General features: G+C 36.3%; 1 protein-coding gene across 2 annotated transcripts; it reads right to left on the bottom strand.

Moving 5' to 3' along the window:
* Positions 1 to 211: 211 nt before the first annotated feature.
* RBBP8 (RB binding protein 8, endonuclease) lies at positions 212 to 88,737 on the bottom strand. 2 transcript variants are annotated; one of them, XM_032859774.1, is made up of 19 exons: positions 88,674 to 88,737; positions 85,578 to 85,784; positions 71,523 to 71,565; positions 62,392 to 62,487; positions 50,883 to 50,995; positions 42,506 to 42,572; positions 33,518 to 33,693; positions 31,498 to 31,602; positions 27,667 to 27,764; positions 25,920 to 26,029; positions 23,643 to 24,540; positions 23,437 to 23,560; positions 20,030 to 20,118; positions 18,451 to 18,568; positions 14,566 to 14,709; positions 9,957 to 10,026; positions 5,683 to 5,779; positions 1,911 to 2,052; positions 212 to 615 (listed from the first exon to the last, which is right to left on the bottom strand). In XM_032859774.1, the coding sequence occupies exons 2-19, from the start codon at positions 85,684 to 85,686 to the stop codon at positions 518 to 520; spliced, it is 2,697 nt and encodes an 898-aa protein (XP_032715665.1). In that variant the 5' UTR covers positions 85,687 to 85,784; positions 88,674 to 88,737; the 3' UTR covers positions 212 to 517. The 2 variants fall into 2 exon arrangements, with proteins under 2 accessions (XP_032715665.1, XP_032715664.1); XM_032859773.1 differs by lacking the exon at positions 88,674 to 88,737 and adding an exon at positions 88,501 to 88,541.
* Between the last annotated feature and the right edge of the window lie 55,442 nt (positions 88,738 to 144,179).

The raw sequence follows: 144,179 nt of genomic DNA on the forward strand, positions 1-144,179 counted from the left end.
AGTAAACAGAAGAAAGAAGCTCGAAAGTTTAAAGGACTATTAAAATTTAGCCTTTTTTTTTTTAAGATATAAATATCTGACACTGGAATGACCCATAGAAGCACAACTATTCAAGAGAATGAAAAACACAAAGCCACTGCTGACTGTAAATACCAAGGGGAGGCTGAGTAAAAAGAAAAGATAGGAAAGGCAACAAATCACAGACTACAACTATCATATTTTCAAAATTGTAATTAGGTATTACCAAATAAAGTAAATAAACAACTCTTAAGTTAGAGTGCAAAATGAAAGCACCTTATTGTTTTAAAGGCGCAAAAACAAGACAATACAACATAAGCGTATCCACATTTTAAATAGTTGTGTGGTGGGTAAATGCCATTTAAAAACACTTTCAATAGAAAAATGATTTATAAGTCAGTTTACAGAAGATCAAAAAAAATCAATGTTTAATACCAACTTTAACTATAAATAACTAAAAAGAAACAAACTGCCTCCTATTGTGCTTTTGCTTCAACATCTATGTCTTCTGCTCTTTGCTTTTTGGAGAAAACATTGCATTGTAAGGCTGCCGTCTTTTGGGACGAGGACAAGGATCATGATCTTCCTTAATGTAACCTTAAAAACAAATGACAAATTTAGAAGATTGTATTTGCAACATGTATTTCTTTCAGTATATACCAGGTAACATCTGTCTTATTTAATGCACTCTAGTTTACATGATCCTCTGATTATTAGCTGTGCAATGTTAATGATTTCACTACTTAGCATCAGTTTCCTCGTTTATACTAACAATAATAGCAGCAAACATTTATCAAATGTGTTGTATACATTATCTCAGCTAATGCTCACATTCCTTTGAAGAAGCTTCCACTATATCTCCTTCACAGATGAGGTGACGGAGGCCCAAGAGGTCAAAGAACTCGCTCAAGTTCACAAAGCTATGGATGTGGAAGAGCTGGGACTTTGCCCAAGATCGGTCTAACCTCCGGAACCAGAGCTCATGAGTACTTTCCTAGTCTGTCTCCTACAGGTTGCAAATGGAGACAAACCGCTAAACAAGAACTCTTCACTATTAGAATTCCAGGTGCTTATCAAAGGCTTTCTGTGGCAGCTACTTCTTTATGTATGTGCCCCTATACTCTTCAACCACCTGATTCTCCTAAGGCATCTTGAATCACGTGGTCTGCATTCTGTCATATCCCCTTAAGGTCACGGTAGGTGTAAAAGCACGGGCTCTATCAAGATTGTTTAATTCTATTTGATGACCAGGCAGCATCATTATGTCAAAGGGAATGTAATTCGGCTTGTTAATGGGGAAAGTGAAAATATGGGAATAGTCACAAGAGACTTTGCACCTTTTGGAAAAACCATCTTACTACTTGATATCCTCAGCTTCAAAGCTGTATACATTCTCAAATCCTATTAAATGTCAGTGCCATATTTGAACGAGCTACTTGCAATAGTCCTCTAAACAAAGGTTCTTTTTACTCAGATGTGGTTTATAAATACCCAGCATTCGTAAGTGAGGTTTTAAAAGCTAAAATTCAGACTAGTTGCTTTAAGAAGATGCTCTTTTTAACAATATAACTGTGCTAGCAACTTTTGTAATGTTATTATTTTACTGAAAGTCATTTTGATTATAAGAGAAATTAACTTTCTGAAATTTGAATGATAAACAAGGATATTGAATGCACAATCATATTAAAGTGATTATACACAATCTCATTTCAATGGCATGACTCAGAGTTAAAGATGAGCCTTTTATCTTTAGGAATTTGTTTTTATGTCAAAGAACTAGCCCTTGAGCAGAAGGTAAGAGGAACCATGGGGGAAAAGTCTAATGGTTAGACTTGGGTATATACAGTATTTTAAAAAAAGTAATTACAAAATGTTATAATCTGTACTTTCACCTCTTTCCATACACGTCTGAGTGGAAGGAAAACCAACTTCCCAGAAATTCTCTGGTGTGTTGGGTGGAATGTAGCGGAACCGATGTCTTGAACAGGAAGCCAATTTCTTTTCTCTTTCTTCTGCTGGAATATCTGCATAATACTAATAATAAAAACTGCTAAGTTTTTCACTTAGAAATAATAAAGGGACTGTTAGGCTTATTGATTATAAACTAGAAGCTACTAAAGAAAGCAGTTAAAGTATTCAGCACGTTAAGGAAAACAACACTCACTGAAGATAATATTAGTAATTAATACTAACAGTAACTAGTGCTGGTCTGTGAAATGTTTGCTCCACAAATGAGAAAAGGAGCTTGGAGCTTGTATCACAATGTAAACCAATATGCTGCTTTTTTCATCAATAAGGTCTTACAATTAAAAAAAAAAACAACCCAAAAAACAACCCCCCCCCCAAATGCCAACTTAGCTTTACAGCATGCTGAGTAATGAGCTGATTTATATACTTGTGCAAACTCAACTATCAGGCCAGTAATAAAACTGTACTTTGAACAGCACTTTTTTCAGTTGTTATTTGGATATAACATGCGTGTTTTGAAGTAATTTTCTTATCCAAGTTTTTACAAATGAAAGTTTAGCTTTGAATGTTGAAGCCTTCATGATTTCCCCCTTTAAACTATTATTTTTTTCCAATTAGGATCAAAGACATATGATTTTTTGCAATTGCAACCCAAAGAACTTGAACTTCATAAAAACAAGGTTAAAATTTGTATGCAAAAAATGTACAAGTCCTTCAAGCTCTAGCCCTAAGAAAACAAAGCAGCAGTATAAAGCTTAATAGAACACATGACAGGATCACACAATCCAGCTAATTCCACCTCATACTTGAGAAACTGAAAATCAAATTGATGATTTATTGACAATATCTTCTATTGAAAGTGGCGGACTAAGGGCTAAAACTTAAGTTTGAAGGAAAGGTGTTTCGAATACCTCTGAAACAACTTTTTTGGGGGTTATCTTTTTCATCTTTCTCATTGCTGTGAGTACAAGTCTTGGTTACCTTAGCCTGGACATGGGATGGGATGACCCTAATTAGAGAATCATGATTATCAATTTAGAGAAACACTGCCACCAAATTACAACACATACAAGAGCAACAGTGGGCTGGTGTAGCTGTAACACAGTGAGCAACCGGGAGAGTGGCAGAAGATAAAATCAGAAAGAAGTGGGGTGTCGTCCTGGATAAGGGCTTTGGGTTCTATTTCTGAGCGCAATGGGAAGGCACGTAAGGGTTTCAGGCATAGAAATGACATAATTTAATTTTTATTCTAAAAAGATCATTAGACAACAAAAGATCATTGTGTTAAAAAAGCACACAGTGAAGACAGAAATCAAGTAGGTGTCCATCCTAGCCAAGCCACTTGGTGCTGCTGCTCTCAGGCCCTGTCCTGCCCCTTGATACCCAGGATCCCGGATTCCCAATCCTCTGGCAGGGAGACCAGGAACTGAAGCACTTAGTGCCAACAGAAGGACCTTTAATCCCAATTTCCCCACTGGGGGCAATAAAAACCATTAACATCTCAGAAATATCTTTCTTTAAAAAGAAAGAACATTAAAAAAAAAAAAAAAGAAAGAACATACACTGTGAGGAGACAAGTATAAAAAAGAAAAGAAAAACGAGGACAGAGGTATATGGGAATTCTCTGTACTTTCTGCTCAGTTTTGCTGTGATCTAACACGGCTTTCCAAAAACAGTTGATTAAAATAAAGCAACAGAAGGAAAGCACTTAGAAGCCAATTATTTCAATAGTCCAGGCAAGATGAAATGGAGCCTTGGTCCAGGGGGATAGTGGTGGTCATATCAAGTGCATGGAAATGAGATAACTTTGAAGATAGAACTGGTGGGATATGCTGATAGATCCATTACTGAGATATGAAAGAAGAGAAGATAACTATAAGAACTTTGGTTTAAATAGGCAGAAGAATGGGGATAGAGAAGACTCAGGTGATGTTTGAGAATCAGCGGTAGCAACTGTTTCCTTTTGGATATGGTGAAATGTGAGAGGATTATTACACTTCCACATATGTATGACATATTCCACAGGTAGAATGTATTGTACATTTAAGAACTGTAAGCATACAGGGGCGCCTGGGTGGCTCAGTGGGTTAAGCCTCTGCCTTCGGCTCAGGTCATGATCCCAGGGTCCTGGGATCGAGCCCCGCATCAGGCTCCAGAGAGCCTGCTTCCCCTTCTCTCTCTACCTGCCTCTCTTCCTACTTGTGATCTTTCTCTCTGTCAAATAAATAAATAAAATCTTAAAAAAAAAAAAGAACTGTAAGCATACAGATAGTGTTTAAATACACAGGAATAGCACTTTCACTCCTGGTCATGACAGAGCTAACAGGGAACAGATTTATCCCCTATCTTAAACAACAAAAATATTGGAATAAAATGTATGAGACAATGGTTTTTATTTATTTAGTTTTGAAGATTCTATTTATTTGAGGGGAGGGGAAGCACAGAGGGAGTGTGAGAGGGAGAAGCAGATTCCCCACTGAGCAGGGAGCTCGATTCAGGCTTGATGCCAGGACCCTGGGATCATAACCTGAGCTTGAAAGGCAGACACTTAATTGACTGAGCCACCCAGGCGCCCTGAGACAACGGTTTTTCGAGCCTGAATAATATAGGAAATGATTTCTGAGAGAAGGAAGGAATCTGTGTTTCTAGTACAAGAAATTTTTTCTAACTGGTAGTGTTAGTTCCAGATTGTAAAGAATTACAGTTTTAACTCAAAACTGGAGGCTTGACCATGGTCTTTAGTTAAGAAATCATGACATGTTCAAATTTGTGTTACAAAAACTCATGATACAGATTTTGCTTGTACTGTCAAACTGCTTTCCAAAATTGCGATATCTATACTCCCACTCTTAGTTAAGAGCCTATTTCTCACCAAATGCTTACTTACCTGCACTACAAGCTATCCATAAATAACTTTGATCTGCTGGTTATCAAATTTTCTAGCCCACAGCTGTTAAAAGGAAAATTTAAAGGGAACTAAATCACTAGAGGCAAGCACCTAAAAGCCAACGGACAGCAAGGGAAGAAATAAAAAAATATGTTTCAAGAAAACACAGAGCCTGCCTGAGATATTTAGTGATTGGTTGGTTAGTACTACTTCTACTTCAATAGTCAAAGATAGCCAATGTATAAAAGGAAAATATAATTGTGTTCTAAGGATGACATAGAGCTTGCTCATTGCATTGTGTTTAGGAAAGAGTGGGGAGAAAGTTAAGAGATTATAGTTATACCAGTTATTTAGAAAAAAAAATTATGAATATATCTCATTTCCTGAAAGTGCTGGGATAAGAAATAAATGTTAAAGTTTCCTACTAAAATACTGGAATTTTCCCCAAATAGTATATGAATAAGGAAGGGCCTCTGCTGTAATATAACACTAGGGGAAAGAAATTAAACAAATACAAATAAACACAGAAAAGAAAAATGGCACAAATGTTTTTAAGTTGGTAAAAAGAACGAGGGCTTAGGTTCCAGATTCACTTAATGAAAATCTGACAGATTGAGGGCTTTCATTTCCAAGTATTTAGATCTTCCAAGTCACAGCCAGTGTGCTCTTTACTTACCCATCCTGCTATTCCTGGGTCAAATGAGGTTTCTACATAAAAATATAGCTCTATGATTTTTAAATCATGCATTTCTAATCTATAAAGCCGTATTTTAAAAAACCCACCAGACAGGATTCACATTCGTACTTACAATTTCACATTCCTTACATGTGTGTCCAAGCAATTTTCTTCTCTCTTCTTTTTTCCGAACTACCTCAATATGAGGAAAATTTTGTAAGCCAGTCTCTCTGGAAGAAAAATGAATTAAATTTAAAAATTAATCCATTTGTTACTACAAAGACCTTTGGCTTAGATTTTTAATTAACGAAGGTGAGGGCCCAGAGGAGAAATAATCCCCAAACATTCATTCATTTAATTTGAAATGTTTACTAAGTATGTTAGAAAAACATATTTTTTCATGCATTCTTCATTAAATCCTTTTTAGGTGCTTACTGTACGTCAGGTATTTTTATGTATATTGTTCTCTAACTGGAAAAGATAACTATTACTTTCTATTTTTGCCTCTGATTGGCTGAATATAATATGTAAGATAACCTAATTTATTATTATTTAAATATTTTATGTATTTACTTAGAGAGAGAGAGAGAGAGAGAGAGAGGCTTGGGGGGAGAGGCAGAAAGAAAATCCCAAGCAGGCTCTGAGCTGAGCATGGAGCCTGATGGGGCTCGATCTCACAACTCTGAGATCATGACCTCAGGTGAAGCCAAGAGTCAGATGCTTTTTTAAAATAATTAATTAATTAAAAAAAGATTTTATTTTATTTATTTGACAGAGAGACACACTGAGAGAGGGAACACAAGCTGGTGGAAAGGGAGAAGGAAATGCAGGCTACCCACTGAGCAGGGAGCCTGATGCGGGGCTCGATCCCCGCGCGGTCCTGGGACCATGACCTGAGCAGAAGGCAGCTGCTTAACAACTGAGCCACCCAGGTGCCCCAAGAGTCAGATGCTTAACTGAAGAGTCACCCAGCTGCCCCTAAAATAACCTAATTTAGAAAGAAATACTATACTATTAAAGCTGGGAATTGGTGTTCTATAACATAACCAAGAAAGAGAGTAACTATCTATTAACTCAGTTTTCTTTAAGAACTTGTATTTCTGGGCTAACCCACTCCCCCACCCCCAAAAAAGAGATTTTTCTCTGTGTACATTATGTGTCATTTTCTCTAAAAAAATTTTTTTTTTAAAGATTTTATTTATTTATTTGACAGAGAGAGAGAGAGAGGTCACAAGCAGGCAGAGAGGCAGGCAGAGAGAGAGGGGGAAGCAGGCTCCCTGATGAGCAGAGAGCCAGATGCGGGCCTCGATCCCAGGACCCTGAGATCATGACCTGAGCTGAAGGCAGAGGCTTAACCCACTGAGCCACCCAGGTATACTCTAAAAATTTCTTTTTCTGCCTCCACACCCCCTGGATTCTTCAAAATGTTAGGAATAATTATTTGTGTTTGTCCTTAAATAGATCAGATCCTACTGAGAACTACTGGGAACCTAGGAGGGTCAAAGCCACTGAGGTATGGGTTAATGAAGTATAGAGGGCTTTGGGAAGAAAAAGCAAGCAGAAGTACAGATGTTTTTAATATACTGTATCCTGCTTTAAGTTTTAAAGCTCAATATAGAAAAGACCAAACTTACAAAATAGGTAAATGAAGACTTGTGATGGTATACATAATCTGTTTATATTAGAAACATCCCCAGAGAGCTTCAAGAGCCCGACTCACAAAAACCGATTTGTAAAACGACTTGTTGGGACGGTATCTACTTCTCTGAAGCATTCTGATCCCATGCCCCTGTAGTTGGCAAGCACTTTCTCTCAAAGGGAAGCTTTAATTGCTCTATGTCAAAGTATACGAGGTTATAGGTCCTGTGGGGGCTTAAGCCCAAGAACTCTCAACTTTAGAGGAATCTGTAAGTTAAAAGGACAGATAAAAATTGCTTTCTTTCAAATGGACTCTTAAAAGCTTATATAGGGTACATTTTGGCTGTACCCTCTCCTCTGAGTATTGTTTATTCTGCTACTGTTTTTCTAATGCTGCAGGGACTCTCCTACGACTGGCATCTGTACTAGACCTTAAAGCATCACCTAAGAGATTACTAAGCTTCTTGTCCCTCATACAAAACAAAAACCAGGGTTTGCTAGTATTGTTTTTGGGGAAAGGAACAGTGCTAATTTTAAGATTTTTGCTATCCTCATGCCTTATACCCACCTCCTATGTCTCCAGCTATCTAGTGGTTTCAGAATAATATAAAATTACTCATATTTTTAAGAAGTTAGTGGACTTTCAATACCAAATGCTTGAAATGACAGTTCTTACTCTGCAGTCTTACTTTAAGGACTCTATCGCAAAGATACACAACAATATAAAAAGAAAATGTACAACATTATTCACTGCAGCGTTCAGTGTTAGCATAACTGTAAATACTCCAAATACCCATTACTAAGGAATAGACTATGGTACAAACAATAAAGTACTATGCAACTAAAAAGAGAAATGCGGAATACCACTATACGCTATTATGAGTGATTTTCTAGGATATATACTTAAATGAAAAAAGCAAAAGCAAAACACAAAAAGTATACATAGTGTTCTACCATTTGTTTAAGAGAAGAGAGAATGACTATATATTTCTGTATAGATATTGGCTTTTATTTTTTAAAATGGATTGACAACCCTATTTTTAAATAAACAGTTACCATTTGTAGGGGTAGGGAGCTAATATGGTAGAGGGGGCAATGATAGAAACCAGCTATATCGGAATATACCCTGTTTTGTAGCTTCTGATACCATGTATATATTTTACATAATTTAAGAAAAGAATGAAAGAGAAAAGAAACCACAAAATTCAAAGGCAAAATAAAACAAACCCAGGGACTGAGTCACAGTGACACATCTACACAAAAAGTAATTATTCCAAACGGCTTTAAAACACAGTGCCTGGACTGTACATTCAGAATATACCTTTTCTTTTCAATTTAGAATTTTTATTTTATGAAAAGATGCAGATAACATGGTTGTTCCAACAGAATATATCTTAAGAACAAAAAACCCAAAAAGACATCTTAAACCATTTTCTTAAGTCATATTATTGGTGATAGTTTATATTATTCTGAGACTGCTCTATATATTAAAAAATAAGTGCGAAATTATGTTGTAGCACTGAGAAGTGGGATTCTCATTAGGGGGAAGTAGGTAAGATGTGAGACAGAAGAGGTTATTACATAAAAAGTTCTGAACTTGAACTGGTGCTATCAATGTGAAAAAGTGTAGTTATCGTAAAAAACGAAACAAAAACCTTAATCCTAACTGTCCACCTAAAAGTTCTAGAAACAATGACTAACTGTGGCAATGAGCAACCCTAGTAGTTAGACTAAAACACATGTAACATTTAAATCCATTAGTTCATAATGACCCCACAAATAAAAACTCCCTAGTCACATTTGGGATGCTAGGGTACTATTTCTTTGGAGAACTGGTAAATAAAGGAATTGAGCATTTAGCAACAAAACAACAGCTCTTACCTATTAGAGTCTTACAGGCATCAATAAAAATTTGTCTTGGCCTGTCAGATCTCTAAAATTCTCAACAGAAATAAGTAGAAAATAAACTTTGCTTCTTAAGTGACTCAATTTGCTAGCATCATAACTTGAAAAAAAGACATAAAAATTTTTTTGAATTGAATTATTATGCCTAAATTCACTTGTAGAATGATTAGTACATGATTAAAAGTTATAGAATTTGCCATCTATGGGGAAGCTGGAGGCTCAGTCAGTTAAGCATATGACTTTAGCATAGGTCATGATCTCAGGGTCCTGGGATAGAGCCCCATGTTGAATTCTCCCACTCAATAGGGAGGCTGCTTCTCCCTCTACCTCTGCCCCTCCTCCTGCTTATGCTCTTTGTCTCAAATAAATAAAATCTTAAAAAAAAAAAAAAAAAAGGAATTGCCATCTTTGAATAAAAGGCACAAAGCAGCATTATCATTCAGAATATAAGATGCGCAGTTTTTCTTTTAAGGTTTAAAAAATCCTCATGCAACAATTCTCAAGCATAACCAAAGGCTTGCCACCTAAAGTCTGATACTATATAATGGTTACAATATATAATAACAAATTCCTAAAGTTCATATAAAGTCCCTACTAAAACAGAACAAGAATAAAAACATTTGTTATAAGAAAGAGAGAAAATAACTATTACTACTGTCAAAAAAAGAGTAGTGGTGATATAAATTTCCTTATGTGTAATATCTGTCATTTTTATGCTTGAGTCCCTCTGTCGTTAAATCATAAGGTAATGACACAAACTTGATTTTAACCAAAGTAGCAATTTAACAGTTCAGAGGTACTCTGACAAAGATAGTTCTGTTGTACTTCCAATCACACTGCTGGTATTAATCAAGACCAACTTACCTTCCCTCATCTTTAAAATATGGCTCCACAAATGCTTTCTGTTTGACTTTATCTTGTTTATCACCAGGAACTGTAAACAAAACACACATACCATGAACTGAATGCAGAACCGAGAAACGGCTTTTTTGGAACAAGAACGACCTATATCAGAACTTCCATTCTTTTCAGATTTCATACTCTAGGCTCCAGGGCAACTTGTTTAAGTTTTCTGTAACTAATTTTCTCTTTCTTTTTCATCTGCACAATGAGATGGGTGCTGATGATCTTGTTTACCTCAGAAATACTAGAGATAAAAATCTTACCTATAAAACTATTTTAGATTTAAAAACTATATATACAAAGCATATGTACATATGTGTAGATTGTATATAAAATTATTTTAGAATTCAAAAGAATTATTCTGATGCCCATTATCATTTGGCACCAAACAACAATAAGCAGCTTTTAATATGTTTCACTTACTAGTCCTGCTGATTTTTTTTTTTTTCTGCTGATTTTTTTTAAAGTAAGCTCTATGCCCAGCATAGGGCTCAAACTCACGACCCTGAGATCAAGAGTCACATGCTCCACGGACTCAGCCAGTCAGGCATCCCAGTCCTGCTGATGTTTATAATGTCTCTGAAGTAGATTAACTAGGAAATAGAGGTTAAAGAATTTCACCAGAAACTTGGTGACAAAGTAAGAACAAAAGCTTATGGACCCAAATCCTGAGTTGTCTAGACCCAAACAGGCAACTGCTATTGTGTATTCAAATAATCAAAATTAATCATGCATGGGGCGTCTGGGTGGCTTAGTGGGTTAAGCCTCTGCCTTCAGCTTAGGTCATGATTCCAGGGTCCTGGGATCGAACCCCGCACTGGGCTCTCTGCTTAGCAGGCTTCCCCCTCTCCCTCTGCCTGTCTCCCTGCCTACCTGTGATCTCTCTTTCTTGGTCAAATAAGTAAATAAAATCTTAAAAAAAAATTAATCATGCATGGTACTAAGTTCTGGACATGCAATGTTCAAGAAGAGAAACCTCCTATCCTCATGGAGTCTATACCACAGTGGGGGAAACAGACATTAAGTAAGTCGACAGCTAAGGCTTTTCTAAGGAAGGATATGAAAGGTGGTAACTGATGAATAAAAAGAAGTCAGCCACAAGAAGCAGGAGTAGAGAATGTTCTAGGTGAAGGTCCTGAAATGGGAAAAAGTTTGGTATGTTATAAGAACTAAGAGAAGGCCAGTGTGGTTGAGATTGAGTGAAGAAAGGTGTTAGGAAAGATGAGATCGGAGATGTGGGCAAGCACCAGATCATGATGGGCCCTGGAAGCTGAAAGGAGTTTGAATACAAAAGCAAACCACTGAAGACTTCTGAAAAGACTACTTTACTGAGGGATAATTTATATAAGAAACACACTGATTTTAAGATACTCTGATTAATTTTGACAAATGTTTACTGCTGTGCAGCTACCATCCGAATCAAGAGAGAGAACTTCCATTGCCCCTAGAAGTTTACTCCTATTCCTCTGCTTCTCAAACAGATGACTGTTCTCTGATGTCTCTCTCCTCTCTCTATGGAGGGATGATTTCTGCCACCACAGCTTAGTTATGCCCGTTTTAGAACTTTGTATTAATGGAATTATATAATATGTATTTTCATCTTTTGGATCTTTCTAGCTAACAGACTTTTAGAGATTCATTGCTGAGTCGAGTACCCTCCTTTTGGTTGACAAGTGGTATTCCACTATATGAGTTTACCACAATTCATATTTAATCACCTGTCGATGGACATTTGGGTTGTTTTTAGTGTTAAGCTACTACAAATAGTTATGCTATGAACATTCTTGAACACAATGCTCTGTGAACATGTTATCGTTTCTTTTCTTTATATACCTAGGAGTGGAATTGCTGGGTACTACGCTAGGTGTATACATAACTTTAAAAAAACCTGACAAATCTCAATAAAACTGTTAAAAACCTTGCTGAACTCCTTTCCACAGTACAATTTTATATCCCTAACAGCAAAGTGTGAGAGTTCCAGCTGCTCTTCACTTTTGCTAATGTTAGATAGCACCAATCTTTTTAACCATTTCAGTGGGTGTGAGGTGGTTATCTCAGTCCCTCTTGTCCAATAATGTTGAGCATATTTACATGTGCTTACTGGCCATTCAAATACCTTCTCATTGAGGGTTTTTAAATAAGAAGATAATACAATCTAGTTTACATTTAAAATAAGTGAGTTTTGAGTCTCTGCAGAGAATGTACTGGAGTGGAGGAACAACTGTTATAAAAGACCAGTCAGGAGGCCTGCAGTAGAATGGTGGAGAGAAGAGTGGTTTAGACTAGGGCAGTGGCTATAGAGATGGAGAGAAGTGATATGAAACATAGTTTGGAGATGGTACTGCCAGGGTATCAGACTGGGCATGAAGGTAAAAAAGAAGTCAAATATGACTCTCAAATTTCTATCTTTAGTAACTGGGAGAATAGTTACTGAGGTTTAATGAGATCAGGAAAGGCAGGGAAAGACCAAATTTGGGTAAGAACATAAAGATTTCTGATTTGAACGTATTAAGTTCAAGGTGCTCATAAGATGTCCAATAGGTAGCCGGATTTGAGTTCAGGGTTCAGAAGAGAGAGGACAAAGCTAGGAGTAATGAATATATAGAAACATCTTCGCTTGGTGTCCATAATAGCACATACTCTGGTTTCCCTCCTACTTCACTGGCTCCAGCTCCTTTTCAATTTCCTTTGCTCGTTCCTCTTTCTCCAACATTTCAAAGTTGCCATACCCCAGAGGTCAGAACTTGAAATGCTTCTCTTCTCTATATTTGGGTGATCTCACTCAGTTTCACAGCCTTAAGAACCATCATGTACTTGCTGTTGACCTCCTGCCCCCTAAATTATTTCTTTATTCTGGATGTCTTGTCTAAACTCAACACATATCAATTATCTACTAATATTTCCACTTGAATGTCTAGTAAGTATTAACATGTCTAGAACCAAGCTTTTGATATCCTCCCTGAAATTTGTTCTTTCCTGTGAGGAAAGACTAGGTAGAACTTTGTGAAATGAGGGTCAAGAACATGAAATACATGAACAATAAAATCCTAAACTATATGCTTAGGTGACTGGGAAAAATGAAAAAGCCTAAAAGGTCATTTGGTAAGAAATAAAGGGAACCTGGTTTGGATATTCTAAGTTTAAGTTGTTGAAAAGACACAAAAGTAGCATTTGCATTTACATAATATTTCCTATAAGAAATGCAGGACTGAGATTCATCAGAGAAGACAAATTAGAGACGCAGAGGTAGTTAATAGAAGCACGAGAGGAAAGTATATGTGAGGAAGAAAATAGTCTTGGGATACTCTAGGAAGCAGAACTTTCCAGAGAGCGAAAGAACAGTGCGGGACTGCCACAAAAGATAAGTGAGAAGAAATTTTGGGATGGTCAATGTGAGAAGTAACTTTAAAAAAAAGGGACAGAAATTAATAATTATATCTTGTAAAAAAATACCCCTCCCCTTAAGTGAAAACAATTAGCAAAAGGCTCTTCTTGGGGGAAAAAAAGTGAACTGAACAATTGTAAACTTTTATCACAAAAGTTGGCTTTGGATCAAGTTTTTGCTACGGACTAAGCAACCATGCTGTTCTGTACCTTTGGTTAGGGTCTCAATTACTTTGAGCTAATAAGGGCTGTGTTTTTTTATTAAACCTAATGGGAAGTATAAGGAAAACATAATCAAGATGGGACTATTCCATAGCAGAAGGTATGCTCATATATAACCTCTGCACTAGACTACTTTTTTACTCACAAAAAGGAAATGAGACATTTAGCAAGAATTTTAACTTTCAATTCAGATTATTTAGTTAAGAGATTCACTTAGAGTATTCTTCTTTTCATTCCCACCCTGCACTGTAAACTACTGCTTCTAATTGAAAGTAATTTTATTATTTATTTTTTAATTAAAAAAATATTTTATTTCTTTATTTGAGAGAGTGAGAGAGAGCTGAGTGGGGGGCAGAGGGAGAGGGAGAAACTGGCTCCCCGCGGAGCAGAGAGCCCAGGTGGGGCTCAGTCCCAGGATCCTGGAATCCTGACCCAAGCCAAATGCACACTTAAGTGACTGAGCCACCGAGGCACCCTGAAAAGAATTTAAAAAAGACTGATACATAGAGTTACATTATTTTGTCTGGGAAGGTAAAGCATTCAAACAGAAAATTAGTCTGAATGTTTTGCAAAACACTTTCCTTCCAACTCTATTGCAATGATAATTACTAAACAAAGAACCTTGCCAAAACTTTTTATATGAACTTTATGCACAAGTTACAAAGAAATCTGTGTATTCAATCAAGATTAATTTCTTAATTTTGATGAATATTTTATGGTCATATAGTAATATAAGGGGAAGCTTAATGAAAGGGACTAATTTTTTTTTTCTCTCTGAGCTATTTTCTTGTAATTCTTTAATTGGCCTGAAATTATCTCACTATCTATAAGAAATTTATATAAGAAATATGAAATTTTAGTTATTAATATACACCTCATCAAGTCTTTGTTAACTAGTTCATTGACTTACTGTACTGATATAAGTGTAACTGAGAAGCCATGATTAAAATGAAAATAGCCTTACTGTTTGGTTTCTTTGTGGTAGTTGACAATCCCTCTTTTTCCTCTGCCACCTGGGGGAAGCTGTCTGCCAAACAGGATTCATATTCTTCATGTGTTGTCCGATCGAACATATCTTCCAAGCTATCATTCATTTTTCTTTCTCCATCTATGTAAAAGAGCACTGGCTTAAGGCAACAAGCAAGCTTTTTGCTTTCTATGCAGACCAATGTGAAACTTGTAGTAACTGCCACACAATACGTTTGCCTAGAATGTACACGAGGCAACAGTAAACCCCCAAGCATAGTTACTGTATTTACAAAGATTTTACGGTAGGGCTTTAACGGTACTTTATTCATGTGCAGAGAAAGCTACTTTTTGTTATCATTACGTACATAAAAATCTTTTCCTCCCTATGAGCTCATGTATAATTCATACTACACTAAAATGAGTTCTACCAAAAAACTGCGAGGAACAGAAAATGCATCATAATGAATGATGAAAAATACTAAGCTTAAATAAAATGTGCATAAATAACTGACATTAAAATCTACAGAATCTTGCTCATCTGCTTATTTTTCTAATGTGGTAGCAAAAGAAGTATTTTCTTACATATAATCACACTTTGAAAAATGGCAGTTTACTAAAAAACAGAAATAGATCCAGTTGGCTAACGCACACAATAGAGCAGAAGTCTACTGGGATTCTTCTCTATAAAATAACTACCACCTCCCCCAGTCTATGGTGCTCTAGCACTCTTACCCTGTTTCATCTTTCTCCAGAACTTGCCATCATCTATCATACCACATATTTGATTGTTTCTCCCCTTAAATCAGAAGGTAAGTTCCATGAAGTAGGTACTTTTATTCTGTTTACTCATTATTTCCAGTTACCGAAATACTTCCCTTTATAGAACTGAAGCTCAATATTTACTCAATGATTGTAAGTACTAATTTTTTTTCACATTGAGGATCAAGTTTGTAAATAATATATAACTTCTACGTGCTAGGCAGTGTGCTAGGTATTCCCCAAATATTCTGTATATGCTGTTAGTAAATCACAAGGTTAAATCATTAGTTTTTTATTCTTAAATAAAAATTTAAAAAAATTTAAATTTTAATTGTTTAGAGAGAGAGTGTGAGTAGGGAAGGAGAAGTAGGAGGGAGAGGGAGAGAGAGAGAGAGAGAGACTCTTTTTTTTTTTTTTAAAGATTTTATTTATTTATTTGACAGACAAAGATCACAAGTAGGCAGAGAGGCAGTCAGAGAGAGAGAAAGGAGGAAGCAGGCTCCCTGCGGAGCAGAGAGCCCGATGTGGGGCTCGATCCCAGGACTCTGGGATCATGACCTGAGCCGAAGGCAGAGGCTTTAACCCACTGAACCACCCAGGTGCCCCAAGAGAGAGACTCTTATGGAGACTCCATGCCCAGCATGGAGCCCAATGCGGGGCTCAGTCCCACCATCCTGATATCATGATTTGAGGCTTAACCAACTGAGCCACCCAGGTGCCCCACTAGTTTATGTTTTTGTTGGTGTGATGTCTGACTGAAATACTTGAAACAGAGACTATATCCTTATTAATCTACTATATCATCTGGGAAGTCTAATACACAGTAGAAATATAAAACACATTTTTAAACTGAAATACTAACAGTATTTGGGGAATTTTATTGGTATGATTCATTTTTAACCAATTCTAAGTATAAGAAAGATCTACCTCATGGGTAAAATGCATGGACTTTTTCCACACATGGCTTTAAGAATATCTTCTACCCCAGGTGCTGGTCTTACACTCCTCCACTGCGTGGGAAGGGCTGCTTGCTTGCTTTGAACTTGGGTAGGTCTTTGTGACACTATACAACTTCTAAGGCCAGATCATAAAAATACCATGCACTTCTGCCTTACTCTTTTTGGGACGCTGACTCTGGGAACCTAGTCTCCACATGATGAGGAAGCTCAAACTAGCCCACGTGGAAAGTCTGTATGGAGAAGCCCTGAAACTGAGTGAAGGGAGATGCCAAGCCACCCTCATACTACACTATGCTTGTCTACCCTCTGCCGTTCCAGCTCTAGCTACCATTGGCCTACAAATGCGTAAGAGACCCTGGGACAGAACGATCCAGCCAAACTCTTCTGGAATTCCTGAACCACAGAAACTATGAAGGTTAAGAAAATGACTGTTGTTTTAATCCTTTAAGTTATCAGGGTGATTTATTATATAGCAACAGTATTCACAGTATCTTATGTAGCCAAAACTGTCTCCACTCATTAGTTCAATTTAACCTCATTTCCACATGATAATCGCGTCAAACATATTTGGGAAACCATCATATTTTTCAAATTAAATAGATAAACTTGAATCAAAGTAGTCATGCTTTGTTTTGCCCGCTCTTTCTTTCTTCCTTCCTTCCTTTCTTTTTTGACAGAAATAAGGAAAATATTATCAGGAACTGGTACCAGACAAAACAATCTTAAAAGCAAATTACCTTCTTAAGAAGAAAGTTACTTAAGTATCATTCACTATAAAAGGACAACAAATCACTGTTTTTTTTTTTTTTTTTTTTTTTTTTTTAATAGGCAGTCCTTTCAACATGGGTAGCCAACTACTTGATTGTATGGTTACTCATTCCTAAAGAACAAAGAATTAAGGCAAAGACTACTACAATTTTTCCTCACTTACTGCAGTTAGGGCAGCAAGAGAGAAAGCGTTTCTTTAAAAGATTTATTTATTTGAGAGAAGGGGAGTCAGAGAGAAAAATAGAGAGAGTGTGAGAGTGAGTGCATGAGTGGGTGGAGGGACAGAGGGAGGGAGAGAGAGAGGGGAAGCAGGCTCCTGGCTGAGGAGGGAAACCTGGTATGGGTCTCAATCCCATGACCCTAAGGTCATGACCGGAGCTGAAATCAAAAGTCAGATGTTTAATTGACTAAGCTACCCAGGTGCCCCAAGATAAAGTGTTTCAAAAGAAGTGGGGACATGACTGGCTTCAGCCCTGGGCAAATAGATTACAGAATATTCAGAACATGATAGGAAATGTACATATAGAGTGTCCTTAGTTTCTAACAGATTGATCACTGGAAAATGTCCTTGCTTTTGGCACTGCATCCCCTGTGGCAGGTCCTAACTCTTCAACATGAGTGTTAAGTGACATTATTCCTGGGCTACTTGATCTCATGCCATATGCCTCTGTAGTTAGGGATGTTGCTGACATGGTACCAACCAAAATCCTTCCACTGTTCCTGCCTCTTTTGGAAAATCAAGGCTTTAGATGAAGAATTAGTCTGTTACCAGAAAAGGCCAGACCCATTTTCTGTAGAAGCAGAATATGGCAGAGTAACTCAGCATATACACTATTATTCTTGGTTTACTGCTAACTTACAAGTCTATAAGGTAGAATTTCCCCTTTTCACCTTAACAAATTGCTTTGCAAATTCCTATTTCTAAAACAGGACTCTTAAGATACCCTTTTACAGAAAATTATCTAGCAATAATACCAGGGATCAGCAAACGTTTTCTTAAAGGGTGAGTCAGGAAGTATTTTTGGCCTGTGGGCCCAGTAAGATCAGTTGCTACTACTCAGCTCTGCTGTGGTACCATGCAAGCAGCCATAGGCCATAGAGAGACAAATGTGAGGCCGTGTTCCAATAAACCTTTATTTATAAAACTGGCAGCAGGCTGTGGTTTGGTGAATCCTGCAAACAATTTTAAGTTTTCCTGGAAAAAAGAGACTTTGGCTAAAGATTTTTTTCCCTTGAAATACTGAAACTGAGCTTTACTAAGAGAAACCTATCTCTCAGAAGACGAAAAAAAACCCTGGTTTATGGTGAAGTGGTCACTTTTGGTCATCAGCGCAATGGTACGACTATAAACGTCCCTCCACATTTTTATTAAATTAAAGAAAATCAAATCTTACTTGGACTTTTCTCTCCCTTCTGCTCCTGATTCTTCATTTTTAAAAGCACAGTTTCACTAACCAATGTGCAGTCCATGTCCACTGTCTCTCCTCCTGCTAATCTTGACTGACTGCCATCCTAAATATTGAAAAATTCAAAAATTTTAACAATTATCCTGCATGGCCTTATATATTACTTTTTAAAAATTCTGGTAAAATATACATAGCATGACATTTATCATTTTTACCATATTTTAAGCATACCCTTCAGTAGCATTAAGTTATATTTATTTTTACCTTAGGAATATATATAAATTAAGGTTTTATGTCTGTAAAACATTTTAGTTTCAACATACAAGCATCCTCTCTCAAGCCCATGAAAAGAAGGACCACTGCCAAGGAAGGGAGAGTTGTGCACCACTGAATTCCCTGGGCTTCTCCTCCCTTTCTTCTCTAGTTGGCCTCATGGTAATGAATGTCCGTGTACACACAAAGAACAAATTTCATACTGTAGCAAGTTAAATACTTCATTAATATCCTCCCAACTGAAAGAGAACTTCTCAAACTATATAGAACCCAAATATAATCCAAAAGAGTTATTTCCACTAGGAATTTTCATTATTATTTTTTAAGAGGTAGGGAGGAGAGAGGGGGAGAGGGAGACAGAGAATCTTAAGCAGGTTCCACGCTGAACGTGGGCCTCGATCTCACAACCCTGAGATCATGACCAGAGCCAGAATCTAGAGTTGGATATTTAACTGAGCCACCCAGGTGCCCCAGAATTTTAATTTTTTAAAAAAATACAGTATTTAAAAAATAGCCAACTAGGAAAATAAATTTTTTTCTTGATGGTAACATTAAGTTAATCAAATCATATAATGAATCACTTTGCTATAATATAAAATTATCAAGGGGCACTGACCGTGGGGCTTATTCAATTAAGTGTGCCTTCAGCTCAGGTTATGATACCAGAGTCCTGGGATCGAGCCCTGTGTCGGGGTCCTTGCTCAGCGAAAAGCCTGCTTGTCCCTCTGCCCAACCCCTTGGTTGTGCTTGCTCTTTCTCTCTCAAATAAATAAATAAAATCTTTAAGAAATATCTATCTATATATATAAATTATTAAAATATATAACTAGAATTTTTCATTATTTTAAAACTATAATAATATTTTCCAGAAAAGTCCTTTTTTAAAAAATTTTTAATTTTTTTTTTTTAGAGAGGGAAAGAGAGAGGAGGGGTGGGGGAAAGGGAGAGAGAGAATCTTAAGTAGGCTCCATGCCCGGTGCAGAGCCCAACATGGGGCTTGATCTCATGACCCTGACATCATGACCTGAACTGAAATCAAGAGTCAGATGCTTAACTGACTGAGCCCCCCAGGTGTCCCAGCAAAGGCCTTTAAAGTCAGAAGGTATTATTACCCTTTCAAAATATCATGAAATTAGAAGAATAAGCATTTTTATTTCTTTTTTTTCCTGAATAAATAAATCAGGTTTTAAGAGGTATTTGATTATCTTAAGGTCACAGAGTGAGTTAGGGGAGAAGGGTGACTAACAACTTACTAGAATAACCACATGGAGCTTGGTTTTACTTTCTAACTTACCTTTGTATCTATTACAGTAATATCCATTTTATATTGAGAAAGGTCTGCTCCTGGATCAATGCTCCACTGGATATTTTCAAAGGATACATCTTCAATAAGGAGGAAAAAATACAATTAAAAATGGATTTTTAAACATTCTTATTACTTTAAAACATTATGGGATCCACAGAATAGGAAAAAAGATTTGCAGATCATATAGCTGCTAACAGGGTTATATCTAGGACATATAAAGAACTCTCACAACTCAATAATTAGACAAATACTCCAATTGAAAATGAGCAAAGAATCTGAATAGACAGTCCTTCAAAGAAGGGAACTGGCCAATAAAGCACACGGTAAGATGTTCAATAGCATCAACCACCAGGGAAAGGCAAATCAAACCACAATGAGATAACACTTCATACCCAGTAGGATGGCTAGAATAAAAAAGACAGATAATAACAAGTGTTGATGAGAATGTGGAGAAATGGGAACCTCATGTGCTGCGGGGGAGAATGTGAAATGACATTGACACTTTGGAAAACACAAAGTTCCTTAAAAGGTTAGAGAGTTAGCATACGGTCCAATAATCCTACTCCTATTTGTAACTCAAGAGAAACGAAAATATACATTTACATAAAATTGTACATCAATGTTTATAGCAAGCATGATTTATAATAGTGAAAAAATTGAAAGTAAAAGAAGTCACAAAAGATCATATATTGTACGATTCCGTTTATATGGAAACACCAGAATAGGAAAATCAATAGAGACAGAGGACAGATCAGTGGTTGCCTAGGATTGGAGAAGTGGGGAGAGGAATGCAGAATGACTGCTAATGGTATTGTTCTTAAAAAAATATTTTTACTCAAGTATAATTAACATACAGTGTTACATTAGTTTCAGATATACAATATGATTCAACATTTCTATACACTTCTCAGTGCTAATCAAGAAGTGTACTCTTAACCCCCTTTATCTATTTCTTATTTTTATTTATTTAATTAACATATAATGTACTATTTTTTTCAGGGGTACAAGTCTGTGAATCATCAGTCTTACACAATTCACAGAGCTCACCATAGCATATACCTTCCCCAGTGTTCATCACCCAGCCACCCCATCTCTCCTACCCCTGTCCCCTCCAGCAACCCTTAGTTTGTTTCCTGACATTAAGAGTCTCTTATGGTTTGTCTCCCTCTCTGGTTTCATCTTGTTTCATTTTTCCCTCCCTTCTCCTATGATCCTCTGTCTTGTTTCTCAAATTCCTCATATCAGTTAGATTATATGATAATTGTCTTTCTCTGATTGACTTATTTCGCTTAGCCTAACCCTTTATCTATTTCACTCATTCCCACCCTCACAACCTCCCCTTTGGCAATTATCAGTTTATTCTCAATATTTAAGATTCTGTTTTGGTTTTGCCTCCTCTGTTTGTTTCTTAAATTCCACATGTAAGTGAAATCATATGGTATCAGTCTTTCTCTAACTTACTTCACTTAGGATTATACCCTCTAGGTCCACCCATGTTGTTGCGAAATGGCAAGATTTTTCTTTTTTATGGCTGAGTAATATTCCACTGTATATACATAACTGCATCTCTTTTAAATCCATTTATTTATCTATGGACACTTGGGTTGCTTTCGTATCTTGGCTATTGTAAATAATGCTGCTATAAACATAGGGGTCCATATATCTTTTAGAATTAGTATTTTCATTTCCTTTGGGTAAATATCCAGTAGTGGAATTATTGGATCATATGGTAATTTTATTTTTAATTTTTTGAGGAACCTCTATACTGTTTTAACAGTAGCTATGCCAATTTGCATTCTCACCAATGGTGCATGAGCCTTCCTTTTTCTCTACATCTTTGTTAACATTTGTTATTTCTTGTGTTTTTGCTTTCAGCCATTCTGACAGGTATAAAGTGATATCTCATTGTGGTTTTAATTTCTATTTCCCTGATGATTAGTGATGTGGAACATCTTTTCATGTGTCTTGGCAATAGGATGCCTTCTTTGAAAAAATGTCTGTTCAGGACCTCTGACCATTATTAAATTGAATTATTTTTGTTTTTGGTATTGAGTTGTGTAAGTTCTTCACATATGTTAAACATTAACTTAATGGGTACTGTTCTTTTTGAGGTGATAACAATGTTCTAAACTTAGACTACAGTGATGCTTGCACAACTCTGCGAGTATACAAAACAACCGACCTGTACACTGTGATGAGTGATTTTTATATAAAAAATAGTTTTAAAAAGCTAAAACTGTAACACTGTTTGGGGGCGCCTGGGTAGTACAGTGCGTTAAAGCCTCTGCCTTTGGCTTAGGTCATGATCTCAGGGTCCTGGTATCGAGCCCCACATCGGGCTCTCTGCTCAGTTGGGAGCCTACTTCCCCCTCTCTCTGCCTGCCTCTCTGCCTGCTTGTGATCTCTCTGTCAAATAAATAAATAAAATCTTAAAAAAAAATTGTAACACTGTTTGGAGGAGTTTTCAATGTATGTGGATATGAATGACAATTACATAAAGCACAGTCACAAAACACAAAGTGGCATAATATTAACTTTAAGTAGATTGTGGAAGGTTAAGTGGGATTTATAAGCCCTGGAGCAACCATGAGAAAAAAAGCCCAAAATCAAAAATGTAAAATAAATAAATAAATAAATAAATAAAAATAAAAATCAGAAATGAGAGTGAAAAAAGTGTTTTCATACAGAGACTGAAACTACTGCTAGAAGAACAACCGAAGAATGTGCTTCAGGAAAAAGGGAAAATAAACCTGAATAAAGGAAAAATTTTGAATGAAGAAGAAAAGCAAAAATACCACATAGGAAGTACAGAAATATTTCATGGCCGAAAACCAAAAAGACTCATTTTAAACACAGCAAAATTATAAAAAGATTAACATACCTATGAAGAGTAAAAAAGGTTTTCAAGTAAGAAGTTTAAAAACCTACATAAATGTGTGTGTATGTGTGTGTGTGTGTGTATGTACACACATATGTTTACACATATACATGTAAATGCAAAGAAAAAGGACAGGCTACCTGTGGGGTGAGGAACAAGGTTTAGATGATGAAAATTTTACTTATGTATTTTAAAATTCCACATAGTTTAAAATTTGTAAAGCTTCTGTAAAGAAAATAAGAAATTACATAAAATAGGTAAGTCCACAAAATCATCTATAAAAGTAGGTTTTAAAGACCTCAGTTCATTTTTTCAAAAAGCATGAGAGCAGGAAAATCACATGTAAAAGGAAACCAGGGAGAATCATCCTGTAAACACAGAAATATGCAGGAAGAAATGATTTTCCTAGAACAATTCAATATATCCAAATAACGTATATTATATAACACTCAAGATCATTAAAAAAGAGTAGAAATGCTATTTTCTTTTTTGGAAATACTATTTATAGAAAACATACCTTGACTGTTTTGTACAGACTTTGTTTTAGCAACTCTACATGGATTTAACTGAAGGACGGATGTAAGTTCACATGCTCCACGGACTGACCTGGCTATTTTTACTGGCTCATGAGAATCAGTTCCCTTAAACAGAAAGAATTATTAGCATCTAGATGAAATCATGAACAACCATTTTAAAGAGAATACTTGAACATTTCACACAAACCTTCACATCATTGAAAAGATTCTCGGTCTCCAAACTTTCACGTGGACGTAGAGGGATTTTAAAGATGGGATTTTCTTCCTTGATTTGTAATGGTGCTTTATTATCTGGAGATGATTTACCTAAGGACTGGAGGATGCACTCCTGTAAACAGGGTTCCTCTGGGGCATCTCTGGTTAACAAACAGCTCCCGCTCAAGGTTTTGCGGCTCGAGGAAGAGCCCTTTGGAATGGGCTTCAAGGCCTCATAGAGAGTCACTTGCCTAAATCTGATTTTAGAGATCTCACTTCCTTGGCTTTTCTCTTGACGCTGAATAGCCGAAAATCGATCAGACAGATCTAGAGGTTTATCCATCACATAGTCTCCATTCATGGAAGAATGACTATCCAGTAACAAGGGAAAGGCGTTTTCTTTATCAAAAGAGGCTTGGGGGCTGCTTACTTCATCTTCACTTTCTTCCTCTATTTTCTTCCTTTTGGATGTTCTGCCTCCCAGTGACTTCAGGGGTATCACAAGTTTGTCTTTATCAGTGACAGCGTCTTTAATATGATCAAAACCGTCCTGTTCTTTTTTGGATTCACTCACATTTTTATTGATAAGCATCTGCGTACTGGAAGATGACTGGCTAATGATCTTGTTCCCTTCAGACCCAAGATTATGATGTGTGAAAAGGACACTATCTTCAGATTTTGATCTAGTTTTCTCTGATTTAGAAGTAGAAGTGTTGTTGATGGGTGCTGTTTTCAGAAGGTTTTTTTTCCCAGTCTCTAAGAGAGAAGGGGATAAACTTGTATTCAAACCTAAACTACGTTTCATATTAGAAGTAGCTCCAAATACAGGAGAAGATACCCGAGTAGTCAATTCTTCTTGAGGAGAAGTCTTTGACTTAGAATCTGAAAATCTAAAAAAAAATAAGGAGCGGTAAAACTTTTTTCCTACTAAAGAAATAGGGTAAGAATTTTAAGACAAGCATCTGAGAAAACTTAACACTAATACAGAATTATTAATAGTAAGGGTCTTAGACTCAGTATGGTATTAGACTCAGATGATTAACCAACATTTTTTTGAAATAGGGTAGAGCTGTCAGCTTTTTTCATTTGGCTGACAAAAAACAGAGGACAATGATACAGTAAATCTATCTTAATACCTTGATATTCTTATCCATAAATATTTCTCCTAAGTAATTCAGAAAATTTCGCTATATAAGAAAATTATATTTTATTAAATTCCACTGGAGACCCAAATTCTTTTTTTAGTATGAAATCTTGTAGTAAGTGACTTTAAGAAACTTTACAGTATTGAACATAACTTAGGAGCCAGTCTGCCTGTAGCAGAGCAGATAGCTGTGATAGCAGAAGGAGTATTAAGGTTAAGTCTGAAGATGTGGAATGGGTAAGAGCTCTGGCTCTAGTCATTAACAGCCATGTGGTGTTAAATCAGGCATTTAATTTCTGTGGAGCTGCGTTTCTGCTGACTAAAAAATAGGAGCAATAAAACCTACTTTAATGAATTACTTTGGTGACAAATATGATAGATGCATCTAAAACCAAAAGACTTTTAAAAAAGCAAAACAATACACAAATATAGTTATTATTAGTGGATGTTCTGAGATTCTTAAATGAGATACAACACAATCTTGAAAATTCATCGAAGCTTATAGGAGCATTTTATACAACATCTTTCTTTTGGAAATACAAACACAGAAGGGATGACTGGGTCTTGATAGAGGCAGAGGAACAAGGCTGGAAACTCTTAAATAATGCTTCACAGAAGTACAAAAAGAATCTAAAAAATAATATCCATCTCTCTCTAGTAATGCAAAAGGCCCTCAATTCATCATAAAGTGGGGAAAAGATGTATTTTTTACTTAATTATTTATTTGAGAGCGAGAGAATCTCCAGCAGACTCCCTTCTGAGCATGGAGCCTGATTTAGGGCTCAATCCCATGACCCTGACTGAGATCATGACATGAGCTGAAATCAAGAGTAGGACGCTTAACCGATTTTGTCACCCTGGTACCTCATGGGGAAATATTTTTTAAAATAAAAATTAAAAGAGGTTCCTTGTTGGCTCACTCAGTAAAGCACACAACTCCTGATCTCAGGGTCCTGAGTTTAAGCCCCTGTTGGGCATGGAGCCTGCTTAAAAATAAATAATAAATAAATACAACCGGAATGACAAACTATATGCTGACAGAAACAGTTTGATTACACAGAACTCACTGTAATGAGATCTCACCAACAGTCTGTAAATTTTTTTAACCAAAGTGCCCCAAATTACCTTAAACTATCTTCATTATTTCTTATAGATTCCTCAAAAGGTTGTTTCTTGTGATCTTCTAGACATTGATAGAGTTCATCACCAAGAGGGCTCATGGGACCCTGAGATTCCTTCAATAGTTAAATATAAATACATAAATACAATGGAAGATTATTCATTCTTAAAGAGGAATGAAATGTTGATACATGCTGTGATGTGGATGAACCCCCAAAATAGACTAAGTGGAAGAAGCCAGACTCAAAAGCCACATAATGTAGAATTTTCCAGAATAGGCAGACCCTTAAGGATAAAAAACAGACTGGTGATTGCCAGGGGCTGTGGGTAGTGAGGAATGAGGATCGAATGTTTAACAGATACAAGTATTATTCTGGGGTGATGAGAACGCTTTGGAACCAGAGACGGGGTAGCTGCAGAATACTGTGAATATATTAAATGTCACTGAACTGTAGACTTTAAAATGGTTTATTTTATGTTATGTGCTTTTCACCACAATAAAAAAAAAATAGGACGTACTTTTAAGTTTAAAGAGAGAAAGCCATCAATATTTTACTATTTGAAGTAAGTACATTCTATTTCTGGTATGTAACATTCCTTCAACTCCAATTCCAAAACACATTAAGATGAGGCAGAAGAAATAAAGATAATTATTTATGTTGATAGTAAACAAATTTAAAAGAATCCTTTAGAGAGCGGTGCTTCTCAAACTTTTACATGCGTTCAAGTCAACCGGGGACCTTGTGAAAACACAAGTTCTCTTGCTGAAGGTCTGGCGTGGGGTCTGAGATGCGCTGTCGCTAACAGAAATTTAAGGTAACGAAGATGCTGTTGGCCTATGGATCACACCTGGAGCAGCGTATCTTTAGAGATCAGCTCCTTAATATATTTGGTGTTTAAACTACTTACTTGTCAGATTTATGGGTAGGAGGGAATTAGAAACCATTAAGACACATTTAAAGTTCAAAGGTTAAAAACTACCCACTACCACTGGAAGAGTGGTTTAAAACTAGAAAGAGCAAAAACAAGATCCAAATGTAATGAAAAATCAATTCAATTTTTAAAAATTTAACAGTAAGACAATTTTATAAGAGCAAATATACATTTACTGACTAAAGCAAAGGAATAATATTTTAAAGTTGTATCAAAATAAAACTTAAAATTGAAGAGTTAAGTTTTCTGTTTTTAGGGATCACTTAAGGAAAAAAGGTGAATGTGCCTGATGTAAGTAAGGAAGTACTAAAACAATGAAAAGAAATTCATGGGATCAATTTCTAACTCAATCCCTAAGAATTAGATTGCACATATAAAGACAAAAAGCTAAAGCATCTATAGCAGTCCCAAGAACTCAGCCTGTTTTCCAAAACAAACCCCAGTTTAAAGGATATTGAAAAGTTCCAATAAATTCTGACACCAACCTTAAGGTTTAAGTCTTCATTGAGACAAAACAAGGTAGGAGTAGGGAGGATAGAGGAAGCAAGGAAGGGTTGGCCAAACCCTCCAAGCCATCACCATTTTCCCTAAATTTTTACTCAACCCACAACCTAGGATATAAAGAATTCTATAGACTCCAGGTCTTTCGGATGCTGGAGCAGATAATATAAATGGGCCTTTCTAACCATATCAATTTTGTTCTAGGCCTTTATCCCATGATCCTTGGATAAAATAAGTTTTCTCTTGCTCAATTCTCTAAAACTCGACCTAAAAGGACACCAATTAATTCATATTATCACCAAACTAAACAATTACTTACAGATTCTTCTGGAACACTAAATCCAAGTGTTTCAGCAACAACTGTAGCTAAGTTAAAGGATGACTTATCAGTAGGACAATTGCTTGTTCCACGTGTTTCTAAGTAAGAAAAAAAAAAAACCCCTGCAATTACACAATTGTAGAAATGAGATATACTGAAAAATACAAAAAAGGAAAAAAAGAAGCTCAAAGAACCACTCTATAGATGGCACTGGACAATTTTAAAATTCTGTGCAAAGAAGTCCAAAATATCTATTATAATAATAATAAATTAAATTGCAGGTACCTAGCATTTACATTTGCCAAGTTTTTTTAGCTAAGATTTTCTATTTTTCCTAAATGAATAGAATGCAATGGGCAGATTATTTTTCTTATTGCCACTGAAAAAACCCCAAAATTCATATATAATTGTGCTGGATTTCTTGTGGTCTGAGATATAGCATGAATATAAAACTGTATTTGTAGTATCTTTCATGAAAACATACTTTGTGGGAGAGATTTTCAGCACTGCATAATTTAAGATTTAAGCTAACACATATTTACAGAAATCATCTGTGTTCAAGTATTTAACAAAGTTCTATGTGTACAGAGTTTCAACAAATCAACAGGTATTGATGGGACACATACTATGTTATAGGCATTGTGCTAGGCACTAGATGAGAAGAAAGAAGGTTCTTGTCCTCAAGGAGTTTAAGGACTGATACAGGTGAAACAGAAAGGTGAAAAGAATTGCAATAAAATGTGATAAAAATTAAAGGTACAAAATGAGTGACTTAAACATAGAGGAAGGACTCCTAAATCTGTCTTGGGTTATCAGGGAGAGTTATAATACGTGATGCCTAAGGTGACCCCTTGGTCACCTTAGCAAGAGGATCTGGAGAGGTCACCTGGGCCCAGGCACAGAGGGAAGGACTCTTAAGTTAATGTGAAAGGGTTCAGACACGTGAAATAAAACTGCATGTTTAGAGAACTACAGGTGTTTTAACTGCTGGAAATCAAAATGCAGAAGATATAACTATAGCAGGACATAGGCCCAGAGAGGCCAGTGAGGGACCTCTCTCACTTTCTCTCTCTCTCTCTCTCAGGGATGTGGAGAGGTGAAGAATGGAATCCCTCCCCTACTGGATTCAACTGGAATGAATGGGAGATAATACAGGAAAGCTACTGAACACAGATCACTTTTTCAGCTTCAAAGAGAAACTGTAGCTAAGGACAGAGAAAATTAAAAGAGGGGTTATTTTTAAAAAGATGGAAGGTAACATATGCGTATATTGAAAAGAAGAAACCTGAAGAGAAGCTGGAGATATAAGAAAAGAGGGCAACTAAGGGAGCAAAGTCCTGGCAGCAGCAGACGAGAATGGGCTCCAGAGTGTAGACAAGTAAGGATCTCCCACACTCAGTGTTATGTCCCCAGCACCCTTTGCCAGACAGTCTGTCTATACACATGTATACACACACACACACATACACAGTAATATAAAATGACTTGTTAGCTTTTAGAGAATAAGTTTTGTACTCACATTAAGTGAATGTGATTAACCTTGCCCAACCCTTTCAACTGAGCTCTGGATCTCATCTCCTCTCACCTTCTCACGGATGTAGCAACTGTTCCCTCTTTCCTTAGAATTATTCATCTCTCTCTCTGTATTTGACCATTCCATCAACATAAAAATACGCTGCACAAGGGCGCCTAGGTGGCTCAGTTGGTTGACCATCCACCTCTTCGTTTTTGGCTCAGGTTGTATTCTCAAAGTCCTCCGATCGAGCTGGTGTCTGGCCCCTCGCTGAGTGGAGTCTGCTTGTCCCTTTCCCTCTGTTCCTTCCCCCACCCCGCAGCTTGCTTTCTCTCTCTCAAATAAATAAATAAATTTAAAAAATATGCTGCATATGCTATAATATCCCATCTTTTAACATCATCACTTGACCCATTTTCTAGCTACTGTCCCATTCTCCTTTCCCCTTTACCATAAAACACCTTGAAGGACCAGTTTGCAAGTGTTCTCTCTGCTTACTCTGCTAGCTTCTTTTGACATGCAACAGTCTAGCTGAATACCATTACATTTTAACAATTTGTTACGAGTTTTAATACTCCATGATCTGCATGAGACCACATCCAATGGTCAATTTTCAGTCTTCATCTTCCCTGACATAGTAGCACTGTCTGCCACAGCTGGCTGCCTCTTTCTCTCTCCACATGGCTTAAAGGACACTACTTTATCTCAGTTCTTTTTTAAAAAGAATATGTAGTTATTTATTTGAGAGAGAGAGAGAGCAGAGGGAGAGGGAGAGAAGGAGACTCCTTGCTGAGCACAGAGTCTGATGCGGGGCTTGATCCCAAGACCATAAGATCATGACCTGAGCAGAAATCAAGAGTTAGATGCTTAACCAACTGAGCCACCTAGGAGCCCCTACCTCAGTTCTATCTTACTGGCAGCTCCTTCTCTGGCTACCTAGTTTCTTGGTTCCTCCTCATTTTCACAACCTCTAAATCACCATCTAGTCAGCTGTAATACTGGCTTTAAGGAGGTGAAAAATGGTTCTGAAAGCAAAGGAGTCTTTTTATGCATAAAGCACTTATATACATACACTAGTACTGTAGGTTGGTAGTAGTGAATTTCCATGGAAAAGTGGTTAGGGGAAAAAGTGTCTAAAAAGGCTAGGGTGGTGGTAAGAAAAATAGCTGTGAATCACTACTTTATATAATGAATCACCCCAGAGCTAAGTACTTTAACTTCCTCTCTTCTCTATCTACATTCACTTGCTTGGTAATCTCATCTAGTATTCTGACTTTAATACCACCTACACGCTAACAATTTCCATTCCTATCTCTTAGACCTTTCTAAACTCACATCTAATTACTTATCCCAAATCTTACTTGAATGTCTATCTAGCATCTCAGAATATTCTCAAAAAACAAACTTCTGATTTCTAACCACCCCATCCCCACCCCTACTTTATAAACCTGATGCTCCTGGTCTCTTTCTTCTTAATAAACAGCAGCTCTAAAGAATAGAGTTGCCCAGACCAATCTCCCCCTCACTCACTTGGCCCCAGACACAGAGGCTTCCTTAATGTTCCTCCTAAAGAACCAAACAACACCCTGATCCCAAGGCCTTTGTGCTCTGACTTCTCTATCTGGGGTGTCCCTTCCCCCAAATCCACATGACTCCCTTGCTTCCTTACGTCTCTCCTCAAGTATCACTTTCTAAAGTGAGGCTTTCTAATATATTTTTTAATATTTTATTTATTTATTTGCAAGAGAGAGAGTGAGAGAGAGATCACGAGCAGGGGGGTAAAAGTAGAGGGAGAAGCAGACTTCCTACTGAGCAGGGAGCCTGATGCAAGACTCGATTCTAGGACCCTGGGGTCATGACCTGAGCCTAAAGCAGATGCTTAACTGAATGAGCCGCCTAGGAGCCCCCTAATATCTCTTCTTACCCAGCTTTATTCTTTAGAACACATGCTTCTACCTAATATGTATTTATTTTCTTTCTCTCTCAACTAGATTGTACGCTCTATGAGGTTTAGGGCTTTGTTTTGTTCAGTGCCTGGTATACAGTAGGCACTCAAGTATTTGTTGGATGAATGAATAAAAAGCACAAAAAAGCCTGTTTACTTAAAATTATTAGCTATTTGTATTAATATGGATGGGATATTACTATGAATTAATAATAGGATAACATGACTTTCCAATATGAAAAAGACTGCTATTCAACCAATAAGACAAGCAAAATCATATGGAAAATACTGTCTAATTCAGACTGTTGGCCACTCTTGCCCACCAGTAATCACAAACTTTAAACTTATAAAGTAAATCTCAGTATGTGCTTACTAGCCACCGGGGACTGACTCTGATCACAAGTGTCAGCCACTAGAATTTCACTTTCATTAGGTTTATGTTGTGGATGAGCTGAAGACTTTGGAACTTTTCTCAGTTCTGAAGGGAGAAAAAAGATTACATATAAATAGACAATTATGATACAAAATACCAAAATATATTATAAGCCAAAACAAACTTGTCTTTAAGTGCATTAGAAGTATTATTTTACTGAAAAAAATTTTCATATTCCTATAAAGAGTTCTTTTTTTTAGTTTCACTAAGAAACAAAGAAGTTAGGACTGTGAGAGAAAAGGACTAGAATAGATAAGCTTCTTCTGACCTAACCATCCTAGAGTTCTAATATTTTAATACATCTTTTCCTTATATATTTGCTACAAATCAGTAGGCTCATTTAAAATGAATACTTCATCATATATCTTAATAATCTTTGTTTTTAGAGTTTTTGTTTATTGGAAGGAAATCCCAAAACATGCTTTATTAGAAACCATTCCAATGTTTAAGGACTTAATTTAATGAAAACCAAAAGAAGGACAAAGTAAAGGGAAAGAGACTTTTATTAACTATAACTAGAAAATAATATAACACCCTATAAACTTTAAAATAAGGAAGGGTAATAATAAGGGAAGAAAACCAAGTAAACAAGTTTTAAAACAATTTGCATGGCTCAAAAACGATCTTATATTTCATAACCAAAATTTTAGATTACCAGTAAAAAGGGATCAGAGCAAGATTAAAACAGACAAATTAAGTTTTAAAATAGTTATAGGTTATTTTCATTTGATGAAGAAATAAACCCAAAGCATTATACAAGATATAAAAAAAGACTTTCCTAATAAAGAAAACTGCTGTAATTTGTTTTTTTAGGTATTCCTACAGATGGATTTAAACATGATCTAATATGTAGAGGCTTATCTGTAGTGATTCTGTCAGATAGCAGACTAAAAGGCCAAAGAACGTTCACTTTAGAGTCAAGACCTTACATTTTACTTTATTTAGTTCTTAATTAAATGTGAGATTTGTAACAGTTCTTTTGTTTTCCACTAGATGGTGATGCAAGCTCATATAAAATGGAAAAAAGAAATGGTGCCACTTTTCCAATATCAAAGAATAAGATCTACTTATTATTTTAAAGGCATAGCTACTCTTAGTTTATTTGTATTACGAAATTATCTCTAGAAATATGTACAATCCTTCCCGCCAAATGCTTTCTTTGTTACAGTTTAGGTAAAATGAAAGTCTTTATTTCATATCAATATTAAAAGAAATAATCACTGTATCATATCACATGATAAATTTCAGGGCTATATGCAAAGGCAGTTCCAAAGTATTTAGCAGAGGTGGTAAATGGGCCTGGAGTTAGAAATACGTCACTGATTAAGCCACAAAGTAGATACTTTATAAAGCCATTTCTTGGTTACCATCAATTGCTACATCATTATAACAAAAACAGCCAGTTAAAGCTACTGGTAGGAGGAGCTATGGGTAAGACATGGAAAGTACAAAAGTTTAGCTCCAGGGTGATCTGAATTTGAATTCTGACTCATCTACTTACTTGACAAGTGACCTGGAGTCAGTTATCTAACCCCTCTGAAGAGCAAATCTTTCTTCGTTACAAAATGAAGATACAGCTACCTTCCAAGCTTGTCAGAAGGATTAAAATACAGTAATAACTCACTTGAATCACTCAGCATATACCTGGCACACAGTAGGTGAAAATTAACATTAAGTTCCTTTCCCTTTTTCCTTCTAATCCCACTCAGTTATAGACATAGGAATATTTTTTTAAATAAAAAGAGAAAAACCTATACACTACATTTATAAAATGCTGGGGGTTTACATATTCAGAGAAGCAATGCATGACTATACATAACGTAGGCTGAAAATGTTGTGACGTACAGGTGCAAAGTAAGCTCCGTAACAGCGGCTATCTTCCTTCCCCTAGGCGGAAGAACAGAAAAACTCACCATAGCAGAACACTCCTGTATACACTATAAAACTCAAAACCCCTTACCGCTTGCACACACGGGCTGCTCTAGTGTAGTGTGTGTTTGTTCTATGTATCGGACACGGAGGTTCTCCTTTCTTCGGAGCCGGTTAACGCCCGAAAACGAAAAAGCTGTTATTGGTGAATCTGGAATAACATTTTCCTCAGAGTCAAGATCAGCTGCTTGGTGCTGTTTATCAATTCTAGAGGAAAATAATGATAAATGCAAGAAAATTAATGCAACACATATTTATTAAAACATCTCTATTTAGCATGGACTTATAAAAGAACACAGGCATGAAGCTGTAAGAGATGTAATTACTTGCATTTAATACTCCAAATCTAAATACAAGGATTAGAGAAGTATTCAAATGTTTAGAGTGCCAAGTGGGGAACACTATTGTAAGAAGTGAAGTACAAAGTATAGTTGGGGGTACTCCGAGGTGAAATGAAAAGAACTTCAAATGGGAGAGAAAATGGGCAGAGGAGCTACATCTTTGAGTGAAGGCATTTGATACTCTGCACCTGGCATTAGAGAAGGGCAAGCTAGAACTACATGAGCAAAAGCCTTGATTAAGTTTGTGCATAACTTATAAAGCAAGAGGAGAAGAGTTAATTAAGGTTTTGGAGCATGGAAATAATGTGACAATTGAGCAGCAAGACTGCAACATGGACTGGGACAGAAAGAATGGAGGTAAGGAATCAATTTGGCAGTGGCTATCATGGTCTAGGCAAGAGTTTCTATGGGTTTGAATTAGAACGCTGAAAATAGGGGCGCCTGGGTGGCTCAGTCCGTTAGGTGGCTGCCTTTGGCTCTGGTCATGATCCCAGGATCCTGGGATCGAGTCCTGCATCTGGCTTCCTGCTCAGTGGGAAGCCTGCTTCTCCCTCTCCCTGCTGCTCCCCCTACTTGTGCTCTCTCTGTCAAAATTAATAAAGGGGCGCCTGGGTGGCTCAGTGGGTTAAAGCCTCTGCCTTCGGCTCACGTCATGATCCCGGAGTCCTGGGATCAAGCCCCGCATCAGGCTCTCTGCTCAGAGGGAGCCTGCTTCCTCCTCTCTTTCTGCCTGCTTCTCTGCCTACTTGTGATCTCTGTCAAATAGATAAATAAAATCTTTAAAAAAATTAATAAATAAAAATCTTTTTAAAAAGTGTTGAAAATAGCTATGGAGAGGAAGGGGCCAATGTTAAATACTGTGGTAATAAAATCAACATGATTTGGTAACTGACAAACACAGGGTGATGAATAATACTAACAGTGGTAACTACCAATATCTGTTGAAGGCTTATATTGCCAGGCACAAAGTAGAAGTGCTACATGCATCAGTTTAATTATCACAACTGTATGTGCTATAAATACCACTCTCACTTTATAAATGAGAAAATGAAGATATGGAAGTTAAGTCACTTATTAAAAAATTAGTAACAGAAGCAATATCTAAGTCCCGGCAGAAAGATCCCAGAACAGTAGTGAGAAGCACTCAATGTGTTATCCTTAGTGTAGACCATGAGACTAATAACTGACTATAAGTAGGATTCACACTTTGAGTTTCCACCACTTCTTCTACCCGGCCCCCTTACAATCTACTCTCAACACGTCAGTCATAAAAGCCCTACTAAAACTTCAGTCATAGAGTATCACTTCTCCGATTAAAACCTGCCATATCTCCCCATTTCACTTGAAACACAAGTCAAAGTCTTTTAGATGATCTAATTTTCCCCCTCCCCCTATTACCTCTCTGATCTTTTTTAAAAAATTATATTCTACTCCAATCACCCTCAGTTTCTCAATCTACCCACTTTAGGTTCCTTGTTCTAGCTCTCCTATCTGCTTGGAATGCTCATCCCCAGATAACACTTAGCTATCTCATTTCCTTCAAGTCCTTGCTGAAGTTTTACTTTCCCATCAGTGCCTACCTCGAACATGCTCTTTAAAATTGTAACCTCTTGGAGTGCTTGGGTGGCTCAGTTGGTTGAGCGCTGGACTCTTGGTTTTGGCTAAGGTCATGATCTCAGTGTCATGAGATTGAGCCCTGCATTGGCTCTGCACTCAGGAAAGACTGAGATTCTCTCCCTCTCCCCACTCCCTGCTCATGCTCTCTAAAATAAACAAAATCTTTAAAAAAATAAAAAAATCTAATTGTAACCTTGTTCCCATACCTTTGGTACTCCTGTTCCTTGTTACTATGCTCTGTTTACTTTATCCACAGTATTTATGGCTTTCAAACTTAGTATGTAATTAATTTGTCTATTGTTCACCTGCCAGAATGTAAGCTCAAAGAGGATAAAGAATCTTTGGCTCACTGATGCATCAAGTGTCTACAATAGTGGGCACTTGGTACATACTCAATAAATATTTGTTAAATGAATGAATATGAGAGATTCCCAGAATCTATTAGAAAAATAAATCTGTGCTGATCCAGGCATGTGTTTTTGCCCAACTCAAATCTAAGACCAATGACACCTAAAGACTAGGTTTGGACCGATTTGTGGTTATCGAGTAAACAGTTAATTAACTTGAACTCAACTGACTTTCCCATGTGAAATGATTACTGATCTTATTGGTCAATTCTTTTTTCTTTTTTTTAAATAATTATTGGTCAATTCTTCCCAGTCTGTCAGGCACTCAAGGCTTTATGTGATAAAACCAGTCTATCTATTATACTCATTATCAATTTGTAATACTATTTTCAAAAAAAGAAGCAATGAGAATTTTATAAACTATGACCAACAGATTTAAAAAAATTACAATATTAATTTTTCCTAATACAGATTTATATCTTAATTTCCTGGATAATATCAGTATCCTATAATTTCCTGGATAATATCAGTAGCCTATAATCCTATATTCTATACTGAGGAAAATCTTTAGAGCTAATATCTACTTTTTAACTGTCTTATTGTGGAAAAACAGAGTAAGTTAAGGTCATATGAGAAAGCCTTATAAATTAATGGAGTGTAAAATCTATCTGACCTTGCCTTAACCAATCACGTCACAGGCTATCTGCCTATTAGTCATGAAAATTCAACCTGGAACATGAATGAGTCACAAGAAATTGATTTCCTGGCAGAGTCAACCTATAAGTAGTGGGGGTCACAAAAAGAAAATAAAAACAAAGCCTAAAAACCCTAGATTTAATTAGAGGTGTCTAAGCCAGTACAAGTAAATAAGTACTGGTTTTGTCTTCTTTTGTCATAAAAGGGAAATTTGAAAAACCAAAACAACTTCCATGTATTAACCAAGTCTCTTCTTTAAAGCATTAGTCTCACTAATTTTTGAGAAATGTCAGAAGCTCATGCTATAGCTTCAGTTATTATGCACACTGGTCTACTTTCTTTCACTTTTCTAACAGCACAAGAGTAAAATTTTTTTGATTGTGTGTTTTATTTGTTGGCCTTCCCTTAAATTCCTTTCAAAACAACTTAAATTGTTTTTTTTTCTTAAGACCTATAAAGATTCAGGGTCTCACTCTGTAAAGAGTCTACAAAAAAGTTTTTTTAACATTCAGCTTTTCTCCTCTAAAGAACTTAGTTAAAACATGATTTAAACTTAACGAAGTAGTTCTGGCCATCAAGTTTACTTAAACATTCTGATTTTCAAAAAAAGGAAAAGAACCCTAAAACACGAACTAGTGAGTCTGCTACCCTGATCTCTTAGAACCAGTATGCACTTATAATATTCATAATTCAAGTAAGACTAATTTTAATTCTGAGGAATGTTTTATTGTATATGAAGCTCTCACAGGAAGGCATGTGACAATGATTCTCTTGATATCATCTCCTGAAGAATGATAATGAAGGAAATATGTAGTAGTATGCTTCAGGGTTCCATCCTCGGGCAGATTTTGCTCAACATTTTTTTAATGATTTTGATGAAGGGCCCTAATGGAATATTCATCAAATTTGTCGAAGACATAAAGCTGAGAATAAAAACTAACTTAATACATGGCAAGAAAAAAAATCAACATATGAAAGACCCGCCCCCAGAGGTTGGAATAATGGGCCAAATCTAACAAAATAAAATAGAACAGGTTAAATGTGAGATTATAAGCCTCAATGAACTGAGTCGGAAGAGAGAGAATCCAGGCTCTGCCACCTACACAGACAGATAACCTTTGGAGGATGCTTTAGCACGAAACTACAGAAAGGATATACAAACTCTGAAGTGAGGAAGACCTGCATTCAAATGTTAGGTCTGACACTTATCAGTCACGGTGGATAAGTCAGTTAACTCTTCTGAACCTTGGTTACTGTGTCTATAAAGTACGGTACTATAATTTCCCACTTCCCTTTTGCAGGAAAGCTGTGAAAAGTAATATATGTAAAGATGAAATCCATTGCCCAGAAAATAGTATTTAATCAATAGTGCTCTTATTTATTTTTTTAAAGATTTTATTTATTTGACAGAGAGAGACACTGCAAGAGAGGGAACACAAGCAAGGTGAGTGGCAGAGGGAGAAATAGGCTTCCCACCAAGCTGGGAGTCCGATGTGGGGGTTGAACCCAGGACCCTGGGATCATGACCTGAGCCGAAGGCAGACGCTTAACACTGAGCCACCCAGGCGCCCCAGTAGTGCACTTCTTTTAAAATGAAGGAGCAACTAAACGGTATAAGGTTTCTTTGACAATCTACTATGAAGCTATGACTCCTTTTTTATTTTTTTTAATATTTTATTTATTTATTAGACAGAGATCACAAGTAGGCAGAGAGGCAGGCAGAGAGAGGGGCGGGGAAGCAGGCTCCCTGCTGAGCACAGAGCCTGATGCCAGGGCTCGATCCCAGGACCCTGGGATCATGACCTGAGCCAAAGGCAGAGACTTTAACCCACTGAGCCACCCAGGCGCCCCAAAGCCATGACTCTTAAGTCCTGTATTTTTATCTAAAACAATATATCTACAAGTAGAGGATAGGAAAGACTGGCTTCAAGGTTCTAGTCACAGTAAGACCAATAAGAATCAACCAGTAGGGGCGCCTAGGTGGCTCAGTGGGTTAAGGCCTCTGCCTTCAGCTCAGGTCATGATCCCAGGGTCCTGGGATCGAGCCCCACATCGGGCTCTCTGCTCAGCAGGGAGCCTGCTTCCTCCTCTCTCTCTCTGCCTGCCTCTCTGCCTGCTTGTGACCTCTGAATCAACCACTAATATTTATGTGCTGTGACCACATTAACATAAGTAGAAAGATACAAAAAATGGAGAGAGCAAGATTGCCCTATTAGTCAGACCACACCTAGAATATGGAGTACTTTTATTTATTTTTTCTTTTTTTAAGAGAGAGAATGCATGCGCATGCATGGTGAGAAGGAGGAGAGGGAGGGAGAATCTCAAGCAGACTCTCCACTGAGCACAGAGCCCAACACGGACCTCGATCTCTGGACCCTGAGATCATGACCTGAGCCACAATCAAGAGTGGGACACTTGACCGACTGAGCTACCCAGGTGCCCCTAGAATACTGAGTTCTTAGTTAGGATAATGACAAACTAAAACATTAAAGAGAAATGGTCTTTGAAGTCTTGAAGTAATGCCTCCTGAGGAACAGTTTAAGAACAGAGGATATTTACCTTAAGGAAGAGTAAGACTCAGGAGGGCCCTGACAGTTGTCTTCAAGAATGCAAAAAGTGGCTCAGTGGTTTAAAGCCTCTGCCTTCAGCTCTTGATCCCAGGGTCCTGGGATCAAGCCCCACGTTGGGCTCTCTGCTCGGCAGGGAGCCTGCTTCCCTTCCTCTCTCTCTGCCTGCCTCTCTGCCTACTTGTGATCTCTGTCTGTCAAATAAATAAAAAAATAAAATCTTAAAAAAAAAATGCAAAAAGTAGAAGAGGGGGTAAAACTTGTTTCAGATGCTCGCAGAAAGCAAAACCAGAATCAACAAATAACCTGTAAGTGGACTGAATTTTACACAAACTTGGAAAGAACTTTCTATTAATATCTCACTAGAATTAAACAGGTTTGAGAGATTAAAATTACAGTGTAAGTGTTCAAACAATGGTTATTTGTTAAGGAAATTATATAAGGAATTCAATTTGGAAAAAAGTGAAAATGAAACGAATATTACAGTCCTTGAATGTCTAAACTGCTTTGACCTTCACTGATCCAGTATATCCATTTCCTAAAACACAAAGAGCCACGACCTCAACACTTAGCTTTTTTATTGCTTTCTGTGACTGGCAGAGTTGAATATACGTATATGCATACACACACACAATTTTTAAAACTTTAAGACAGCAGATTTTTTCTGAATAACTTCTTACTACAGTGTCACTAAATAACTGTCCTACCATGTAAGTTATCTGTAACATTAAAACCAGCTTAGGTCAGAATTACTGGATTTAACAAGCAGAGGTGTAAGTCAAATGTTTTTGTTTTTTTTTTTTAGATTTTTTATTATTTATTTGACAGACAGATCACAAGTACGCAGAGAGGCAGGCAGAGAGAGAGAGGAGGAGGAGGCAGGCTCCCTGCTGAGCCGAGAGCCCGATGTGGGACTCGATCCCAGGACCCGAGATCACGACCTGAGCCGAAGGCAGAGGCTTTAACCACTGAGCCACCCAGGCGCCCCTCAAATGTTTTTTCTAAGTGAATGTTCAGAGGAATTTCAGGCACTAACAGCATAATGTTACAGTGGTTTAGGGAGTGAAAGAAAAAAGATACTACTTGCCATTTTTTTAAACTGCCAAGCAAAAGTGTATTTGTTTAAGGAGAGCAAGCTACAAAAGAGGTTGGCTTATGAGAAAAACAACTACCTTAAACTTCAGAAGAGAACTTAAAGGCACACTAGATAAGCCCCTACACTGTTTTGATTCAGACATGTCTGAAATAAAAGATGCATACTTCGAAGCTCATCCATATGGTTACTCTTTACTGTAATTTCAAACTTTAGCTTTTATTTCTTCTCTAAAATATCAGTGAGCTTTAACAGAAAAACTTGTGGCTTTCAGAACACTAAAAGTAAACTAATTCTGAGTGAATTTGAATTCATATTTCACCAAGAAAATGATATTGTCCAGTTTCAATTCACTTTATGTGCCTTGGTTTTAGAAGCGTTCATGTTTCTAATCCCATATTAACCTCTACATGTTCATTATCTTATCTTTGGTATTCATAAATACCAAGGCTGAGGTGTTCAGAATGCCATAAGCTACATGTAAATCACTTCACAAGCCATTAATTAATGTAGGCCAACAATCACTTATCTGCAATCTTTGGAACCAGATGTGATGTGGAATTCAGATTTTTTTTTAACATGATGGGTAATATGGAGCACATACAGCTTATTACAGAACCCCTCCAGGGGAGCCTGAGGTATCATCCTGTAGTCGGGCACATTGCCATTTTTACAGCAAAGCACAGGAATGCTCACGTGAGGTGGGATTGATAAGGACTATATAAATAGCATCCTGTGAGTTGGAGTGAGGTTAGGTTGTGAATACCATTTAAAAAAAAAAACAAACAACTTTTGGATTTTAGAATCATATATAAGAGATTGTGGATGTATGTTCTAGCTTACATCAATGTGCGGTAGGAATAAAACTGGAAAGTGTTGACATTTTCAAAATGCATGTTTGATAATCTCAGTCTGATCCCACAGCCTTCTTTCTTCACCTGTCATTCCCCTTCAAAATTCTCTTCACTAATATTTAGTGGACTGATAAAATGGGAGGATTATGAAAATTCTATTGGATATCCACTACTTAAAAGTATATACTGATAAGGATGTTAATTCCACATATAAGATATGTTTATACATAAGACAGTAACTATTCTAAAGACACAATAATGTGTCACACCCACATAGTTTACCAAAGATTTTGTAGATTTCTGCTCAAATGCAATAGAATCTTTAAGAGCCCTATAAAACCACAGAGACTATCCTGAATCCTAATTCTTAAAAATATTTCATAAGTTTTATATAAATGGGAACTAAGAACTGGCTATATCTCAGCTCTGTGACAGACCATATCCAGAAAAACAGATTCTTTTTCTGAGATACTGTTGAATAATGGAAAAAACAGAGGTGTTTAAGTCAAAAGATAGGGGTGGGAGTGATAGACTTATTTACCCTACTAGCTGTGAGACAATGGCAAGTTATTTGACTTCTGTGAACTTTGGTTTCCTTGTCTACAAAAGCAGAGATAATAAAAACTTGTAGAATCATAGTGAGGATTAGAAATAATAAATATAATGCACAAAGAAGAGTAAAGTACACAGAATACAAGTTATTATTTTTATTCTGTGTGAGAAATGGGGGGAGAGGAACAGAAAAAGGAAGAAGTTCTCCAGGTCTGCAAAGTGTGTAAGAGGAAAAAGTTATTCAGATTGCTTTTATGAAGCTTTTGGGTGGGGCACCTGGGTGGCTCAGTCGTTAAACACCTGTCTTCAGCTCAGGTCATGATCCCAGGATCCTGGTATTGAGCCCTGCACTGGGCTCCCTGCTTGGCAGGAAGCCTGCTTCTCCCTCTCCCACTCCCCCAGCTTGTGTTCCCTCTCTGTGTTCCCTCTCTGTGTCTCTTTCTGTCAAATAAATAAATAAAATCTTAAAAATAAATAAATAAATAAAATATAAGTATTTCAGGGGCATCTGGGTGACTCAGTTGAGTGTATGACTCTTGGTTTTGGCTCAGGTCATGGTCTCAGAGTTGTGAGATTGGGCCCCACTTTGAGCTCCCTGGAAACTACCCCTCACCCCGGCTCATGCTCTCTCCCTCTCTTTCTCTCAAATAAATAAACAAATCTTTAAAAAAAAAATACAAATATTTCAAATAAATAATTATAAAAATTAAAATGTTTTACATTAAATTTTTTTTCTTTATGTACACATTAACCTAATAGATACATATACACTCTTCATGTGTACTCCCAAAAGAGTGATTTTCTTTACGGTATTGCAGAAAATTGTACCATTTTAAAAAATGAAACCTGCAACTCTTAATATCTTCAGTTTTTGTATAGCTAAGTGTAATAAAGGAAGAAAATTTGAGGGAAAATATTCAATCTTCTGTTGCAATTAAGGAAAGATACTTACTCAATTTTCTGTTGCAGCTGTTCAGAAAGCTTTTTATTTTCCTCCTGGAGAGTATTCTTTTCATTCACTTAAATATAATATGAAAAACAAGCACATGTATGTTAGGCTTTTTCAATAATATCAATGATTATGGAGAAATTAGGATTTCTAATTCTAAGCCATAATGTTAGTCAGAGTTAATGCTACTGTGCAAGACTAATCTGTTACTTGGTAGTGATCACTACATCGCAGATTGTGCCAGTTCTATGTAACTGATTAACTGATAATTTTATTTTATGCTTGTGGGCAAAAAAGAAAAAGTACTTCATGTACTGGGGAGTACAGTTTAATTATTCCTACTGAAGTCAAGAGAGCATTCCATCTGTTACTCAGTCCTACTTATTCCAAATACCAGTTTAGTAAAAGACCTTTATCTTAAAATAAATCTGATATTAAAAGTAAAATAACACCAAAGAGCAGTAGAATTTTTATAACATTAGCACATTTAAGTCAAATTCTCTTCCTTAATCATACCCTGTTCCATAATTACAGCATCAGTAATTTAAATATATCCACTGAAATAGTATTTGTTTGAATCTACCTTGACTAAATTTTCCTGTCTGTGTTTATTTAATTTAGAAAGCAGAAACTCAATTTTGGACCAAATTTCTACTTCAGTCAGCACAAAATTATTATAGTATATAATAGATACTTTATATATACATATAGTATACTTTTGTATGTCACTAGCTACACATGTACTTCCCTAGGAGGAATATCCAAGAGCTCACAGTAAATGTAACTAATCTCTAGAAATAAAGTTAATCATATTCTAAACATTTGTTAATAATTTAGTGGTTTATAAATATAAACATAATTTCCTTCATTGAGTAAATAAAACTTTTTTGGCTATCTATAATTATGTGAGCCTACTAAACTACCTTCTATGGAGGATCTTAAAAAAATTAAGATATGGACAGTGTCTAGAGAAAAGTACAGCCTAATGAGGGACCAGATATTACTTAAAAGTATTCTATACTGTTGAAAGCAGAAAGACATTATAGAGGTACAGAACTAAAGGAAATTTCAAGGAGAAACAGGTTACTTTGGGTTCTTGAAAAGATGAGGAAAGGATTCATCAAAGACAGGAAAACTGAACCAGAGTTTTCTGGGTTTTTTTTTTTGTTTGTTTCGTTTTTTTAAGATTGATTTATTTGAAAGAGAGAGATCTTGGGTGGGGGGAGGGGCAGAGGGAGAGAATCTCACGTAGATTTCCTGCCGAGCATGGAGCCTCACATGGGGCTCTATCTTACGACCCTGAGATCATGACCTAAGCCGAAACCAAGAATGGGACGCGTAAGTGACTGAGCCACCCAGGCACCCATGGACAGAGTTCTATGCAGAAAATTAATGAAGCAAAGTTAGAAAAAAAAGATTGGGTATAACAACAAATGGTAGGAAGCCTTCAAAATCAGGTTAAGTAATCTGAACTTCATTTTAAAAGATTACCAGGTTTTATTTTTCATAGCTGAATGATGGGAAGATTGGTTTGTTAGTATGTACAATCTATACCAAGGTGAGAAAAAAAAGCACTGACAAGTCAGGTGATCCTTAAAATATGAAATGAGTATTTGGACTAATGTGGAAGGTACAGAAATAGGAATTAAGCACAGGCAGAAGAGCTATTACAGACGCAGAATCAGTAATTATTTGGCAATTCATCCTCTCTAAGGTGAGAGAAATCAAAGATGATCTTAAATTTCTAATAAAGATGGTTTTACCTGTCTCTCCCTCTCCAAATGCCAATGAAATGACAAAGCAACTCTAACAATAAGTCAACTGCAATACTGACAAGTCAGAATGGTTGCCACCAGCAGATCAGAACTAAGAAAAATTCACTAACGTTTTAAAAATAGATAGACTCAGACTGATGGTAAAATCTAACTAAAGAAAAGGCCTTTAAAAAAGTGAGCCTTTTCCTCAGAACATCACATTAATTCCAGTATAGGCAGAATTCCAGAAGTTGCTGAATGAGCAAACAGTTGCCCTTAAGCTAAAGTCATGAGCATAGATTTCCAGAAGTATTAACATTGGAGAGTCCATTAATAAATACTGAGACAAGGAGATCAGGGCAGCAACTTACAGTAATCACTACAGAAGGCACTCCCAGAAGTGCCTAGAAGACAAACTATCCATATACCCTACAGAAAATCTCTCCGGTCAAGTTCCTTTTTCTCCTACCCTCTGCCATTGAAGTAGGGCTCCTGTAAATCAGAACCTGCACTCACTGTTAGCAAAGTAGGCATTCCTCCTTGAGCTAAAGAAGTTAAGTCTACATTTAACAAAAGCATTAATTTAGAGACATCTATAATTATAAACAATTAAGGGTCAAAAAACACATAAAAAACTAAAAAAAACAGTATTTTTTTAAAAAAGAACTAAAAACTGGGACTCCTGGGTGGCTCAGTCAGTTGAGTGTCTGACTCTTGTTCAGCTTATGATCTCAGGGTCATGGGATTGAGCCCTGTGTGGGGCTCCACACTCAGCACAGAGTCTGCTTAAGATATTCTCTCTCCCTTTCCCTCTACCTCTTCCCTACCCCAGCTCTCTCTTTCCCTCTCTGTAAAATAAATAAATCTTTAAAAAAGAAAAGGAATTAAAAGCCAGTGGAAAAAAAATTAGCCTCTGGATAAGTAGTTTTAATAAAGGAAACAAAAGATATCTGATGACATCTTCAGATTTCAAAGGCTGATAGGTTCATTAAAAACAAGCAACAGGTGACCATGAAAGAAACAAAGGTCATAATCATTAAAAGCATAATAAATGGGATGAAAACAGACTAAATGTGAATGAAGACAGAATATCTACCTAAGGGACTCCCAAAATTCAGCATAAGAGGATAAAGTTACAAAGTGTAAAGAAAAATTAGACAGAATGGGAGGACCTGGCGTCTTAGTAATCTGTGTTCCAGAAGAAGAAACAGAGAGAATGGAAAGGGATACTTAAAAAAAAAAAAAAAGCAGAAAAAAAAAACCTTCTTGGGCTAAGTAAACACTTGAGGATTGATGGATGAATTAGATATTCTTTTTTAAGATTTTATTTATTTATTTGACAGAGAGAGATCACAAGTAGCAGAGAGGCAGGCAGAGGGGTGGGGTGGGGTGGGGAAGCAGGCTCCCTGCCAAGCAGAGAACCTGATTTGGGGCTGGATCCCAGGACCCTGGGATCATGACCTGAGCCGAAGGCCGAGGCTTTAATCCACTGAGCCACCCAGGTGCCCCTGAATTAGATATTCTAACAGTGATCTTACTATAAAACAGCTAGATCCTACAGAAAAACATAATTTTTACTAACTGCTGAGCTCTCACAGGAAGAGAAATGCAAGGGACTCCCACACCATCACCACAATCATCAACAAAAACAAAACTGTGAGCTAAAACAGAGCAGTGTAGGTAAGCAGATGCTGGTATCACAGCCCTGGTGGAGGGACTGAACCTGAGATATCCAGTTTAAGCCCAAACTCCTGGAATGGATCCAAAGTAAACCTTATCCTTACCACTAGAGTCAGCAGAAGATAACTCCGATATGGATTCCCAAGTATTTCAGATAATAGAAATATCTTATGTAGTAATGAAATGGTTAAAGATTTAAAAGATGGAATGTCCAAAATGAACACACTAGAAGTGATTACAAAAAAGTGGGTAGACAGACAAGGTTGAAATAATCTGAGCATCAATAATAATGATCATAACTGATTGACACACATTCAATATATGAAATCCTATGGGTTTATTATACTCAAAAAAGAGAAAGCCCCACTTTCATCAAAAACAAAATGAAACATCACACACACACATAACCTATTTGTCACCACTGCAGGTAACTATTACAGAAGACCCTACTCTGAAAACTAGCAATTAAAGGGAGAAAATTAAGATGCACCATGCCTTTCTAGTAGGAACTATATTCCAAGGTAGCCAACAGTCCCAATTTATAAGGGTAAAATCCTATTTTCCGAAGAACACAGCTAATAAATGTAGAAAGAACAGAAATGAAAATTTAGCATTTTATAATCTCTAAAGAATCAATTCAGGAAAGGCTCACCAGTAGATGTGAAAACCATTATGGAAAGACAGAGAGAGAATTTTAATTTTTGCAAGATTTCATAGTATCACACATCCATCCCCCCCACTCATATTACTTGGTGGAGAAAATGTGACTCTATTCTAATAAAGAAACATGGCTATCACCTTAACCCAGTGATCAATCTTAGAATCCCTAAGAGTGGAATAACCTGAAAATATCTATCTCCTGATATAATGCAATATGAAGTAGGCAGCGTTAGCTATGAAGTACTGTTGTCAAAAAAATGTTTAATCTAGACCTAATCAAGCCTTCACATCCAGTATTTATTCAATAGGAAATAAAGGAACAAGATAAAATGTTAAAAAAAAATTCAGAAAGTGGCAAAATTTTAGGAAAATGACCCTACTTCAAGAAGCCAATGTTATGAGGGTGCCTGGGTGGCTCAGTTGGTTAAGCGTCTGCCTTCGCTTCAGTTACGATCCTTGGGTCCTGGGACTGAGCCCTATGTTGGGCTCCCTTCTCAGTGGGGTGTCTGCTTTCCCCTTTTCTTCTGTTTTCCCCCCCTGCTCATGTTGTCTCTTTCACTTGTGTCCTCTCTCTCTCAAATAAATAAAAAATCTTAAAAGAAAAAAAAAGCCAATGTCCTGAAAGAAAAAAAAAAAATAGGAAAGGGAACTATTCTATGTTTTAAAATGATAAATGCATTGTGTATGAGGGTTCTTTACTATTCTCCCTACCTTTCTGCATTTTTAAAATCATTTCATTAAAAAAAAAATAAAGAAGGGGGTGCCTGGCTGGCTCAGTCAATAGAGCATGCAACTCTTGATCTTGGGATCATGAGTTCAAGCCCCATGTTGGGCATACAGCTTATTTAAAAAAAAAAAAAAAGAAGAAGAAGAAGAAGAAAAAGATGACTAGGCAGACTTGAAAAAGAACCAAATAGAATTTTAAGGAATGAAAAATTTGGTTACTAAAATAAAATAACTCAGCACAAGAAAACTATTGAAATACTTAGTATATTGAACAAGACAGTTGAAGGGCTCCTGGGTGGCTCTGTGGGTTAAGCGTCTGCCTTCGGTTCAGGTCATGATCTCAGGGTCCTGGGATCGAGCCCCGCATCGGGCTCTCTGCTCAGCGGGGAGCCTGCTTCCCCCTCTCTCTCTGCCTGACTCTCTGCCTACTTGTGATCTTTCTCTCTGTCAAATAAATAAAATCTTAAAAAAAAAAAAAAGACAGTTGAAATAACTCAGAACACTGCAAAGAGAAACAAGAGGATGAAAACAGGAAAGGGATATCAAGTGATATGAAGGACAGAATGATGAGGTCTCATCCAGAATCCAAAAACAGAGAATGGAGAAAACACAGTATTTGAAAAGCCAGTAGCTGACAGTTTTCCAGATATGATTAAAGATGTGGTTTCACAGATTTTGTAATATATCTAAACAGAATTAAAAAAAAAAAACTTGGTTAATTGGTTAACTGAATTAAAATTATAGAGCACCAAAACAAGAAAAAAAATCATAGCAGCAGTCAGAGAAAAATGATTGTTACCCTGAAATAGCCTTACAAAAGTAAAAGTAAAATAAAAACATCTGTGGATAAAAACTAAGTTTAGAACCAACAAATACTTTTTTTTTTTTTTAAAGATTTTATTTATTTATTTGAGAGAGAGAGAGAGAGCAAGAGAGGGGAAAAGGTCAGAGGGAGAAGCAGACTCCCTGCAGAGCCGGGAGCTGGATGAGGGACTCAATCCTAGGACTCGGGGATCATGACATAAGCTGAAGGCAGTGGCTTAATCAACTGAGCCACCCGGGCACCCCCCCCTAACAAATGCCTTCTAAAGGATGTATCTCAGAAAGGATAATAATCCTAGAAGGAAACTGAGGTGCAAAAGTAGTAATAAGCAAAGAAACCGATAAAATATGTAGGCAAATCTTTTAAAAAACTGTCTTAATAAAGTCATTTTGAGAGAAGCTTCTAACTTAGAACGCTAAGAAAAAGGAAATGAAATGCTAGGCATAAATAGCATGTAAGCAGAGTTCAGGTGCTTTAAGGTCTGTGTATTATTCGAAGGTGGTCAAGATATTAACTTTATGTTTAGGAACGCATGGTAAAATTTCACATTTGTAGGGCGCCTGGCTGGCTCAGTCGGAAGAGCATGTGACTCTCGATCTTGTAGTTGTGAGTCTGAGCTCTGTGTTGGCCTAGAGCCTACTTAAAAAAATTTGTTTTCAAGGTTGATCAAAAAGATATAAAGAATTAAAAAACAAAAAGTAAAGTATCAGATACAAATAAAATAAGACAGACATCCTCAAAATTCAAAACTGGGAAAGTAAAAACATAAAAGAAAGAAAAGGGAGGAAGAAATCCAAATAGCAATGAACAGAACCATGAAAAAAATCATATATATGAAGGCGCTGGTGTTTTTTAGTCTTACGATAACTTGGGACTTGACCTTGGCAATTCTTCTTGTGCTCATTTTAAGGTAGAATTAGTTTTCTTAAACTTTACCATAATCATGCAGGTAGTATTACTAATGGTGCAATTCTGAGACTATTGTGCTTATGAGATTTAAAAAATGAGTAGCTGGGGGTATTTTCATTCTATCATCCCTGTGTCTTTGAGAACCAGGCTTCTCAGTGTGGGAAGAGAGAGAGATGCTATTAGAGAAAAGGTTAACAACAGCTCTACAGTCTTGAATTTGCATTTTAAAAGTGAACTCGTGAGGCATTTTGTCTATCTGAAAACTAGGCAAAGGATATTGAAGCTATTCTCCAAGAAGAAATGCAAACTGAGCCTCATGTAAAAAAATAACTTAACCTGAAGAGTTAGAAGGAGAACGCGAACTTAAAAAAGGTATCATTCTTTACCCAGAAGATAGGGTATTATTAATTCCTGCATTTTTGCTTGAAGCTAAAGAAGATGCAGGGAAACGCATGCTTTCAAACACCTCCCCCCACCAAAAATCAAGCTGTCCATCAACAGCAGAATCGCCAAATGACATCTATGCTATAGAATATAATGGAGCCATGAAAAAGAACAATGTCTTTAGTCCTTTGAAGAGTTTGGCTATTTTTCAGATAGCCAAATTTGTTGGTAATTTGATTATTAGGTATGCGGACATTACCAGAGATTACTGCTATACTAACAATAATATAATTGTAGATCTCAGCTATGTTAAACAGAGATGTAATAGTTTTCTACTTACTGATGGCATTCTTATATTCCTAAATAAACATATGTACCCATCCACACATACACACCACAGAAGCTACAGACTTAAATTAACATGTAAAGACTTCTAAGTCATAGCCTAAAATGAATTAAAACATGTCAGAACAAGAAGTATGGTATGATCTCATTAAAATTTAAGAGAAGAGAAGAGGGGGACAACTGATTGGCTCAGTCAGTGGAGCATGTGACTCTTGATCTCAGGGCTGTGAGTTCAAGAGAGAGAGAGAGAGAGAGAGAAGAGACAGAAGGAAGGGATAAAACAAAGGAGAGACAAACAGAAAGATAAACCTGGACCTGGAAAGATACATTATCAGATTGTTAACAGTAATTATCCCCAGGAACAAAATAAAACAATATTCTTTCTCTTTTGAAACAATGAGGTGATATATACTCATTTATTCTTGTTTGAGTAACCAGAGGATAGCAATATAATAGAAAAAAAATAGAAGATGGACTTAGTTTGGAAAAGAAGATAAATTAATTAAATCTTAGATGTGTTGGTTGTGAGTTGTTTATAGAGAATCAAAGTAAAGGTCACTAAGAGAGTATATGAAGTGTTAATAGAGAATAAGGTGAAGAGAGGTATTAGAGGAAAAGAAGGTTAAGAGAAGGCTAAGCATGTAAGGAAACCCTACATTAAATGTGTAAGGAGACTCAATTAAAAATGATATATTTGAAATAGTATGTCATGAAAACCAAAGAAAGTATATACTTTTGTAGAATACTAAATTGTATTTTTTGTATTTAACTTTACTAAATACTAGTTAAATTATATGAAATAAAGATAACACTAAAGAAGGAAGTACCTTCATAATGGAAGGAAATTTCCTTCTTGCTTTATAGCTAGTAGGACTTGAGGGCCAATGTGGATAGTATTGAGCCCACCTTTTTGTACCCTATTTCTTACTGAAATAAATATGAAGTTAAATCTACAGAAAGGGAATAAAGGACATTTGAACTTTTGCCCACATGAGGAAAAAATGTATGTGAACAATCCATTTGATTACAACCATTTAATAATAGGTTTTAACAACAGTACAGTATACTTTAAATAATTAATGAAGAAAAGGAAACTCACTAAGTTCTGTGATAAGTTTAAGATTCTGCTGTCGGATATTTTCAAACTCTTGCTGTTTTTTCCGCATGTGCTCTTCAGTTACTGCACAGCGATCACATAATCCTGCTCTTAACCTAGGAAACAAAAACAAAATATTTTTAGAATAGAACTTAAATGTTCTCACCAGAAATTAAGTTTATGAGATCATGGTTCTGTTAATTAGTGGAAATTCCTTCACTATGGATATGTTCACCAAATCATTATGATGTACACTTTATTTTACAATTTTATTTATCCATTATACCTCTGTAAACCTGAAATTCAATTTTTTTGAACTACTAAAAGATACTTCATTATATTTGAAAGCCAAGATTTTTATGCTTTTTGAAGCTCTAAAGAACTGACTTGGTAAATACAGAGAAAATTAACTAGTTTAATGATGTATTACACTGTTAGGAAATACATAATGAATGTTCAACTTTTTTAGCTGAATGAATACTAAAGGTCCAAGAATACTAAGTAAACAAACAAACAAATAAACAAAACAACCTTTATATTTTGTTCCTTTCATTATTAAAAAAGCCCCAATGTTAGGGGCACCTGGGTGGCTCAGTGGGTTAAGCTTCTGCCTTCAGCCGAGGTCATGATCTCAGGATTCTGGGATCAAGCCCCGAGTCAGGCTCTCTGCTTGGTGGGGAGCCTGCTTCCCCTCTCTGTCTGCCTCTCTGCCTACTTGTGATCTCTCTCTCTCTGTCAAATAAGCAAACAAACTCTTTTAAAAAAAAACCCCAATGTTAGAAAAATTCACAAATGTACTATTATGCAAAAAATGTTTTAAAAATAGTTTTCACTGATTATTTGAGTGCTGAAGGGAAGAGGGCAATACATATATTGCACATAGGGGCTGGGGAGTGGTAAAGAGAAAGGTGTACCTCAAAATGTTAATAACAGTTATGTTATAGGTACCAGTATTATAGGAGATTTTTTTCTTAGCGTTTTTCTCTTTTTCAAAATTTCTCTAATTTTATTATTTATTAATCAGGAAAAAATATAGTTAAAAAGGAGACATATACCCCACATCAGAAATTTGGGAAATACATAATCTGAAGTAATAACTTTAACTTGATAACCTGTCAGTAAGATACTAAGCATTTAAGTGTCTATGGAAGTCATAGCATGGTAGTATAAGCCCTGAGGTATAAGTTAAGGAGGTAAAAAATTAAAACTGTACAACTAAAACAAACAAAAAGAACCTAGGGAATTTTACAAGAAAGTAAAACTCATATCAGCAATGTTGATATGGATGTAAAAAATAAAGATTAGAGATCATAGATAGGATGCAATAATAAAATCAGAATGCTTAGAATGAAGAAATAAAGAATTGGACATCACAGTTTAATTAGAGTATGTTCCAAAGATAGGAATTAGGACAGTAAAGATCTTTGAAACCATTTTATATGACAAACATCTAAGTAAAGATGACAGAGTTAACATTTCCATCAACTTTTGCTCCTTCCCAAGATCCTACAAAACTACAGCAAAGATACATGTATATTTTTAAAAACACAAACCCACCAGGACAGGACTAATGGGAGAGAAAACAAACAAAAACCTTAAAGCTAGGTAGTGGGTGGACAAAATTGAAACTCCCTAGGAATGCTGAATCCTAAGCCAATGATGGGAAATGTCTAGAATTGTTGTCCAATATGGTAGGCACAGCTACATATGGCTATTCCAATTTAAATAAATTAAAATTGAAATCGAACTCAGTTATGCTCAAGTACTCAAAAGCCACATGTCTAGATGTTACCATATTAGGCAGTATAGATATAAGATATTTCCATTATCACAGAAAACTATCAGACAGCACTGACTTAGAACCAACCTGCTATATAAAGCAGAATTTGCAGAAGTTTAAAAAATTGGTACTCAGTGTGAGTGATTTACAGTATTTCAACAAATCATCATACCAACATATTTTCTCTTATATTCTGAACACTCAAGTGATCACCCCTTCCATTCCCAGCAGAATACTGCTAGTTGAGTCTCTAGAGGGTCTAAAACAGACACTGGTTTGGGAGATATGAGGTACAGGTAAGGGTAGGAGTAAAATAATGAAATGAATGTCTATGCATGCCAAATTCTCAGGCCCTAGCCTAGGCCCTCATCATCTATTTGGCTTCCAGAACTTTGGTAGCCAACCCTATTGCACATTCCAGGAAGCAGAATAAAGGAGCCTCCTCTAGGAAATCAGATCTAAAGATACTGACATTAGAGAATTATCAGTGAAACACACAAGGCAGATCAACCTGAAGGGAAGGTCATAGCCCACAATTCCACTCAGAGCTTCCAACTTTCATCCACCTCTCTTAAATATGAATAGATAATGAAGATCAACAGATAGCTGAGATAAAGTAAGAGACTAAAACATGAGGCGCCTGGGTGGCTCAGTGGGTTAAGCCTCTGCCTTTGGCTCAGGTCATGAGTTCAGGGTCCTGGGATCGAGTGCCGCATTGGGCTCTCTGTTTGGCAAGGAGCCTACTTCTTCCTCTTTCTCTCTCTGCCTGCCTCTTTGCCTATTTGTGATTTCTCTCTGTCAAATAAATAAAATCTTAAAAAAAAGAGAGAGACTAAAGACACTAAAAAAAAGAGGGGTACTTGGGTGGCTCAGTTGGTTATGAGTCTGACTCTTGACGTAGGCTCAGGTTGTTGTCTCAGGGTTGTGAGATCAACTCCTGCACTAAATGCCGCATCTTGCTCCGGCTCAGCAGGGAGTCTGCTGGAGATTCCCTCTCCGTCTCTCCCCCTTCCCCCAACTTGCACTTGTGTGTGCTTTCTCTCTCTCTCCTAAATAAATAAATCTTTAAAAATTAAAGCTACATAGAGAGAATTTAAAAAAAAAATACCACCATTGTCAAACTGTAAAGAATACTCTCAGGAGAATTGAAGAAGATACCAAACTATGACATGAAAACAGGACTGCAGTAAAAGGAAATATCCTGGGAACAAAAACAAAAAATCCTAGAAGTTAAAAATATAGCAGCAGGAAAAACTCCAAACTCAACAGAAGATGAGAAAATAAAGTTGAGAAAATCTCCCCAAAAAGCAAAGAGAAAATAGAAAAGATAAGAAAACCAGAGCATTGGGGCGCCGGGGTGGCTCAGTGGGTTAAGCCTCTGCCTTTCGCTCAGGTCATGATCTAAGGGTCCTGGGATTGAGCTCCACATCAGGCCCTCTGCTCAGCAGGAAGCCTGCTTCCTCCCCCACCCCCACCTTTCTGCCTACTGCTCTGCCTACTTGTGATTTCTCTCTGTCAAATAAATAAATAAAATATTTAAAAAAGAAAAAAAAGAAAAGAAAAGAAAACCAGAGCATTATTCCTTAGAATGTTTACCATATCAATAATAAAGAGTTCCAGAAAAAGTGAGTCTTGGGGTGGGGGCAGGGGTGGGCAGAAAAGGAGGAACAAAAAAAATATGAGACATGCAGAAAGCAAGATGGCATAAATCCAACTGTATCAATAATTACATTATTAATTGATAAAACACTCCAATCAAAAGGCAGAAACTGTCAGAACAAAAAAATGAATCAACTTTATGCTATCTACAGTAGACATATGCTTTAAAAAAAAAAAAAAGATTTATTTATTTATTTTAGAGAGAACTGCCATGTGCATCCTGAATTGAGGGTGAGGGGGCTGGGCAGAGGGAGAGTGAAAGAGAAAGACTCTAGCAAACTCCCCTATGAGAGCAGAGCCCCATGTGGGGCTTGTTCTCACCATCGTGAGATCATGACCTGATCCCAAATCAAGAGTTGGTTAATGACTGAACCACCCAGGTGTCGCTACAATAGACATACTTTAGATTCCAAGATACAAATACACTCAAGGCAAAAGGATAGAAAAAATATATACCATGCAAACAAAACCAAAAGAAAGCTGAAGCATCTACCTTAATTAATATCAGACAAAACAGACTATAAGATAGAATGTGTTACTTACTAGCACAGTGAATTTTATAATAAAAGGGTCAATTCATTACAAAAATAGAACAATGATAATATAGGCATCTAACACTAGAGCCCCAAAATATACACAGAGCAAAAACCAAGAATTTGAAGGAAAAAAGGGAAAAACAAATTCAACAATAATAGTTGGAGATTTACACTCTCAATAATGGATAGATCAAGTGAGATGGGAAATCAGCATAGATCTAGCAGACCTGAAAAAAACCAACAACCACCCTGACCTGACATCTACAGAATATGCCACCTACAACTGCTGAATGCACATTTAGAACATTTGCCAGGACCATTTCCTAGGTCACAAAACAAGTCTCAATAAGTTTAAAAGCACTGAAATCAGACAAAGCATGCTGTTCTATCACAATGGAATTAAATTAGAAATCACCAACAGAAGAAAATTGGGAAAATCCACAAATCTGTGAATCTTAAACAATGTACTCCTAAATAAACAATGTGTTAAAGAAGAATCACAAGGTAAAGTATAAAAATAGGCCACAGCATACATGCACATATAAAGCAGTGGTCAATAAACAATAAAAAGTTCTTGAAGACTAAATATGTGATTATCAAAATAATCTTAATAGTAGGGTTGGAAAATAATATAGAAAAGAAATATTCTAGAACATGGGAAAAAAAAATAAGTAACAGAAATCAGAGAAAAGATTATAAAGAATCAGTTTATGACTGAGAACTGCTCCAGGAGGAGAAAATGTAAAAATGGAGAGGGGAAATAACAGAAAAAAATTGCCAGACCTTAAGAGATACCAGCCTTCAGGTTAACAGGCTGAGTGTCCAACACATTGAAGGAAACACACATACCCTTCCCTCACATAATTTTAGAATGAGAAGAAGGTCTTAAATTCCAGGAAAGAAAAATAATCTATTATCTATAAAGGAATAACATGAGAATTGTATCAGTTTTATCAACACTGGATGCTAAGAGATAATGAGAAAATGTCTTCAGTCTGGAGGAAATCTATTTTGAACCTAGAATTTTAAATCTATTCAAAATATCATCTAAATCAATAGAAAATAACATTTTTAGACAAGCAAGGACTCTGAAAATTTACTTCCTGTGTACTTTTCCGCAGTTATTTGAGGGTGAGCTATAAGAAAATGAGCATAAAACACCAATAAAAGGAAAAATAGGCCCACATTTCATCAACCTTTTCATTGGTATATATTCAAGGTCTATAATAGTGTCTGGCACAAAGCTGGTACCCCATAATTATCTGCTAACTTGAAGGAAATAATGGACTTAATGTAGGGATCCAGTGAAGAGAAATCCCAGTTGTAGAATAACCTAGAAAGTAAATGCTCCAAATTAGTACAGAAAGTTTTTTAGCCCAAGAAGTATGCCTTCAAGAAAAGGAACAAAAAGGATTATAATCAATAAATAGAATAACTAACACACTACATAATATTAATGACCTAGTAAGGAAAACATGTTTCTTATCTCAACATGAAAAAAAGTAGTTACAACTTCTAGGACAAGCACAGCCAAGCTCATACAAATATGTCCTTGTCATTGCACATTATGGGCTGATTTGAGGTTAATCTGAGCAGCTGATTTGAAACAGAGTAGAAAAGTAACTATGTGGCCTGGACATTAGAAACAGTCTCCTTGAGTGGCACAGAGGTCATGACATCGGATCTATAGAGAAGAAAATGTTATCCTGGCTCAGCAGAGAGTATTTACAGAGTCAATAAATAAACACTATTTACTATTTTTCAGCTTCTATAATTAAATTATAACCCAAATACAAAAGATTGAGATCTGGTAACAGAAAACAATGTAACCATTGTCAAGACCATCAGTATTACTTACATGGAAAGATTCAGGTTAACACAGGGTGGGAAGTAGAAGAGAAGAAGAATGATGCAGGGAAAGGTTGAAGTGGTGAGTTCAGGGAGACTGTTCAGACATTTTCCTAAAATATATTCCTCGTAAAGACGTACTTTTACATAAATGTATGTATTAAGGTTCAAAGGTAACATAGAAGAACTAAAATAGTAACTATTCAAAAATACGTGAGAGATAAAAACTATTCTCATTGTCATAGTAAGAAGTAAACAGATATTATCTCAAATTGATAAATCAAGTGTTAAAGTAAAAATACATCATTGATGGGGTGCATGGGTGACTCAGTCATTTAAGTGTCTCAGTTTGGCTCAGGTCAAGATCCTGGGGTCCTGGGATGGAGCCCTGCAACAGGTTCCCTGCTCAGTGGGGAGTCTGCTTGTCCTTCTCCCTCTCCCCCTCCTCCATTCGTGTGCTCCTTTTCTCTCTCAAATAAATAAAATCTTAAAAAAAAATAAAAAGCAAATACATCATTTAGAACTTTGGAAAACTAAGAACTGTGACTGACAGGGGTGGGAAAGACAGGTACAAAAAACCTTTTTTTATGGTAACTACGTATCTTTATAATGTACATGCATTACTTGAATAAAAATTCAAAAGGGAGAACATAAAGTAAGCTAGATAGCATATTCCTTTCATCACAGCATTTAAATTTAACAGTATTATATTCTCGAATACTTTGTATGACATCTTTTTGAGTATTAAGGTACTAAAAAGGATATACACTTTCTTGTCTTTCTGCTATTAATACTTGTGTCTTCAGATTCTCAAGCATTTCTACAGCTAACGGTAAAGTCTATTTATGCCTTTAAAATTCCAAAGAAAATAAGTCTCTGTAAACCATTCTAAAAACCCAAACACTATTAAACTATTATAAGAGGCAACTCAATTTTAACTATTTGCTTAAAGTACCTGACATTTCGTATTTACATTTCTCTTTTAAACATTGCTGTAATTAATAGCTTAGGGTCCATGTAATAAACATTGAAATAGCTGACCTGACTGTGGTAAATAATTTATACACAGAATTACTAAGCCATAAGGGCCTAAGAGAACATGACATTGAAAAGTCATTGAAGGGGTGGCTGGCTGGCTCAGTGAGTAGAGCATGTGACTCTTGATCTCAGTGTAGTGAGTTCAAGCCCCATGTTGGGTGTAAAGCTTACTTAAAAAATAAATAAAAAGTAAAATAAAAAACAGAAAAAGAAAAGTCCCTGAAAAACACTGAAAGAGGTAAATGGCACTGAACAATTCTATGAATTATTTAAATGTCATTCTACTAGTCAGTTTGTCAGTAAAAATTAACACTATTGTTTCTAAGAAATCAAATCTAATACATTAAAATGTCATGACGTATCATCAAAAAGAATTCCTTGGAATCCCTAGTTTTCAAGTTCAAAAATGCCATTGATATAGGCAGCTATAAAAATGAAACAATATTCCCTAGCTTCTTTATTACTTCTAGTTTTCTCCAGTTAACTGCCATTCTTGATAACAATATCTGTGGAAAAGTGTCAACTCTTGATTGCTTCCAGATCCTAGTTTAAATTTAAATGAATGTGAGAAAATATGCTAGCTCTTATTTCCATCAGCAAGGATCCACCGCTTTCCTCTTGCCTATTTTCCACTGATGCTATCAGAGAAAGAAACAGCCTCAATTTCACAGGAGAATGAATGCAATTTCAGTCGCTGTATATAGGTAACAGGGAAAGAAGAGTAATTCTACTTGTAAGATCAGAAAGCAACAAATATCGTGAGTTTGTTCATAGGGATGAAGAAGTAAAACCTTTCATTTTGCAATTGGAAAACTTAGCAGATTAACAAGTATGCTCAATTATTTGCTATACCCCAACAAGATTTCCTCAAATTTATTCATTTTCAAAATGAATAAATTTTCAAAACATGTACAAAGAGTATTGTACGTGCTAAAATACAACAGTGCCCTGTCTTTTCTTTTAAAGAGTTTATAGTGTATTAGAAAAAGAGAGGCAATAAAAAAGTAATTATGGCAAAGTAATTATGGCAAAGAATCATGACAGTGCAAATAGGGGGTACTATGAAAGTACCCAGCAGAACTAAACCCAGTCTAGAAAGTCAGAGAAGGTCTCCTGAAGAATATATTTAAATTTAAACCTATGAGTAAGACAAAAAGAGGACATTTAGTCTAGTATTTGAAAAATAGTTGCACAACCCTAAGTCCTCTGATTATGAGTACAAATTTTCCCTTTCAATGACAGATGAAATACAAGTTTCCTATGACTGCCAAAAATGCTTTTAATAAAAAATACTGAAATCTATTAGACAATCATTACTTAACTGCTTTGTTCAGATTTTTTTTTTTTATGCATTCTATCTACTGAACACAGTAACTATTTCTTAGATTTAGTGAAATACTTTGTTTTCTCTAAGGAAAGTCTATTATAACAGCAGTAGTAGAACATAAAGCAGCCACATAAAATTATAACTTTTTAGTATCTAATTTACCTTTACTGAGTAATTCCTCTCATCTAAACATCTCACAATGTTTTTACATTAGCATAAAAATAAAATTTGTTTCATCCTATGAAGAGTAAGCAGCAAGTTTCAGAATTACTGTTTAGAAATTTTAAGAAAACACGTTTTGCTTTTTAAAGGTCTTAGCAAAACATTTACTTTTATAGTTTTTTTAAAACTTGCTATAGATATCATTCTCATACAAAATAAAACTAAAATGAAATTTTAAGTAAGGCAGAACTTTACCAAATGTTATCTACTTAGACATTTAAAGACAGAATTAGTAGCAATTTAAAAGATAAATTAAAAAAAAAAATCCCCAAAAAGTCAGACTAGAAAGTGGACAATGCTGGGGAATTAATATTTCAGAGTATCTGTTTCAATAGATGCATATTAGGTCAAGTACAAATACTTTGATATGATCAGTCTTTACATAACATTTACAAAATTAAGAAAATATACAGACAAGGCTTCAGGAAAACAGAAACTGGGGGGGGGTTGTAAAGTCAAATTTAACCTAATTATCCACAAACTGTCATCTAGCGATGGTTTCTTAAATCTTTGCCAGCTCAGTTTCCTCACACATAAAATGGTTTTACTATCTACCTTACAGCATTAGTGTGAAGATCAGGTGTTAGATGTCTGGATACAAAGTGAGCCCCCAATACATACCAATCGCTGGAGAGTTAAAGCCCGAGAAAGATGTCCTCTCCACCATTCCTCCCAAATGCTCTACTACATATCCAGAGAAAACAAGGATATGCCTCACTACACTAAGAGAAGAATAGCTGATGATTTCTTTTCTTTTTTTTTTTTTTTTTTTTAAAGATTTTTACTTATTTATTTGACAGAGAGAGAAACAGCGAGCGGAAGAGGGAACACAAGCAGGGGGAGTGGGAGAGAAGCAGGTTTCCCGCTGAGCAGGGAGCCCGATGCGGGGCTCAATCCCAGGACCCTGGGATCATGACCTGAGCCAAAGGCAGACACTCGGTGACTGAGCCACTCAGGTGCTCCTGGTGATTTCATTTTTGATCCTGGACTAGCTTCCTGATACCTCAGCTGGAGAGAGACTGGGTCTGGCTATGACACACAGTACAGACTAGAGTGCTAAGTGGCTAGAACCACAGTCACCAATTAGGAGGGATACCATAAGTTTCTAAAAATCACTATATGTACTTTTAATTGTATTAATCTTATTTAATCATCCAAGTAGCCCTGAGAAGGTATGGTGGGTGTCATGTCATATATTCTTGGCTTTTCTTCCACTCTGATAATTTTTGTTTCACAATTTTTTTTTCGTTGGCCGGGCCCTTATTCTTCATTAAAGCTTAATTAGTATGTCCAAGGATTCCGCACTAACACCTCTTCCAATTTTCTTCCAATACCCTTTAAGATGTCCTTAGATCTCTTATCCAGTCTCTAGGTTTTTAAATCCCATTTATATGCAGAGGAGGACATTCAAATTCTTTTCTCTAGCCCAAATTTCTCTAGTTAGTTTCAGACTCACATATACACCATCTACTTGAAATCTACATGTGGATATAATAGATGCTGTCAATATCTGCTCATATCCCTTTGTAATTTCCCTACTTAAACCCTCCAATTGCTTCCCATTGCAATTCAAATCCAAACTTTTTGCCCATGATCCTACATAATCTAGTTACTCCCACCTTTCCAATCTTATCTCCTATCATTAACCCTCCTATTAATTAAAAACCACAGTGGACTTCCTACTTTTTTTTTTTTAAAGACTTTATTTATTTATTTGACAGAGAGAGACACAGTAAGAGAGGGAACACAAGCAGGGGGAGTGGTAGAGAGAAGCAGGCTTCCTGCTGAGGCTTGATCCCAGGACCCAGGGATCATGACATGAGCCGAAGGCAGCTGCTTAACGAATGAGCCACCCAGACACCCCTGGACTTCCTATTCTTCAAATGTTTCAAAACTTTTTTCTCCCTAAAACTTTTGCATTTGTCTGTTCTCTTTTTATCTCTTCAAGTTTATCTCTTCAAGTTTAGTTCTTCAAGTGACTAGCTCTTACCTGAATCATTCAGGTCTCAGTTCAAATGGCACCTCCTCTGAAAGGCCATCTTTGACTCCCATCCCTTCACTTCCAAATCAATGTCTATGATCACTTACTTATATCATTCCATTTTATTTCTTCATAGCACTTACAGTCTGAAATCACCTTATTTGTATGACTCACTCCAAACCTCTGAAAATCAAATATCAGCTCCATGACATACCATGGACAGTATTATCCCTAGCACCTAAGAGCAACACCTAGATCATAGTAAAGACTCAAATATTTATGAATCTGAATCAAGGGCACAGTATAAGCTTGAAATTCAAATTCACAGCTATGACTCCGAAGCCTATGCAGCTTTATTCCACAACAGGCTGCCTACTGCAGTAAACTGCGTACCCTCTGGGACAGCAGTTGTGGAAGACAAGTGTACAACTGTAGTGTGCCCAGGTGTGGATTATCCCACCACTAAAGGTACAGAGGCAAACTCCAACCACCAGCCCTTCTGTAACATATACAAAATAATAACAAAAGAAAATTATTAACTGTTTTTTGTTATAGGTAGTTCAAGGTCTTAAATAGCACTTACAAATGGAGGAATAGAGCAAATCCTGGAAGTCTTTCTAAATCTAGGGTGTTAATCTCATAGGAGTGAAAAGTAAAGTATGTATCTGGAAATTAAGTAAGTGATAGGCATTATTGTAGAAATACTCAGAAAGAAGAATCCCTAGACTGCCTGCAAACAGAGAAATATGCAGGGGGAAAAGGGAAATATGAAGACAAATAGAATTGTGAAGCAGTTTCCACCTACTTTGATGTAAAAATGGAATTAAGCTATCAAATAAATCAGAACATTAATTCTAATTACTTAGAGCTACTCTTAAGCTTGTCCTATATCAAACACCAGATAAAGAAATAGTACTTAAAGGGTAAATTGATGAGGTTGCTGTAATTAATAAAAAACAAACTTGTAAGTATATATCCTTAATTTCATACAGTATTTATTCAAAGTTGACATCAGGTTGGAAAAGGGTACTTTTAGTCCCAAAACTGTTTATAAGTCAAAACCAATGTTCTGTGCAGGGGGAATCACCTCCTACTCGAGAACATCGAAGAACCAGACTCACCGATCTTCTAAAACTTTAATGGTTTCATGGAGGACTTTCTGTTGCTCTCTCAGCTGTTGATTTTTGGTGAAGAATTCCTCTAGTCTCTGTGCATCTCTGAAAGTCAAGAAATAAGTTTATAGAAAAGCTGTAATAGGATAATTATCATAACAGGAGAATTCTACTATGAGAACCCCAAATTATGGTCTCACCCATAACATGTATTTCTTATCCTAAAATAAATAACTTCAAAGGTAAAGTTTAAATATCTTGTTAATCACAGTTCAAATTATACTAGAATTTGTTCTGCAGTGTTTTTATGTACTGTGAAGGTATTATTCTGAGTACCGGGCATTCATTATACAATGCTGGAACACAGAGGGAGGAGCGGATTCTGATGCCATCGTTGACTCAATGTTGTAAAAAATGCTATTAAAGTATACACTGTTCTACATTTGTTAATGTAAGTAACAGATATCTCCACTCATCTCTATTCCAATTATGGGAGATATATACTTTCTTATTAATGTCTGTATTGCCTAAACTTATTTGGTATTCATTTTTAGCCAGACCTAACAGTGGAGTGGAAGCACATGAACCGTATATCCTAACATCTAGTTTTGAATCTCAGCTCTCGGTTGTCAGCTGTGTGACCCAGTGCAAGTTATCTAAACTCTTTGTGCCTCAAAAAATGTGGATACATTACCATTTATCTAATAAAGTATTTGCAAGGACTAAACACTAATGTATACTTAGCATGCAGAACTGTACAAACACTCAGTAAATTCTATTTACGTGCGTATCATTGTGATTTCATAGTCAAGAAAAAACAAAGACATCTAAAATGTTCTTCTAGTAGATTACCTGATTATTTTCAGAGGTAATGTCATATTCTACCTCTCCATCATATTTTTTTTTTAAAAATCACATTATTATATAAAGTATGCATATAATTTAATTCTAAGAAAACCCATTAGAAATTTGACTGGGATTTTCTCTATGGTCTTAAAGATGAAAAAGATAATACTGTGATTGAAACATCTTCCCCAGTCCCCTCAAGGGTCTAAAATATCAGATGACAACTAGTCCACTACAAAAAGTAGATGTCAAAATGACTATCAAAATGGCTAGAATGTACTATAATTGGCAGTAAAACAGAGTCAAACAACTAAGTAAAAATGTCAGATACCCAATATAGAGGATACTTTGTACATTCTGGCTGAATAATTCACATTAAATGAAAAAGGAAAAATCAATACATCAAAGAGAAAGAGTAACAGTCTATTGCATATAGCTCTGGTAGTGTATGTAGACATCTGAAATTTTGGATATAATATAGTAATAGCTGAAACTCATTAATATGGCTATTTCCCACTCAATTAACAAAAGATTTTTGGGGCGCCTGGGTGGCTCAGTGGGTTAAGTGCCTTCGGCTCAGGTCATGATCTCAGGGTCCTGGGATTGAGCCCCGCATTGGACTCTCTACTCAGCGAGGAGCCTGCTTCCCCCTCTCTCTCTGCCTGCCTCTCTGCCTACTTGTGATCTCATTCTCTGTCAAATAAATAAATAAAACCTTTTTAAAAAATTGTCTATTAATACTTCTAGAAAATGTATTTAATTCAGAGGTAGTACCAAGATTTCATTGATCCTACTTTGCAAACAAATATAACCAAACTAAGAACTTATCTAAATTTGGGGGAAAAATTGAACACTTTTTCTAAGTTAATGGACTGTTAGCTGCCAGCACCCATTTGAACTTATTATTTAATCTAAATAACCTGTATCATAAAAATATAACAATCAAATATTACATTCCAGATCATACGTTGAAGAATTACCCTCTCTTTTTCTCTAAAGGAATGAAAAGGTCATAGCAAAATGTTTTTTCTTAAATTATGAACAAAAGAGAAAACTTCGTAATAGTAATGTGATATTTGATTTTCCTACATATACATATTCTATTTCTGTCTATTTAGAATGATTCAGAACATAATAGCATTTGTTTTAAAACCAAATAGACTTATGGCCTAAGTTTATTTTATTTTATTTTATTTTAAGATTTTATTTATTTATTTGATAGAGAGAGAAATCACAAGCAGGCAGAACAGTAGGCAGAGAGAGGGGAAGCAGGCTCCCTGCTGAGCAGAGAGCCTGATGCAGGGCTTGATCCCAGGACCCTGGAATCATGACCTGAGCCGAAGGCAGAGGCTTAACCCACTGAGTCATCCAGGCGCCCCTGGCCTAAGTTTAAATTAAAACTAATCTCAATTAAAAAAATATTCGGGGTGCCTGGGTGGCTCAGTCCTTAAGCGTCTGCCTTCAGCTCAGGTCATGATCCCAGCATCGAGCCCCACATCGGACTCCCTGCTCAGCGGGAAGCCTGCTTCTCCCTCTCCCACTCACCCTACTTGTATTCCCCCTCTCACTGTCTCTCTCTCCCTCTCTGCCAAATAAATTTAAAAAATCTTAAAAAAAAAAAAATTCATGTCCTGGGGGAGGGGGTGGGGAAGGGGTGGCTGGGTTATGGACTTTGGGGAGGGTATGTGCTATGGTGAGTGCAGTGCTGTGTAGTGTGTAAATCTGGCAATTCACAGACCTTTACTCCAATAAATTTTTAATAAAAAATTAAAAAATTAAAAAAAAATTTATGTCAACTCAGTGGTAAACATAATGGGATTCTACTAATTACATGAATAACTTAACAAATTCCTTAAGAAAGCAAATTGATGAATTCTAAATGGTACAAAAACCAGTCATGCACTTTCAAAAAAATTAAGAGTGAAATATATCGTAAGATAGGTCTACCTTGGACCTCAACCAAAGGAAGCTGGTTACTACTATACAAGTGACCAACCTCAGGTGCCTGGGTGGCTTAGTCAGTTAAACATCTGCCTTGGGCTCAGGTCATGATCCCAGGGTCCTGGGATGGAGCCCTGAATCAGGCTCCTTGCTCAGTGGGGAGTCTGCTTTTCCGCCTCCTCCCACCCCCCAGCTCATTCTCTTTCTCTAATAAATAAAATCTTTAAAAAACAAAACAAAAATAAATAACCAATCTCCCTTACCTAATTAAGATAATCTCGATGTATCTATCACATAAGCAGTTGTTTTTTCTTTTTTTTAAAGATTTTATTTATTTATTTGACAGAGAGACAGCAAGGGAGGGAACACAAGGAGGGGGAGTGGGGCTGAGCAGAAAGCCCAATATGTGGGTCGATCCCAGGACCCTGGGATCATGACCTGAGCCCAAAGCAGACTCTTAACAACTGAGCTGCCCAGGTGCCCCCACAGGCAGCATTTTACTGGAGTCTCAGTATCATTTTCCTAGTAGGTAGCCTTCTGTCTTTCGGAGGTAAATTAACATTTTATTTATTTATTTTTAAAGTTTTATTTATTTATTTGAGAGACAGAGCAACGAATGGGCTGGGGGGCAGAGGGAGAAGCAGGATCTCCACCAAGTGGGGAGCCAGACACAGGGCTCAATTCCAGGACTCTGGGATCATGACCAGAGCCAAAGGCAGACACCCAACTGACTGAGCCACCCAGGTACCCTGACAAATGCACATTTTAAATAAATGGCATGTAAATAATAACTGGCATGTAAAAGTGGATAAACCTTGTATATGAAAATGTAACTATAAAATGACAGGTAACATGCCCACATACTACATATGCCAGTCTTCTCATTACTTTAAAATCAATGTCATATACTGGAGGGGTAGAGAAGCACTGTAGTAAGAGACATAGGTAGTACTATGAATGAAGAAAATGGAGAAAATTATGTGTTCAGGTTATATGCTCCATAAACTTTGTTATAAGGAATTAAAAGTATGCAAACAGTCCTGCACAACTACAGGATTTTTTTCTTTGTAATTTTTAAAATTTCTTCATTTCAAAATAATTTCAGGGGCACATAAGTGGTTCAGTTGATTAAGCATCTACATTCAGCTCAAGTCATGATCCCAGGGTCCTCGGATTGAGCCCTTGGTCAGATTGGGCCTGTTTCTCCCTCTGCCTCTGTCCCTTTCCCCTACTCATGTTCCCTCTCTCTCAAATAAATAAAATCTTAAAAAAACTAATTTAGAAAGGTTTATTTGTAGGTGGGTAGTTTATACTTTAGAATTTTAAAATTTCTTGGCAGCTAAAAAGGGAATTATCTTGACTATTATAAAGCTGGATGGCTGAATATGGTAAATGTTATCTTTATATTTCCTCAGAGGAAATTTAAGTAGTTATTATTTTTCTTTAAAGAATGGCAAACAAATAGGATGATCAGATTCACTGGCCATTAAGACAGTCAATCGGTTGGTAATAACGGATACACATTGGCAAAAACAGATGTAGTCCATGTTCACAAGCAGGTGAAAACAATCAGACACAGCTGAAGTATAACTTTTCAAAACAATCTCATAATATTCAGATATCAATGCTTTTACATGTTTAATTTTATAAATGAATTTGTGTAAGAGAAAAGCATTAACGTGTAGAGACAACTATCATCTAAACACGGGTCTGAAACAACCAAGTGATGGACAAAATATGGTGTAGTTATTGATTCCTCTTCTAAGGATAGGGAATCCTTATCTTATAAATACAGCTATTCTAACAACATGGAAACAAGACATCCTGATCATTCTTACACCAAACTGTATACTATAAAACATACTGACAGAGAGGGATTATGGTAATATACGCAATAAAAGTAAAGGGCATTCAATTACTTACCTATGCTTCCAAAATGTACAACCCCAAGCTACCTGATGTACATAGGTACAAAGCAATTACAATATATATTAGAAGGTTGCTAAGAGGATCAAATGACTCTGTAAACTACAAGTGAAGTAAGGCATTATTATCAGCTACTGAAAAACCAACTGGGTTTCCACTCTAAAATTCAAAAGTGTAGGGCACCTGGGTAGCTCAGTTAAGCATCCGTCTTTGGTGCAGGTCATGATAGCGGGATCCTTGGATCTAGTCCCACATTGGGTTCCCTGCTCAGAGGGGAATCTGCTTCTCCCTCTCCCTCTGCCTCTCCCCCTGCTCATTCTCTCTCTCTCAAATAAATAAACAAACAAAATCTTCAAAAAAAAAAATCACAAGTGTTATAGATGATCTTTGAGAAAGTAAAATTTGGCAGTCATTTTCAAATTTAATGTTTCTCATGTAGCTGATTGGTAATATAGGTTACCAATTGGTAACCTATATTATAGGTTGGTTATAGGTATAGCAAAATACATTCTGTGTAAAATGTCTGTAATAAAAAAGTATATTTGTGATAAATCTAGATTGTTTCTAATTATGCGTCATGACTCAACTTCAGGGAAATATTCTGATTCAAGCTAAGAGGAAATATTACCTTGTAGTTATAAATCTATCATTTAAAATAGTAATATTGTAGAAAATAGAATCACTAGACCTACATGAAGAATCCATTTTAATAAAACTAAATTCCTTTAAAAACATGTAGTGAATGAAGTTTGAAACGTGCAGTCAAATAGCAAACACAGTAATTTCTGGGTTTCAGTACTGTTTCTTTTTTTTAAAGATTTTGTTTATTTATTTGACAGAGCGAGAAAGCAAGAGCAGGGGGAGCACCAGAGGGAAAGGGAGTAGCAGGCTCCCCACTGAGCAGGGAGCCTGACTCAATCCCAGGACCCTGAGATCATGACCTGAGCTGAAGGCAGATGCTTAACTGACTGAGCCACCCAGGCGCCCCTCAGTACTGCTTCTTAAAAGTGACCAACATTGTGATTAAAGGATGTCATTCTAATCAATAGTTGTTAATCCAGCATAAAGAAGATCATTAATCAACAAGGAACCAAGGCACAATATAAAGAACTCATTGTCTAACTACTAATCAACTCTGAAACATTACGTGTTTGGTAGTAGAAAAGCAGAAGTGGGGCGCCTGGGTGGCTCAGTCAGTTAAGTATCTCACTCATTTTCGGCTCAGGTCTTGATCTCAAGGTGGTGAGATGGAGCTCAGAGATGGGCTCCACTCTGAGGTGGAACCTGCTTAAGATGCTCTCTTTCCCTCTGCCCCACTCTCTGCTCCTGTACTGCCCGCACACTCTCTCTCTCAAAAAAAAAAAAAAAAAAAAAAGAGCCAGAGGGAATAAGTTTGGTATGGTACTTATCTTTTGATTAGCAATGTTTGTAGCAACCAACACTAGTTGGGCTGTAAATAAAAATGGAGATGAAAACAACAGAGTAAGTACACTTCATAATTTTAAATCTCAAATGATTAAAAATATTTTCATCAGCGGCGCCTGGGTGGCTCAGTGGGTTAAAGCTTCTGCCTTCGGCTCAGGTCATGATCCCAGGGTCCTGGGATGGAGCCCCACATCGGGCTCTCTGCTGCTCTGCGGGGAGCCTGCTTCCTCCTCTCTCTCTGCCTGCCTCTCTGCCTACTTGTGATCTGTCTGTCAAATAAATAGATAAGATCTTAAAAAAATTTTTTTTCACATTGAAAAGAAGTGTATTGGGGCACCTAGGTGGCTCAGTGGGTTAAAGCCTCCTTCGGCTCAGGTCATGATCCCAGGATCCTGGGATCAAGCCCCGCACTGGGCTCTCTGCTCGTCAGGGAGCCTGCTTCCCTTCCTCTCTCTGCCTGCCTCTCTGTCTACTTGTAATTTCTGTCAAATAAATAAATAAAATCTAAAAAAAAAAAAAAAAGAAAAGAAGTGTATTTATTCCTAAGTAAAACAATAATGTTTCACCTTTTTTATTTCAAGTGAATTAAGAAAGAGAAATTTTACTTATTAACCAAGAGAATGATCCTGTTTTCCTCAATCAACTGACACAGTTTCAATGTATTTATTTTTGACATAACTCTTATCATGGGAAGAACTTACAACATATAGAGTTTTCTTCTACAACTATGCAGATAATTCTGACATACATAAACTATCAATACTAATTAAAATACACTAAAAAGCTGCAGAGTTTTTGAAATCCATATTGCCCACAGAAACAAAAGGTAATTTGTGCCATAAAAGGAAATCATGCCTCAAGAGCTGCACAGGCAGCTCTGTAGGAATAGGATTAGTCTAACTAGTGACGTTTTTGATCGCCTATCCAACAGCCATTTCCTTCTCATTCCTTGCTAAAGAATACTGAATTTCTTGAATATCCAACAGTTGCTTGAAGAGAAGTTGATTTCTCTAGACTCAGGGGATGAATGTTAATTTTTTTTCATTTTATTTAATGTTTCATCTTAAAATAATTTCAGACTGACTATAAACAAGTTATAAACATAGAATAGAGTATCTGTATATCACTCGAATTTCACATCTTGCATAGCCATAATATAACTATGAAGATCAAGAAATTAACATTGATACAATACTATTAACTAATCTACAGACTTCCCTCAAATTTTTCCAATTGTCCCTCTAATGTCATTTTTCTGTTCCAGGATCTAATCCAGGACCCCACATTGCATTTAATGTCATTCTCCTTCCATCTGTGATAGTCTGTCCATCTTTCTTTGTCTTTCACAATCCTGACATCTTGAAAAGTAAAGGCTAGTTATTTTGTCCTTCAACTTGGGTTTTTCCATATTTCCCCATGATAAAACATGGGCTATGCATTTTTGGTAAGAGTACAACAGGAGTAATGTTGTGCTCTTCTTAGTGCATCAAATCAGGAGGTAAATAAGACTGACATATCTGATTTCTAGTTAACTTTGATAGTTTAACTGAGATGAATTCTGCCTGGTTTCTCTGCTGTAATATTATAATTTTGCCCTTTGTAATTAATAAGTATCTCACGGGGAGATACTTGGAGAACTTTGCAAAGTACTAACTAATAAGATACACACCCTAAGTTTACTATTCAGGAAAGGCTTAATTTCCTCTATAAGTTAAGAAACATCTCTCAGTTGTGGGAACTAAACATAAGAAACAGAGAAAGGAATTATTCTGTGGTTAAGATATTTAAAATGATAACCGTAAGGCAGGAATATGTATACTGTCAATAATACAAAGCATTTAAAATATTGGTAATTAAATAGCATCATAAAATCACTCTTCAAAAAACCCTGTTTCAAAAATTTATGATTTTATATTTCTGAATATAAGTCATTTCCCATACATGATTTTCTAGGTGTGAAAGAAAAGTTCCCAATTTTCATTTTCAGATTATAATGGAGAAAAACAACTGGGTGTGTTTTGATGGGTGGCTATTAACTCCAGCTTTTGGTTAGAGCCTTGGAAGCTCTAGGAATATGAAGTAACTGAGGCCCACTGGTATGTATATACCACAGAGCAAATGCAATATTAGTCACAATGATACCAATTTTTGTTATGAGCAATAATATTCTATGATGCCATCTGTTTCAGATTACTGAATGTGGAAGCCCTAGGGAGCCATGAATAAAATCTGCTTCTGACTTAGAAATTCAGATCTGATTCTAGGCTTAATAACCAAAACAATTCAGGGGAACCTCTGGTAATTCCAAACTGATTAAATAAAAGGGTCTCATTTGTTCCCATTTCTTATGTCAGTTCAGAAATCCCAGAATTATTCTGCTCCCCTCTTGTAGTATCTTAAATTCTAGGTGTTAATCACAGTTGAGAAAAGAATGCTACTGACAGATCAAAATGAATGTATAGACCAGGTCTCATTTTAATAAATACCTTATGGGAAAAAAAATATGTATATATACACACACACACACACACACACACACACACACACACCCATTTATATGTATGCACATATAAAAAATTATATTAAAATATAAATGAAGCGAATATTAACTAAGGATATACTCCAAATTAAGTTAGTCTTTTTACCTTTGAATTCTGAAAAATTCGTTGTCAACTATCCAAGGTCCATGCTGTAAAGCTAATTTCTTATAATGGGGCACCTGGGTGGCTCAGTGGGTTAAGCCTCTGCCTTCAGCTCAGGTCATGATCCCAGGATCCTGGGATCAAGCCCCGCATCGGGCTCTCGGCTCAGCGGGGAGCCTGCTTTCCCCTCTCCCTCTCTGCCTGCCTCTCTGCCTACTTGTGATCTCTGTCAAATAAATAAATAAAATCTTCAAAAAAAAAAAAAAGCTAATTTCTTATAAATAAGACATTAAGGCCAAATAGGACATCAGTATCAATTACTTTAAACATAGGAAATCATTGTTATACACTAATACTTACAAAATTCGTTCCTTTTTGAGTTTGGTTACTTTTACTTGCAAACCTAAAAAAGAGAAAAAGCAGTTCTAAAGCAGTTGATCTGAGTTTATGAGTCCAATGCTACACTATTTAAGTCACTCGACTCTGGGATCTGTATAATGAGCCAGGTCCCATTAGTTTGGAGAGTGTATTTCCCTTGCTTGTACCCTGAGGTCACAAAAGTATATCAGCAACATTACTGCTTTTAGTCTGTGACAGCTAAGTAGAATAAAATTTTCTCCACCTAAAGTGAGTTACTTCCTTTATAATAGCAGGGGCAAGCATATAATTAGAGGTTCACTATAAACGGAGGTCTATGTTCTGACATAGCCTATGCATTTGCTAATAGTAACCGTGCTTATGTAGGCTCAAGTCTTCTGGGATTAAAATAGATTATGGCAGGAAGTCTTGGACGAAGAGCAAAACTGCTAATGCTAAAGTACTTAACAAAGGATACGCAAGATAGCTGTTATATGTATTTTTAATTCTAATTGAGTCTGACACAGAACATAAGAGAAGACCACTGCCTTTGGGACTCATGTAGTTCTAATGAAGAAAGGCTGAAGGGCACTTAAACTGAAAGGAAGGATATGGACAAAATAGGGTAAACATTTTTAATTTTTAGAAACAATAATTAACAAAAGGAGAAAAACGGTCATTAAACAAATATGAAAATCTATTCAGCATCACTCGTAACTAACTATAAATTCAAAATAAAACATTTACTTAGCAAAATTATGAAGATCGTAATACCCAGTATGTTGATTAAAAAAAAGTGTTGTAAAACTATATTCCTATACTTTGCTGGAAATATTACAAATTGATACAATTCTTATGGAAAGCAATTTAGAAATATGTAATAGGACTCTTTCATCGAGATCTTCTTTCTTGGATTCAAACCATAGGGACTCATAGTCACAAAGAATACTGAGCAATTTATAGCAATACAAACTGCTTAAAATAGGCATATGTTTAAGTAAATATAACACTTGTTTTTTAAAATAATAGTTACTAAGATCATTAAGTAAAAAGAATGTCGATTTAGCAACACTGAACTATATGGTTTTCTATTTTCTCTATGACCTCTATTTTCTGCAATATGATTATCACAAGGGGAGGAAAAAGTTTCTGTATTACTTTTTCTGATTCCTATATCAATCTTTTTACTGTTCTACAATTTTCACAATTGTGGGTATTTTATTTACTTTTAAAAATACTGCTTAGCAAGTTTTTAAGTTCTATATCTACTCAAGAATTTCTTTTATTTGGGGTAGAGTTAGTCCCCAATAAATAGGTATTAATTGACTCATTTTTGAAAAATCAAAGGTTTAGTGTTTGCCTTTGGTAGTTTATGGATTCTAATAAGCCATACATTTCAAAAAGCTTTCCATGTAATATATATAGTAACATTAAAAAATTTGTCATTTTTAAGAACAGGACTTTTCATTATTGGTTTAATTTAGTACAAGTTTTTGAACAACATAATTTAGACAAATAAGAGTTTTCAAAAACTTATACATTTCTCCCACCAATCTCCCTCCATGGTGCTGACTAGGGATAAGGCTAAAAGTCATATAAATACTAAAGGGAAAGTCACCTCTTCTTATTACACCAAATAGTAATGATATGCTGCTAGGAAATCTAGATATTATAGAAAAATGAAGGCCCTGGACAATTTTTTTTGTGTTAGACTTTGGCCCTATTTCTCAAGTTTCACCTCTAGGAAATGTCCAACTGATATGATACAATTTTACCCCTATTTTCACAGCCTAAAATTTGAATAAACAAGTATTATGAACAGTATAAAAAAGTTATAATCAAATGTTCACAGCAGCTTTATTTATAATAGCCAAAAACTAGAAACAACCCAAATACCCTTCAACAAGTGAACTGTTAAAAAGAAAAAAAACTGGTGCATACTCATAGCACATGCTATGATTATGCTATAGTCATGCTATTGATTATTCATAAATAAAAAGGAATGAACTATTGATACATGCAACAACCTGGATGGTTTCCAAGGAAATTACGCTGGCTGAAAAAAAGCCAATCTCAAAGAGTACGCCCAATGTGATTCTACTTACGTAACACTCCTGAAAGGAAAAAGATATAAAGAACAGATTATGGGTAGCCATAAACTGGAGGGTTTGGGGTGGAAGAAATGGGGTCAGGAACTTAAGAAACTGTTGTGAGGGATCTTTGGTGGTAGTCACAGGAATCTTTGTGAACTGCATAGAAAATACCATGTAGACATATACAAGTAAGTGCATATAAAATTAGAGGAATCTGAATAAGGTTGATAAATTGTGCCAATGTCCATTTCTTGGTTGTGCTATGGTACTTCAGCTATAAAATATGCTACCACTGTGGGAAACTGGGTAAAGAGTATAGGACAGTTCCTTGTATTATTTCCTATGACTTCATATGAACCTACAATAAGCTCAAAATAAAAAGCTAAAAAAAATTTATGGAAAAAGATCTTCCCTAAGACTTGTAAAACTGTTAAAATACAAAACATAATAAAGGCAAATATTTCTTTTAATGTCAAGAATTAAAACTGGTATGATCTTTTTTTAAAAAAAATCTTTTTCATCTGTCAAATTCAGGTAATGACAAACTCATGAGAACTTAAAGGTACTTAGTAAAGCATCAAATCATTCCTGAAGAATTAAGAAAAGAACTTAGGACCTGACTAGGCTAAAGACTAAAATCATCAGTTTTTCACTCTCTTTCCTTCCCAAAGTGTGTGAAAATTTACTTATTGATAGATTTTATTTTTAATTTTAGCCGACTTCTAAAATTCAGTGCAGCCAAAGATGAAATGGATTCTTGCCATGACCATTTTAAGGAAAAGGAACGAGATAGAAAATCCATATAAACATCAAAAGAAAATTCTTGGGAAATATGGAAAGAGTACTCTTTTATCTTGTTAGCATTCGACACCTGTGAGGCATTTGTTCTGTCACGCAGATCAGCCCTGAAACAGGTTTATGTGTGTATGTGTATGTGTGTGTGTTTAAATTTTAGCATTTACTATTCATCAAGTCAATTAGGCATCTACAATTAGAACCCCTATAAAGTGTGCTTTAATCCTGCTCCACACCCATCGGAAGGAATGAGGCTATACAACAATGCAGCTCCTGTATGAACAGGTAGTCTGTTCAGTAAAGTATTTGGGATTGTAACACTGGCAACCTGAGATACCTACTGAGGAAACAGCATTCACAAGACTAAGCACTGAACTACAAATTAACCCTACACTGGTGAACACACGAATACTGGAGGAAGTGAAACAATTAAGAGCCTATATGTGTAGTTCTAACACATGAAACAAATTTAAGTAAGAATTTAGAAATGAGGCAAGAATTCATTTTAAACAAAAAAAATCAGTTAATTTTTTTACTTATTTTAGTTCTCTATGCAGAACAACCCATATATAGTATACATACTATCACTTTAAAACAGGTTACTATGGTTTTGAATAAGCCTAATAACACCTTTCTTGACAAATAGTGGCTTTATGTGCATAGCTCAAGTAATTTAATTTCTACCAAAATACATAATCACTAGTATTTCCACAAGGACCTAATAAGTTATTTCAATACCAAAGTGACAACTTTTGACTTTATAAGATGCTTAGTTTGCTCTTAAGATTTAATTATCTCAAGGATGACTGGGTGGCTCAGGCGGTTAAGCATCTGCCTTTAGCTCAGGTTAAGATCCCGGGGTCCTTGGGGCGCCTAGGTGGCTCAGTCATTAAATGTCTGCCTTCCGCTCAGGTCATGATCCCAGCATCCTGAGATGGAGCCCCATATCGGCTCCCTGCACAGTGGGGAGCCTGCTTCTCCCTCTCCAGCTCCCTTGTGCTTGTGTTCTTCTCTCTCTCTGTCATAAATAAATTTTTTAAAAATCTGAAGGGGCACCTGGGTGGCTCAGTGGGTTAAGCCTCTGCCTTCAGTTCAGGTCATGATCTCAGGGTCCTTGGAATGAGTCCCGCCGCATCGGGCTCTCTGCTCATTAGGGAACCTGCTTCCCCCTTTCTCTCTGCCTACTTGTGATCTCTCTCTCTGTCAAATAAATAAATAAAATCTTAAAGAAATAAACAAAAAAATTTAAAAATCTTGAAAAAAAAAAAAAAAAAAAGATCCCGGAGTCCTGGGATCCAGCCCTGCATTGGGGGGGTGGTGGGGGGAGTCCTTGCTCAGTAGGGAGCCTGCTTCTCCCTCTGTTTGCTGCTCCCCTGCTTAAACACTCTCTCTCTCTCTCTCTCTGCCAAATAAATAAATAAATAATCAATTTTTAAAATGAAAATTTAATTATCTCAAAATGGATAAATTACTCTTTGTGCACTCTACTGAACATATACATGTTAACACAAACGGAAAAATAATAGATGTGAGAGCTGCTGATAGTACTCTTAACAATGAGTATGACAGTGATGTTATGGACCAAAATTGCACGCAATTCCTTTCACTGTAAATTTATATGTCTTAGTATGAATGTTATCTTAGGAATTTTTTATGAGACATCTGAAAAATAAATGAAATAGTCCAAAACTTAATCAAGATGTATTTATCCTGTTGTATTAGAACCTCTATGGTTTCCTATTTCTTCTTCTTTTTTTTAGTTTATTACCTTATTTTTTTTAGTAATCTCTACACACAACATGGGGCTCAAACTCATGAGATCAAGAGTTGCACGCTCTTCTGACTGAGCCAGTCAGGTGCCCTATATTTTCCTATTTCTTCAAAGGGTTTCTAATTTTGTCCTGAAAAATGCCTAGTTTTTAAAGAAATTGATCATCACATTTATCAAAACATTATTAGATGAGATGCTGACGGTAGAACATGGCATGAATAAGAGACCATTTACATTCTGAAGTCTAGCAGCATCTGTCACAAAAGGAACATAAGACACTAGAGTAAACAGTCATGAAAGGATACAATTATCCTAAAGATAAAAGATATAAAAACTCAGTCACAAATGTCTCCAGAATTTTCTAACAAAAAGGTCTCATTTGAATATTGCTATTCAATAGAAGTTGAAAGACTTTATTTATTCATGCCGTTTTAAAAGAAATGCAGGCAGCTTAATATATTCTTGTGATCAGTGTACAAATTGTCTTGTATATGGCATGTTTTGTTCAAACGAAGCAAAAAAAATCTCAAGATACAGTGGGGGTATTCAGATGCATGTAAGTTTCTTTGGGTGGGTAGACTTCTTTGGATATCTAAGTAAAAATTATGTATTTCAAGTACCACCATTCAGAACATTTCTTTTCTCTCTCTCTCTTTTTTTAAACTGACACAAAGGTTTAAAAGTAATGAGTCAATTTTGATTCCTATATATACTTCAAAACCAGCAAAGTCCAGACAAGTCCATGTTTGATGTCTTTCAAATAGCCTCTTATACTGGTTTCTCCAAGTGGATCTCCCACTTAAAAAAAAAATTTAGTAGCCTTCAGGCATGTCTTTGATGTTATCACACAGTTGGAAGATCTAATTTTATATGGAACTATGTGGAATACATTGACAAAGAACTGTACTTTAAAAAGTCTGCTTTCAGCAAATTTGCCTTGTCTGAATCCAAACGTTTTAAAATAACATATTAATTTTTTTAGCAGTGCCCGTTCATTTATACCTTTAAGAATCCATAGATGAATTTGAAATGGAAAAAGTACCCTGATCAATCCAGTTTTATAATGTACATAAATTATCTTCTCTCATCAGTTCACATATATATCTAATACCTACCATTCATAAAGCCCATGGATGTTAGCTAAGTATACTAAAAACTGCTGTATTTCTCTCTTAACATTTTCAGTGTATACAAACTAACTCCCTCTTCTGAGAGTGTGATAAGTATTAAAGCATAGCTATGAGTACACAATTTTAAAGAATTACCCACCATGTAATATTTGTGAGTTTTACATGTTCTACAATCTGATGAATATGGCATGCTGTTTCTGATTAAAAAGTGTCTTATTTATCTTGACTCTTCCTCACCATTAAATAGGGGTCTCCTGAAGACCTTGAAATACTGAGGAACATGAAGAAGAAATCTGCCAAATATTTTATCCCTGGTTAAATCAAAAGCCTAAAAATAAAACTAGCCCAATTTTAAATGTGGATATATAAATGGGCACATATAAAAATTCCAAAGTTCTACACAACAAAAAGCAAGTAGAGTTTAAATAATGAAATAACAAAAATAAGCCAGATATAAAACACTATGTACACTGATCACAACAATACAATAAGCTGCACACATTTCTTTTAAAGCTAGGAACGAATGGACAAAAAACCACAGATGCTGTTCTTGTAGAATGGTGATTTATTTTTCCTTTCCCAACTTTCTACGGTATTACCCAAAAAGAGAAATTTTAAAGTATAAAGGTAGTAAAGTATTTCAGGGTTATAAAACAGATATAAAATATTTCCATATATTATGGGATTTAAAATACTAATGTTCAAGAAAATATTCCATTGACCAAGTTATAAACTATGCAATTCATTCAGATACCATTTATTAATTTTTTACCATGTGCCAAGCACTTTTACCTACAGGAATGTAAAGATGAGTAAGATAGGGACTCTGCCTAATAAAAACTTAATGATCTTCTTCAAACCAGTTATAAAACAACAGAATGTAATTATTTGAAGGATAAAGAACTTAACCTTATGCTTGAAGATGGCAGAATGCTAACTCTATCAAAAATACCAACTCTCTGTCCCTACCTAGCAACTCAAATGTGTCTGGTCCTATTTAAAATATTTCAAAATATTATATTAGCTTGACTTCCGGGTCACAAAGAATAAGTCCCAGTTTTAAAAGTAGTGCCTATAGCAGATTACATTGTTGCTATTAGTGTTACCAATATCGGGCTTATTTTTGCTATCCTTTCATTATATAATGACATTGTATAAATATTTTCCTAAAAAAATAAATGGAGACCCTGGGTGGCTCAGTGGGTTAAAGCCTCTGCCTTTGGCTCAGGTTATGATCCCAGGGTCCTGGGATCGAGCCCCACATCGGGCTCTCTGCTCAGCAGCGAGCCTGCTTCCCCCCCTCCTCTCTCTCTTCCTACTTCTGATCTCTGTCTGTCAAATAAATAAAATTAAGGAAAAAATAAATGAATACAAAGCTCCCCACACCCACTGTGTCTTCTTGACTGTTGTATCCTCAGCAACTGCTATCATTCCTAGCATATAATCCAATTACTACTTGCTCAATGAATGGCAGTCTGTATTAAAACTCAGAATTATTCCTCAATGTCTTACACTAGATTTTTTGGGGGGAAACAGTATAGTCAAATGAAGAGCAAAATTAATGTAAAATATTCATATTTATCCTTGGACATATGACCATGAGCATAGTTCACTTTAAAATTAGATCTTTATCACTAACAACAAATCTGAATTTCCAATTTTTCAAATACTTGAAGTGAATTAATCTGCCTTAGTCAACTAAACAGCTCACAGAAATTGAGAGGAGAAAGGCCAACAATCCTAGAAAATACATGAAATAAAGTATGTAACAGTTCATAAAAAAGAAATATAAATACCCTTAAACATAAAGATCCTTAATCTTATAAGAGAAACAAACTAAAACTGTATTAAAAAATTAACTTATATAGTAATCAAATATAACAGAGATGTCTAACATAAAGACTTGAACAACTAACTATAAAGACATTTCAGAGAATTGTGGAAATTTGAATTCTATCATCTCATAGGTATTAGATGTTAATAATTTGTCTTGTTAGCGTGAACAAAGTCCCGCATTGGGCTCCCTCCTCACCAGAGTCCACTTCTCCCTCTGCCTTCTGCTCCCCCTGCTTGTGTTAGTGTGGTAATGGATTTATTTGGTTAAAGCCTACTGGAAATACACACTAAAGTAATTATAAATGAAGTATGTCAGAGACTCCAAAATAACTGAAAGAGGAATAAGAAGGATCTGGAATACAGGTAAAATAAGACTGGTCATTTACTGATAATTCAAGCTGAGTGATGAGTATACGGGAGTTCATTACATAATTTTCTTTAGTTTTATATATATGTAATATTTCCTACACAAAACAGAACAAAAGAACAAAAGACTTAAATTTTAAATTAGAAAAGAACTTAAGAGAACACAAACACAAAACATTATAAAGGGATGCCTGTGTGGCTCAGCCAGTTAAGTGTCTGACTTTGGCTCAGGTCATGATCCCAGGGTCCTGGGATCAAGCTCTTGGGTAGACTCCCCGCTCAGCGGGAAGTCTGCTTCTCCCTCTCCCTGCCTCCTCCCTCCCCCTTGTGCTCGTTCAAATAAATAAAATCTTTAAGCAAAAAGATTATAAAAGTAGTTACCAGTTTGTCTTAGGGGGCTAAATTTTTTACTTTCTGTTTTGGTGTTTTTAGGAAAAAGCTTAAGTTTAAAAAAAAAATAAGTGAATTGATGCCTGGATTTCTCAATGAAATTACTCCTTAACTGCACCAGCAATCCTATATGCTGAAAACAGGCTTTAATGAAACAGAATAATCTATCAAAGAATGAGCCCAATGGAGCAGTAAGGGATACATGGATAGTAGAGGTACTTGAACTCCAACCTCTCATAATTAAAAAAAATAAATAAATTAATTAATTAAATAACTTCTACTGTTTACTTCAGCTAGGAAATTAAAAAACAAAACAAAACTATAATTAAGATGCCTGGGTGGCTCAGTCAGTTAAGTGGCTGGCTTTGGTTCAGGTCATGATCCCAGGGTCGTAGGATCAAGCCCCACATCGGGCTCCCTGCTCAGCAGAGTCCGCTTCTCCCTCTGCCTTCCACTCCCCCTGCTTGTGCTCTCTCCCACTCTCTCTGCCAAAGAAATAAAATAATAAGTAAATAAAAATTAAAAAACTACAATACTTTAAGCAAAGTTGCAAGAAACAAAATCAGTATGCAGAAATCAGTACTGTTTTTGTAAGCTAACAACAAACAACTAGAAAAGGAAATGAGGGACACCTGGCTGGGTCAGTTGGAAGAGCATGCGAAACTTGATCTTATTAGGCTCGTTAGGTTGAGCCCCAGGTTGGGTGTAGAGACTACTTAAAAATAAATAAATAAATTAAAAACAAACAAACAAACTTTAAAAAAAGAAAATGAAGAAAACAATTCCATTTATAGTAGCATCAAAAAGAATAAAATACTCAGAAATAGATATAACTAAGGGGATGAAAGATTTATACACAGAATACTACAAAATATTAAAGTAATTAGAAGACATAAATAAATTGAAAAACACGGCATGTTCATAGACTGGAAAACATAATACTGTTAAGATGTTAAAAAGACTTCTTTTTTTTTTTTAAAGATTTTATTTATTTATTTGTCAGAGACAGAGGGAGAGAGAGTGAGCAAGCACAGGCAGACAGAGAGGCAGGCAGAGGCAGAGGGAGAAGCAGGCTCCCCGCCGAGCAAGGAGCCCGATGTGGGACTCGATCCCAGGACGCTGGGATCATGACCAGAGCCGAAGGCAGCCGCTTAACCAACTGAGCCACCCAGGCGTCCCAAGATGTTAAAAAGACTTCTTAAAAAGATCTACAGATTCAGTTTAATCCCTATCAAAATCCCAATGAGGATTTTTGCAGAAATAGAAAAATCCATCCCAAATCCATATGGAATCTCAAGGGACTCCAAACAGCTGAAAAAATCTTGAAAAAGAACAAAACTGGAGATCACATACTTCCTGATTTCAAAACTTACTAAAAGTTCCAGTATTCAAAACAGTGTAGTACTGACATAAAGACAGATGTAGAGGCCAATGGAATAAAACAGAGAGTCCAATATGATCAAATGGTTTTTGACAATGATGCCAAGACCATTTAAGGGGAAACTGTCTTTCCAACAAATGGTGTTGGGAATACTGGATATCCACATATAGAAGAATGAAGTTTCACCCTTACATCGTATACAAAATATAACTGAAAATGGATGAAAGATTTAAACACAAGCGGTAAAACTATACAATGCTTAGAAGAAAACAGGGTAAAGGTTAAATAATATGGGATTTGGCAATGATTTTGGATGTCTTGGATCCAATGTTGTGGACAAGACACCAAAAGTACATGCAACAAAAGAAAAAAATAGATAAATTGGACTATATCAGAATTTAAAAGTTCTGTGCATCAAAGGACACACATATAAACAGAGTGAAAAAGCAACCCACAGAATGGGAGAAAATAGTTGCAAATTATGTATCTGATAACGGCTAATATCCAGGGGCACCAGGGTGGGTCAGTTGGTTAAGTGTCCCAACTCCTATTTTAGCTCAGGTCATGATCTCAAGGTCCTGAGACTGAGCCCTGCATCTTATTCTGCACTCAGTGGGGAGGGTGCTTGAGATTTTCTCTCTTCCTTTCCCTCTGTCCCTTCCCTGGCACATTCTCTTTCTCTCAAATAAATACATCTTGAAAAAAAAAAAAAAAAGATTAATATCCAAACTATATAAAGAACTTCTACAACTCAATAACAAAAACCAAAACTGATTAAAACATAGGGAAAGGACTTGAATAGACAGATCTCTCCAATGTTACACCAATGGCCAATAAGCACATGAAAAAAATGTTGAACATCACTAATCATTCGGTAAATCAAAACCACAGTATCACATTACATCCACTAGGATCGCTACTTCTATTCAAAGAGAGAGAGAGAGAGAGAGAGAAACAGAAAATAACAAGTAGTGGTGAGAATGTGGAGAAATTGTAATCCTCATGCATTACTAGTGGTAATGTAAAATGCTGGTATGGAAAAGAGTATGGTAATTAATTTACTTTTATTTTTTAAAAGATTTTATTTATTTTTTTGAGAGAGACAGTGAGAGAGACAGAGATCTCAGGCAGGGGGTGAGGGTAGAGGGAGAAGCAGACTCCCCACTGAGCAGGGAGCCCAACTTGGGAATCCATCCCAGGACCCTGGGATCATGACCTGAGCCGAAGGCAGACGCTTAACTGACAGAGCCACTCAGGTGCCCGAGTAAGGTAATGTAAAATTAAAGATATAATTACCACTTCTAGGTAGATACCCCAAAGAGTTGAAAGCAGGGTTTTGAAGAGACTACTTGTACACTCATGTTCAGAGCAACATTAGTCACAGCCAGAAAGATGGAATTATTTATTCATAGCCAAAAGATGGAAGCAACTCCAATGTCCAATAATGGATTGATAAAGCAAAATGTGGTATATATAATGGAATATTATTTAGTCTTAAAAAAGAAAAAAATTCTGATGCTACAATATGGATGAATCTTGAAGACATTATGCTAAGTGAAATGAGCCAGTCACAAAAAGACAAATATTGTATGATTCCACTTTTATGAGGTACTTAGAGTAGTCAAAATCAGAGATAGAAACTGGAATCATGGTTGCCAGCTCTGGAGGCAGGTAAATGGGGAGTTATTGTTTAATAGGTATAAAATTTCAATTTTACAAGATGAAGAACTCTGGAAATGGATGTGGCGATGGTTGCATAACATTATGAATGTATTTAATGCCAATGAACTGTACACCTGAAAATGGTTAAGATGAAAAATTATGTATATCTCTTAAGAATTTTTTCTTAAGTATCCCCATTCTCCCCCTTGCCAAAAAGAGATAGAAGATAAGAATTTTCTAAGATCTCTTAAGCATTTATGTTTCCTTATGTTTACTTTGGCTATTCTTTTTGTTTCCAGAAATTAGCAGTTTAAAAAACCATAAAGAGGAAAATAAGTGGAATCAGTATGTGAAACCTCTGTTACAACTGTTTTATATTATCTTATTGTTACTAGCTGGGATGGTTCACAGCAGGCATTGATAATATAATGGTGCTGCTTCAGGATAGCATTCTAATATCTAACACATGATCGCTAACACATATATTGCTTACTGTGTGCCGGAAACTTTCCCAAATGTTTTACATGTATGAAACTATTTAATGCAGTATGAAGTAGCTATTAATAGTATCTTTATTTTATAGATAAGGAATCTGATGCACTATAAAGTTAAATAACTTGCACAAGCTCACCACCTTTGAGTGGTGAGATGGCTTTCAAATGGCATCTCAGAGGGCACCCCTCATCCAGAACTCATAGACTTAATAAGTACATCACATGACCTCTTTCTGAAAATGGCACTACTCCCAAGCAAGAGAAGGAGACACTTAAGATGAAAATTTAGACTAAATCCTAAAGACAATGCATGATAACAATCTCTTCAGCATAATAATGTTTTACATAATCTGAGCCTATCTCCTTTTCTAGCATCAACTCCTATCCACCTGCCCAATAAAATCCCACCTCCTGCCTCATTCCATCTGTGAGCTATACCAACCTGTCTACAGTTCCTTGATTAAAATCAGGCTCTTAGGCGCCTGGATGGCTCAGCTGGTTAAGCAACTGCCTTTGGCTCAGGTCATGATCGTGGAATCCTAGGACGAGTCCTGCATGGGTCTCCCTGCTCTGTGGGGAGTCTGCTCCTTCCCCTGACCCTCCCCCTTCTCATGCTCTCTCTCTCATTCTCTCTCACTCTCAAATAAACAAAATCTTAAAAAAAAAAAAAAGATAAAATCAGGCTGTTAACTGCCAAACTTTTCCACATGCTGTTCTCTTTCCTTAAAACATTCCCTCCTCTCCTCCTACCATCTTCTTTGTCTGGCTAATCAGACTTAATTAAGTTGTAAAGTCCGGTCTGACAATAAATCTCACATGCACCCCCATTCTTCCTGTATGTTCCCAGATAACATGGTACACTACAAAATTTCTTAGAACTATAACTATAGGGGCGCCTGGGTGGCTCAGTGGGTTAAAGCCTCTGCCTTCAGCTCAGGTCATGATCCCAGGGTCCTGGGATCGAGCCCCACATCGGGCTCTCTGCTCCACGGAGAGCCTGCTTCCTCCTCTCTGCCTGCCTCTCTGCCTACTTGTGATCTCTGCCTGTCAAATAAATAAATAAAATCTTAAAAAAAAAACCCCAAAAGAACTATAACTATATATGATTCATTCTTATTCACAAGTTGTGGCCTATGGTAAGTGCATCCCTTGAATAAGTGTCTCCTGAGTACACTGAGGCATGCAAGAATATTTCTGGGGTTCATGTTTCAGAACCCATTAATTCATGATGAGTCCATTATGATGAGGTTCTGCCAGAAACAACACTTACCACAGGAAAGTTCCAATACAGACCCACATACTATAGATTTAGGTGAATTGTGTTTTAATGGCACCCCAGTGTAAGGTGAAAGCTGTAAAGCACTGTAGTATTAAACCTATAGTTGCAGCAAGAAACAAATGTAAAACTAAGCATTTCCCCTACATGGGGAAAATGTTTTCTGTTAAAGTCACAGAATTAGAAAGATACTAATATCAAACCTTGAGTTTACCTTTAATAGAAAATTCTTTTACATGGAGTACATTTTAACACAATCACAAATAATATTTATATATTTATTCCAACCATAATAGCTGAATCCTCCGTATACTCATTGCACTTCATATAAACGCTTTTGCTTTTATGTCATTATACTGTAATTACCTGTTTACATGACTCTACCTCTATTAGACTACAGGCTCTTTGAAGGCAAACTACCATTAATTTTTATATCTCAGTGCCTGGTAGCAAAGATTCCCAAAGCCTTGAAGAATAACTTAAGTAGTATTTCAAAGTCTATAAAGAATCTTGGAAATAATCTTACAGAAAAAAATTAAGTTTAGAGGTTACATAACTTGGCTGAGATCATAGAGCAAACAGATAAATGAATTTAGAATTCAAATCCAGGTCTTCAATCAACAATCTCTATGCCCTTTCCATGACACCACACATATTACCATAAGTAAATAACTATATATTAGGCAGGTACTACCTCCTATAGTAGTTGTCTATAGTTATAAAGCAACAATTTAGCCATAACTGATCACAAAAAATTATAATAATAGAGGTCCTTTAAAAATGAGATCTCTGAACTGTCACAGTTAGTTATCACTATTAATCTCAATAGAATACTGCTATAAGTATTTTTAAAAAAGATTTTACCTTGTACTTCTTTATCATGATACTCTTTTAGTTTTGTCCAAAGTTCCTTAAAGTCATTAGATATATCTACAGAATTAGGGCTTCCACAACTGCTTCCAGAGATGTTCATCTTGCTTAATATGCACCACACTTCTGTTTGCCTAATGTTTTCTGACCTTTTTCTGTTACATTATATAGGTATGAAGTTGTCTTTGACCGTTGGAATACCTGAAATGACAGATTGCAACACAAATGAATTTTGCATTTATATGTATGTAATTTGAAGTCAGCCAGCTCTTCTCAAGTTTTCCTTATTTACCTACAACCAACCACTTTGAGAATTTGGGAGATGGGAAGTGAAGATGATTATGGTGACAACCCTGATTTCAGTTATTTGGTCCTTAGTTAAGCTAAATTTTCAGGCAAATTTTCTCTTATTCTTCCTAGAAAGAACTTACTCGAGATGATTCTGCTATTGAGAAGTTTGTAGTCATCCACACTCAGTATTCATTGATTCACCATTCTAAAATAATTTATTCCTTTGTTGAACTTTTGATATGGAGTGCAACAAAAACTGGAAAACATTCTGAAATACTCTTGACTTAAACTTAAATATTCATAGAAACACAAATCTTATAAAAGAGCAAGAAAGGTGATTGTGATTAATATACTTGAAGATTTGAATACCTTTCTCATAACAAAGGAAATAAGTGAGCAAGACATAGGCACAGCAAAGATCTATGAATACAGAAATGTCTAGTAACAAGGCAAAAAGTGTAAGGCCATTTGTGCCCCTCTGAGAGTAGAGGTGAAATGATTATTACTTGTGTAGCCCCCAAAGGAAGCAACAGGATACTAAGAAGTTCAAGTGGATTCATAAATATTTTAATATGTGTCCTTAAGGTGAAACCATTAACTAGCTACTACTTAAAAGTCAAATGATTAACAAGTCTATTATATCTCACATATGGCTCTTTAGCCAATGCCTTACCATTTAATGTACCCAAATTGATGTAAGTGTCTCTTAAAACCATTTCTCAAGGTCTCTGATGATGAGTCTAAAATGAGCAATGACTTTTTTTTTTTTTTTTAAAGCAGGCTCCATGCTTAATGTGGGGCTTGAACTCACAACTCTGAAATGAAGAGTCCTATGCTCAACTGACTATGCCACCCAGGTGTCCCAGCAATGACATTTCTAAAGGAGCAAGATTATGACTGAAGTCACTTTGAAAAGCACTAGAAAAATACTGTAAAAATACACTTTTATTAAGCTTTTTAAAAATTGTGATTTAGGTTTTTTTGAGACAATCAGTGAAAACTGAACATGTACTAGATTTTAGATAATGTTCGAGAATTATTTTTAATTGTCTTGGGTATTAAAATGTGCTTATATTAAAAAAAAAGTCCTTAGCTCTTAAAGAGCTACATACTGATATGTTTACAGGTAAATTCACCTGTTCTGTATTTGCTTTCAAATATTCCGGGTAAAACAAACAAAAAATGTTGGGTAAAGAGATGAAACAAGAAGGGCTGCTTTGACAATTACTGGAAGAGGGTAATGGATGAGTCTGTGACAGAGTTCGTAATTCTAGTCTCTCTCTTGTGTACATTTATTATTCCCATAATAAGGTTTTTAAAAGAGGGGTTGGGTGCATGAATTAATACAGCTTTATTCCAAAGAGGGCGGACTTCTACTATTTCTTAACCCTAAAAGATAATAGGCCTATTGTCAACAAAAGTCACCATTTGTTGTCTACTATATAACAGATACCGTGCTGTTTTATAGCCATTTTTAAAAACTTCATCTGGAGAACTCTATAGAACAGTTACTGTTATTAATTTCCTTTTAGAAAAACAGGTTTAAGAGATTAAATGACTCGCCCAAGTTCATACAATTAGGTCCCACGCTATGGAGGGCAAAGGTAAGGAGGTGAGGGGAGGGGCGCCAGGGATGCTAATTAACCACAAAATACTTTAGCCCAAGAAAAATATTTACTTCTATGAGGTAATCGTTAAAACAAAGTTTTAATTACTTTAATGAATAATTTAAAATTGCATTGTATTAAACTGCTTAAAATCAACCGTGTTAAACAAGCATTTTAAAATATATCTTCGGAGGCACATGGATGGCTCAGTCGTTAAGCGCCTGCCTTCAACTCAGGTCATGATCCCAGAGTCCTGGAATCGAGCCCCGCGTCGGGCTCCCTGCCCTTGGAGGAGTCTGCTTCTCTCTCACCCACTCCCCCTGCTTGTGTTCCCTCTCTCGCTGTGTCTCTGTCAAGTAAGTAAATACAATCTTAAGAAAAAAATTTTTCCCACATAAAAACAATTTACCAACACAACACTAAACTTGCAAATTCTGGCTCTCAAAATCCTCTCCAACCTATGCTGCACGCCCAGCACTTGTGTCAGAATCTCTCTTTTGGCCTGAACCGTTATCGATGCAGGATGAGGCGCCTTAATTTCAAAGAAACGTACACTTGTGTCTCCAGGTGCATCCCGGGCTCAAAGGTCTGTCATAATTTAATACATTTCTGTGCATCCTGCAGCAGTGCAGACCACTACAGGGAACGTGCTCCATAAAATACTTCTTTCCTGTCGCACCCACCACACATGTATTCTCACACAGGTAGGGCAAGAGCCGCGCCTGGAGTCAACACAGGTGCCCGAGATAACCGAATAGGGACTTGGGCTGGTCCTCTTACAAGCCAAGCAGAGGTCGAGGGGATCCCGTCCCAGGACCCGTAGTCACCACCTCCTCCCGCGCGCCGCCCTCACTAAAGTTCCAAAAGCCTGAGGCGCTACAAGAGCGGAAAGCGCGCACCGCGCCGCCCCCCCCCCCGGCGCATGCGCGGGGCGGACTCGGCCCCAGTAGGTGAGTCCTCAGCCCGCGCGGGAGACCGAAGAAGCCCAGGGAGCGCAAGCTCGCCTCCCTCCGACTCACCTCCAACCGAGTTTAGCCGGGCCCTAGTGTGCTCCCTGAGGCAGCCCTAGAAGCCAAAAGGCTTACCACAACTTGGGGGCCAAACGCCTGTGTTCGGCCGGCAGCTCGAGACCGGAAGTAGCCGCTACGACCCCTCACTCCGGATTGGGGAAAGGAGATTCCTCTTTATTCACGGCTTCCAAGATTGCCTCAGAAATTCTCGAAAACCTCAGCTCGGAAGCAGACACGGCTTCGGGGCTGTGAAGAGACAGCGGCTTGCTTTCCTTCCCCTCACTAGTCTGCCACACACCCTCCGGGAAAGCCGGCCCTTCAGGGCTACCCGCGCTTTCTGGGGTTGGGGGAGGGCCCGAGGGCCACCGGCCGGGTTGGGAGGCGCCCAGACCAGCCTACGCTTAGAGCGCGTTCGACGTCACGCGGGAGTTCCCGCCACGTCATGCCCCTCCTCCCGCCGCGAAGAGAGGCGGTCCCCCGGCGCTCCTGTAGCAGAGGAGCGTGGTGGCTGGTGTGTCCCCAATCCGAGGGCTGTGACTGGACAGTGGAGCACCAGCCTCTGCGTGATCGGGAGCGGCTCAAGGAGCTCGCGGCCGCCACAGCATTTTTGTTGAGATGCCCTGGGGAAAGCGCAAGCTTTTCTGTTTGGGGAACCTCAAGCCTTTGGTGTGTCTGACTTTAGCACATTTCAGGAAAGCGTGTATGAGCGGCTAGTACCGCATGGAAAGTTAAAGCTAACTGATGGGGGAATGGATACGGATCAAGCTAACGTAGTTTCTGCCTGGTAGCTGTTACCTGCAGTTTAGTGATGTGACCCGACAGCACTGGGCGGCGAGGCCGTGTAGCAAAACGATGTGTATTTTGCTGAGGTTAAATGGAAGGTTCCTGAAGACCCTGAAATGAGACGGAATCAGAATGACCAGAGTTTTTTGTTGGAACAACAACCTGTTAGGTAATTTAATGTTTTAAAAAATAAATCCTTCCCGTGGCTGTTTGTAACGTTCACAACGTTAATATGTTTTCTTGTTTTGGTTTCTAAAAGAAGCATTTTAGCATTAGCACTTCTACAAATGAAGTTAAAAATAAGCAGAATAAGCTAAATCACAGAATCTTTTAAACCAGCTGAGTACTTTTCTGTAATTCTTGTAAAATCTGGGAGGAAGACAGGAGAGCACTCTGAACTTCTAAAAGTTAAGTGGTATTTAGGAAATCATAAGTGCAAACTGTGAAGATAATTTTTCCACTCAGTCCCAGTGTTAAGGGATGAGTATCAGCTTACTCCTTGGAGCTGCACCCAACAGGATGTTTCTGTACCATTCTAACAATGTTATAGGAACATTGGTTTCTTTAGGGGACAGGGTTGCTGAGTCTTCATTACACTATTACAGTAACTCATTTGCTTCCAAATTTTATGACTTCATTCATTATACTTTTAAAGAAAATGGGTGACAAATTGATTGTTATTTCTATTATAACACAGGCATAATTGCTTGTATGAATGTTTAAAATGGAAACAAAGTTTTGTTATAAATGGAAAGAACTTGTAATTAGTTTGTCATTTAACAGTATATTGAAATAGCAGTGTACTTGTCCAAAGAAACACTGAGAACAAAAAACCTAACCTGTTCCTCTGGCCTCTGCTAAGGCTCCACTGTCCAATGCATTTATACGAGTCAGGATCCAAAGAATCAGCCTTGACACCTTTTTCCCCTTTAATTCTTACCATATCCAATCTATCACCAAGTCCTTTCAGTTTTACTTACCAGATAGGTTCCAAATTAATCCCCTTCTTTCCTTCACCACCACCATATTCCGAAATACCACTTTCTCTTACCTACTCTTGTAGTCTATTTCCTCTATCCACCCAACCAAAAAAACCCACCTAAACCTTTCTCATCACTGGTGTTCAGAAAATATTTGATTATTCTCAAATCATGCATACATTTAAAATTTAAATTATATACATTAAAAAAAATAAGGGCGCCTAGTTGGCTCAATTGGTACAGTAAGCAATTCTTGATCTTGAGGTTGTGAGTTCAAGCTCCACGTTGGGCATAGAGCTTACTTTAGAAAAAAAAAAAAGAAAATAAATTGTGTACATGTATTGTTGAAAAATGGTGTGTAGTCTAATGGTTAAGTCAGGCTCTGGAGACCGACTTCCTGGTTTTGAATCCTGCTCTAATACTTCCTCATCAAATGACCTTAGACTGATTTCTTAATCTCTCTGTCTCTTTTTCTTACCTGTAAAATGAGGATAATAGTACTAACCACATAGGGTTATGAAGAGTAAATGAGTTAGTGCATGTAAACTGCTTAGTACAGTGTTTAGATACACAGTAGGGGCTCAGAAAAAAGCCCTTATTAGGACTTCTGAGCTAACGCACGACCTTCAAAGACATTTTTTAAAAGGTTGAGAAAAAATGGGTATTAATATTTTTTCCTCCTCCCACCTTAAATTTTACCAACTTGGAGCCTTTAGACTATAGCTACTGTGATCTTTCTGAAAAATAAATCTGATAACGGCTGCTTATATCCTTCAGTGGCTTATTGTTACTCTTAAGATAGTCCCTTTGAACTGCCTTTACTTTGTCTCCAGGCCTCGCTGACTTTTTAGTGTCCACTAGGTCTTTGCATGCCTTTGCTTCTGTTTGGAATTATGAACCAAACCTACCCCTGCCCTTTGCCTAGCTACTTACTATCTTTTTATCTTGTTTTAATAGTCTTTTCTATTAAACCCTCTTATAGCACTATGTACCTTCCAATCTTGTACTTACTGGTTTTAATTATTTAATTCTCCTCACAGACTAACTTTTTTGAGGTCGGAACCATGTCTTGTTTACCTTTTTTGTTTGTCTTGTTGTTGTTTACCATTTTACCACCACAAACTAACTCAGTGCCTCCCATAAAGTGAGTACATGTGGATGAATGAATAAATTGAACATCTGTAATGGGATTACTATTTTTATGTAAGTGGAGAAAAATCTTTGAATCCATTCAAAATTCTTAGATTCTCCATGTGAGAGTTTATGATGGTCATTTTGGTGTACAAATGATGAGCATACTCATAGATATTCTCTTCCAATGGGAGCTTTAAGACCCACATGGTAGATTAAATTATAAGGTCCTAAAGATATGTGAGAAAACTTCATGGCTTTGAACAGTGTTCCCAAACTTTTACAGTACTTGCAAAGTGAATATTTGTATTACATATTGTAATAAAAAGATAAGGCTTCTTCCATCCAGAGACAGCAGAAGTTGGAACTCCACCTCCTCACCCCCCAATGTACCCCATCAACAATGCCCCCTTGAGGACTGGAATTTTAAATGTCCTAGAATACCTATAACTCAATAGAGTCCCCTGGTTAGGGTGCTTGGCTTAAAAATTGTGTGGCGAAATAATTAAAATGGTAAATTTTATATTATGTACATCTGTACATTTAACCACAGTAAGAAAAATTGTGTAGTGGTTGTAATAACTCTAGGATTCTTAGAACGGTAGAATTTTGGAATTTTAAAATCACCTAACTCACATCATTTTAAAACAAACTTTTTGTTGATTGTACAATCTGCTTAACTCTACAGTTGGGTAGCTGAGGGTTGCAGAGGGAAAATCACATAGCAGGTTAGACTGATATCACTAAAATTACATGGTTTCAAATCTAATGTAGGGCATCAATTAATTCTTAAAATAGGGGAGCCTGGGTGGCTCAGTTGTGAAGTGTCTGCCTTTGGCTCAGGTCATGATACCACAGTCCTGGGATGGTATATATGCATGTATATATATATATATATATATATATATACACACTCGCAGTAGGGCTCCTTGCTCAGTGGGAAGCTTGCTTCTCCCTCTCTGACTCCTCCTGCTTGTGTTCCCTCACTTGCTGTGTCTCTCTCTGTCAAATAAATAAATAAAATCTTTAACAAAACAAAACAAAAACCCCTAAAGTCAGGGGCACCTAGGTGGCTCAGGTCATGATCTCAGGGTCCTGGGATGGAGCTGTGTGGGGCTTCCTGCTCAGTGGGGAGTATGCTTCTTCATCCGCCTCTCCCTTTGCTTGCACGCTCTCACTCTCTCTCTCTCAAATAAAATCTTAAAAAAAAAAACACAAAAAAACAAAACAAAAAAAACCTAAGTCAGAACAAGATGTTGCCCTGCTAAAAACATCCCAGGGTCTTCCCATCACCTTAGAATAAAATCAAACTCTTTTCCATGGAGTCAGGACAAGTAAATCCCTATATTATGTTGTTGTTATCTCCTGAATAATAGTTTTGAATTAGTGCTATCCTTTCCATTCCCTTATGCCCTTGTTTCAGCCCTGATATTTCTTTCTTTTTTTTTTTAAGATTTTATTTATTTATTTAACAGAGAGAGATCACAAGTAGGCAGAGCAGCAGGCAGAGGTGGGGCAGGGGGAAGCAGGCTCCCTGCGGAGCAGAAAGCCCAATGCAGGGCTCGATCCCAGGACCCCGAGAGCCAAAGGCAGAGGTTTAACCCACTGAGCCACCCAAGCAACCCAACCCTGCTATTTCTTACATACACTATAGCCTCCTTGCTTCCTTGCCTTAACGAGGTCTCCACACAGCTGCCAGAAATCTAAACCATTATTTCTGATCCTGGCATTTCCTTGCTTAAAACACTTAGTGGCTCTCCATTGCCCAAATATGATCAATATAAAAAATTATTCATGAGTACAGCACAACTCAGTTTGGATTAGCTGCATTTCAAGTGCTCAAAGCCACACGTGTCTAGTGATTACTATACTGGGCAGCACAGACCTAACATAGTTTATATAATGAACAAACGAATGATGAATGAACAAGTGAAGTTACATGGTTTAGCTGAAGAACCAGGAACTAGGACTAGGACACAGAAAACTGATTCCTAGACTGAGGCTATTTCTGCTGTTTGTGCTGGGCATTTCTCATCTCTTTCCCACTCCCCACATCTTCCCATTCCTCTCCTCCCACCCGGCATTGCCTGTATCCCCAGGCAAAAAATTTAAAAATGATTAAACCCATTATGATTATTTACATAATACCATCCTGTAATATGAGCACACAATACTAGTAAACTGGGGTGGGCTGTCTACAGTTAGAACTACTTCAAGAGGAAGACAAAAGACTGTTTGAGAGATAAGAAGGAAAAGAAGTTTTGAGACAAAAGAAAATTATGTTAACTGTCAGCATTTATGTCAACTTGAACACTTGATTTAGTTTTTTAAGTTATTTACAATAAATACTAAGTGTTGTTTGGGGGTAAGAGTATATATCAGTTGTTGATCTTGCCCCAAGTGCCAAATGTTTTGTTTATGATTTGAATTGATGGTGGCAAGATTCCAGTTGGGTTGAGCAGTTTTATAATTGTTTTAAGAAATGTATTTAACATTCTACAAAGGATGTCAGTATTACAGTTTTTATTTTGGCAGTCTTAAATGGTCATTAAGGTACTTAAAATGAACATTAAAGGTTATACATTGCTTTCCAATTAGAAAAATTAGCCTCATGTATTCTGGCCAACTTCCAACTTAGATATCAGAAGCTTTGTTTTGATTTTTACTATGGCTCCATATACCTTCTTCATTTCTCTTTATAAACAAAGGAATTTTTTTGTTTGTGTTTTTAAATATCATTCACGTAGCTACTTCATTTCACATCAGTCATGGGCAGAGTTTTATTACATATATAATTTGTCCAATTTAGGAACTATCTCTTTATACTTAATAAAGATTTCTATACACTACATGATACGCTCTATGCTTGGTTAGGTGCCTAGGTTTAAACTGATGGCAGGCTGATCAAGAAATGCTAATGATCTGTTACAGCAAATGACTTTTTGTGAATGGAAAGGGACTTCTTCCAGGTCAACGATTTTATAATATAATGGCTCCTTGGTAATATTTCATACCTATGCGTATAGGTCTATGAAGCCCAGAAATTTTGTTAGCCCTTATGTCTTATCTCCTAACACTGACTTATAAGAACTTCAGAGCTTAACTGCTGTGGAGATGATAAAAGAATTTAAGAGCGATCACTAAGACTATAGAATAGAAAAGTGGATTTTATTTTGAGAATCTTGTAAAAAACCAATATTTCCCTTTTTATCCAGTAAATCTAGTACTATACTTGCATTCTGTTTACATATGCTACCATGATGGAAGCTGTGGGAACAATATTTATATACAGTAATGTAAATGGGAAGTATTATGAAGGATTAACTATAGGAATAAGTCACTGACAGTTGGACTCAGTTAAAGCATTCCTTAGTAGGTTCACAAGAGCAAACACATTTAATATTCATTGCTTTGTCCACTTTTTAAAAAAATGATTTGCATCTTATATGCTGTTTTTTCCATCAATTTATTCAATCCTGACAAATAGTTGTGATCTTTAATGTACTCATGCCTCACAAATTACAGATATGTTTTCAAACACACTGGCAGACTTTGTTTCTCAATTTTTCTCTATTCTAACTATGTTAGAGAAAAATAGACTTTGTTTAAAATATCAGCTTTTTGCTTTTCCTAATCCATATGTCAATTTAGGTTTAAGGAATCTTTGATAGTTACCTTTCCAAAAATGTTTTACATTCAAAATTTAGTTCTTAGAGAAGACCTTCAGTTTTGGCCAAGACTTTATCAATTTTACTTGTTATAGTCAGAAGTATTAGAGATTAAATTATGTTTAATTTACCTCACACCCTTAATGACTATTTATGTGGATTATTTGCGATACTAAGACAAACCTAATATATATTTTTAAAGATTTTATTTATTTATTTGACAGAGAGATACAGTGAGAGAGGGAACACAAGCAAGGGGAGTGGGAGAAGGAGAAATAGGCTTCAATGCTGGGATCATGACCCAAGCCAAAGGCAGACGCTTAACAACTGAGCCACCCAGGCGCCCCTCTAACATGCTTCTTTAAAGTGACTTGGGGGGCCTGGGTGGCTCAGTGGGTTAAGCCTCTGCCTTCGGCTCAGGTCGTGATCCCAGGGTCCTAGGATTGAGCCCTGCATCAGGCTCTCTGCTCAGCAGGGAGCCTGCTTCCCCTTCTCTCTCTGCCAGCCTCTCAGCCTACTTGTGATCTCTCTCACTCTCTGTCAAGTAAATAAATGAAATCTTAAAAAAAAATAAAAAAATAAAAAAATAAATTGACCATACCCCTGGCTTACTAGCAATAGGTCTGGTTAATATCTGTTGTTCTGGTTTAATTATTAATAGGGCTCCTGTTTACTCTAAAAAATGTCCTGGTTTGGGTGATAAATCATATGGTCAGAAGCTTTAAGGTATTTGAAATATAAACTAATAAAAAAAGGGAAGATTTATATGACTCTTTGTAGTCAAGAGTATTTCCTTCACAACTATGTACAGACCAATCTAAATTGTTTTTAAAGAATATTTTGGTATAGATAATACAAGCCATAAAAGGATTGTACTTTTTGACTTAATCGATACTACTCTGAAATTCCCTATGAGTTGAGAAGTGGTTTAATACTGATAGAAAATGGATTCAAAACAATTAGCTATAGTAAGATACAAAGTACTTTTTCTATGTATCTTCTCTTTGAACCTAAAAATAACTGTGTCATAAAGGTAGAACTGTTACAGTTTTCATCTTTTCACAGAGGTTGAGAAATTAGGTGGTTTGACTAACACTGTATGTACAAACTAGTAGGTAAGTTGACCCAAGACACCAAACCCAGTTTTCTGGCCATTAATCCTGTATCTATGCTCTTTTCAATATACCATATTATTTTTGAATAATAAAATCTACATAAAGGTTATTCTGTGCTTTTCTATTTTTTTAACTTAAAAACTATTTTTGAGAAAATAAACAAATAAAGCTTCTGAATTTTGATCAATAATTATACCTATCAAAAAATTATTTTTTTAAAGATTTATTTATTTGACAGAGAGAGAGAGCACAAGTGGGCAGAGAGGCAGGCAGAGATGGAAGGGGAAGCAGGTTCCCTGCTGAGCAGAGAGCTCCATGTGGGGCTTGATCCCATGACCCTGAGATCATGACCTGAGTTGAAGGCAGAGGCTTAACCCACTAAGCCACCCAGGCGCCCCTCAAAAAAAGTTATTACCTACAGGCTCATTTGCAGTCTTGGTACATCTTTCTATTTATTTCAGAAACTTATATGAGGTCACTAAAAGGACTTTAAAATTTGATAGTAATTTGTCTCATAATTTAGAAAAGGAAAATAAATTGGGCTGTCTCATTCAGGGTTGAAGTGAGGCACCTGTTATATAGATAAATTTCAGTTCATTTTGTAGACTTTCTGCATTAATAATTATACTTAGTAGAAATTATGGCATATGCATTCTTTTATGTGTCTTATAATGGTGGACATTTGAGAGATGAATATAAATTGACTTTTTTTTAAAGATTTTATTTATTCATTTGACAGAGAGATCACAAGTAGGCAGAGAGGCAGGCAAAGAGAGAGGGGGAAGCAGGTTTCCCGCTGAGCAGAGAGCCTGACGTGGGCTCAATCCCAGTACCCTGAGATCATGACCTGAACTGAAAGCAGAGGCTTATCGCACTGAGCCACCCAGGTGCTCCATAAATTGGCTTAATGAAGTTAGCAAAAGTGTTTGTAGTAGCTTTCCCAGCCCTAAGTTTTAGCTTCTTCCATGTTGGAAGTTTAAAATTAAATTGATGGAGGAGTCTTGAATTATGTTGATATCTCAGAAGGGACCAGAGCAGGGAGTGCCCCAAAAAACCATGTTCTACATTGATGATGGCATATAGACATATTCCTGGCCTATAGTTTTGTGCAAGTCCTGAGCTGGAGACAGGACCCAGGATTTAAGATTTAAACTCTAGTCCTATCTCTGTTAATTTGCATGTTTCCTAGACAAATCTTATTTCCCCAACCAAAAAATGAGAATACTTATACTTACTGTGTCCAAAGGGATTATTATAAAAGAATATATGTGAAATTTCTATTTTAAAGATTTTATTTATTTATTTGACAGAGAGAGCGTGAGCAGGGGGAGGTGCAAAGGGAGAAGCATCAGCAGGGAGCTGGATGTGGGGCTCAATCCCAGGGCCCTGAGATCATGACCTGAGCCAAAGGCAGAGGCTTAACTGACTGAGCCACCCAGACACCACTATATGTGAAATTTCTTAAGGAAGATGTCATAGAAGTTTGAAGCAACTTGCCTATTGGGAGCAGAGTGGTAGATGGCTTTCCAGGCAGAAGGCATGTGCAAAAGTTCTTCTATGGGGAATCATTGTGAGTTCTGGAAACTCTAAGTATATAATGTATTTATAGAGGTTGACAGTGAGAAATCAACAGCTCCACCTAATTTGTTGAATAATTTTAATTCTTAATAATAATCCTACTGAACAAGTAATTTAATTTCTCTGTGCCTCAGTTTATCAGTAATAAGAAGGTAATACATACCTTGGGTATTTTACATACAAGATTATTGACGGGATTGAATAATTATAGATGTATCAAAATAGTGTAAGAAATTGTGGTTAATAGATTTAAGAAGTACAGCTGATCAGAGAGATCTCTTCAATTGCTGAAGTTATGTAATCATAGTGAAATTACTGAATTGTTATGGAAATTTAGACATTTATAATTATAGAAGGGACTAAATTACAATGTAAATGCTTTTAGATATCTTATTTGATTCATGTAATTAGGTTTAAATAAGTCGGGTAGAATTATTATATTGGTAGAATTATTATATTATATTATTTCTGTTATATTCCAAGGGACTTTAAAAATCATCTAGCCCAGTTGCAAAACTGTATAGAAAGGGGAAACTAATTTCTTCATGTATTTTAGAAATTTGTGGTTGTAAGAAATTATTTACCTAACAGACTTGTGATCTACTCCGCTTCAGGTGCAAGAAAGGGGGTGTTGGCATCAAGTTGATTGTGATCTGAGCTAATTTAGTAAAGATCTGAGCATATTTGATAACTCCTTCTGAAAATAGTATCTCTTCTTAATGGCCTTTGTTCAACAGTATGTGTCCTCTCCTTTTTATAGTCTATGCCCTTTTCAGTCCAGTTTTTCTATTTCACCCTTATGAATTCATTAGCTAATTTAACCACTGTCTAAAAGAGGGTTTTAAACTGTTTTAGAAACTCAGATATTTGATTTTAACATAATTCAAGTTAAATGAAAGATATACTTTTAATTAGATTTATTTTTTACTTATACCTATTTCTTCCTCATTTTCTCTAAACTAAGTTTTTATTATGCAACAAATATGATATTTACTTAAGTAAAGCACATAACTGGCTATTTCAGTTTTGTTTTTAATCTACTTGACTAGAGCCTTTCTCTAATGTATTCTTCAGAGCCATGCTCCAAGATCACATAAAGGTTATAATGAATTAGTTCTTGTAACCAGACCCTCTTGGACATAGTCCAACACAAACTTCTACTATTCAAAATTCTGTATTTTGCTGTAATGAGAAGTGTTACTTGAGGGTCCAGTGTAGTCAATCTATTTTTACTATAATTTTAGCAATGTAGACTAATGTAGATCAATACTGGACATAAAACTATTTTTACAGAGTACATACTAATTATTCATTTGGTGCTGTCTGGCCCTTTAAAAATTGGCAGCCAAATTCAGGAAATGAAATGTAGTTTATTAGAAAATGCCTTTCTCACAAAAGATCAAGTTTCCGTGCATCTCAGGTTTTGTGGGAATGGATCAAATACATCAGACAAAAATAGGCTAAAGTTCCTCATTGCCTCTTTGAAATTGCTTTACTCATTTCTCAGAAAATCCATTTTAGTTTCTTAGTGTCTTAGTTAAAATTATATTGGTCAATTAAGGAAAAAGCAGTTTGATCCTGTTTGTCCTATAATAGTGAGGTACTGGACACCTCTTGGACCCCGCTTGCTTTAACCATTCCAATGGCAACCAGATTCATGAAGGTGAAACCTGACAGCCCTTCACCTGGGGCTTTTTTTTTTTTTTTAAAGATTTTATTTATTTATTTGTCAGAGAGAAAGAGGGAGAGAGAGCGAGCACAGGCAGACAGAATGGCAGGCAGAGGCAGAGGGAGAAGCAGGCTCCCGATGAGCAGGGAGCCTGATGAGCAAGGAGCCCGATGCGGGACTTCATCCCAGGACGCTGGGATCATGACCCGAGCCGAAGGCAGCTGCCCAACCAACTGAGCCACCCAGGCGTCCCTCACCTGGGGCTTCTCTGAGGCCTTTAGAAACAGACACACTCCCTGAAAATGTGAGGAAATTAGCAGCCTATGAGGCAACTCTTAACTACCTCTCTCTCATCTTCTGGCAGGCAAGCCTGAGGCAGCTTCATGGCTCCTAAGGGTCCTGGGAGAATCTTTTCTTGCCACTTGTAAAACTTTACTGACATTAGAATAATCTGGAAAATATGTAAAAATGTAGATTCATAGGATCTACCCACCAGAGATTCTAATGGGATATGTCTAGAATGAAGTTTAGGAATCTGTATTTTTAATAATCATCTTCCAAGTGAGTCAGATGGACTACAGACTACACTTTGAGAAGCATTGATAAGTTATTACAGTGATAATACCACTGAGGATAATCTGTGACTGTGCAGGAAATGAAAGCCAATTTACTCCACAGGGACTGAATTAGTATCAGGATACCATTAATCACATGTTCTAATAAACGGAGCTAATAAACCACAGACTGGGAAGTCAGATTAAAAAGATAACCCAATTTTAATTTCAGAGTCACTGTGCTCTTCTTCTGTAGAAATTTGATTTGGTATTACTTACTTGGCTTTAACATTAGTATAAATTTGTGGTTTGTTATGGTACCAATGAACGCTGGGAATTTAATTTATGCTAGATGTGTTTAACTTACATTTATTGATGGAACTAGAACAACATGCCATTAATCTCAAATATGTAAACACTCACATCTTAACAAGCAAAGCTGTGTAAAAAAAGATTGATATTATCATGCTGGATTGGACTGAACAGTTTTCTTGCTGAATGGCCTGTTGCCGGGTCCTAGTGGCTAGTTGGATATTATAGTTAAAAAATAGTATGCTTATTCCCGAGCAACATATGTTTGTTTTAAATTTTGTTAAACGATTGCTGGGAAAGTGACTAGAACAGAATTTAACAGCTCACTAAAAAGCTATGTAGATGGTATTTACCATTCAGTAATTATTATATTATTGAAAATTGGTTACAATATTTATATTTTTAGAGATGTGACTGATTTTACCATCTACTTTCAGTTAGGAGACCTTGCCCTCCAAATTTAGACCTGTATATATTAAATGTAGATTTTTTTATAGACATCTACATCACAGAGTTCTATAATATTGTTCCATGTCAGTATATGTTGTACTGCAAGCTACATAAAGTTACTGATACTGTATTTCTTAATGTTTCAAGATTCATTTAGAAATTCTTTAGATTTAAAATGTTTTCATGTTGGAGGGAAGTGTTTATCATTCCTAATCTAAGTTACTGTGCTTGTGATAGTCAATAGGGAATAGACTTTAGATAGAACTTTGAAACTACAAATTTGCCGTGCAAGTTATATTTTCACTTTGTCAGTAATATATAACTTCTAAGGCAATAGTTTTCTGATTACTTTTAAGTCTGTATGTCTTTAAGAATGAGCTATAACATTTTCTATTTCCTAGTTAGTCTTTGATCCATAGCAAGTTTGGTTGTTAGTGCCTATTTATCCAAATTAGCTATTTTATGCAGAAATTTAAAATAATTATCTTTTTTTTAAAGCAAGCTCTATGTCCAATGTGGGGCTTGAACTCATGACCCCAAGATTAAGAGTAGCATTCTCTACTGACTGAGTCAACCAGGCGCCCCTATAAAGAAATATTTCAAAAATATATTTTAAATTTATGTTACTCCCTGTCTTCTTTTCAATTGTTTATGGTAATATCCATTCAAAAAGCATGAAAATAAATAGGCAAATTGAATACTAATTTAATGAGTAGTCAAATAAAACTAAATTTTTTATGTATCTAATAAAATAGTTTTAATAAGAATGTTATATAATTAGTGGGCTACATTGTTGAAGTGGTATTTTTTCTTTAGATATACCATCTACATACAAGCTTTTTACTTTAAGAGAAAAACAATTTGGGGCTTCTGGCTGGCAAAGTCACTAAGTGTCTGACTCTTGGTTTTGTCTCCGGTGGTGATCTTGGGGCCCTGATCTCAGGGTCATGAGATCCAGCTCCTCTGTTTGGCTCTGTGCTCAGCAGGGAGTCTGCTTGGCATTCTTTCCTTCTGCCTCTTCCCACTGCGCATGCCTGTGCATGTGTACCTTCTTTCTTTCAAATAAATAAATCTTTTTTAAGAAATCTCTCAGGAAATTAAAGTTGATTGCAAGAGCTCACTAAGATCAGTTTGTCTTGTAAGTGGATCTATTTGTTGGTTCTAACATCAATTCATAATCTATTTCCTGCTTTTTATTTACACCCTGGGAGATGTGTCATCAACCCAACTTTGTTTATTTATTTTTAAGTGTTTTTGTTTTTTGTTTTTTTAGTAATCTCTACACTCAGCATGGGGCTTGAACTCATGACCCCAAGATCAAGAGTTACATGCTCTTCCAGCTGAGCCAACCAGGTACCCCCTTGACCCAACTTTAGTTAGGCAAGTTCTTAGAATGTTTTGTCACACTATTCTGAACTCCTTTTTGACCCATGATATAACATTTCATAATATCTTATGTGTGAACTTTGCTCATTGGTTTCATTTCTTAATTAATTTATCCCTTATTTAGTATTATTTTTAGGAAATGTTAAATCCTAGTCCATCCTACTTCTTACACCAAACACATTTTGGACTCAATCTCTCTATCATTATTTATTATCAAGAGAATAAAATATAATTTAATACTACAATAAATTTAATTTGGAAGAGAATCTTTTGGAGGAACAAACATATTCTAGAGCCGTGAAGAAATAACTCAATTAGTACTAGAAAGAACACAAGCCTTAGAGCATATAGAAATCTTTGGCCAACTAATCTGATGTCATATAAAATAATAGATACAAATAGATATGAACTGTCTTTGAAAAACCTAGATGTGAGGCACAAGTAAGGTATAATTTGTACTATCCATGCTACAGTTCCTTCCTTTGGTATAGATGATTAAATTTGAAATTTTAGGGGTTCTTGGCTGGCTCAGTCAGTCAATAGATCATACAACTCTTGATCTCAGGGCTGTGAGTTCAAACCCCACATTAGGTGAGGAGCCCACTTAAAAATAAGAAAAAAAAGAGAGATTCTCCTTTACCTAAAGAACCTATCTGCATAATAAGACAAACTTTATTTTTCCAAATACCTCCTTTCACCTTCTTGGGAATGGTCTTCCTCGTCTTTGTATCATCAGACCCTACCCCTCTCCTTGCTCATATAAGTTTCATGTTGCCTCATTGTCTTTGGAATTTCATGTCCATGTGGATTCCCCAAACAACTATTAAGTTTGATTTTCCCCCTGTTAATCTGTCTCATGTCAGTTTGATTCTGAGTCTGGCTAGAAGCACCATAGTGAGGGAGAAGGCTTTTCTCCTTGATACCTCCGAGTTTGCTAATTTAGTTGTTATTTCTCTGACAAAAATAAAATATGTATTCCAAGCTAAGTTTTGACTTCTCTCACTTAAGCCATTTGCTGAAATTTATTATATGTTCTTTTAAAGAGGTGGGAAGGATATTGACATTTGTTGCACCTACCATGTTCTAGTGGCTATGCTAGGTGTTTTAGGCACAGTATCTCATTTAATCCTCCCAACAACTGAGAGAATGGTATTAGCTTCATTAACTTACAGACAGAGGAAAGAGAATTCAGAGTTAATTCCCAAGGGTAAGCTAGTTTGTAACAGCCAGTATTCAAATTCATCTTAGTTTGACTCAAAAGCTCATATGTTTTCCTGTGTACTTCCTTTTCTCTTGATTTTAAAAATGAGAAACAAATGAAGTGATTATTTTTTAGAGTCCACTTGGGCTGAACTGAATTTACCAAAGTTAAGAAGCATCCTTCAGGTAGAAGTTTATCTGTGAAAAAATAAGGGGATTAGGAGAATTAACTTTAGTTCTAGGAATCAGAAGTAGAATTTTTGAGCCTTTGGTTCTCAAGGTTTCTGTGGCCCCATTTCTTTGGAATTTCTTAAGTTAAAAACATTTAAAACATTTTTTGAGAACTTGTGTGCAAAGCACTGTATTAAGAATCTTACCCCTTAAAAAACATGTTCTATTACTTCTAAAATGGGTTTTGCATTTGCAGTTCTGGTCTTTATAACTTTATTGAAACTTTCCTGCCAATTCTAACCAAATTTTATTTTATTTTTTTGGATTTTTTGTATTTATTTGAGAGGGAGTGAGAGCCAGAGAGATCACAGAGGGAGAGGGACAGGAAGAAGCAGACTTGCCGCTGAGCAGAGAGCCCAGTGTGGGGCTCAGTCCCAGGACCCTGAGAGCATGACCTGAGCTGAAGGCAGACACTTAACGACTGAGCCCCTCTAACCAAATTTTAGAAGTACTAACTTCTTAGGCAAATCCTAAACTATATCCTAAGCATATGTACTAAGAAAATAAGCATTTTTATTGTTTATGAGTCAGCAAAGACTCATGACATACCATAATTTTACCTTTTTACAATTCTTTTAGAAAATGTAGATTAGATTTAATGTAATATTCAGATGACTCAGTGTAGGATAATGAAAAATATTAGTTTGGGCTGGTATTCTGGAAACTGGGGTGTTCTGGTCCCAGCTCCAACTTTAGAGTGAAGAGTAGTGATTTAACTACGTTTGGGGTTTTTTATTCAACTGAAAAATGAGGACCTGGATGCATTATTTACTTATTTATTTTCAAGTAAGCTCCTGGCCCAGTGAGGAGCCCAGTGTAGGGCTTGCACTCATGGCTCTAAGATCAAGACCTGAACTGAGATCAAGCATCAGATGCTTAACTGACTAAGCCACCTAGGTGCTTCTGCATGAATTATTCTTTAAGAGTTCTTCAAGCTTAAAAATTTCATGATTCTAAGTGCTTTTTGTAGGAAACATATGAAGAATTCAGGAAGGAAAGAGGTTGCAGTTGTTAAGAAAGATAGCGTTGTTGACAAAAAGAGTCATTGTGTGAAACTGAGTGGCTAGGAATAAGGACAAAGGAATGCATCCATGACTTCATTTAAAGAATAAAGAGATTTTTAGATGAGTAGAAAACTTTTTGACCCAGACCCTGAGATAATGTAGGGCTATATAAAATATACACACATACACTTACTGCTTCCTAATTTGATTTATAAATCCACATGTCCTTAATCTTAACAAAACATCACAATGCATCAGTATTTTAAAGGAGTCAATTTACAGGAAATACACAAAGGTTATATTTAATAGGACTTTCATATATTTGAAACTGAAAATTCTATTTTAAGAAAGTTGTAGAATCCCTCTCCAGAGTGCACTTAGGCTTGAAATTTTCCCCATAGATTTTATATGAAATATATATCTAGTTTCTAAATAGCCTTCCTCAAAACCATAAACATAAAAGATGCTCACTAAATAAATTGGAATCCTCACTTAAATTTATCTTTAAACAGTAAGCTCTGTATTTTAAACACACAATAGTTTAAAATTTTTAAAATTAATATGTATAACATACTTACCAGAAACACAAAGTATACTGTAATGACATATATCTGTATCTTGCCCAAAAACTAATTGAAAAGAGAAGCATTCAACCGACGGAAAATTTTGATCCAGATTCCTCCCTAAAATAGTCAGAATACAGTTTATGCTGAATAAAATTGCTTTCAGTTTGCTGAATCAGCATATTCCTTATGCAGATTCAACATTACCTAGCTTTTTAGAAGTTTAGCTGAATTTTCAGAAGTTTTGTGCAGAATTGCCTTTGAGTGGGACTGAAAAGCATCCAAACCTCCCCTGCAAAAAAATGATATCTTATCTGAACATTATTTCTCACTTAAAAAAAAATTCTTTAATAACATCCTAAAGAAACTCTTAGAGCCTTTGAGTTTGAACATCATGACAAAGTGAGGACTCTAGGGACAATGAAAAAGATGCATCAGTCTTGCTCAGTTTAAAGCAAAGTCATATTAAAATGACCTACAAGTAGCTCTTGACAGGAAAGTATTCAGTATGATTCTGTTTTAAAAAGTTATTTTAATTCCCAGATAAATTCATAAGTCAGCTGCTATGTTAATTGATGCCCAGAAGATATGTGCATTTAATTTAATCCAATATTAATAACGAAGAGGGGAGTTTGGTAACCAAAATAAATATAAAGGGATTGGTAACTTTGATTTTAAATGACACAAACTACTTAAATTAATTGCATCAATGGAAGAGAGGGGTAAAATAATTATTTTAAAATATAATATAAAGCGAGATCCAAATATTCTTTAACTTAAAAAGTTTTTCAGACCTAATAGGCATGACAAAACCTGTCTTCATTCCTTTCTATTCAGCTCAGCGAGTACTTTTGAGCTCCAATAGTTAATCAGTTACCAGATTCCACAATCTGTTTTTCACACTCCCCAATTCTTACTGTGAATTGTTCCTGTAATGTACTTAGGATCACCAGGCAGGCCAACACTATTTTTTTGTGCCTTAAAAAAGGCAATTATTATAATATTCACAATTAGATTTACCATATAAAATTGTTACCATATAGCAATAACCTATAAAACACAATAGTATATTACCAAAGAAGTAGATGGTTTAAGATGAATCATTAATAGGTGAATATATTTAGCAAAATTATTCAACCCAGCTTTCTTCATGACTATAGCCTTGCCCAACTTACAGAAAAGTGTAGCAAAAGTCTAGTGTATTTTATACCAAATAATCTTTATCTAAACAAATCAATGAACTTATGTGTATCATGAAATAATATCTAACCAACTTTACAGAAAAGGTATAATCCAGGTATTATCTATTAAAAAATAGATATCTGTTTAAACATTTCTTAATTTAACCTTCAAAAAGTGCATAGAAAATTGAGGAATATAAAAAACATGTTAACTTACCTTTCAATTTATTTAGAAACTCTCTGCTCTGGGTCAAAAGCATAAGGTGTTTCACTTCTGACTTCTGAAGCTACGAACTTTAACCGTAAATCAGAGGAAGCCACCTCTCTGGGCCACTCTAGAGTTTGCTAGACACTACTGCTATGTGGAAGAGTCCTGCTGCATCTAAGCTATATACAGTGTGCAATGGATAACCTAATATGCCTTTCATTTAACTGGCTGGGCAGGTTTTTACCGTCTGTGGAACATGGAATCAAACCAGAATATGTTGGCATAACAGGCCAGTCAAACCGGTTCTTCTGTAGACCCAGAACCTGTCCAACCAGTCTGCATCAAAGGCTAGCCCAACAAGCTGCAGCGGCTCAGCTCTGCTAAACTTGTATGGGTGAGTTATCCCCACCTCCCATCAACTCCCGACAAACTACTCAGAATGTTGTAGCCTCCAGCAAAATAATTCAGAGTTCTAGTGGGAGGGATAGATCTATGTCAGGCATAGCAAAAGTCCATTGTTATAAACCTCTCATTGTAGATACTTGAGTATCTATCAGCCTCAGAGGTAGGTAATCCTTTTTTAAAATGTACTCCAGGGCTTTCTGCAGATTAAAGCCTCTAGAAAGAGATTATCTACAATGAAGAAGAATCCATAACGCCTGACCTCTTCCACTAGTCCACTTGGCTCTGCTTGGTCTAGCTTAGCCTTGAGAGGGAGGTTCATATTCCCCACAAGGGTAGTGGCCCTGAGAACTAGAAGGAAGAATTTCTAGAGGGAGGAAAACAAGGTGTAGGTTGATCAGATGTTTGCCTGTGTATGTTATCTTCCTTGTACTCAACTGATCTTCACATCATTCCAGTCTAAAGCTGGAAAAACTCCTATTTCCATAGGCTAGGACACCTTGGATATTCAACAGTTGAACACAAATCATTGATACTTACTATGTGCCAGGAACTGTGCCAGGTACAGGGTTAAAATGTATAAAAGAGAAGTTTAGTAAGAGAGGGGAGCAAGGTCCAAGTTCTCAGTTAAGTATGCCTAGTAATCTTTTGGAAGGAAGAAATAAACAACAGATGATCATATTTTGACAGAAATTGGTTGTATTAAGAGGGATCAAGTGAGATTTGTTCTTCTCATAATATTTGCACGTTTAGAAGCAGCCTTTCCTATCTACTGATGCAGTGATTCTCAAACTTTACTACTTAAGTATCACCTGAAGTGCTGATTATGAACAGATCACTGGGCCTTACCTCCGGAGATTCTGATTCCATAGGTCTGAATGTACCTCAGCACTCTGGTGATCTGCTGCCGCTGTTGCAGGGACCATGGGCCCAGACTCCATGCTCAGTCTCTCTTCTATATTAAAAGTTGCTATAAAAAAAAAAAGTTGCTATATTTACTTTTATATCACCAGTGTCTAGAACACTTGACACTTAGAAAGCATTTAGTAAATGCTTATTAAGTAAATATCTACTCAGGCCCAGCACTTGCTAGATCCTAAGGAATCACAATTGGTAACTATTATGTGAATGAAACTGCATTAAGTACTATAATTATAATAATTGAGGTAGGAGCACAGAAAAGGGAGCAAGTATGATTGAGTATGGGAAAGGCTTCACAAAGAAGATTGGTTTAGAGACTTTCTTTTTTAACCATGACCAAAGATTGCTATCTGCAGGATAACAAAAGGTTGAGGGAACAATAAAAAGAATGTTTTTGATTTGATACAGTAATACAAGCTTTAAAAGTACCAGAGGACACCATGACCTCAAAACTTATAATAAGGTTATTTTCAGCAAGTTTATCCACAAATGATCAAAGAATAAATATCTAGGGTTCGTGGGACAGATTGTTTCTATTTCAACTATTCACCTTGGACATTAGAGCACAAATGCAGACATAAACCATAGTCAAAGAATGGGTGTGGCTATCTTCCAATAAAACTTTATAAAAACAGGAGATAGGATGGATTTGATGAGTAGGCTATAGTTTGCTGATCCATGCTCTAGAGTGAAATGTGTATAAATTAACAAGATTGCTTAATTGGTTAGGAAAATGGACTTTGGGAATCGGAAAGACTTGGTTGGTTTCCGTCCCAGTTTTGTTCCATTAAATTAGTTTTGTCACATGAATTAAACATCTGTTTTACTTATAAAATGTGAATGAAAATTATAGTACCTACCCTCTAGAGCTACTGAAAGCTTCAACTACTGTAATTCATGTGAGGTATTATCCCAAATCAGTAAAGGGCCCATAAAATGTCAGCTAAAAATAAAACTTGTTAAATATGGTAGTTAAACATGTGAATGTTTATTTCTATTATTTTTTAAAAAGATTTTATTTATTTACTTGACAGAGAGAGAGAGAGACCACAAGTAGTCAGACAGGCAGGCAGAGGGGGAGGAGGAAGCAGGCTCCTTGCTGAGCAGACAGCCCAATACGGGGCTCGATCCCAGGACCCCAAGATCATGACCTAAGCTGAAGGCAGAGGTGTAACCAACTGAGCCACCCAGGCTCTCCTCTATTATTATTATTATTATTTTTTTAAGATTTTATGTATTTGACAGAGAGAGAGAGCGTGTGCGCACAAGCAGGGGGAGCAGCAGGCAGAGGGAAGGGGAGAACCTAAGCAGGGAGCCTGATATGGGACTAGATCCCAGGTTCCTAGGATCATGACCAGAGCCTCAGGCAGATGCTTAACTGACTGATCCACCCAGGTGCCCCATTTCCATTATTTTTGAAAGTCCTACTCAAATGGCAGTAAAGAACCAATAGCACGAGCTCTTAAGGATCAAAAAGAATGAGAAACGTAGCAGACAAGAGATGTCCATAAATTTTGGAAGAAGGAATGAGGATGAGTGGTGATTGATTTAGCGGAACAGAGAAAGAGGAATGTATTTGTAATAATAAAAGCAACTTTATCTCTGCTGCAGAATTCTAAGTAATGTTGGGGATTAAAGGCACAAGATACCTCTAAATAGTCTTGGGCAGTTGGTGGGGGGTGGGGGGCTTGAAATGGAAGGATTAGTTAAAAATCTGCTTAAGGAGCAGTTTGCTCCCTAGGTCTTTCCTAATCCAGATGCCTGGAAACTGCCCGTTCTTCAACCTTAAGAGAAGATCAGTGGGAGTTATTGATTTATCATGAGAGAGATTGTCCCAAGTTGGTTCTGGTCTTGAGGACATTAAGCAGAGGGGAGAGTGATGATAAAGTACCAAACTGAAAGCAATGCAATTGTGTTCATTTCCTATGGCTACTATAACAAATTACCACAAATTAAATGGTTTAAACGGGCAAAAATTTATTATCTTATAGTTCTGGAGGTTGGAAGTCCAAAATGGGTCTCAATGGGCTGAAGTCAGGGTGTCAGTCTCCTTTTTGAAAGCTAGGAGAGAATTTGTTTTCTTGTCTTTTCCAGCTTCTAGAGGCTGTTTGCATTTCTTGACTCATGGCCCCCTTCCATCTTTAAAGCCAGCAATGGTCAGTCACTCATGCTACATCTTTCTGACATTGACTCTTTGGCTTTCCACCTTTAAATCCAACCGTGTTATCCACCCAAATGGGTGATCTTCCCATTTTAAGGTCAACTGATTATCAACTTTAATTTCATCTGCAAATTTAATTCTGCCACATAACATAAAATATTTACAAGTTCCTGAGATAAGGATGTGGACATCTTTGAGAGACCATTATTCTGCCTATGGCAGAGATTAAATCAAGGTCTCTGTATTGAGTGGTGAGATACGCAGGTCCAGTCTTCTGGTAGGCTTCTGAATGCTAGCGACCAGGTTTGTACTTCTCACTCAGGAAACAGACAACTGGAGAGTTTATCACAAGAAACTCTCAAAACTCTCATTACTATAACGTAGTAGTTATTAACCAGGGATGATTTTGCCCCCAGAGGACATTTGGCAATGTCTAGAGAACTTTTCTATTGTAAAAAACTGGGGGAAGTGGGGAAGAGGTGTGCTACTGGCATCTAGTGAGTAGGGGCCATGGATGCTGCTAAATATCTTAACAATGCACTGCATTACATCCTTCCTTGTCCTTACCCCCCAAAATAATGATCTGATCCAAAATGTCAGTAATGCCAACGATGAGAAACCCTACCCTAATGTTAAGACAAATAGTCAACATCACCCTGATATAAATTAATAAATCCTACCTAGGCACACAGTGTTGCAAATCAGCATTTTTGCTCCTCATTTTAAGATACAGAGAGCATGTAGCATGAAAGAGATAAAAAGAAACGAATAGATAAAATGAATTTACAGAAAACAGTCAATGTTGGGAGCAGAATGATAATTTTTTAGAAACTACTATATTAATATCTTCAAAGAAATAAGATACTGATGACTTAAAACAAGGACAGAAAGCTATCTAGAAGTGGAACTTTGGGAGAATAAAAAAGGAGATATTGGAAAGTAAAACTGTGATAGTAGAAATAAAGTCTATAGGCATTAGAAGATGAAGTTGAGGAAATCTACTAGAAATGAAAATTAAGAAGCTATTGAGGGATGTGCTACAAATAAGAGAAAATTAAGAAAGATGAGATCACGGAATCCAGAAGCATGGAAATGGAGATACCAGTCCCAAAACCACAGTACCATGTAGATTGCTGTGTGCCAGTAAGGAATTGAAGACTCTGTGATTTTTACTTCACATTTGAAGTGCTATGACTAAGGGAAAGAAGGGAAGATTAGGAGGGGAGGAGAGAGTGAGGGAGAGGATAGGAGGGAAGGAGATGTGAATATGACTGGTTTTGGGTATTACATTTAAAAATTTAAAACATTTTTAAAAAATGCATGTGTTCACTTGCTTCACCATTAACCAAGGGTTAATGTTCAAAGATCATAAAATGAGGAAGGTAATCAAACTGTACAATTACAAACTTGCACCTGCAGAAAAAGTTTGCACAAACATTTATATCTGGCAGTATTCATAAGGAAGGGTTTGCAACATACTATCCAATAGCTAATAAAATTTGATCACTGTAAAATTAAAAGCATGTTTCCCCCATATAAGCCCACATGAAGAAACCTGATTTTGAGCTTGCCTCAGTTACTCTTATGTAAACATGAATTAGTTATTTAACATCCCGAACCTGGTTTACTTCATTTACTAGCTGAGGGAGTTTAATTGCATATATTCTTTAAAAAAAAAAATTTAATTTATTTATTTGAGAGAGAGAGAGAGAATTCGAGAGTGAGGGGAGGAGTTGAGGGAGAGGGAGAGAGAGAGAATTTCAAGCAGACTCCACACTGAGCATGGAAACTGACTTGAGTCTTGATTTCACAAACCTGAGATCATGACCTGAGCCAAAATCAAGAATCAAGCTGACTGAGCCACCCAGGGTCCCCTTTTTAAGTAGGCACAGGGCTTGAACTCACAACCTTGAGATCTAAGACCTGAGCTGAGATTGAGTCACGCTTAACTGACTGAGCCACCCAAGTGCCCTGGATATATTCTAAATATGTATTCAGTTCCACACTTTTATTCTAAAGTTCTTTTGAAAAAATGAACAATTCAAAAAACGGAGCAAAAGCAAAATAGACCAATCAAGGAGACATTTTACAGAAAAGCAATTTAAAAATACAAGCTAATTTTAAGTTGTGTTCTCCAAAGGCTGACACTGAGATATGGATTCAGGTCCAAGTGATTAATTAGAGATGTGTGATAATATGAAATCAGCAAGGTAGTCAGGGAGGCAAGACAAGAAAGGAGAATACAAAAAACCAGGCTATGATTTCAACATCAGCCTAGTCCCAGGGAGCTCCAGAGTGTAAATTACAAAGAAAGAGTTTATCTCACCCGAAAGCAGAGGAACTAGGCTTTCATACCCTGAACAAGTTACCAGCTTCTGGGTGCTCCAGGGATTTATAAACTTCTAGGTACTTTCACCTCTCTGCGAGAAGTGGCTCTCATAACACAAGAATATTCCTTTGAAGAAGGTTGCAGGTGCTATAACATTAAGAGTGAAGCGTTTAAGACTTCTGCTTCTATCTAAGATGGAAGTTATATAAATAATATCCTACCACTTGAAAAACAAAAAGGACAAAAATATGTAAAACAAAGGTTTTCAAGACAGTGTATATCAACCAACAAAAAGTAGTTAATGGATAGAAAAAGATATACCATGTTACAGAAGATAAAAAGGGTCATTTCAAAATAAAGGGATTAATTCATCAAGGAAACCTAATCTACATATTAATGCATCTAATCATACAAATAAAAAATACATGAAACAAAAGCTGATAGTACTGAAAGGAAAAGAGAACAAATGCATAATTATATTGAGTAATTGTATCTGGGAATTTCAACACCCATTTCTCAGTAATTGATAGACTAAATAGAAAGGAAATCAGATTTAACACTATGAAACCACTTGATATAATTGATATTTATTTGTTTATTTATTTAATATAATTGATATTTATAGATCACTCAGCCTAAATAAATTGAATACACATTTCTTCAAGTGTGTAATGGAACATTTACTAAGTTAGACCATATTTTAGGTACTTAAAAAAGTCTTACATTTAAACAGATTAGAACTATACAAAGTATACAAAGTATGTTTTCTGACCACAGTGGAACTAAAATAGAAGTCAGTAAAAGAATGATGTGTGGAAAATCCCCAAATATTTGTAAACTAAATAACATACTCCTAGATAACTAATGGGTCAATGATGAAATAAAATAGGAAATTAAGAAGCACTTTGAAATAAATGAAAGTAAAAATACAAAATATTAAAATTTGTAAGGTAAATATATATTTAAATTCAGAGTGCTCAAAGGTAATGGTGGTAGGTAAATCACCTTTAAATCTAGTAAGAAGACTATAAGACAAAAGTATTAAAAATAACTATAATTATAGGGTACCTGGGTGGCTCAGGGGATTAAGCCTCTGCCTTCAGCTCAGGTCATGATCTCAGGGTCCTGGAATCGAGCCCCATATCGGACTCTCTGCTAAGTGGGGAGCCTGCTTCCCCCCCACACCCCGCCTGCCTCTCTGCTTACTTGTGATCTCTCTCTCAAATAAATAAATAACATCTTTAAAAACATAACTATAATTATAGTAATCTGTTAATGGATACATAAGGTAAAAAGATGTAAATTGTGACATCAAAAACAATGTTGGTGGGAGAGAGAATAAAAATATAGAGCATTAGTATGTGCTTGAAGTTAAGTTAGTTGCAAATTAATACAGTCTGCTGTAACTATAAAATGTTTTATGTGAGTCTTGGGCAACCACAAAGCAAAAGACCTATAGTAGTTACATACACAAAAGATAAAGGAATCTAAGCATAGCACTACAGAAAATCACCAAACCACAAAGGAAGGGAGCAAGAGAAGAAAGGAACAAGGGAATTATAAGACAAGCAGGAACAACTAACAGAATAGCAATAGGGAATCCACTTTTATCAATAATTATTTTAAATGTAGATGGACTAAATTCATCAATGAGAAGACACAGAGTGGCTAAATGGAAAAAACAAATAAATGAACACGACCCAACTATGTGCCCACAAGAGACTTACATCAGTTTTAAGGGCATACATAGACTGAAAGTGAAGGGATGGAAGAAGATATTTCATGTAAGTGGAACCAAAAGCAAGCAGGGATTGCTATGCTTATATGACAAAATAGATTTCAATCAGAAACTTAAACAACAGACAAAGGAGGTCGTTATGTAAAAATAAAAGGATCAATTCATCAAAAAGACGTAACAATTATAAATATTTATACACCCAACATCAGAACACCTAAATATATAAAGTAAATATTAACAGATCTGAAAGGAGAAATAGACAGCAATACAATAATAGTAGGGGATTTATACATAGATGGGCAACTAATTTATGACAAAGGAACCAAGAAAATACAATGGGGATAGGACAGTTTTTTTAATAAATGTTGTTGGGGAGACTGGACAGCCACATGCAAAAGAATGAAAATAGACCCTTATCTTATACCACACACATAAATCAACTCAAAATAGATCACAGGCTTGACTATAAACCTGAAACCATGAAACTCCTAGAAGAAAACATAAGCAGTAAGCAACTTAACAGTCGTCTTGGAAAATAATTTTTTAGATTTGACATCAGATGCAAAGCTAATAGAAGTAAAACATTAATAAGTGGAATGCACCAAGCTAACAAGCTGTATATTGTTCTGTGTATTTGAAACTTTTAAAGTGTTAGAGAGTTGGGGTGCCTGGGTGGCTCAGTTGGTTAAGCATTACCTTTGGCTTAAGTCATGATCCCAGGGTCCTGGGATCCAGCCCCACATAGAACTCCCCTAGGGAGCCTGCTTCTCCTTTTCCCTCTGTCTGCTGCTCCCCTTGCTTGTGCACTCTCTCTCTGTCAAATAAATAATGAAATCTTTAAAAAAAAAAAAAGTCTTAGAGAGTGTATCTTAAAAGCTCTCATCATAAGAAAATTGTAACTATGTACTGTGATGGTTGTTAACTAGACTTATTGTGATGATTATTTTGCTATATATACACATATCAAATCATCATGTTGTCTCCTAAAACTCATAAAATATTATATGTCAATAATATGTATGTGTGTATTTATTTTTATATTTATATATTTGTATGTTATCTATAGCAATATAATATTAATATATTATAATATATATTTTATTATATTAAATTTGGGGATTTAAATTTGGGATATATATTATATTTATATATGATATATAAATATATATAATACATATAATATAATGTATATAAAATATACATATTTTAGCCTTCTTATATATATATTTAAGATTTACATAAGTATTTAGAGAGTATGAATTGGGGGATGGACAGAGGGAGAAGGAGAAAGAGAGAAGCAGACTCCCCATTGAACATGGAGACCGAGGCAAGGCTCGATCTCATAACCTTGAGATCATGACCTGAGCTAAAATCAGGAGTCAGATACTCAACTGACTGAGCAACCCAAGTGCCCCAATTATATTTCAGTTAAAAAACAAAGTGAAGTCAGAGCCTATGTCTCCCTTGTTTTGCATTGTATCTCCAATACCTAGCATAGGATCTGCCTTACATAGAGCGAGCATTGAATAAATACATGTTGCGTGAATTTGAACCAAGCTGTATTTGACTTGGTGATCCGAAAAAATTTCTTTTTTTCTCTAAGCATTAGTTTCCCTCTCTGTAAAATGAGGGCTATGGGCTAGACACTCTCTCAGGTTCTTTTTGGATTTGTCATTTTATGGTTTACTTTCCTTAAACTTTAGTCCCACTCTCAGTAACATTTCTCATTGATGAAAAAAATAGTAGGGGACTTAACATTCTTGCTTTCAATGGCTGATAGGCTATCTGGACAGAAGATCAATAAGGAGCACTGGGCTAAAACCTCATATTTGATTAGTTGGACCTAACAGACGTACACAGAACATTCAATCCATATTTGACTAGATGGACCTAGCAGACATACACAGGACATTCCATCCAACAGCAGAATACACATTCTCAAGTGTACATAGAACATTCTCCAAGAAGCCTTAGCAAATATAAGAGGACCAAATATCTTTTCTGACTATGCTGGTATGAAACTAGTTATCAATAACAAGAAGAAAAGTAAAAAATTTGCAAATGTGTGGAAATTTAGTAACACACCCCTGAACAATCAATCAGTGGGTCAAAGAAGCGATTAAAAGGGAAATTAATAAATCATGAAACAAATGAAAATGGAAACACAGCATATCAAAATTATGGGGTACAGCAAAAACAGTTCTAAGGGGGAAGTTTACAATGATAAATGCCTACATTAAGAAAAAAGAAAGATTTTTTTTTAAAGGAGGCATCATGCCCAATGTAGAGCTTGAACTCATGATCCAGAAATCAATAGTCAGATAGTCTACTGACTACTGAGCCAGCCATGTGGCCCAAGAATAAAAGAAAGATTTTTTTTTTAAAGATTTTATTTATTTGACAGAGATCACAAGTAGGCAGAGAGGCAGGCAGAGAGAGAGAGGAAGGGAAGCAGGCTTCCTGCTGACCGGAGAGCCTGACGTGGGGCTCAATCCCAGGACCCTAAGATCATGACCTGAGCCGAAGGCAGAGGATTTAATCCACTGAGCCACCCAGGTGCCCCAGAAAAAAGAAAGATCTTAAATAAACAATGTAACTTTACATCTCAAGAAAAAGAACAAACTGAGTCCAGAACTAATAGAAGGAAGGAAATAATTGGAGCAGAAATAAATGAAAGAGAAACAAAAAGACAGTGGAAAATATCAAAGAAATTATGAGATGGTTTTTTTGAAAGATAAAAAAATTGACAAACATTTAGTTAGACTAAGAAAAAAAGAACAGGCTCAAAATCAGAAATGAAAGATGAGATATTAAAACTGATAACAATTACTAAGGATCATAAGAAACTAATGTGAACAATTATAATCTATCAAAACAAATAACCTACAAGAAATGGGTAAGTACTCAGAAGCATACAACCTATCAATATTGAAGCACAAAGAAGAGAAAATCTGAACAGATGAATCACTAGTAAGGAAATTGAATCAGTAATCAAAAAACCTCTCAACAAAGAAAAGCCCATGATGAAATGATTTCACTAGTGAATTCAACCAGACATTGAAAGAAAATTAATACCAATCCTTCTTCAACTCTTTTAAGACTGAAGAGGAGGAAATACTTCCAAACTTCTTTTATGAAACCAGAATTACCCTGATACCAAAGCGAAAAAAGACACTACAAGAAAAGATTATAGGCCAATATCTCTGATGAACATAGATGCAAAAATTCTCAATAAAATATTAGCAAACCAAATTCAATAGTACCTACAACTTGATCAAGTGGGATTTATTCCTAGGATGCAAGGATGGTTCAACATACACAAATCAATAAATGTGATACACCATATTAGCAAAATGAAGAATAAAAATCATATGGTCAGCTAAATAGATGCAAAAAAAGCATTTGACAAAATTCAGCATCGTTTTATGATAAAAAAATTTCATCAATATGACAAACCCACAGCTAACAGTACTCTATAGTGAAGAGCTAAAAGTTTGTCTTCTAAGATCAGGAGCAAAACAAAGATGCCCATTCTTACCACTTTTATTTAACATAGTACTGGAAGTCCTGGCCAGAGCAATTAGGCAAGAAAAAAGAAATTAAAGGCAGCAAAATAAAAAGGCAAGAAGTAAAATTGTCTCAGTTTGCAGATGACATGATATTATATATAGAAAACCCAAAGACCACCAAAAAACTGTTAGAACTAATAAATGAATTCAGTAAAGTTTCAGAATACAAAATCAATATAAAAAAATCAGTGGTGTTTCTATACACTAACAGCTAACTAACAGGAAGTGAAATTAAGAAAATGGTCTCATCAAAAATAATATAATACTCAGGAATAATTTACTGAAGGAGGTCAACTATGAAACATTGATGAAAAAAATTGGAAAGATGTTCTGTGCTTGTACATTGGAATATTATTAAAATGTTCACACTAGTCAAAGCAATCTACAGATTTGATGTAATCCCTACCAAAATTCCAATGACATTTTTCACAAAAATAAAACAGACAATTGTAAAAAAATTTTTTTAACTTTTTTAAATCATTTTTAAAAATTTATTTTCAGCATAACAGTATTCATTGTTTTTGCACCACACCCAGTGCTCCATGCAATCCGTGCCCTCTCTAATACCCACCACCTGGTTCCCCCAACCTCCCACCCCCCGACCTCTTCAAACCCTTCAGATTGTTTTTCAGAGTCCATAGTCTCTCATTGTTCATCTCCCCTTCCAATTTCCCCCAACTCCCTTCTCCTAACTCCCCATGTCCTCCATGCTATTTGTTATGCTCCACAAATAAGCGAAACCATATGATAATTGACTCTCTCTGCTTGACTTATTTCACTCAGCATAATCTCTTCCAGTCCTGTCCATGTTGCTACAAAAGTTGGTTATTCATCCTTTCTGATGGAGGCATAATACTCCATAGTGTATATGGACCACATCTTCCTTATCCATTTGTCCGTTGAAGGGCATCTTGGTTCTTTCCACAGTTTGGCAACCGTGGCCATTGCTGCTATAAACATTGGGGTACAGATGGCCCTTCTTTTCACTACATCTGTATCTTTGGGGTAAATACCCAGTAGTGCAATTGCAGGGTCATAGGGAAGTTCTATTTTTAATTTCTTGAGGAATCTCCACAGTGTTCTCCAAAGAGGCTGCACCAACTTGCATTCCCACCAACAGTGTAAGAGGGTTCCCCTTTCTCCACATCCCCTCCAACACATGTTGTTTCCTGTCTTGCTAATTTTGGCCATTCTAACTGGTGTAAGGTGATATCTCAATGTGGTTTTAATTTGAATCTCCCTGATGGCTAGTGATGATCAACATTTTTTCATGTGTCTGATAGCCATTTGTATGTCTTCACTGGAGAAGTGTCTGTTCATATCTTCTGCCCATTTTTTGATATGATTATCTGTTTTGTGTGTGTTGAGTTTGAGGAGTTCTTTATAGATCCTGGATATCAATCTTTTGTCTGTACTGTCATTTGTAAAAATTTGTATGAAACTAAAAAAGACCCTGAGTAGCCAATGCAATTGTGAGAAAGAACAAAGCTGGAGACATCACGCTTGCTGATTTCAAACTATATTGCAAAGTGCAGTAATCAAAACAATATGGTATTGATATAGATCAATGGAAGAGAATACAGAGCCCAGAAATAAATCCACACATATATGATCAATTATGACATAGGAGCCAAGAACATACAATGAGGAATGCATAGTCTTTTCAATAAATAGTGTTAGGAAAACTGGACAGCCCTATGAGAAAGAGTGAAGCTAGGCTGCTGTCTTATACATAAACAAAAATTAACTTAAAATGGATTGAAGAATTTAAGGGCTTAAACTGTAAAACTCCTGGAAGAAAAAAAACAGGAGGAAAGCTCATTGATATTGATCTTGGCAATGATTTTGGGGGGGGGGATTTGAAACCAAAAGCAAAGGAAACAAAAGCAAAAATAAATAAGTGGGACTATATCAAACTAAAAAGTTTCTGCACAGCAAAGGAAACCATCAACAAAATGTAAAGACAACCTACTGAATGGAAGAAAATATTTGCAAACCACATATCTGCTAGGTGATTAGTACCCAAAATATACAAGGAGCTCATACAACTTGTAGCAAAAACCCACAAAACATAAATATATATGGGCAAAGGACTTGAAGAGACATAAATAAATAAATACATGCTAACGGAGAAATCATGAAAAGGTGCCAAGGTGGATCAAGTCCCACATCTGGTTCCTTGCTCAGCGGGGAGCCTGCTTCTCCCTCTCCCTCTGCTGCCTTTCCCCCTGCTTGTGCTCTGTATCTCATCTTTCTTGACAAACAAGTAAATAAAATAAAATTTAAAAAAGATAATATAATTTTTACCTTTGTTACTTTTGCTTCTTAGTGTTTAGGAGGAGAAAAATCCTCCCTGTAGCAGCTCAGTTTAAGCAAGCAGATTAGCTGATTAGAATTGGGTTTCAATTCTAAATCCCCAGGAAGGAGAACCAGACTGACAGATGTTAGATTATATATCCATCCCTGATCACTCAGTTTTGGCCAAGGTCAGGTTATTCAGCACATAGCAGGCTGATGGAGCCCATCCTTGTTGACCAGAGGCAGTTTCCAGTGAAGTGAGAACAGGAGCTGGTCAGTTACCTTAAACAATATTTACCATTATAAAATTGGTGTAAAAACTATTTAGAATTAAATAGAAAAGAGAAATATGGTATATTTTCCAACTTAATTCCTAAAACTAACTATAGTAATAGAATAAACCCTTGAGAATTTATGACTTAGAAAATTTTACGATTGAAAAGACTTGAAAGAAAAAGAACTTGAAATGGGTATTTTATATCTATATTTAATGTTGGAGTAATTGGTGTGCTTAAACATCCAATATGAAGTCATAGAACTACAAAGCAAAATGAATTTATGGTTAAATATTGCATCTTGCTTTGTCTGAAATTACCTAAGTACTATATAGGTGCTAATGAATTCTCCAACTTGAGGAGACATGTAATGAAAATTGCATCATTCTTTGGTTCTGAGTGCTGCTGTAAGCAGTGATTTTTTTTTTCCACCCATACTTTTTTCCTTTAAATTGCTACCTTGTGCCAAATTAAGAGATATGAACTTGCAAATAGCTTCACTTTATGTTCTGCAATAATAACTAGACTCATCAAGGAAAGGAACCTCAGCCACCTTTATGAAATTTCATATTTCATATTTCTTTTTATCACTTTATACCTGTGTCACTACAATTTGTTTTTTTCTTTGCCACATGTTAGAAGGAAATGTCCTATGTCTGAGGGTGTCATGACCACTGTGTTTAATGCCAGAGAAGTTGTGATTAGCTGGAAATATGCCTGGAGGTCATATTTTCTAAGTAACAACAAGTCTTTACTTCTGGTTGGAGGGCAATGGCAAGCTTCTCTTTTTATCCTTTCAATTCTTTTCTCCTGGGCATTGTAGTATAGCAGTTAGGAGTCTGGGTTTCAGAATGAGAAAGGCCTGAATTCAAAACCCTGTTCAGCCATGTACTAGTTGTAAATTCTTAGGTAAATTACTAGGTTTCTGAGCTTAGTTTCTTTATCTGTAAAGAGGGATAATAAGATTATTGCAAGGATTAAATGGGCTAATATTTGCAATGTGCTTAGAAAGAGCTTGGCACATAGTAAAAAAAGTAGTAAGGATGGTTAAAAATAATACTTACTATTATCTTCAGTGTTAGTTCTGGGGAAACAAAGATGCACTAAGGCATGGTCCTTGTCTTGAAGGAACTCATAGACCAACAGAGTAGGGGACTCAGAAAGTATCATTGTAGATGTATCTTTATGTTGGAGAGGCACTTCCAACTTGATAGTTCTTGATATGTCCATTAAGATCTACATTATTATTATTTAATAATCTATAAATAAAATTTATTCTTAACTTTAGATTTTTTTAAAAGATTGTATTTATGTATTTGACCCAGAGAGAGAAAGAGAGAGAACATGAGGGAAGGAACACAAGCACAGGGAGTGGGAGAGGGAGAAGCAGGCTTCCCTCAGAGCAGGGAGCCTGATTCGGGGTTTGGTCCTAGGACCCTGGGATCATGACCTGAGCCAAAGGCAGGAACTTAACAACTGAGCCACCCAGGTGCCCCTTAACTTTAAATTTTAAGAGCATTATACTTAGAGCAAGTTATTGTAAATGACTCACTAGAACTGTAGGTGTTGGCATTCTTTCCCTTGTTCTTATTTCCGTTCCAGTCACACAGGCTTTCAGGCTCTTTCTTGGGTACAAGGGAGAGATAAAGATTAAAAAGAAGAAAAAAAAAAAAAAAGAAGAAGAAGAAGAAGAAGCCTAGTCAATCTAGAAGATTGCCTCTAGGACCAGATTTGGAGGTGGAGATGAGGGACTAAAATGTGAGATGCAAACCCAGGCAATCTATCTAGAATTGAGGCAAAGAGAAACAGGGTTAAGTCATTCAGTTGATACCCAGTGCCAGATGTTTTCCAGGCACCTGTATCTGGGGAAGAGGGAACAGAGACACTAGGAATTCCAGAAGTCTGGGTAGAAGTTCAAGCCAGTAGCCTGATCCTCTCACACAAACAGTTGAAGCTGGGGGTTAGATGAGAGAGGTAGAAAGAACAGCGCTACCGCTGCTTTTGCCCAGTGGTGTCCAAGCCTTTCTGACTGTTGATCTTTATTTATTTACAAATTATATACAGGTACCTGTATATAATTACTAGTAGCATATTAATGCATAATAAAGTTCTTTGTTAATGACAATTGCAACTTGAATTTTTAATGACAAATTTGCAACTTTGTTAATAATAGTTACCTTTTTTGTAGTAAAAAGATTATTAAGAAAGCTTTGTGCAATTACTTTAAATAATTTAAGAAGTAAAAAAAGAAGTAATTTAGAATTATTTTTGGCTGGCTTCTCAGCAGATTTGATTATATGGTTACTGTTTTTAATGAAGATAGGCTGATGAAGAAGAGATTGGGTTGCACTTGCTTTGTCAGTGTTATATTCAATTTGACTTTGTATTTTAAAGTCATCATGTGAAGGTTAGGTTAGTAATTCATAATACACTTAATTGAGCTCACAAAGACAGAAACAAATTTCTATATACTGAAATTTAGTGAAAATTAGGGTTCCCTTTTTTTCTCTTTTAATTTTTAAAGCTCCTTTCCCCTCATATGACCATGCATCTCATAGGGAACTTCTTTTTTTTTTTTTAAGATTTTTATTTTTTAAAATTTATTTGACAGAGAGAGATCACAAGTAAGCAGAGAGAGAGAGAGAGAGGAGGAAGCAGGCTCCCTGCCAAGCAGAGAGCCTGATGCGGGACTTGATCCCAGGATGCTGAGATCGTGACCTGAGCCGAAGGCAGAGGCTTAACCCACGGAGCCACCCAGGCACCCTCACAGGACACTTCTAAACTCACCACATTAGAAGGATCCTTTTGTTTTTTTTCTGAACTGATGTTGGAAGACATTGGGAGAAGTTAAGGAAGTAATACTTTGCCTCTTAAAGAAGGAGGAAGGAGATGATTTGATGTGCAGGGCTTCAGAGAAGAAGAAGAAAAAAGGGGAGGATACGGGGAAATTACCAATTTTGCAATGGCAGAGTACATACAACACTGCATACTCAATATGTCTTTCCTTGCCCCTTGCCTGTCCAAATTCTGCTCAGCTCAAAATCTACTTTTTCCAATTAGCCTGTACCAGAACATTTTCTAACAATGGAGACAACAATATCTCCCATCCCACATGATCTTTTCCCAAGGTGACCTTGACACTCTTCCATTCACTCAAGAGGTTATATAGATGGCAAATTAGTGCGTGAAAAAATGTTCAACATCACTAGCTATTAAGGAAATGTAAATAAGGACTACAATGAGATACTCCTAACATACCTAATTCAATAGCTAAAATAAAGAAAATAGTGGCAATACCAAATACTGGTGAGGATAGGAAGAAACTTTATGGGTGGGAATATAAAATTGTATGGCCACCCTGGAAAATATTTGGCAGTTTCTTTTTTTTTTTTTTTTTAAAGATTGTTATTTATTTATTTGACATACAGAGATCACAAGTAAACAGAGAGGCAGGCAGAGAGAGAGAGGTGGAAGCAGAGGTCCCGACTGAGCAGAGGCCCTGATGCAGGGCTCAATCCCAGGACCCTGAGATCATGGCCTGAGCCTAAGGCAGAGGCTCAACACACTGAGCTACCCAGCTACCCCATTTTGGCAGTTTCTTTAAAAACTAAACATATTTAACATTTAATCTAGCAGTGATACCTGGCATTTATCCCAGATAAATGAAAATTTATGTTCACAAAAGAAACACTTGACATAAATATTCATGGTATCTTTATTTATAATAGCTCCAAACTGTAAACAACCAAAATGTCCTACAATAGGTAATTAGCTATGGAAATGGTGGCATATTGATACCAGGGAATACTACATAGTAGTAAAAAGGAACCAACTTTTGATAAATGCAATATTTTGGTTGAATTTCAAGGGCATTATGCTGAGTGAAAAACATCAATCTTAGAAGGCTACGTACTATATAATTTCATTTATATAGCATTCCAGGAATGACTAAATTATAGATATGGAGACAAATTAGTGGTTGCCAGAGTTTGGGGGTGACGAGGGAGGGTGTGGCTATAAAGGGGTAGCATAAGAGTGTTCTTTGCGGGATGCCTGGGTGGCTCAGTGGGTTAAGCCTCTGCCTTCGGCTCAGGTCATGATCTCGGGGTCCTGGGATCGAGTCCCGCATCGGGCTCTCTGCTCAGCAGGGAGCCTGCTTCCCTTCCTCTCTCTGCCTGCCTCTCTGCCTACTTGTGATCTCTGTCTGTCAAATAAATAAATAAAATCTTTAAAAAAAAAAAAAAAGAGTGTTCTTTGTAGTGATAGTTCTGCATCTTAATTGTGGTGATGGTTCCGTGAATATAGAAACGTGACCAAATGGACGGAAAATGAAAATGTCAGTATCCTGGTTTTGAGATTTCTTGATTTTGAGTAACTATAGTTACTAAGATGTAACTGTTGGGGGAAACTGAAGTGAAATATATGTCAGACATCTCTGTTCTTTGTGTCAATCTATAATTACTCAAAATACAAAGTTAAAAGAATGGAAGAGACTAAATTTAGGTTAGATCCTCATCAGCCTTTGTTTTCATTCTTTTCCTGACCCTAAAAAGGCCATAGAGGGGTGTCAAGGGGCACACATGAGAAATATTTTATGATTTCTCTTGTAAATTTTTTATTTGATTTCAGTATTATGTAAAATTGTGTTAATTTCCAAATATCTAGAAATAATTTGATTTCTAGATATCTTGTTATAATTAATTTCAAATTTAATTTCATTATATAAGATTTATGGAAACCAAGAGTCAGATGGGACGTGTAACTGACTGAGCCACCCAGGCAATACTCTTGTTTTTATTTTTTAAAAAATCTTTTTTTTTTTTTTTTTGACATCAAGTTGGGGAATCTGGACTTTCATTATATTTCTCTTCCTAGATGGTTCTCTGCAAGCATTCTGCAGTGAGTGAAGGGAAGTCAAACAAATTATAGTGTTCTTTACATCATTTTTCTCATAGTTTTAGCAATTCCTTACACTTGCTAAGATTTGTTACACTGAGCCAAGATTTGTTATTTCATTTGTTCATTAGCAAATATTTTATTGAGCAGCTACGATGAGCCAGGCACCCTTTTTTTTTTTTTTAAATGAGGTATAATTGACATATAATGCTATATTAATTTCAGGTACAAAATAAGGATTTACTGTTTGTACGTACTGCAAAACGATCACTGCAATATGTCTACTTACCATCCATAATCATACATAGTTGTAAAATTTCTTTTCTGGCAATGAGGGCTTTTAAGATTTACTCTCTTAGCAACTTTTAAGTATGCAATATGGTATTATTACCTATAGTAACATGCTGTACATTACATCCCTATAACTTATTTATTTTATTCCTGGAAGTATGTGCCACTTGACCCCCTTCACTCATTTCATTTACCACCACCCCCAGTCCCACCTCTGGCAACCACCAATCTACTTTCTATATCTATTATCTAAGTTGTTTTGTTTTGTTTGGATTGGTTTTTGTTTTTAAATTCCACATATAAGTGAGATCATATGGTTTTGTCTTTCTCTGTCTGACTTATTTCATTTAGTGTAATGCCCTCAAGATCCATCGACGTTGTTACAAATGTCAAGATTTCATTCTTTTTATGAGCTGAATAATATTCCATTATACAATTTCTTTATCCTTTCGTCCATTGATGGACTCTTATGTTGTTTCCATATCTGGGCTATTGTAAATAATGGTGCAGTGAACATGGAGGTGAATATACCTTTTTGAGTTAAACTTTTAATTTTCTTTTTTTATTAATTATTTTAATTAATATATAATGTATTATTTGCCCCACGGGTACAGTATTTTTTTTTAAGATTTTATTTATTTATTTGAGAGAGAGCAAGAACACTAGTGAGCATGAGCAGGGGAAGAGGTGGAGAGGGAGAAGCAGACTTCACACTGAGCAGGGACCCTGAGATTGTGATCTGAGCTGAAGGGAGATGCTTAGCTGACTGAGCCACCCAGGTGCCCCTAGAGTTTTCATTTTCTTCAGATAAATACTCAGAAATGGAATTGCTGGATCATATGGTAGTTCTATTTTTAGTTTTTTGAGGAACCTCCATATTGTTTTCCAGAGTGGCTGCACCAGTTTACATTCCCACCAACAGTGCACAAGTGTTTCCTTTTTTTCCCCCACATCCTTACCAACACTTGTCATTTCTTGTCTTTTTGATAATAGCTCTTCTAACAGGTGTGAGATGATGTCTCATTGTGCTTTTGATGTGTATTTCTCTGCTGAGTAGTGATGTTGAGCATCTTTTCATGAACCCATTGGGCATTTTTATGGCTTCTTTGGGAAAATGTTATTCAGATCCTTTGCCTATTTTTACATTTTTTTTTGTTATTACATGAGTTTTTATGTATTTTGAATATTAATCTCTTACCAGATACATCATTTGCCGATGTTTTCTCCCATTCAGTAAATTGCCTTTTCACTTGCTGATGGTTTCCTTTGTGTGCAGAAGCTTTTTAGTTTGATATAATCCCACTTGTTTCTTTTTGCTTTTGGCCTTTGTCTTTGGTGTCAAATCCAAAAAGTCATTGCCAAGACTAATAGCAAGGAGCTTACTATGTTTCCTTTTAGGAGTTTTATAGTCTTGCATCTTACATTTAAGTCTTTAGTTCATTTTGAGTTAATTTTTGTTTATAGTGTAAGATAGTGGTCCATTTCATTCTTTGGCATGTGGCTGTTCAGTTTTCCCACCACCACTTATTGAAGACACTGTCCTTTCCCCATTGTATATTCTTGAAGCACTTGTTATAAATTAATGAACTATATATGCATCAGTTTATTTCTGGGCTCTCTATTCTGTTCCATTGGTCTATATATCTGTTTTTATGCCAATATCATACTGTTTTGATTACTATAGTGTGATATAGTTTGAAATCAGGAAGCATGATGCCTCCAGCTTTTTTCTTCTTTCTCAAGATTGCATTGACTATTCAGTCTTTTGTGGTTTCATACAAATTTTAGGATTGTTTGTTCTATTTTTGTGAAAAATGTCCTTGGAATTTTGAAAGGGATTGTGTTGAATGTGTAGATTGCCTTGGGTAATATGGACATTTTAACAATTTTAATTCTTCCAATCCATGAGCACAGAATATCTTTATATTTGTTTGTGTCTTCATTTCATTAGTGTCTTACAGTTTTTGGTATATAGTTCTTTACCTTCTTAGATGAATTTATTCCTAGATTTTCTTTGGATACAAAGCTTGGTTGTTGATTTGAGATTTTCTTGTTTTTTAATATAAGCATTTAGAGCTATAAATTTACCCCTCTGCATCTCTTTCCTGCAGCCCATAAGATTTGGTATATTGTGTTTTCACTTGTGATTTATTTTTTGATTTATTAGTTAGTTTCCACAGTTTTGTGAATTTTCCAGTTTTCCTTCTGTTATTGCTTTCTAATTTCATACTGTTGTGACTAGAGAAGATACTTTATGACCTCTGTCTTTTAAAATCTTTTGAGACTTGGGGCACCTCAGTGGCTCAGTAGGTTAACATCTGCCTTCATCATAGGTCATCCCAGGGTCTTGGGATCAAGCCCTGCATTAGGCTCCCTGCTCAGCAGAGTCTGCTTCTCTCTCTCTGCTCTTCCCCCAACTCATGCGCGTGCGCTCTCTCTCTCTCCCTCTCAAATAAATAAATAAAATCTTTTAAAAATTCTATTGAGACTTAATTTGAAGCCTATCATATAATCTCTTCTGGAAAATGTGCATGTGAAATTGAGAGTAATATGTATTCTGTTATTGGTTAGGATTTTCTGTACAGGTCTGTTAGATCTAGTCAGTCTATCATTGTTCTTTAAATCTTCTTCTTTTTTTTTTTTTTTTTAACCTTATCTTTGGTCTGGCTTTCTATCCATTATTGAGAGTGGGGTATTGAAGTATGTAACTATTCTGTAGAAATATTTTTTCCTTTAATTTTGTTGGTTTTTGTTTTATATATTTTGATGGTCTGTCATTAGGTACATAAATGTTTATAATTATTTTATCTTCTTGCTGTATTAAAACTTTCATTAATATATAGTGTCCTTTTGAGGCCTTTTTTAAAACTTTTTTAGACTTAAAGTTAATTTTGTCTGATATTAGTATAGATATCTCTGCTCTCTTTTGGTTACTACTTGCATGGAATCTTTTTCCATTCTTTCCCTTTCAGTATGTTTGTGTCTTTGGATAGCATATACTTGAAATGTGTGGTTTATCCTAATTCCAATCTCTGTTTTTGATTGGAGAGTTTAATCCATTCACATTTAAAATAATTTTTGATAATGAGGGGCTTACATCTGTCATTTTGCTATGTGTTTTCTGTCTTATAGTTTTATTGTCCCTCATTTCCTATATTACTATCTTCTGTTTTTAGTTAAAATTCTTTTCTCATTTGCTCTTGTATATATTCTATAGCTTCTTTATTTGTGGTTACTGTGGGGATTACATTTAACATCCTTAAGTGTAACACTGTATTTTGAATCTAAAGTAGGTTAACTTCAATAATATATAATTTCTCTGTTACAGGTCTGTCCCCACTCCTTTCAATTGTTGATATACAGAATGACGTCATTATACATTATGTACCCTAAAATGTAAACTATTAATTATTTTAAGTGTATTAATCTTTTAAATTGAAGAAAATAAGACTTGGAGTTGTAAACCAAAGTTGCAATAATACTAACATTTAGGCTAATAATTATTTTTTCCTTTATATGTATTAGTCTTTTAAATTATGTAGGATATTAAAAGTGCAGGGGTGCCTGGGTAGCTCAGTCACTAAATCATCAGACTCTTGGTTTTTGCTTGGGTCATGATCTCAAGATTGTGAGATCGATCCCTGCGTGGAACCTAGTGTGGAGCTCCATGTCAGGCTCCCTGCTTAGTGCAGAGGTGGCTGCAGATTCTCTCTTCCTCTTCCTGTCTGTCTCCCCTGATGAAGTGTTTAATTTTAAAAAAGTTCCAAAAATAAATAAATAAATAAAAAGTGCAGTTACAAATCATTATTACAACAATACTAGCTTTTATATTTGTCTAGGTACTTACCTTTATTGAAATCTTAATTTTTCCATGTGGTTTCAAGTTACTGTCTAGTACCATTTTATTTCACCCTGCAGGACTCCCTTAAGCATTTCTTGCAGGGCAGGACTAGTGGTTTAATGACCCCCTCAGTTTTTGTTTATCTGGGGATATCTTAAATTTCTCCCTCTCTTTTGAAGGGCAATTTTGCCAGATACAAGATTTTTGGTTGAGAGGTTTTTTTTTTTTCCTTTTTCTTTTTTCTTTTTTCTTCTTTCTTTTAATACTTCTTTCTTTTAAAACTTTTTTTTTTTTTTTTTTTGGACCCATCCCTGCCTGCTGTCTCCTGGCCTCTAAAGTTTCTGATGAGAAAACTGCTAGCTATCTTTTTGATGATTCACTTCTCTCTTGCTGCTTTCATGATTCTCTTTGTTTTTATCCTTTGAAAGTGACTATAATGTGTCTCAGTGTGCACCTCTTTGAGTTCATCTTACTTGAAGCTTGTTGAGCTTGGTGGATGTTTATATTCATGTTTTTGATGATATTTTCCCTGCCCCTTTCTCTCTCTTCTCCTTCTGGGACTTCCAAAATGTGTATATTGGTCTGTTTGATTTGTACCAGAGGTCCTTTTGTACTCTGATTACTTTTCTTTAGTTTTACTTTTCTTTTCTTTCTTTTCTGATCAGATGATAATTTCTATTTTCCTGTCTTCAAGTTCCCTGATTCCTTTGCCTGATCAAATCTGCCTTTGAATCCCCCTAGTGAATTTTTCATTTCAATTATTGTACTTTTAAGCTCTAGAATTTCTTTTTGGTTTCTTTTTAGGTTTTCTGTGTATTGTTATTCTGATTTTTTCCCATATGTCTTTTTCTTGACTTTGTCCTCATCTTCCTTTAGTTTTGTGAGCATCTTTAAAACAGTTGTTTTCAGTGGGTTAAGCCTCTGCCTTCGGCTCAGGTCGTGATCTCAGGGTCCTGGGATCGAGGCCCGCATCGGGCTCTCTGCTCTGCGGGGAGCCTGCTTTCTCCTCTCTTTCTCTGCCTGCCTCTCTGCCTACTTGTGATCTCTCTCTCTCTGTTTCAAATAAATAAAAAAATAAAATCTTTAAAAAAAAAAATAAAATAAAACAGTTGTTTTAAAATCTTTGGTACATCTGCCATGAAGTTTTTTCAGGGACAGTTTCTGTTGATTGATTTTTTTACTTTGAATGGGTCATACTTTCTGCTTTCTTTGTATGCTTTGTGATTTTTTTTTTTGTTGTTGTTCAATACTGGATATTTGAATCGAATAATGTGGCAACTCTGGAAATCACATTTTCCCCTTCCCCTGGGTTTGCTGTTGTTTTTGAATGTCCTAATCTTTCATGTCTGACTCCAGAGGGTAAAGAAGGAAGAATGAAGGGGTGAGGCAGTTCTTTAGGTCCCCTGAAAGTCACTACAGGCAAAGGGGAAAGGGCTTGCATCACTGCGGTGAGGTGAAACAACAATTTCTTCCCACCTCTTTGCACCTCTGTGCCCAGAGCTAATAATCAGTGATCAGAGCATAGATCCCAATATTTGGAGGACAGGGTCATTTTTGCTCACTCTGGCTTCCACAAGCTAGTGCAAACTGCTCCAAGAACATGTGCACAGGGCCTGCCCTATGACTGGGCTGTGAGATAGGTAGCTACTATTATGCTAGGAGCTGAGATTGGCCAATGTTAACTATAAATCTTTCCCTGGAAGTTGCAAGCCTTTAACAGACTGCAAAATTCCAAAATAGTTACACCAGACAGATTCTGCCTGTGTAATTATTATCTGGGTTGGGAAGACAGATTCCTGGTGCTTCCTATTCCTCCATCTTTTCAGAAATCTCCATTATATCGTTTTCTATATTATCACTCTTACCATGTTTCTGTGCTCTAACATTTTATGTATGTATGTAAGTATTTATTTATTTATTTTTATGTAAATTTTGTTAACATACAGTGCAATATTGGTTTCTGGAGTAGAATTCACTGATTCATCACTCACAAACAACAACTGGTGCTCATCACAACAAAAAAACCCTCTTTAATACCCACCATCCATCTGACCCATCCCTTGCCGACCTTGTTCCATCAACCCTTAGTTTTTTCTCTGTCTTTAAGAGTCACTTATGACTTGTTTCCCCCTCTCCTTTTTTCTCTTGTGCTCTAATATTTTAAATATCTTTTGTTAAAAGCATATAGCTGAATTTAAGAAAGTGCCAGTTTTGGAGTCTCTGTTTTGTGTTTCATGAGGTGTTCCACTTAGTGATTATTGGAGTATTTAGAATTATTTTTATCATCTTATTTTGAACTTCATTTGCTCCATTTTTCCTCTGATTTTTTTCCTTTCTCACTTTCCTTCAATTAATTTGATCAATTTTGTTTATTCTCTCCCCTTCCACTGTTTTAATAGCTGTTTATTCTATAATTTCAGTGGTTTTCTTAAAGTGTATGTATTTCTTAACAAATCCAAAACAAATCAGTATCCTCTTGGTAAACAACATAGGAACCTTAAATTACTTTAATTCCAGTTATCCCTCTCCAATGTTAAAGAGAGAAAAGATAGATTGCTTATAAATGAATGACAGTCTGATGGAAAATTTCTAATCAGCATCAACAGAAAACAGCTGTGAAATAATATCTTCTGAGACCTGAGGTAAACTGTTTTCTTGAAGGTTGTAACGACCTGAAATATCATTTAAGACAAAACTCACAGATCCTTTTTGAAAGAACACTAAGTGTATGTACTTTGATCAGAAGAAAACCAATTGCAGAACAAAGAGTGGGATGTAAGAACCGATGTTGATCAAAGAGACGGGTAAATGTATTGGTAAATTTTTGTAAGCACTTACTGTAAGATCTAATATTCAGAATAATCCTTAGTTGGCTCCCCCTTTTTACAGATGGAGAAAAGAAGGGTGGAGAAGCTAAGTATCAAACTCATGTGAAGTTACACAGCTAAAGAAGGCTAGTGCTGGGAGAATGCCCTCTTGTTCAGAAATGCCATGAGACTCAAAAAGCAATACTAGCAATCTGTGTTCATTCTTTAAGCTCACTTGTGACTCAGAGAATTTTTGGATCTATGAGTTCTAGAATGTATAAGAAAAATTCACTCAGGTGTCATCCTTTGAATTAAGGAGAACATGGAGCAAGAAGACCCACCAAAGATAAATTGTGACAGTTTATCTTACTTGAAATCCCAGTTGTACAGAATGATTTTTAGTCACTTTGCCAGATTACATAAACTTTGAGAAATATTAAATAACTGATGGTGATATGACCATGTTAAGAAACAAAGGTGGAGGGGACCCTGGTTGGCTCAGTTGGAAAAGTGTGTTACTCTTGATCTTAGAGTCATGAATTCAAGCCCCACATTGGGTATAGAGATTACTTAAATAAATAAATAATAAATAAAGTTTATTATTATAAAATTTATATAAAATTTATATTATTATAAAATATATATAATAGATAATATATAATATAAATGTAATATATATAATATAATATAAATATAACATATATTTATATTATTATAAAATTTATTATATTATAAAAATAAATAATAAATAAAGTTTATTACTTAAATAAATAAACTTTAAAAAAAGAAACAAAAGTGGAGAGAGAAGATGAATTGAATCAATAAAATTACTCTTTGTAAATAGCAAAACATAGAGTTCCTCTGTATTCTAAACAATAAAACACATGTGTGTTATATTTTATTAAAAATCACCTGATTTGTTCTCAAACCAGGCTTACAAGCTACAATGTAATCTTTTGAAATTATAGGTAATTACAAGAAGGCATGTTAAACCTCAGTTAATCACAGTTGTTTCAAAAGTATGTCCTCTCTCTTAACAAAGCAGTAACCCAGCCAAAGCTTGGATAAACTGGCATTTCCCTAGATCACATGTTTCATTCCTAAACACAATGCCCCTTGTGTTTCTTTCAGGTGTCCATACTTTCTCTGAAAAATAGATCTCCCCTTCTAAAGCTTGAGTATTATCTGCTCTTTGTTTGAAAATAAATGCATTGTTCATGTGTGGACTAGTCGTGCAGGTGTTTTACCTCTCTTTTCCCAGTCAGGCTGATTCTTAAGCCTTTCTTGAAATCTGTGCAGTTTAGTTAAACCTCTGACATTCACTTCTCATTGCCATTTCCCTTTATAGCCATAATATAAGCCCCAAATACAACCAGATCATCTTTCATTCCATTATGTTTACATTTTAAAAATTATCTCAGAAGATTGCCAACACTACATCTTTCTCAGTTCTTGAAGGCTAACCCCAGGGCAAGGCCAGAGTTCTGATCATTTCAGGTTTCTTTCTTTTTCCCTAAACTTCCAACTGCCACCTTATGGTACAGATTTGCTCCTGTCACTGGAACTATCTGAAAGCTTTGCATGAAATTAAACTCCCTGAGGTGTAACCAAACTGAATAAAGCCACAGAAGCATGTATTGAAACAACTCTTTTCCTGAGTAGGGCATGTGAAACACTGACATTCTTAACACAGTGAGGATTGGTATTGAATGTCAGGTAACTGGTTCTGTCTTCTGAAGTATAGGATTTCAATCACTCCTTTTATTTTCAAACAATCACTTTCATGTTATTCCCTAGAGAATGAGGATGGTATGAATCTCAGATCACTGGATAAACTATAGCTGAAAAGGGAAAATGAGGGGTGGGGGACAGAATTACTTAAAGACTTCATCTATTCAGTGCAAAAGATAGTAATTGATATTACTTACCAAAGTGTAACTTAGAGTTTTAAGCAATTCATTATTGTCATTCATGTCTCTAGATTTTTTGCATAATCCCCATTCTCTGTCATTCTCTGTAACTCGTGTACTTTAATAAAACATAGTGCATATTTTAACATTTCATTATTCTTATTGCTTTCATGGCTAAGAGTTTAAAAATTTCACGTTCCATTGTAAATGTTGGAAAGTTTATATGAAAATAGTGAATAATTATTCATTTTCATAGTGAAAAGAAGTAAAGAATCTGTCTGCTTTACTGTTTCTAATTGGAATATTTTGCTTAACACAATGTGCTCAATGTGTTGATTAAGGAGAATGTAGTACACGTATAGTGAATATTATCACTTCTTTGCCCAATTAATCAAATGTGACTAATCTGAATTTAATTGTGAAACACATTATCCTCTTCTGAGTATCTGTAGTGTTCTTGTATAATGTGGCAACTCCGTTTTAAAAATGAGTACACATTTCTTCAGTTGTTTTAAAAAGTGGTTTTATAGAAATTAGCAATCAACCTCAAAATCAATTTTGCTTTATGTTTTTGGACTTGATAATGCTATAGAAGATGTTAGACAAAAGTTTGGTATTCGTATTTCATGTGGCAATTCTCTGAAATGTGGTGTAGAGTTCATATGGACTATACAATGGAAGTCAGCATTATGTAAAGATAATAAGATTTTACTTATGAGGAGGTGCCATGCTTCTGGCCTTAAAGAAAGTGTTAAGACATTTCAGTATTTTGAGATTTTGATATCAATGGCTGAAGTGAATTGGCAAAACATAATCTTTTTTTAAAAAAGATTTTATTTATTTATTTGACAGGCAGAGATCACAAGTAGGCAGAGAGGCAGAAGCGGGGGGAGCAGGCTCCCCGCTGAGCAGAGACCCCAGTGGGGGCTCGATCCCAGGACCGTGAGATCATGACCTGAGCTGAAGGCAGAGGCTTTAACCCACTGAGCCACCCAGGCACCCCTATCTTTGAGTTTTGAATGACATTTTATTGTGGACATTTTCAAGAGTATGCAATAGTAGAGGAAAAATTAATCTGAACCTTATGTGACCATAGTCCAACTCTTAATAATTTTTAGTATTTTGCCTTTCATTTATTTCCCTTATTCTTTCAAAACAAATTTTAATGTAAATACTGGATATAATATCATTTAGCCTATAAATTATTCAGTAAGTATCTCCAATCTCCAACAGATGACCTACAGTGATAACCACCATGCCATGATCATACCTTAAAAAATGAATGATAGTTCCCATATATGATACCTGATCTATGGTCAAATTGTCTCAGTTCTGTGAAAAGTGTCTTTTATAGTTGCTTTGTTTGAATCGGTATCTGTGACAGACAGAATAACACCGTTCTCCCCTCATTAAATGTCCATATTCTAATCCCTGGAACCTATTAATAAATTACCTTATATGGCAACAACAACTTTGCTGTTATCACTAACGTAAGGATCCTGAGATGGGAATGTTATCCTAGATTATCTGGGTATGCTCAATGTAATAAGAAGGGTCCTTATATGAAAGAGATAAGAAAGTCAGAGAAGAAGATGATGGCAAAGACAGATGTTGGAGTGGTCCCATTGTTGGAAGGGGCCATCAGCCAAGAAATAGCCTCCAGAAATGTGAAAAGGCAAGAAACTGATTATCCCCAAGAACTTCCAGAAGAAACGCAGACCCAATACCTTGATTTTAGCCATGTATGATCCATTTTTGGATTTGTAAGATTTGTGTTGTTTTAAGCCACTAAGTTTGTGGTAATTTGTTATAGTGGCAATAGAAAAATACATGATCCAGTGTATCTATTGCATGAGGTTGTTACAAGATTCTTTTAATTTGTGATAATTCTACCTCTTTTTCTTTTCCAATTTGTTGAAGAAACTGGGTCATTCATCCATAGAATCTTTGCATTCTGGGCTTGGGCTCATTTACCTCATGTTGTCATTTATCTTGTTATTTTATACCCCGTGTTTCCAAAAAATTGGTTTTAAGTTATAAAACCTTGTTTATAATCAACTTTGATTTGGGGCTAGGGGTAGGATATTTTGTAGATGATGCCTTGTGCTTCCCATTATGAGGGGATAACTAACAGTTGTCTCATTGTTAGTACTGCTAGCCTGATCCACCCACTAGAAAGTTTCCACTAACCTCTTATCTAGGGATTTACTACTGATTGATGATTGTTGCTTATATCTGTAATTTATGAGGAGTTCCAAAATGGTAATGTATTATTAGCTGAATTTCTGTAAGAAAGAACTTACCCTCATCAACTATTTGGTTACTCTGGACTATATTTTATATATGAAAGCAGGATAAATTCTTGATTCTTTTTCTTCACTCATTCATTTTTCAGAACATTAAATTTGCGTGCCTTAGCAAACCTCTAAGGTAATGATGGTTTTAAAAATTAATTTAATTACGAATTCATGGATTTATATGTATTTGTTGAGTTTTGTTTTGTTGTTGTATTTGTTGAGTTTTGTTTTGTTGTTTTATTTGTTGTGTTTTAATCAGTTGACAACAAATTATTATTTTGCTCAAATTGTTCTTCTTTGGCCAGTAAAAACTCTTCGAGGTAACTCTTGTTCCTTTTGATGTTGTAAACAAGGTACTTTTGTTCTCTTGCCGTTTTCACTTTGTCCCCACCCCTGCCCCTGGAATATTGTTTATATTTATTTTTAGTTTAGCTTTTCATTAATTCAAATTGGAAGTAAAAGGAAGTGTGTGTATTCCTTCCTTTTACACAAAAGTTAACATACTATATACAATGATCTGTTCCTTATTTTTTTCAGTTAATATCTTCCTGAGATCCCTACATATAAGCATATAGAGAAATGCCTCATTCCTTTTCATAGGTGCATAGTATTCCACATTTGGATGGACCACAGTTTAGCCAATCAGTTCCATATTGATTAATATTTATGATGTTTATATTCTTTGGTAAAGAACAGGAGAATCATTCCTCCATATACTTGCTGAGATGTTTTAGAATCATTCCTCCCTGGGACCTGGCTGCTTCTTTATTTGGTGGGTTGTGGGTCTGAGAACTGGCTCAGGATTTGGAACCAAGCAAGAGATTGCAGCTTTTTACTGGTAGATGTAATTACCTTTGGCCTCTTGTTTCATCCATCTTTGATTTCTTTTCATCATTTAGATTGAGCAATGCTTTTGTTGGCTGCTTATTTAACTAGCTCTGTTAAATGTATCTGTAAATACATTTACTCTGTGCTCTATTATAAAATAAATAATCTTTATAATATATTTATTATTATAAAATAAACATATCTTTCTGTGGTTCAGGCCTCACCACCAACCGCTTCCCACCAACTTCCATAATGAACTTGTTGTTCCTTGTGATAATTGTGTCCATCTTGCCTCTAGCAGCTTAGCTTTATCACATAGCCTCTGTAAATTGGAAGCCTGTCATCCCATTGCCATTGATAAAGCCTAGTTCTATAACACTCTCTTTTATTCTCAGCTTTGACTATAGAGGATGGTCAGCACTGAGCTTGTCAATCATTCTGGTGCTCATTCTTCATCACTTTGGAAAACAAGTTGTCCTCTAGGCTCTCACATGGAACATATTTAGCTCTCAGTTTTTTTATTTTTACAGTATCTCTATTCTGGCCTATTTCTGAGTCTTTTGATCACTTTTTACAACATTTCCTAAGACAATTCTGGCATTTCCACTTCACTTAGTGTCAGCCCTTGATTTTTCTGCCTCCAAGTTTTATCCTGCCAGTATCATAGCACTGTCTTCTGGGGTTCTAGCCAACCTGCTAAATCCTTTGTTCCAGGAGAGTGCTCCCATATTAAGAAACTGACCTTTGTCTAACCTGATAGTCCACTTCCACTGATCCTTTTCCCTCAGAATCCAGTCTTACGTGTACTTTCCCAACTCCTGCTGGTACACACTGGCTAGATCCTCCAAAGCCTTTAGCATGTGGTCCTTTTCCTCCCTTGGCAGGCCTAGCACTTCCTCTTCTTCTGGGTTATATCAAGGCTGACCCTCAGTATTGGTGATGGCCACGAGGAGAAGAGGGGTTTGTTCTTAGAGGGGAGGGCATACTTTGTCTCCAAGCAAGCATGGTGGGATGGAAGGCTAGTTTTTAACTGGGAGGATAGGGTATTTATCTAGGCCAAGAGGCTTCAGGGAGGTGATCAGAGGTTCCAAGGTTTTTGAGTGAATTAACTCAGATATCCTCAGATCTCAACAGGGCTCTGACCATAACATCTTTCTCCACCAGGGACTTTGACATGTCAGACTTTGCGGAAGTCTGACAAGGCACTGGACCTTTCTCTGGAATTCTGCAGCTCATAATTAAATCCTGAGCCTGATCCTCAAATTCTTCTGTCCTCTGCATTCAGGGGATAAGATCTCTTTGTTTGTTACTCAGGAGGATTTCTGAGTTTCGAGTTTTACATTTCTCTTTAAATTAATAACCATCCTTAGCTTTTGATTGTCTTTTCCCAGTTCATCAATGGCACTCAACAACAGTGATTTGATTCAATTGTCCTTATAATTAGTATTTCCACAAAAGCCTGAGGTATTACAGCTGTGAGTAAATTCCCTTCTACTGTTGTCCCGTTCTAGTTTACCACATGCACTTTTAACAATTGCACTGCGACAGTATACTAGATACTATCTGTGCCCCATCTACCAGCAGTGATGTGGTCCTCAGCTCTAAAATCCCGTTTCTGAGTCTGCTTCCTTAGACCATTCTGGCACCAACCAGTTGGGTTCCCTGTGAAACAGATTCTGAGCAGAGATTTACATGCAAGAAGTTATTGGTGATGCTTTTGAGATCACAACCTTTGCAGGTGTTAAGTAAGTATCAGTAATGCTGGGCCTTGGGAAGAGTTGAATCATGATGGAGTTGCACCAAAAGCCTCAGCCAATCCCTTGGGGACCTCTAGGGCTAGAGGATTCTTTAAAATTGTTTTTTCTTGAAGCAAGGAAGCAGGGTCCTTATATTCCTGAATAGAATAGTCACTAGATGTGGATTGGATTGGGAGGAGGCTCTCTTCAGCAAAAGATAATTTTTAGAGAGGATCTCAGCTGAGAACTATCTGCAGCCACAATCACAAGAGTGGGATCAACCATAGCCTATGTCATAAAGAAGGCATTGGGGCAATCCACCACAGCACCCACTATAGTGTTTTTGCAAGTATATTTTTGTAATAAATTCCTAAAAATGTAATTGCTTGGTTAATGGGAAAACATAGATGTCATTTTGCTAGGTATTGCCAGATTCTTCTCCATAGAGAATTATTTTGCATCCCTACCAGCAATATATAAGAATGACCATTTCTGCCTTGCTGATAGGAGTATGTCTTCAAACTTTTGGATTGTCTATGTGATAGGTGAGAAATGGTATTTCAGTGTAGTTTTAATTGCAAATTTGTTTAATAGCAAAAACCTAGAAACGACTGACTATCCATCAACAGGGAACTGATCGATTATGTACTGTATGTACTACTGTAGCAAAATCTTTAAGATATGTTAAATCAAAAACAATTTGTAGATCAATATATAGCATATAACCTCATTTGTGTATAAACAAAGGATAAATATATTTACATATTTGAATTGTGTATATGTATATCTCCTATTGGTTCTATTATATTAATATATATAATATATATTATATAATTATATAATTATATAATTATATGATATATATATCACCTATTGGTTCTATTATATAAATATAAAGTTATCTTTATATATATAAAGTTACATTTATATCCTTTGATTATATATAAAATTTGATATCAGGAATTCACCCAGATGATTATGGAGGCCGAGAAGTCCCACAATCTGCTGTCTGCAAGGTAGAGAGTCAGGAAAGCCAGTGGTGTAATTCAGCCTGAATTTGAAGACCTGGACATCAGGGGAGCTAGGTGTAAATCCCAGTCCAAGAGCAAAAGAAGACTGATATTCCAGCTCAAATTCTCTGGCAGAAAGGGGGATTTTTCCCTTCCTTTGCCTTTCTATTCTATTTAGGCCCTCAGTGGGTTGAATGATGCCTCACACCCTGGGGAGGGCAATCTGCTTTACTCAGTCTTCTGTTTCAGATATTACTCCTATCCAGAAATACCTTCACAGACATACACATAATGGTTTTTTAAAAAAGATTTTATTTATTTATTTGAGAGAGAGAGTGAGTAGGGAGAGGAACAGAGGGAGAGGGACCAGCAGACTTCACACTGAGTGCAGAGCCCAATGCAGGGCTTTATCCCACGACCCTGAGATTATGACCTGAGCCAAAATCAAGAGTTGGACACTTAACCTACTGAACCACCCAGGCACCCCCACACCCATAATGTTTAATCTGGGCATCCTGTAACCTGGTCAAGTTGATACATTATCTATCATAAAGGATTAGGGTACTTTTACTTTTCAGTTTATGTCTTCTGCTGCTGTTTGAAATGTTTATGACAATTGGTGTTCATTTTATTTTACTTTTTAAATATGATATTGCTATTCAGCCAATGACCATTCTCCTCTAGATGTTTTGCTCTCATTTCATGCCTAATCTACTTATTCAACCCTCTTCAGAAAGGATAACCACCAGAGTTAGCCCTCTTGACCCCAGGCACTATGATTTAGACTCTTGACCAGACTCACAACATCTACTTAGCCTCAGTTCATCCTCCTCTGGAGCTCCAGTATATCTAGGGATTGTGGTGGCCCAAACAATGGCTAGGGTTGTGCTTTCTGTGCAGTTAGTACAAAGCTGTTGTTTTCTGAGGAATACAAAAAAGTTGTGGGCAGAATGGCTTACAATTATCCTTTTTTGGACTGACTTAACTTCTGTTATTTGGTCAAATAATCCAACTTAGTGTGCAGTTTAGTGGGTATAGGGGTATCCATTCTTTTCCCATTTCATATAGCATCATTTTCTCAGCAGATAATCTCACTTTCGAAGGACACATTATGAAGCCCAATTTCATAGATGAGCACTATGGCCACGAAAAATGTTGATGAACCTCCTGACATTTTGAGTGGAATAATTTTTTGATTTGATTTTTAAACTAGTATTTGGAATTAAAATGTTTACAAAGTTGCCTGTAGGAGGCCCGGATGTCTCAGTCGGTTAAGTGTCTGCCTTTGGATTGGGGCATGATCCTGGGGTCCTGGGATAGAGTCCTGCAGCTTCCTGCTTACTGGGGAGTCTGCTTCTCCCTCTGCCTGCTGCTCCCCCTGCTTGTGTGCTCTCTGGCTCTCTGACTCTGTCTCTCTCTCTCTGACAAATAAATAAGTAAAATCTTTAAACAAGTTGCATATAATAGGCAAATAAATGGAGAATACGCAGGTTAACAACTCCCACTTCCTCCCCCCTGCCAGTGATGCAGCAAACTAGGATTCTGATTTTAATAACTGATTTCAACCTAATCTGATGTCTCATCAGTTTTTTCCCCTAGGTAAAGCAGAAAAAGTGCCCATCATACAAATATTAAATTAATAAAAATCTTTTAAAATCCCCAAATACTGTATTTATTGAATAGATAACTAAAAGCTAACATTAAGCTCCTGATGGGATAAATTAGATAGTTATAGCTTGACATGTTTTTCGTTTTAAATTTTATTTATTTATTTGAGAGAGAGAGAGGGAAAGAGTGAGCATGAGCAGGGGGAGGGGCAGAGAGAGAAGCAGACTCCACTGCTGAGCAGGGAGCCCAACACAGGGCTGGATCCTAGGACCCTGAGATCATGACCTGAACCGAAGACAGATGCTTAATTTACTGAGCCACCTCAGGGCCCCAGTGTTTCTTGAGAGCTTTTTTTTTTTTTTTTTTAAATTTTATTTATTTATCAGAGAGAGAGAGGAAGAGAGAGTGAGCACAGGCAGACAGGATGGCAGGCAGAGGCAGAGGGAGAAGCAGGCTCCTTGGGAGCCTGATATGGGACTCGATCCCAGGACGCTGGGATCATGACCTGAGCTGAAGGCAGCTGCTTAACCAACGGAGCCACCCAGGCATCCCTTGAGAGCTTTTCATTTTTTATATAAATTAGGTGTCCTGAGATCTCTGTTGGAAATGGATACAAGTTTCTCACTATTAAACACAGATTAGGCCATTGTCCACGTAGGTCATTCATTAATCTGATATGCTTTATTTTGTTTACATAATACGGGGTAAAATTTTAGCTCTTAGTTTTACATTCTGTTTATTCTTTGCTAGGAAGAAACATTGTTTTCAGCATAATGTTGTTTGTTGGTCTTTAATGGAAACGCATTAAGGACCAATAATAGCCAATTCTGTACTATAACTAGACTATCCACTTCAGCCATATATTTCAGTTACAACAAGCCTTTTTTTTTTTTTCAAAGATTTTATTTTTTTAAGTAATCTGTACCCCCAACATCGGACTCGAACTCACAACCCTGAGATCAAGAGTCACATGCTCTATTGACCTAGCCAGCCAGGCACCCATCCCATTTAAAAAAAAAAAAAATTTAAAGATTTTATTTATTTATTTATAAAGATTTTTATTTATTTATTTGACAGAGAGAGATCACAAGTAGGCAGAGAGGCAGGCAGAGAGAGAGGGGGAAGCAGGCTCCCCACTGGGCAGAGAGCCTGATGTGGGGCTCAATCCCAGGACCTTGGGATCATGACCTGAGCCGAAAGCAGAGGCTTAACCCAGTGAGCCACCCAGGTGCCCCTAAAGATTTTATTTATCCATTTGTCAGGGAGAGAGAGAGAGAGTGCGAGCACAAAGGAGAGCACAAGCAGGGGGAAGGGCAGAGGGAGAAGCAGGCTCCCCACCCAGCAAGGAGCTGGATGTGGGACTCGATCCCGGGATCATGGAATCATGACATGAGCCAAAGGCAGCCGCTTAACTGACTGAGCCACCCGGGCATCCCCCATTTTTTTTTTTTAAAGATTTTATTTTTTAAAGTAATCTCTACACCCAACAGGCAGTTACTACAAGTTTTGATTGATTGTCCCACTCACCAGAACTTAGTATTTTCTTATAGACAGGATATTGATAAGCATCTGTTATAGTTTTAGCATTGAGGCTATTTTCTAGATTTTCCTTCCCAGAGAGCATTCTAGGCTCTTGAACACTGGTATAAGAAAAAATTAAGGCTCTTTATTATTCTGCCTGTCAATACCCTCCTTGTAGGCACCAAATCTGGCCAGTGAGAGGCAGTTTAGATTAGACATTGCCTGAAGTTGGGAGCTGTTAAGGGGCTATTTGGGAGGAACTTTGAAAATAGGACAATCTTGTTTTTACTTGCAGCAAGGCAACAAAATAAATCTTTTAGCATTCACACAGGGAAAAAAAAAACAAAAGAACTAATATCAGACACAGCTGTTTTCATGATAACAAACAAACCTGTTGTTTTCAGACCAGCTTCCATTGTTCCCGTACTGGATGTCTTCCAATTGTACACTCTGCCTTTCCTCTCTACCCTGCTTTGGGCTCTAAGAGTTTGACCTGTTTAGATGAAATCAGTGGTTTTCCAAGTGTGGCCTGGGGAACTTATTAGAAATGCATATTCTCAGGCCCTACCCAGATCTACTGAATCAGAACCCTTTGGGGTGGGTCCAGCAATCTATTTTAACAAGTCAGCCTGCAGGTGCTTCTGATGCCTGCTAAGGTTTAAGAACCACTAGACTGCATGTTAAGCTCACATACCTTGTGGCCTCTGGTTGAACTTTAAACTCTTTCCAGTTACCCTATTTGATGTTTGAGGGTTCCCGGATCATGACTGATAACAATTCCTAACGCCATTTTTTTTTTTTTTTTGCGATGTCCATGTAAATGATTTACTTTACATTCATGAATATCCACTCTTCCTTTACTTACTTCATAAGGCTGTTAGGAGGGCTAACAAATGAATGTGCTTTCCACAGTGCCTGGCTCACAGACCTTCAATATATGGTAGTTGTTTTTTATAGAGGCACCATAAACTGAATGTCCCCCCACCCCCGAAATTAATTTTTTGAAACCTAATCCCCAATATGAGGGTATTTGGAGGTGGACGTTTGGGAGGTAATTACGTCATGATGGTGAAGTTCCCACCATGGGATTAATGCCCTTTAAAAAGAGACCCCAGAGAGCTTTCTTGCTCTTTCTGCCATGTGAGGACACAGTAAGAAGATGATCATTCGTGAACCAGGAAGCAGCCTTCTCACCTGATGCATCAAATTTGCTGACACTTCAGTCTTGGACTTCTAG

Source organism: Lontra canadensis, unplaced genomic scaffold (assembly GCF_010015895.1).
Source record: "Lontra canadensis isolate GAN:19392208 unplaced genomic scaffold, GSC_riverotter_1.0 scaffold17, whole genome shotgun sequence".
NCBI lineage: Eukaryota > Metazoa > Chordata > Mammalia > Carnivora > Mustelidae > Lontra > Lontra canadensis.

Excerpts from the sequence above, each read along its gene's own strand:
- RBBP8 (XM_032859774.1), bottom strand. The coding sequence starts at position 85,686 with ATGAACATCTCTGGAAGCAGTTGTGGAAGCCCTAATTCTGTAGATATA. Across the intron at positions 50,996-62,391 it reads ATTAAAGTTTTAGAAGATCG|GTTAAGAGCAGGATTATGTG; the intron begins GTGAGTCTGGTT and ends TTTGTTTCCTAG. Across the intron at positions 14,710-18,450 it reads GAAGGGAGAGAAAAGTCCAA|ATGGAGAAAGAAAAATGAAT; the intron begins GTAAGATTTGAT and ends TCTTTTACATAG.